The sequence below is a fragment of the Durio zibethinus genome, chromosome 20 (assembly GCF_047325235.1).
Source record: "Durio zibethinus cultivar Kanyao isolate XHJ-2024 chromosome 20, ASM4732523v1, whole genome shotgun sequence".
Taxonomy (NCBI): domain Eukaryota; kingdom Viridiplantae; phylum Streptophyta; class Magnoliopsida; order Malvales; family Malvaceae; genus Durio; species Durio zibethinus.
The window spans coordinates 2,815,575-2,923,142 of record NC_143181.1 but is presented as its reverse complement, the minus strand read 5'-3'; the positions used below and the strand labels follow the sequence as shown (position 1 = coordinate 2,923,142).

Genomic DNA, 107,568 nt, shown 5'->3' with positions numbered 1-107,568 from the left:
TACAGAAATTAACGGCTCACCAAATCAGAAATCTCACACTGTAAAATAAATGAGGAAAACTCTGATGAATGCTAAATGTACAAACTCAAACTTTAGCAACCAACCTCTTTCATTCCTTCCATTTCTTTGTCATGATAATGGTAAATGCAATGCGCGTTTTGATGGAGACTGCAGAAAAATGTTTGAGGGACCACAGGTTCAATATCTGATTACGGGTTGTTGTCGACTCAAACCAAAAGCAAACGGTGGTCCCTCAACATGCCTGAATAACCTGAAACCAGCAAGGCTCTTACATAACAGAAATCAGAAATAGGTTAAACCGGCATTAGTACAAATGTTGAAGGTCTCAAGATTATGCGGCTACTATATAAACATGCTGCAAATAGAAGAAAAATTCATGAAAAGCAGCTCCACAGGTTTCAAACTGTCTCTAGTGAGTCAGATTATTAATAATTCGGTACTAATGTCTGGTGTCTGGAGCTTCCGTATGTTAATACTATTCTGTTGTGATAATTTTTAGCTGGGAAGTTTCCAAACGCACATTGGGATGCATAAATTTGTTTTCTTTATTGCTTCCCTGTACAATCCGCGTGGAAAATAACTGTGTTGATTTCTATGCTCATGATGATTAAAACTAGATTCGCAATCTAACCTCACTGAAGAAAGTGAAACTGGGTAGATTAACATTTTTTTCTTTTCACTTGAACTCATTAATCACATAATCATGTGGACTTGATAAAGGATCTTCAATTAATCCTCACCTTATTAATCCCTGATATGAAATGGGAGGCCGTTAGATTCTTGAGAATACATGTAATTGCTGCACGGGTCATTGGCCATTCGGCCTTGTGGATATGCGTTGGAGTGCCCAACCCGCCCGGATAGTAGTGACCCATGCCATCCTTGGTTGGCAATTGGAACCAAAGCTTTTTGAGCTGGATCTCAATTGAAACAAAGTTTACCATTTAAAACTGGCCCAATTCTGGACCTAATAGTTTGGAATCTGGCTTTACCGAGTTAAATGGGTTATATTTTAGAGCCCATGAATCTAAACTTTCAGTTGCTAGCCCAAGTTGTATATCTTATTCTTACCCTGTTTTTATCACTTTCTATTTTCCTTTTTTTTTTCTTTTTCTTTTACTACTTATCCCTATCTTTTGATATTTAAAAGCTATAAATTTTATCATTTTGATATTTAGTAAAAAATTAAAATTAACTTACCTTTATAATATATTTCATACCGGAGACGTTGAAATTTTCATGGACCACCATCAGTTTCAATTTCCATACGGGGGTGAATGATTCGTTTAATGTGAAGATACAAGGAGGGGGGGACCTTCTTTAGCTTTACAGCTATCAATGCCTTTGTTGGGTTGTGTTTAGATAGGGATTTCCCTTTACGTGTTATAACGGGTAACCATGCAAAAGTCTGCACACAATTTTAGTTTGTTTTTGCTCTATTTCTGGTTCCAATACAATGATGTTATGTAAACTTATGCCACTAGCTAGGGTAATTATTATTTCATCATTTATTCTAATTTTACTGCTATAATATCCAACTTTACCATTATAGTATTCAATTTTACAGTCATTATTGTTTTTAATTTCACTTAAATAAATTTCAACGCTCATCTAAATGGAATTTTATATTTCAATTTTTTTTTTAATTTCTGCCCCATATCCCTAATCCCATCTTCCAGGCAGCTGATTAGTAATCCTGTTGAATTACAACTTATAAAATGAACTATTATTCAAAACAGAACATCAGTGAAAGTGATCATTATTTATTTCCTTTCTGGGATGCATCCATGCATGGTCTTGGCAAATTAACAGTAAGAGACTACTATTATTTCGTTCAAGAATGGCCATTAGATTGTACCATAACATTGCTTTTACTACGCTAACGAGCAGATTGCCAGCCCACATGCCACTGAAAAGTTGGGCCACTTCTATCGCAGGCTCAATGCTTATATGTAAAGAAGTTGTCAGTCTTTTAAATGTCATTTTGTTAACAATCTTCATTACAGGGTCATTTACCTGACTTGAATTCAAGGTGAGAAATTATAAGATCCTCCTGGGAATATTGGACAGCTATGTCCTATGTGTAGTTATAACCTGGTGCTCAGCTGCTAGGATATAGTTGGTTGCAAACTAATGGAAGATGACCCTGTTGGAAGCCATTCAAGAACAAGGACAAGCTCTGAGGGACAAATAGTCAAACAAACCAAAGAAATAAATAAATCTGAACATTGCTCACCTATTATACAGACATCGAACCTTTTAGCCATAACTCAGCTAAGGCAGGCTGGTTTTTTCATCCCTTTATTTCCGAGTTGACGAAGGGCCATTTCGCAGCCATAAGCATGCAATGCACAATTAGTGTTTCCGATCGAAAAATTAAGGTTCACTGACATAATTGAATCATTGAATGAGTCAATACACATGGCATATACGATATAATTGTATATATACTCAATCTAAATCTCATGGTACGTACATTATTATTTTGGAAGTGTCCTGCTCCAAAGTTGCCAAACCTTATTGCAGAAAATGTCGTGTAAAAGTTTTTAAAGACTTTGGCATCACACTCATCGGCCTATTTTCTTTGGCGTAATGTTTCCTAAATGAATCCAAACAGATCACGTGACAATTGACATGGGACGCTTTAGGTGGCACAGTACGGGGCCGACCATTCCCCTTTCATGGCACCGCATTCATGGAAAGCGATAACAATATTATAGTTTTCCCTTTTTTCTTTCTTTTCTCTATCTTCACTTTACAAGTCTTCTTCAGACCTCCAAATTGTAAAAAAAAAAAAAAAAAAAAGAAGAATAATGGTGAATGTCAATGCATGGTAGCCAAGCAAGAGGCAACTAACTAGGTAGGGGTGTTTGCACTGCCCATTGGACATGTTATGTTTTTCAAGATAAGGATCGGTATCACTTTAACAAATTAGAAGATTAATCTTTTGACCCTTTTCCCTATGGCAATTACTGTCAGTCACATATCTTCGAGGCTTTTCTGGAGTCCCACTCAGACATGTGCATCACCACAATTATGACAAGAAGGGACACTTTGATGTTAACGTGATGGTACCACTCCATAAACCTCCGATTAGCAGGAGCCAATGGAAACCACCGACAATTTTTTTTTCTTTTGAGAAGTACCATTGGATGATCAACTTTATTTAAAAGTACCAAATTAAATGATTTAGAAAACATGAAACAACATAAAATTAAGGTTTAATTAGATCTGCTTGCAATAAGATTGGTATTTGATGTTCCTTGACAGTACAATCATGTTAGTACTGGAGAAGCAATGTAGCTAAAGCCATAAACCAATACGAGATGTCATCCCCACCAAACCAAAAAAATCCCCCATGACGGTCTGTAATTTACTGTTGATGTTTAGTGAACATTTTCCTTACTTTTTACCTACCCCTGCTACCTCCTCGCTACATAAAGCCTCTCCGGGCTCGTTCCATTGCCAACTCTCGTAGGAAAACACTAGCAATATTATACTTTGATTTTTCGGGTTTACTTGTCTGTAAACAAAACTCAGTTTCGGAAAGAAAATGAAGCTCGTCTTGGTGACCTTCTTGCTTGTTTCTCTTGTTCTCAGCTCCTCTTTCTTTGAGGTGTCAATGGCAGGTTCAAGTATGTAAAATAAAGCTAATGAACAAACGAAAAATTCTCAATTTATATATTTTATGCTAATGATGATGAGCTTGTGGTTTCATGTATGGCAGGTTTCTGTGACTCTAAGTGTAAGGTGAGGTGCTCAAAGGCAGGAATAAAAGACAGGTGCTTGAAGTACTGTGGAATTTGCTGTGGGAAATGCAACTGTGTTCCATCTGGGACAAACGGGAACAAGCATGAATGCCCTTGCTACAGGGACATGAAGAACTCCAAGGGCAAGCCCAAGTGCCCTTAGATTTTTCCCTACTTGTATTTCTCTTCCTTTACTTACCATCATAACAATGTTGTAGAAGGCGTACGTCCGCTTGTGGGACTAAATTAAGAATCATGGAGGAGGACCCATTGAAGGTTTCTATTAAGCTATATATATAGTATATTAAATGAATAAATGGGTCCCTTCGGTGGTTTATGAATATGTTGCCTCATTTGATTGATTTCCATGTACTCTGGTAATTATCTAATGTGACCATTGATGTGATTTAATTGATGATCGATCCTTAAAACATTAAAAGGTGCTCCGTAAAGACTTGATTGTGGCAGCTGGCTTGCACTTAACGATGATGTACAAGCTCAAGATCATCAATTAAGTTTGTGCTGTTGGGAGAACTGATACTTGAGTTGATGCCTCTTTCAACATGGTTTTTGGTTCGAGGTTGACTGGTTGTAAATATTATTTTCTAAGTAGCATGTTCACGTGCAATTGTAGGATGTAACACCCACTTTTGTTGTCCCCGGTGCTGCGGTTCCCCTTGGGCCCTTTTCCTTATGATTGCCGCTTGATTATGCCACCTATCTGGCAATAATTCGTTAGAATTTGCCAGAAAAGCTTGAGCCTGGAAGGTGGAAGCACCAATGCTGCAATGCACCTTCCTCCCTCCGAAAGCAAAAGAAAAAGAAAAGATTGTCCTCTTTCCCTGTGCCATGTCACAATCTGTTTGCACGTTGTACTGGAAAAGAAAAAAAGTTAAAAGAAAATGTTTGCCACGGCAACGACGTACCCTTTGCTTAGTCACTTACATGCAAACTTTTGTGTAATACTAGCTTGGTGAGCAAGTTGAACCGGTAAAAAGCATGTAAAGGAATTAGTTAAAAGTTCCAGAGCGCTTTATGGGTTTCTGCCTTCTGGGATCTGGGAGATGACCCTTCAACAAATATACTGCAGAGTAGAAAGTGTAGACAGCGGCGACAGTATCTTTCTTGCCTGGACTTTGCTGGCTTGAGACTTTTGAGTAATAAAAACTGGTGGGAATAAGTTCACGGGCGGCTGGATTCTATCTCCTTTAGAGAAAAATCCTTCTTCCTCTATCAAGATCATCTTGCAGGCAGAGAGCCTCAACTTGTGGGCTACTTTCGACCAAGGTTAGAAAATGGAAATTGCTCGAGTCAATGAAAGTCTCGGCTTGACAATAATTTTTTAAAGAAAATAGTTTAATTTTCACTCCATAAAACCTCAATTCTTTTCCTTACTCTTACATCTCAAACCTTTTTCCAACATTCGGTTCACATTGTTGAGAGAGGTAAGCTTTACAGGACAAGTTTTGGAAGGAAAAAGTAGCGCTGCAACCTGCCCTGCATCTTTCTGCGAGTATATGTTTCTGCTTTCGACCATTTCCTCCTCTTTATTGGCCAAACAAAAATTGGAGGGTTGTTCACGGGGTGTGCGGTCTTTCTCAATGAGGAATCAAGTGCGATTTTAATCAGAGCCAGGACCGCTACGTTAGCGTCTTCATCACGGTCCAGAATGTTTCAATACAAGAAAAATGGGTCCTGCTTCTTTATGCTGGCATCATCAATGCCCACGACATGAGTGTGTGATAGAAACTGCAATATTCCAGTAATCTGATGGAAATAAAGAACAAAAAGAAAGTATCCATAGACTACAGTTTCCTTTCTCGAATTGGTCTTGTATCACACTTGATCCGAGAGAGATTATTTCTACATATTGACATGCATGACAATAAAAAATATGATCATCGTTTCAAGTTATCTATTGGCACTTTTGGTTTTCTTTTTCTCAAAAATGGAAAATAAAAAATTTTACAACAACAGTGGGATTTGCATATATCATCTCTTTGTACTGACCTCGCTTGGATGCACCATCATCGTCATTTTCAGAGTTCCAAAAGCATGTTTTCTGTGCAAGATAATAGATAGTATACAAGAAAACCATGCAGCCAGACGCTTATGCCCAGATGAAATTTAAGATCGAAGAGGCTGAAGCTCTTGCTCTGGAATAGGAGCACCAACAGGCTCATAAGCACTGATTGCTTGTTGTCTATGACGGTGAAACAACCATATCCCAATAGCTGACAAACTACGAATCATAGTAGTTACAAATCCAAGTACAACTGCCAGAAAGTGATGTTGCCACAATGTCCTGTGAAGCTCCAGTAAGAACCCAATGTTATTTCTGAAGCTAAACCAGTTCAAGAAGATGAAAAAGAATAATATATACAGTCTAGGAACGAAGGTACTCAGACCAACAAAAAAGGGAAATCTGAGGCTGTACTTCTCTAGTTTCCATATCAATTCCTAGTTCTAATGTAATTAAATTGAATCCAGTTCGGGCAACTAGAGTCCACATGGACATGATTCTTGAGACCGTATAAATCAGTCTGAGTGAGAAATTTTCATAAAATTTCACTGTACCCAACCACTCATGCGTAACACATTTATCAGAGTTCAGGTAATATAGCTTCATAGTATATAAGTCGTAAAACTGGAACCTTGACCAAGGGCAAAAAGAACCCCAACTTGAGGACAGGTAATAGATACAACAAATTATCATGGTTTACTACAATGGCCTAAACCAAGGCACCCATTGCTGCATCATGTATCCCACCCAACCCTCCTAATTATTGCATCCTGGGATGCAAAAAATAGTGCTAATCTGATAGACTTTCTCCGCCAGGACCATCCCACTACTACTGTATTGCCAACCCATTCCATCATCACTCTATTACTAATAGCATTCTGGCATCCCAGTCCCAGCCCTTCAACTGTGACCTTAATTAATGCAGTGACCATATGAGACTGCATATTGCATTCTTTATTAGTATACTTTGATCAATCTTTGTTTTTTAACTACTTTCACATTAGTACTGGTATACATGTGACACTCTATTTGTACCAAAAAGTCGATCACATTTGAACTACAAGTCCCCAGAAAAATAGGAAAGCAAGATCAGAAAAAAAGAAAAAGGCAATCCAACCAAATAGGATCATTTGACCCATGTCTGCATGCAGCCCATACGTCTAGCTACAGTTAGCTAGTTGTATAGTGTTCAAAACACAAGTCCCCAAGGAGATTTAACTTTTATGGGGGTTAAAAAAGTTATAGATTATCCTCCAGGTCTTTGAGTGGGACTTAGATTTCATATCTTATCTCTAACACAAATATTACTAATTATTTTCATTTTCAATAAGCAGGCAAGATTTTTGGGTTCCTTCATGGTCCAAAATGCTCCAAAGTTTGTTTATCACAATAATAGTAGCCAAATCCACACTAGTAGCATAAAAGGAATAATAAAAGTGTATGCAAAATAGGGCATACAACTTCCTTTGAGGTTCAACATTCCATTCAACCAACTCGAAATTTCCAAATCTCTCAGGAAACTGCATTTGATGATCCCTTAAGTGCAGAATGATGCTCTGCAGATAATAAAGGAAAATAAGCTTCAGATCAATTCTGTGGTAAATAGATGGAAAAAAATAAAGTTGAAAATGCAAATATTAGTATCACAGTAGTGGTATTAGAAATATAATTAGCAGATGCAGCGGGGAAAATGCCCCATCTAACAAGGTAATCATTCCCTTTGGAAAAGACATTCAATAGGCGAACCTGAAAATCAAACCAATCGCATAATTACTGGTGAACCAGATAAAGGCTAATTCATAAGTGTCAAACACAAAGCATTATACAGAGATAGTAGTTACACTGATGGATAGACCTACAATTTTAAAATGACACTATGGTAGGTTATGTTTGGGCTATAAGGTTAAGTGCATATAGTGGTCACTATAAGCCCACTCCCCGGTAACCACAAAAAAGATGAAGCAAACACATAATCATAAGGCAAGCAAGGTTAATTCCCAAGTTTAAGTTAAATAGGAGAGATGTCCATGGCCTGACTTGAGTTAGGCTCAGGGTGGGCTTTATACATAAAATATAAAGCTCAGGCCTAGAAATAATCTTTGTCTGGGCCCAGCTGGAATTTTTATCAGGCCTAACTTTTTTATCTAGCCCCAGCCCAACCAAATTTTGGGTGGAGCAGGTGGACACCTCTAGGCTCTAGTTAGATTTATACATCACATATTTTGACAAAACCATGAAATTCTGCCAATGATTCCAATATATGACATCATTACTTGAAATCTGATTCAGATTACATTGAAACAATAACCAAATAAGATGGTTCTTCCTAAAAAAGTGAATCAATAAATAAAATATTTCAAAAGCAGTCCAGCACATAAACTCAAATCTAATTTCCACAAGGCCTAAAAAACTTAGTTAAAGTCAAGGTAATTCAAAAGTACCTGTGAATTATCAACTTCCAGTTCATGGGAAATTAATTCTACAAGCTCCTTGAAGTCGGGCTTCAAGTTGGAATTGTTTGTGCTAATTGACATATCAAATGTTAAAAATCCATTGTGAAATGAACCTGATTATCATGTTTGGGAGAAAATATCATCAGAGAAATGTACAGTTTACACACGACCATTGTATGAATGTTTGAATTACTATCACTCAAAAATCAACAAGACTACTAATCTTATCATCACTAAATGTCAAATCCATAGAAAATGAAATAAGCACCATGTCATGCAGATACTGGACAGGCTAAAGTAATAAGCAAGCCCATTCTGCTAGCAGAAAATGATAATTATATGAGGAATCTAAATATATATAACATCCCTGGGGTTGCATGTAGGCTACTTATTGGGAATTATAAGCCTCCTTTAAATCTAAAAGACACTTTTATCTTATTATCACAAAAATCTAACTCCATAGATGATACAATCTTTGTTTGAATAACAAATTTTATCAAGATTTCAAAAGTAAATCTGTCATCAGCCTCGTACAAAAAGCAACTTCTGTTTCAAAAACTTAAATATCATAAAAAGAAAAACTTAAAAAGAATAAAAGAGAGAGAGAACTCCAGTTTCAACTATCACCAAGGTGACTGAGAAAAACAGGCGTGAGATTAGCAGTTAAAGTAGGCAAACTTCTAGGATGCATGTTTACTATAGTGTAGTTTTGCACAATACCACCGATCCTTCTTTTATGTTTCTAATTTCCATCAATGCTCTATGGTCTACACCAGCAGAAGTTTCAAACCAAGTACAGCATCTCTGTTTATATTTGTAATTTTCATCTGGCTTGATTTTTCCTTCATGAGAAAAGAACATAACAACTAACCTATATATAAGAAAGTATGTATACTTAAATTGTGATCATAATACATCAATTCATGAAACAGTGCAAGAGAAGAAACCAATGAACATGAGGAAAACATTGTACAGAAGCAAGTAATAAGCCATGCACCTGGAAGAACATTTGGTGGCGATCCACTAGGGGCAAGTGTAGGAGGAATCTCCATGTTAGTATGCTTGCTTTGGGAGACTAAAGGAGAAGGTGCAGGTGCATCAGATAACTGCACTCTCCGCCATAGTTCAGAACAATTAGTTTTTAAAAACCCTATCCTGTCATTACCCCAATCATAAGTGACTAGGGTGTTCCAGACGACAATTCCGGCCTCAAACAAACAAAAGTTAAAGAGATTATTACTGCAGTCATGCAAACAAACAGGATGTATTGAGTTGGACAGAAGCATATGGTCCAAGCAAGCCCAGGTATACTACAAGAACTTTAGATTTTTGGCATATGCTTTTCAAAACTATATGATACGCTATGCTACAATTGCACATACATAGAGGGAGAGGGGTGTTTGTCTTTGGCAAATGATGCAACATGCCTCCTAAAAGAGTAGTCAATTCTGTATTTGGGAAAATTCCCAAGCAATATGCACCACTAACCTTTGTGTGCTACAAAGCATGCCATTAAGAGACAGAGATAGAAGAGATATGTGTCAGATAGTAGTATGAAAAACTATCACAGAAAATAGACAAGGCAAGAATGTCTTATAACCACTTAAATTAGCTTTGCCACCAACCAGGGACCCATTTTGGTCTTCAAGCATGCAGAGTTTAAAAAGATTAATTACCTGGAACGGGTAGTTTTCTGGAGACAGCAATAACTTCTTTCCATTGTTGAATACCATCTCAACCTCTGGGAAATTTTTTGATGGTTGGGAAACATCCCTGTATCACATTTCATGAAAAACCATTAAGATGGATTCAAGATATCAAATTTCAGCATTTCAAATGAAAAAGTTATTGGCAACACCTTCCAGCACCAGAAAAACAAAATTAGGGTCAGGACCACGGACCCTTTGGAGAAAATGAACTTCCTTTAGGATCTGCATTAAAATAGCCAAATAATCATGAAGAACAGTTCTGAACATTAGCATGCAGATATATAGATGCTGATATCTATGTTAATAAAGATTAAATTTAAACAAATAAAGACAATCATGAATAAACTGACAAAATAGTTTGAGATGCAGCAAGTACAGAACAACACGAACATCAAGTATTTTCCAATGAAAGAGATTAATGAAGGTTTCGGCTATAATGAATCCTTGATGTTGTGGTTGCAGCGATAATTTTCAAGTGAAGGTACAGACCAAGCAACGGTTCATGAAATACTAAATCGTAAATGGCTAAACCACAGAAATCAATCCCCAATAATAATAGTTGTCATAAACATGTTAATTCATTCAAGCTTCCAAAATAACTTAAAAAATGCAAATTGCAAAAAGTCAATTAATATTTTACCAGTACTTTATCTTTCCTTGACAAAGTGTTACTATTTCCCCAATAATAAATACGAAAATGGACACCATATTTGTTTAAGGATCATAATCAAGCAGAATAGACATGCTTCAAATTTCTGAAGTGAAAAGGTCCTATAAATGACGAGTTCCAGAAATTGGATAATTAAAGCAGATGGTAACAATATTTAGTAAGCAGCATCTCCAAGTGCTTGGAAAGTAAAAAAGCAGTTTTCATAAGGAATAACTAGTTTAAATGAAACTGTAACTCAGATATATTAATATGTATCTGTACTCGGTTTCCTCCCCAATATAATACCTAAATGCATAAATTTCCAACTTGCTTTTCTCAAAGTAAACTAGATTACAATAAATGACAAAATGAGTGGTCATTCATCTATTAGGGCGCATGCAAGTGCAACAAAAGCACATGCTTTTAAACCTCCCATGCAAAATAAAATTAAAAAAAAAGAGACTTGTCTAAGCCTCAACTAACAATTCTGGATTCTGCAAAGTAAATATTAATCGTTGAATAGGAAATAAGAACTTGACTAGCAAACAAACTAAACTTAGCATGAAACTCAAAGCTACTAGATCTTACAGCATCTTTAAATGCAACAAAAGCATCTTCCAGAAAGTAAGCGTATGTTGTTCCACTGTCCAAGACTGTTCCATGCCTTCCATCAAAGATTCCAGCAGGTAACTTCAATTTCTTTCCAGCAACGCACATTTCCTTCAGCTCAATGTTGTAGTAAGGACTGTTGACATTAAAAAAATTACAGTGAATGTGTAAGATGAACCAGATGCATTCTTAGGAAAAATGCATCCACAAATACAATCCTGTAAGAGAAGTATACCTGTGGAAAGGGTCTGAATGAGAGAAAACCATATCAGGGGAAGGAGTGATTTTCCCAAGAACCATTGCACCCCCACCAACATCCATCCCACCATAACACAAAGAAAATGAATCATCAATAGCATCCTTATCAACAAATTGATCCATAATACTAAGCCTCCCACGACCCAAACCCATTATACCACCAGCTCGTTGGCTGTAAAGATCACCCGTTTCCATATTTTCGCAACCAAAAACAGCACGCTGAGGCACAAGTTCACTTTCATTCCCAAAAGAAACAACATCCTCACCAAGCACCCCACTGCTGGAACTCATCTCAGCATACTGTCTATCGTAAGTGCATTGCTTTTGCTCATCATCACAATTACAACTCGGATTGCATTTTACAGGTTGATAAGTGCTAGACAAATCTGGTTGGAACCGTGGATCCTGGATTTTTCAACAAGAGATTATTATTGCCACAAAATCACCAGTTCCCCTAATTAATTTCCAACTAACAGATCTAGAAACCAAGAAATTAGACTAAGATTCTAAATCTCGCAACCAAGAATAACTCACTTTCACATAATGGAAAAGACTAAGACTCGAAATCGCCACTTAACTCCTCTCTTTACTTTAAATTTCCACTAAGCTGATAATTTCAATTTGATTAAAGTTAATAATCTCAATCTCATTTTTCAACAAAAGATATCAATTTCAAATAGATTAATTTCAACTAACAACTGGGAAAGCTGAACCGTACGAACTTGATAAGACGGAACAGAACCTGATGTTTGCCGCACCGTGCACAACTGGAGCAAGGAACATAAGTTACAGTGCTTCGGTGTCGACGATAAGAGCAAATTCCTGAGGCGGCGTTCCTATCCATAGCCGAGTCGTATAATAACTGCAAGTCAGCAATAATAATAATAATAATAATAATAATAAAAAAAAAAAAAATTCCCTCCATATTTCAAAAAATTCAAAATGAAAAAAAAAAAGAAACTTTTTTTAATAGGAGAGAGACCCGTTGGAGAGGAGATCATCGTATAGTCTCATGCGAGCGTTTGGAGTTGAACAAGAGAGTTCCGATTGCTGAAGATGGCGGCGTAGATTGTCCACGTGTCAGTGCAGGGAATGATTGCGTGATGATAGATGTAGAGGAAGGACCATTGGCCGTCGGTGATTACTTTTTGCATTGACGGTGGAGAGATGGAACCAAATTACGGAACAGACGATTAGAAGGAAAGAGGTTAGGTGAAGCCAGGTTCGAGCCATGGCGCTTCAGCTTGACTGCAGTCTGTAGATTATTGTCAACGACGACAGACAATTTCCGACGGAGTACCGATAAAGTGCACTCCTCCGTTAAAAAGGAAAAAGAAAAACAATAGAAATTATGCAGCTTTTTTTTTATTTATTTTAACTGACATACAGGTGGGCCAATCAAGGGAAGGCACGTCATGAGTTAGTATAGAGTTTTAGTCAGCTATTCTGTTCATTTAACCGTACTTTTTTTTTTGGTTACAAGAGAATAAAATTTTAATACAAATGAAGGGGACGAGAGAGATTTGATTTGAAATTAAATTTTTGATATTTTTTTAAATGTTTTTAATCGTTAGGTAAAAGGTTTGAGAACAACAATAATTAATAATCTTTGCAAAACAAAGGGATTAACAGTATGAATAAAAAAATAAAAATGATATAATTTAAATTTTTAATAAAAATTATATATAAATTTAATAAAAAAATTTTAAATAATAAATTTTAAAATATATTTTATATTTATGAGTATAAATTATCATAAGATAATTTTTTATTTTATATATTTAATATGTAAATAATATTATTATAATCTTATATTTTATATGTATTTTATAAGAAATAAATGTAATTATTTTGATATTTTATATATTTAATACGATAATAATACACAGCGGAAGTAGGACCTAAGAAATAAACAGAGATTTTTTTTTTATATATAAGTTATGCTATATCATATGCAAATATGAAAATCACCGACGAACCATGATCGAGTTTAACTCAAACTTGTTTCCCTTTCAATGGACTCGGCAGCGTCACTTGACTTGGTTACATATCATTCTCCTTTACATAGCTGAAACATGTTTTTCTCCTTCGAAAAAGAGGGTAAACAGGGATTTGAGGGACAGGTTTCACAAAGTGAAAATCTTTGCGCAAGTATCACTACTTTCAAATAAGTGTCAAAAGTTTGAACATCTTATATGAAAACTTGGTGCAACAACGGATTGCAGCTGCTTCCATTAGAAAGCTGCAAGAACACTTGAACGAGAAAAAGGGGTTAAAATGACCCAAGCAAACCAATGCCCTTGAACAAGGAAATGCTTCAACATATAGAGAGTTATGACAAACAAAAGCGGAAAAACCTCATAATTTGGTGTATTCCCTTTTCAAATCCCCTAAAGAATGATTGTTACCTCAACTTTTCACGTTAGTCTGTATCTAACTGTCACAGTAACCATGGCCACCGCTATCAAGATCCCAACATCTGAGTGTATCATTCCTCAGAAATTCATGTGACTACAAACTACAAACACCCACAATAACCCTACACAATGACGCATCAGATAGTGTATCAACTCAGTACACAAAATCCTATTTGTATCCTTATGGATGCCTAAGACCTATTTGCAGTGAAAATCTCTAATTATTAGGATATCTCTTCATGTTATAATTTTGTAATTTTCTAAGTTTACATGTGTAGCGGCTTTCGCTTGTTGAACCAGGCAAGTACCCATTTTCCATAAACATGGCTGCGCATCATTGGAGAGTTCACCCGCACCAGATTCAGCAAAGCATAGTAAACAAAGCCCTGCTCATGCAATTAAAAGTAACATCAAAACCAAAAATAAGTTGCTATTAGTAATAGTTAAGCACGTAAATCATTCCATGTTGTGGTAATACTGATATCAGGCTACTATAGAGTCAGGCCAAAGCTGTTTTTAAGAGCTGACTCAAGAAAGAGTCTTTTCATGTAAACCCAATTATATAGAAAGTTCGATGAAAGAATTTACTCTGATAATCACACTGACCAATCCTTTCTGAGTGTGCCCAACCCAAACCTATCCAGGTGCAATTGATTAACGTCTAACGGAGTAGGTTAAGACATTTATATATAGTTGTACTATACATAAACACCTATGCAAGTGCACCAAAAGACCATGAAGATGCATGGAAGTAGCAGAGTGTGAGAATTATGTAACCTTAGACACTGACAAAGCTGATTGGATAACATAGTTTCCAAAAGGATCCACAAGAAGCCTTGATACAATGGGACTTTTAAGCAACTCCATTATAATTCTCGTAGACTGCTGTTCTCCCGATTCCACCAAGCATTTCTCCACAACATTGCTTCCATATCTATTGCAGGAAAGAGATGCATAATTCCCTTCAAGCTGTCTCAGAAGACTTTCTGTTATTTGTGGCTCTTTGAGTCCCAGTATATGTTGCACCACATAGTTGCTAGAGAAAAAAAAAAATACAGGAGTATATCGAGGTCAATTTAGCAACAAGGGGAGACCTTTTAAATAAACACACACACACACACGCACACTAACTTTCCGGGAACTAACACATTAGGTTTCAGAGAACCACACACCCATATTGATCTTCAGCTAGGTGTAGAGCATTTGCTATTATCTCTCGAACTAGATGCACTCTGGCCTCTCCCTTAGAGTGGTCAACACATTGCTGCAGTGCACAACATCCACTTTTGTCTGTTGCAATTTGATAACAGTTATCTGCCACCTCATTCAGAAGATACTGCCGATGAAAATCAGTGGTCACAATATGTTCGACATCAACAAATGTATAAAACAGAAGGAAGAGAGAAAGAAGCAGTTAATGCATCTATTTCATTGTAATAACGTTTGAGAAATGAAGTATCATAGTAACCTCTGCAATTTAATTCAAATGACTGAACATATCTATCTAAGAACCAAGAAGAACAAATACACAGAAACAATTAAATTAAAACAAGATGAATATAGCCAAATGAAGTTTAATTCAAATCAAAACCAATCCAACAACTCTTAACTCTTGAATGTTACCTTATTATCTTCTTCAGAGAAATTTTTCAAGCAATACTGGATTACACGATGACCATTCATGTCCTTGGTCAATGCAACAGTGCCAGGGCTTAGAGCTGACATAACTAACGAGATTTGCTGTTGAGTAGTAAGGTTCTCCAACAATTTCTGTACAGCACGAGTCCTGCCACCAAAATGAAAAAGTTGTTGGAAACAAACTTTTTCTTAAGAGGAAAAAAAATAGAAACGAGAATAAACCAAACAAAACATACCCATGAACATTGAGACAAATGTTGACAAGTCGAAAACCATCCTTAACAACCATTAAAAGAATCTGACTCTTCTGTTCCTCACTACACATATCCACAAGTTTTTGAACAACATAATTCGCAAAAGGGTCCAACATCAACTCACCGACATGATCAATAACCTCCATTAAAATCATATCAATTTCCTCCTTTGAAGCTTCATGAATAGCCCCTTGTAAAAACCTACAACCGTATTGATCTTTTGCTAAGGACACAATCCTACCTCTCACATCCCCTAGACTTAAACAATTCAAAGGTTCCTGTAACCAATGAGGCCTCCTAAAACTATTATTAGTCTGATTATTATTATGGCTACTAAAACTAGATCTCATTACATTCTTGTTTTTTGAACAAGAAGCCCTTGAGCAACCGGCACCGGCAGCAGCCGCAGCCAATCCATTTTGATTGGAAGAGGGTAATATTGAGATTTCATTGAAAAGTTCTTTTCTTCTTGAATCAAGCAAATACCCATTGCCATTTAAATTGAAGGGTTGATACGAACAAGACATGAAAGTATCCCAACTACCAATATCTGGCCCCACCCTCATCACTCCATCAAAACCCACATTCAGACCCTCATCAACATTGTTTCTCTCTTGTCCTGTTCTTGCCAACCCACCACCAAAACCAAAACCGGACCTGTCCAAGAATTCACCACTAACAAGACCATGATGGCCTAACTCTTGATTCTTCTGAGTTGACACATTGAGACGAGAAAAGGCTGATTCGAGGATTTTATCAAAAGGGTTATCTCCAAAAGGGTTGTTTTGTACGGAAGTTTCTGCAAATACAGGCTGTAGGTTATGATAAAAAGGGAGACAACTTTCCGGTGACCGTGAAAACGGAGCCAAAACCGGTGTCGTTTCAGAGACAGATCGGTTTCCGCGTACGGCCTCCATCAAAGCCGAAAAAAAATCTTAAAAGGGAAACGAAAGAAAGAAAGAAAAAGTTTCTAAAGGGTTTTTGGGTTTGTTTTAAAAGGGTTTTAAAAGCACGTATTTATAACAAAAAATATATATTATGGAGATAAAGTCGGGCAAATTTTTAATTCAATTAGGAGTTATGTGAAACAAATCTTGTGATTTGATTGGGTAAATATCGTTTTTTGCTTTCTTTTTCTTGTAAAAATGGAAAGGACTTAAGAGACTGAGAGACAGTCACGATGCAGTGCGAGACTGTGGCAATAAGGCTAAAAAACAAGAAAATTATTGCTGAAAAAAGGAGACTTTTTTCATGCATTTTATGGAAACTTTTTCATGCTTGAAACAAAGTAAAACTCTCTCAAAAGCTACAAAAACTTTATGCTAACATAGAAAAACAACTGTGAATCCTCGGTTTTATGTCTGTCTGTCTGCTTGTCTGATCCACCATCGCTGACCAATTATTAAACAAAGATATCGCTTTTTCGTTTCTTCTTCTTTATATTCTTTTGTCCTCTTTTGTAAAGTCCTTTTTTGTTTATTTTAAGCATTCTGGTCCTAATAAGAAGATGAATTACATAATCACTTCACTTAGGCTACACTAATCTAGAGATTTATTCGTGATTAAAAAAATATTAGTACTATCTTTAATTCATCCCTTCCCATAAATCTTAACATTAGCTGTTATAGTGGCTGCATTAAATTTCTGGAATTAAGAGAGTATGATACTGATTCCAGAACAGGGGAATTGTAAAAGTCATAGAATGGAAATGAAATTCTCGAATTAAGAAGGTATGATACAGATTCCAGAACAGGGGAATTGCAAAATTCAATTCTTGTATTGTATAGCCCCTTTTTGGGAAAGAAGAATGGCAGTCTGACTATGCCACTATGGTACATGGGAAGCTGTTACGCCAAAGAATATAAAACCTACGCAGTTTCTTCTAACTTAGAAATGGATGTAATTCAGCCTGCAGGTTGTAAAAATGTTTCCTCTCCATCCTCCAGAATGAAAGGGAATCAAAATAAAAAGTTAGCCTTATATGATTTATGAGATAACATATAACTCTGTGCAGCTCTGACAAGTAAGTTGGTAAGATAACGAACCAGCTGTTATTGTTTGGATATGTATATTCAAGCTTGCTGATGCAACAAAGAATGCTTCACTTTTTGAGATATTGATCAATTGCCATCATGCTATTTGGAGGCTTATATAGACAGCTATATAATTCTGAGAATTTGTTAGTCCTAGCTCTGACTGCATTTTCTTGGCTCCTTAACTTCCGGCCACAGAAAATCTCTTGGATAGTTCTATGCTGAACCAAGTAGAAGGAAGAGCACCGCCCCTTGAAACAAGATAAACAATGAATGCCATATATGCAGCTGTCCAAGTACAGATGAATAATCCAAATAGCAGTCCCTTGACTTCAGAAACAAAGAAATCCAGCAAAAGATGCCCGTTGATTATTCTTACCAGGGCTGCCACAGTCCATGCCACTCTCTGCAAAATAATACAATACATAAACCCACAAAAAGTTATCTATCTTTTTAATTGATACATGAAACCATTCATAACTTATCTATTTATTCACTCAAGTATCATCTATCACAGCAGCTCAAGCTAACTAGTATGTTGCATATACAATGGTTGATGCTTAAGCGAACTAGTATATTGCATATAAAATTGGAAAGAATGGTAAACTAAAAGAATGATACTAATGAGTAATTAAATTAAATTAACTATCCTATCTTTGATAACTGAAGACACCAAAAAACAAACTAAAAGTATCCAATCCATTTTCATTTCCAAAACATGTTGTTAAGATTTCACAAAATTTGCATAAAGCTGGGAAGATCAATTTTGAAGCTTTGTTTTCTTAGAAAAGCCTTCATTGGCTGGAAAAGACTGAATAATAAAGAATTACAACAGGAGATTCTTTAAATTGTTTTTTTTTTTTTTTAACTATAGCAACCGACAAACTGTATGCATCAATTTGCTCCATTCGTATCTCCATGGGTTCATATATAGCTGTATTTCCAGTAAGCACACAGGTTCACACGACAATCACTCCCAGTAGAGCCAAATGCTCTCTCAATGAAAATATTTGTAGGAAATTCAACGGATCCTAGGCTCCATGGAACTATAGAATGAACTTCATGCTCTTTGATAGGACCCTTCCAAAAAGAATGTAATTTGAGGTGAAATCTCCTTTGACTCGAGGGTTCTCTAGAAAGTCCCCCCAGAACAAAATGGTGCCCTTGGCTCTCTCCCCCCCCTCCCCCCCCCAAAAAAAAAGTAGCCTTAATCAATAGAATTACTAAAATTAAGACACAATCCTTACAAGTTTGGTACTACAACATATTTTGCAAATAATGGAGATATAATAGAATAACCAAAACAATAGCATTGAAGAAGTCCACTTCTGAAGGTCGTGAGATCAATAACCTAAGCCTTAAGATAATTTAGATTACCCTCCAACAAATGTCATGGTCACTCCATTACATATGCTTTCTACATAGAAAAGCAAGCATACTGCATACATTCATATATCAGCACAGTTTTATACCTTTTCACTGTATAGGCCTAGAGAGTATCACTGATGACAAAATGAAAGTAATGAGTTTACTGATGAGCAAATGCCTAGGTAATATCTGTGACAGGACATATTATATGGGTTCATTGGTGGCAAGTTTTGCATCACTAATTAACTAGTATCAAAATCTTGATAAAATTTTGGTTTCCAGAATAGAAAACCAACTCGAGTTTCTTGTGTTTAAAAGACAACCAACTAGTAGATGAGGAAAGCCATGTAAAAGTAAAGCAAGCTGTTATAGTGATAGTAATAGAAACTTGAGGCGGTTGATCATGTTTCTTATCCTGTTCTCTTTGCAATCAAATTGTTTCAAACATGAAATTTTAAACTAATATTTACGAAATGACTCGGAATTGATTTCAAACATGATAACTGCTGATAGTTTATTCATTATAACATGCAGGCTGCAGCAAACTACCAATAGTCACTCATGTGAAGTAAAAGATAGTACAAATAAAATTGAAGACAAGTGAACATAAAGCTTACCTCAAGAATAGGCCCAATCCTAAAGACCCCCATAACCTGCTCCTTGGAGACCAAGGTTATAAGTGGGATAAGTGCAAAAGGAATCTGTATTGATTTAAGTACATTAAGCCATTCATTCAAAACATCCAACGAGGCTTCAGATGTGTTAAACACAAGAGCTACAATAATAGTCGGCACAATTGCAAAGCTCCGTGTAATAAATGCCCTCAACCGCTTCTTCAGATGAAGGTTGAGAAAACCTCCCATTATAAACTGCCCAGCATATGTGCCTGTTATTGTACTACTTTGACCAGCTGCCAACGACCCAATACCCCATATGTAGAGAATTGGAAAGAGTCCTCCACCATACTTCTCCTCCTCAAGAAACTGCCCTGCATTAACTAGTCCTATGTTATTTGCCTGTCTTGTACCATAGAATCCCTTGGCAAAGACAGTTGTAACAAACAAATTGATCATGAAGGAAACCAGAAGCGCAACAGATGACTCAATTGAGTAGTACTTTAGTGCCTCTTGAACCCGGCCTCTTTTTGAGATCAATCTTTCTTGATTGTACCAAAGCAGAATGCACGAATACGTTATGAGGCATTATGACACAACCTACAACCCCCACAGCTTGCCGAATCATTTTTGAGCAGAGCCTAAGAACCAAAATACCTAAAACAATAGAGAAAGCTAGTACCAAAAAAATGAAATATCACTTCATGCAAAATGATTATTATGTTAAAAAAAAAACCTATTAGTAGTTCTCTTCCACTGGGTTTTGTATCGCCAAACATCCAAGCAAATGATAAAAGCCATAGTTGCAATTAAAACAGCAAAAACAGCTTCTAGTTTCCTAACTCCATAATTCTCCAGGAATAAAAAGATAAAACTGTAAACAAAGAACATGCGAAACACTTGTTAGAGGTGAAAAAAAAAATCAATTTTCAATTTAAAATAATATGATCTAACTTGAACTTGTCCAGTTAACACCCAGAAACGTCAAAAAGGCTCAGACGTTAAATTCAAACAAATCTAAAATATCAACCAGATAAAGAACCAAAAAAAAAAAAAAGACGAAACTCGGTGAATCAAATAAAAATTTAAACAAAAAAGCATAAGAAATTCATCAAATTGAGGGCGTTTACCAATCCGACGCGGTAATTAAGACCCCAGCCCACAGTGGCAAAGCCCCATTACTCAAAATTTGGATAGCTATAGCAGTCCCAATAACCTCCTGAATATCAGCTCCAATAAGAGCCAATTCCGCCATGAACCACAGCACAAATCGAGCCCAACTCTGATACTCCTCCTGGCAGAGCTCCGCTAGATGCCGTCCCGTTGCCACCCAGACCCGAGCCGACAACAACTGGATCAGCAGACCCATGACGGTGGCCCACATCAACAACCAAAGCAAAGAGTAACCCGCAATTGCCCCAGCCTGGAGATCCCCTTCCAAATTCCCGGATCTAAAAACGCTATACTCATTAGAAAACCCGGTCCAGTAAACAACCAAAGCTTCTTCCAGGGAAACGGAGGGACAAAATCGACATTTTGGATGGATTCCGGTGTGTCCACTTCGACGATCACGATTTTCTCTCGGGATTCGAATGCGACCTCGATTTCATCATCGGACGAAGACGACGAGGAATGAGATTGAGACGGTAAGAGGCGTTTGGATTCGGATTCCTCAGCGGTGTCTTTGTCCAGGTCCTCTTCCGATAACTTCTCCTCTCGGGCTTGGGAATTCATCGTCAGAGAAGAAATATTCCGTTGGTAAAAATGGAATATTCTGTTTGTTTGTTTAGCTGCCACCGGTACTGTTCCGTTCAGGTAGAGTGCCGTAACGAGTTGGATTTATATCGGTTTCTTTTCTAAAGATGGTGAAGGCGGCTTCAGATTCTAACATGGAAACGTTGCAATCGATGGTTTCGACCATTAAGAAAGCGACACGTCGACATTGATGTGGCAATCCACTCAATTTTTTTCACAGAAAAAAAAATTTCAACTTAAAGAACACTTAATAATATTAGTTTGTTTTATTTTTCATCTTGATGTTTATTTAATTTTTTAATTAAAAATTTTCACAACTTTATTAAAATAATTGTAACTTCATTTATTTATTTTTTAATTTATCTACAAATTTCAATTCATTTATTACTCACAGATCACAATTCTCCAATTCCTATGTAAAATACTATGTTATAGTCTAGTAATAATAATAATAATAATAATAATAATAATAATAATATGGAAGTATTACGCAAAAAAAAAGTAAAATTAAGGAGAAAAATGGAAATCAAAATTTTATAAGGTAATACATATCTAAATATTTTTGGATATATGTGAATCCAAATCCAAAGAGTAAAAATACTTGAGTGAATGAGATGAGTAATTTCTTAAATTTATAAGTAAAGTTTCTCAATATTTAATTGCTAGATTGAAATTTGTAAAAAAATTAATTTATAATTTCATGAAAATATATTGTATAAAACTTATAATCTCATGTCTGTATATAATTTAATAATAACAATATGACATTTTGGATTTTCATTAAGTTCTATTCTAAAATTTATTTAACTTTTTTATGGTAATTTTTTTTGGATAAATTTATATTTTATTATCCCATAAGCAATGAATTGACTGCTAGAAATGAACATTACAAACAGTCAATTATATAGCTAAAACAAGTATTACTCTACAAATATGTCTCTACTTAGGCCCCATCTCCCATATTTCTCCTTATTGACTTGATCAAAGCCAATGTTTCTTAAACCTGCCAATCTAAATCTGACCATTTCCATAATTTGTCTCAAGACCTACTCTTCTGCGCACTTCAGATTTTTAAACTGCCTATTGTTCCTTTCCATCCATATCTGATAAATGTATACACTCCAAGCTCGCCTCATTAGAATTGAAAGCAAAGCCTTCCCTTTTAACCTTTTGATTGCCCATTAGAGTTCCTCTTGACAACCATCAACCTCCCTTCGCAGGTTGCATAGCCTCAGAACTTGTTTTGAGTAGATGCAACTAAAGAAGATATGATCCCTGTTCTCTGCCTCTTGTTTACACAACACAGTTTCCATCAACATTCTTTCCCCATGAGCTCAGTCTATCTTTAGTAGGCAATCTATGAAGGATAGCCAGCCAAGTAACGATAGCACACTTAGGAACGTGTAATTTGCACCAGATGAGCCTGTGCCACGCCACCTTCGCCAGCTTAGGCCGAAGTTCATCCCAGCCTGCCGTAATAGAAAAGCCTGCTCCCCTAGTATTATTCTATACTACCCCCTCCTCCATTTGCAAAAACCTTAAAGCAAGATTCCTTATCCGCAGTAGTTTTTTCATACTTCAACTACTACCCTGATTTGTTGATATCCCCCGTAAGCTTCTTACTTACAGCACATAGTTGTGCACCCATGCAATCCACACTGAACCAACCTTCAAGAATATGGCCCATAGTGCTTTAACATACAGGCTTGGTTCCACATTTGCAGATCTTTTAACCCCAGTCCTCCCTCTGATTTTGGAGTACATATAGTCTGCCATTTAACTCTAACTCATTTTGTCACATTAGTTTGCCCCTTCCAAAAATAGCTTGAGCATAATTGTATTTACCTTTTTTTATGACCTGTTAAGCATAATTGTATGGTAATATTTTAATTAATTAATTAATTGCATATCTTTAAAGCAATATATTCTCACACATTATCTAAGATAAAGTTGAAGCATATGCAAATTATTCTAACTTTTTTAATTTACTCTCAAACTCTTTTTTTTTTTTTAATTAATTAATTAATCTAAGCATCAAGTGCATCCAAAAATTCTACATCCAACGCTCCTTAAAAGATCTTTATCTCACAAATTAACTCCCAACAATCTTCCAACCAAGCACCCATTCATCCTAAAAAAAATCCAAGCATCTTATTTTTATATACTTTATTCATTTAAAAAAATAATATACACGTAAATTTTGAACTTTCAATCTCCAAAAATTACGACCTCGAACTTATCTCCTGCAAGATGATTTTTTTTTTCTACAAAATCAGGTTCACTAAATTACACATAGGAAGATAAATTTATTACATAAGCAATGTACTTTAGAGTAATGCAAGTTGACATGGCAAAATTTTTTTTAAATGTTGCATCCCAAATTATTGAACCTTTAATTGAAACGATAAGAAAACTATATGTAATTGATTTTCTCAACATTATAATATTCTACTTACATAATTATGGTTCTTAATTAATTCCTTATTCCTAAAGGTTATATAGCTTGCCTAACTCTAATTTCTTTTAGATTTGTAGTATCATTGAAGGAAATTCAAGTTGAAATTAATGGAGCTTGTCAATAAAGTTAGCAATTAAAACAATATGATATTGTCTCTTTTTAAATATGTTGAGATCCAAAATTTGACCACATGTTCGTTTGAACATTCGCAAATATATAACAAAAATATATCCAATAATCACATGGCAAATTATTTTATTCACAAGATTTCGATCTTATTCCAAGTAAGAAAGAATCCCTTTATTCAATTTTAAATGAATTATTATCATTGATCTGTTTGTCTTCGAATCAACATAAAACTATATATATATATATATATATATATTACAAAAAAAATCACGAAAATAAGAAAAAATATTGAAAATATTAAAATTTAAATCTTTGATCCATTGAATACTACTTTTTAAATATAATTGTATGAATTAATTAAACTAAATTATAAATTCAATGTACGGCTATTCGATGCTCTTATGTTTGCAACCTAGTGTAAAGAAATAGAATAAAAATTAGATAATGGGATATAATCATAGGTAAAATGTTAAAATATAGGAGTTAGAAAAAAGTGCGAAGCAAATTTCTAGTTTAGCCAATTGTTAATTGCACAAATTTACATGATACAATGAAGTAATAATGTAACACATCCATGAGCTCATAAACAAGTTAAAGTTGAGAAAGGAAGTTCATCATGGCTGGCCGCGGTCTGCACTTAGCTACCAAGGGTTGAGCCTTGGGTGAGGAGATCCCATTCCCTTCACTCATATCCACCATATCCTCTCCAATTCTGTCCCACTCAAAGCACTGAATCAGAGACCCCAATGCCAATGGTATCAAACGCATTGCCAAGTTCTCCCCTGGGCACCTCCTCCGGCCTGTCCCGAATGGCAAAAATGCGAACCCATTCTTCTTCGCCTCTTGTTCTTGGAACCTCTAGGGATTAAATTCAGAGGGCTTCTCCCATAATCCAGGATCATTCTGCATAGCCCAAATGTTTATCAATAGCATTGTGCCACGGGGGATACGGAAACCCGACACGGTGCACTCCTCGGATGATTCGTGCGGTACCAACACTGGTCCGACTGGGAACATTCTAAATGTCTCGTTTATGATGCCATGGAGGTACAAGAGTTTGCAAAGATCTGATTCCTCGATCAGCCTGCTTTGTCCAACCTCCATGTCTATTTCTTCCTGGGCTTTTACAAGAGTTTTTGGGTTGTTTAGCAAAAGTGACAGCGCCCATTCCATGGTCCCAGCTGAAGTATCAGTCCCTGCTCATAACAATACCTGGATAAAAAAAGAAGGGTAAATCGTCTTCATGCTACAGAGCAAAAATTACCGGAGACATGAACCTGGATTTTACAAAGGGAGGATTATAATTTGAAATGGATAGAGAAAGTACAAAAAAAGAGAGGTTACTTGCATAAAGCCTCTGATGATATCATCTGTATAATATTCAGGATCAGTTTCTTGAAAAGATAAAAGAACATCAACCATTGTCTTCCTGCTTTGTTCAGAATTACATGAATCGCTAGTCAGTTTTCTTCGTTCTTCAATCAAATTTTGCATGAATCCGTCCCTCTTCCTCTGTAATATGGCCAGCTTCTTCTCAAGTTTATTCAATCCAACCCACTTCAAAACCGGCAGAAAATCTGCAATATTTGTGGCCCCACTCGCTTGAATGGTCTCGGTCACAATTTCTTTAAACTTTCGCTCTTCCTCCAATTCTTCCTTTCCTTCTCTACAATACCTCTTCCCAGCAATCATCCTCATCATAACGTTAAGAGTCAACTCGAAGAATATTGATTTCATCTCCACAACCTGAAACTCACCACCCTGTGAACTCCTATAAAGCCTGAGAATCAAAGACCTGATTTCATCCATACGTATCCCAAGATACTTTTGAACACGATTAGATGACAAGAGTTCGAGAGAGGCCACGCGCCTCAAGTTTCTCCAGTGATCGCCATACGGTGCCCAAACAAGGGTAGTATAATCATAACCAAGGTGTTTCCCAGCGAGCAAACGAGGCCGGTTCGCAAATGCGACATCATTTTTGGTGAAACATTCTTCTGCAGCTGATGGAGAAGACACAACAAGGACAGGACGGGATCCAAACTGAATGAAGAGTATAGGACCACGTTGCCTGGAAAGTTTGGCAAGGGAACGATGGAGGGGTTTCTTTATGAGATAGAGATGGCCTATGATGGGAAGGGAGAAACCAGGGCTTGGTGGTAGTCCTTTGTTTTGGAGCAACCTTTGGGTAAGAAAGTACAGGAAGAGGAAGAAGAAACGTAGTAGAAGAACGACGCTTCCTTGGATAGATTAAATTGATGCCTACACGGTAGAAGGAGCATGAACTTGGGAATCCAGACAAGAATGACTGTCGCCAAGTGCCAAGTGGTGATGCACACTAACGGGATGTTGCTCAATCTTGACTATAAAATATGGGGCAGTATTTGGCCCCCATTAAGCGCTGATCCTGCGCTGTTATGCAAGACAAGCTACTGTTCCAATTAAATCCGTCCACCAATAGGCCATTTGCCATATTTTTTTAAAATATTAGTCTGTCAGTTTGCTACGCTACTCTTGATTCCACAAGCGATCCAACAAGTAGGCAGTAGCCTAGCCTCATCAAACAATTGGAGGCTTGCGTAAGAGTATGCTAGGATGTTGCGGCCCTTATATTATGGTCACTACCGCCATAAATCTTTTTAAGTGCTGTTTTGACGAAAACAAACTTTTATGGTTACACTTTTAATTTTTTTATGAAAATTTATAATTTGAAAATAAAAAAATTTAATTGTTAAAATTCGAACTTTCTTTTTTAAATAAAAAGTACAACTTTCAAATTTATTACAATCGAAGATTAAGATACATGTACGCATTTACTTGAACACATAAACGTAGATTCGATTTTGCCATTTTTTTTTTATAAAGACACTAATTTTCTTTTGCAACTAAAAAAAATGAAAATCATAAAAATAACACAAAAAATGTCAAAAAATTTTCCGACAGCAATAAAGTATAGTATGTGATAACAATTAACCAACGGTAGATGACAAACGTAACTTTGAGTTTGCATTAAGATAGATCTGTTTCAAAATATTAAAAGCCATGACTTTGCTGTCGTATCTTGGCGATTCTTTTCTTGTAACGTTAAAAGACTATTTGAAAGATTCATCCAAACTAAAATGGCGGAGTAATTCAAATGGTAATGCAAGAGATCTGGATTTCGTCATTGACTTTTCAAAGGAGAAGTGTGGTCCAAGGGGCTTAATGACAATGGTAAAATATTGGAATATGCTTCACCTGCCTTTGGTATATTCTTTGTCCAGTTGGAAGTATTGAAGCCACACAATTATAATTTTCCTGTTAACTATCAACATCATATTTTTTTAGTAAGCAGTTTATATATCAAATCTGGATGAATAGAAGATAAGAATCCATAGTGTACAAGTCAGATCAGTAAAACTGTTGAAGATAATAAGATAAATGAATTGTTCATGCAGTTATCTTGAAAACAAATCAACTAGCACTGTAAAGAAAGAAAACACATTTTTACCATGGGGACAATGACTCTTTACCTACGAAGTGGTCAAGTCATTCAAAAGCAAATGACATGTTTCTTGGATCGGTCCACTCTTAGCATCTTTCTCTCATTGTCAAAGTTATAGTTATTATCATCGGATGGAAGGTTCTTTTACTTTGAAGGGCCGTCATTAGAGTCGTTAAGTCGTTCAGTGGTAGTCATGACATTGGTTACATTTTGTACCTTTTATCTCGTAATTTTATTTTAATTCAAAGTTTGAGACCTTTAAAAAAATAAAATATTTTATTTTTTTTAAACATATTTTTAATATCTAATATTAAAATAAAAAAGCTCTTTACAAACACTTGCACCGTTTCCATTTACATTAATTTTCAAATTTTTCTTAAAGTCATGTACTTTACATTTTTAGGAAAAAATTAATTTTTTAAATTTTTCTTAAAATTCACCTAAGATTTAATAGATCATCTATCATCCACAAATTTTGAACACCATCATAACTTGATATCCCTGACAAGATACATTGAAGCCATTATAACTTTATCCTCTTCTAATTCTATGTGTATAGTTCAAAAGTCTTGTTCCACATGAAATAAGAAATTCTCAAGCTCTTTGGCATCTATTGCTCCTTATAACATCGAGGCTTCAATACCTTGACCCTTTTCCTTTTATCCATTGAGCTAGAATTCGATCTGGCCATTACCATTTACAACATACTCACTTAGGCCTTCAGCTCCTTAAACTCTCTTTGAAGAACGCTCAAGACATCTCTTGTCTCATCACCCAAGCTATTTAGAGTGTCTGACAACTACTGTTAGGTTGTCTTGATCTCCTTCAGTCGATCATGAGTTATCACGTGAGCTTTTAAGACAACCACCATAGTTTCAAGTTCTTTAATCCTCTGTCAGTTATTAAATTGTAGCCATTTTATTAATTTTTTAGTACTTTTCAATCATACTCTGATACCATGTGTCATAGGTATAGACATCAGATTTTGTCTAAAATATTTTAGTATGGTTCAACAAAGCCTATTTAAAGCCCGTAATAAGGCCTCTTAAAGACTCATAAAATGTACCGTTATCTAGGCTCAATAAACAAAGAAGAATGAGACCCATATGATTATTGTCAAACTCTTTCACATGGGATTTATATGGATGATACATTTTCATATAGATGCTTGAGAAATAAATAATAAATGAAACGAGTAAACTCCAAAGTCAACTCTAGTCAAAATTATACAAAACTTGATCAAAATGAATAAAATCGAGATCAATCCTCAAAGTTCATAACCTAATTAGAATCAATGTAGTTTAAAATTAAATTTAGTAATTTTTAAAACACTAAAATTTTTATTGTACCCCGAAAAGTATCAAATTACCAAAATACTCCTATAAGGGTATTTTCATAATTTAACCTTCCCGAGCTAACTTTTTAGATCGTAATTTCATAACATTTCATTAATTTTTTTGTACGTTTAAAATCACAGCAGTACCTCGAGAAGTGTGAAATCACCAAAATATCCCTATAAGGGTATTTCATAATTTAGCTTTCTCGAGTTTAGATTTTCATGAAACTTTTCAGATCTCAATTTTATAATATTTCATGATTTTTAGTGTTTTAAAATCCCAAAACTAAGTATGGGAACATTGATTTCTAAGAAAAAGGCTTAAATACCAAAAGCTTTGTACTAGGGGTAAAATGGTCATTTCATGGGTTTAGAGATTACAAAAATCTAACCTTTTACAGTGAATAATGTGAACGATTGGATCTTTTATTGATCTTGATCCAAAGGTTAAAAGTGGTTCCTTGAAAAGAAAAACAAAAAGAGAAGCTTTGACCCTTGGATGAAATTTCATCCAAGGGTCTATATTCATCCAAAATGAGATTTTTTTTTTAGGGCTGACTCTTGAAAAGAAAGGGGGTCTACTGCTGGAAAAAAAGGAGGAGACTGGTGAAAAGAAGATAAACATGTAAAGAAAAAAAAAAGGGAAAGAAACTATTAAAAAAAATAAGGCAAGTCGAATAGAGGAGGAAGGAAAAAAAAAAGAGAAAGGGAAAATAGTCTGTTAAATAGCTAGGAAGAAGGTCTGCTAAAGAAAAATGAGAAGGCTAGTGGAAAGGAGAAGGAAAGACATAAAAAAAAAGGAGGGGTCTGCTAAAAAAGGAATAGCTAAAACTTGTGGTAATCTTTTCATCTTTGCATTTTTTATTTTTCTTTATAAATAACACCATAGCAGACAGCATTCTTGCTAACTTTGCTTGGTTTCTTGGCTCCATTTTAGCTATTTTCTTCTTCATTTTATTGCTTTTAATTTTATCTTTATTTTATTTTTCCAACACTTGCATTTTGTTCTTCATTTAAGCTTTGTTTATTATATCTTAATCAATGAAATTTCTTATTTTTGGTTCAACCTAGTTTCTTTTATTTTTTAAAGTTTAAATTACTTTGCTTTAAGCTTATTTCTTGTTGAGAAGTATGACTTTTGATGGCTGGATAGACCTTTGTTCATCATTGGGCATCAAGATAGCTTGACTCTTGAAGGCTTGACTTTTTTTTTCTTTGCCATTTAATTCTAGTTCTACTTGTTTTTATTTTCTACCCAACACTTGTTTATATAGTTTATTGAGCTTGTTTTAGTTACTATTTACTTGTTATTTTAATTTAGTTTCATGTTATTTTACTATGATTTCATGATAGTTTAGGACCTTCCCTTTTTAGCGCTTGCATTTCATTTATTTTCTTTTTATTTTCCATATGAATGTGTGTTTTTTAGGGGGCTATTTCCATGTCATTTTGTTCATTTTTTGCAGTAAGTTACCTTGCATTTTTTGTTTGTTCTTGAAGGTCCATAGTTGATTATTAAAATATACTTATGGATGAAGAAAAATGCAAGATTTTCATACTTGTTACTTATTTGTTTAGTGGTTGTTCATGGAATATAAAAACTAATGAAGACAAAAGAAATTTTTTTTATCAGATGATGAGATATTAAGAAATTCTAAGTAGTGATTATTTAAAGTCTCTAGGTGAAAATATTTTTCTTAAAATGCTACCAAAGTAATAGAGTACTTAGGAAAATATTTAATATGAAAATTTTCGTTTATCTATTTTTCTAAAATTGAGAATAATATGTGATGATTAATATTATGATCAACTAATTTTTTTTTGTTGCAAATTTTAATCAAAACTAAAAATTAGAATTAGAGTATTAATTAAGTAAGAAAGGAAAAAGTAAATGAAATTTCCAAAGGTGTTCTAAGGAAGTCTAAGTAAAAATTCTTAAGAAATCCCTAGGTGAAAATTTTTTTCTAAAATATCGTAAAAATATCGGGGTATCTAGGAAATTTTTTAATAAAAGATTTTATTTACTTTGTTCCTTTCTAGAGTTTTTAATGATAATTGTGAAATAATTAAAGAATATCAAAACATAATTAAAAAGAAAAATAAAATGTACAACATAATGATAAGTAATATATATTTTATGTATGCATATTCTACTAGATTATTTGCATTACATAGTTTTAAATGTAAATAAAATTTTCAATTATGGAATCTCAAAAAGTCTAAATAGTGATTCTCAAGAATTTCATAGGTGAGAAAAATCTTCTAAAAATTGTCAAAGTATTGGAATATTTAACAGTTTTTTTTTAATATGAAAAATTTTCATTTCTTAATTATAATTTGAACAATTTTCATAATAAATAAGAGTGTATTTTTATAAAAATAAATATATTTGTAGATAATTATATTATTTTATGACTTTTAATAATTTAAAAAAAATCTTAGATGATGAGATCTTAAAGAAATTCAAGTAATGATTTTTATGAATTTTTAGATAAAAAAATCTATCTAAAATACTACCAATGTATTGGAGCATTTAGATTAATTTTCGATAAAAATTTCTCGTTCTTTTATAAATGGCATAAAAATAAGTTTTTAAAAAATGCTATTTATTTTTAAAATTATAAATATCATATTTTATGAAAATAAATATGAACCACAAAGGATAAGATTTTTGAGCATTTCAAGTAGTGATTCTTAAAAATTTCTTAAGTGAGATAGTTCATTTTAATATTGTCAGAGTATTCTTATTTATTTTTTAAATTTACTAAAAAATAAAAATATGTTTTTTTAAAAAATTAAATTTTAAATACCAAAAATTAATACCATTTTAGTCAATATTAAAAGATAACATATAATTAATTGGTATCGTTTTAAATAGGCATTGTGAGGGTGCTAATCCTTACCCACATGTAACTGACTACCAAACTCAAACTATTTTCGCAGACCCAAAAATTATATTTTTAGTAAAATTTAATTAATTTTAAAATTTTATTAAGATGATAACTTTTAATAGGTGGTCAATCACACATAGTCAAAAAAGATTAGTGATAATTCCATTAATTTGTTTTCAAATTCATCTAGCGGTCCCCAAAACCGTTACAATAATAGGCTAAGCTTTATTTTAATGAAATAATAGACCATGTGGCATTTGAGTGGACACTTCCACATAAGTTAGTCAAAGATAGCTCAATATCTTAATAAGTAACTAATAAGTCACAAGTTAATTTCAAGAATGCACAACGGTATATCGAGGCATAATGGGTGCATGCTAAGATGACCCTTAGTGCCTCTAAAAGAAAAAAATATTTTTTTAATATCTAAAATAGTACAACAAATATAAAAGTAATATCAAGACTTCCCACCATCATCGGGGCAAAAAAGGTAGTTCTAAATGGGTGGCTAGCATGTATTTTAACCAATGAGGCAGTTTAACAACACGTATATTGCTTACCCCCTCAAAGTGCTTAAGAGATTTTATAACAATACTACCAAGAACCATTACAATGTGTAGACACCCATATGTGTCTGGGGTTAATCGAGTCAATTTTATTTTTTCTATTATTATTACTAGTATTATAGTATAGTATATCACTATTATTATATTATTATATTATTAAATTATAGTTATTATAGCTATTATAGTTATTATTATTATTATACTATAATTATTATACTATATTATATTATATTATTATAGTTCTTATAGTTATTATAATTATAATAATTATTATTATTTTATTTTATTTTTCTTTCATTTCTTGTTTCAATTCTAGCGTGAATTCTGGAAACTGAAATCTGATCAAAAGAATTCAACAAAGTCAAAGGTTTTATTGCATAATAAGGGGTTACGGACCCAATCTAAAAATTAGCAAAGAACCTATACCTAATTTGAGGCTTGGGCAGAATTTAATCCCAGCATTCAAGCTTAGGATTGATGCTATCTATTTCCTAAAATCTATCCTAAAGGGGCTTATAAAGTGAACAGCCACAGAACAACAAACATAGAATGGATTTGGGGGGTACACGATGAATTGGGAAATTTTTTGTTCTAAAAAATTACTTGGGCAGTAAATGGTTTTTTTGGATTTTGATTTTAGGAATCCTAGGTTTAATTTGAAGTTTCTGGGTTAGATTTGGGTTTTTAGGGTTTGATTTAAGTTTCTAGAGAATTTTTGAAGAAATCTGGATAAATTTGAAAAATTTTGAGATTTTTCTAGAAAAACTTCAATTGGAAGTGAATTTTTTGGTTAAATTTTTTTATGAGGTTTGAATTTTTCAATGGGATTTCGGCCAATTTTTTAGAAATTGGTGGATTTTTCGATTTTTGGTTAAATTTTTCGATGACATTCTCAGAAACTAGTGGGATTTTTAGTTTTTGGTTGAATTTACTAGTGGGTTTTTGGAAAATTTTAGAGAAAGGTCAGAGGATTTGGATTATAGAGAGAGAAAGAGCAGAAGGGATTTTGAGAAAAAAATGTTAAGTAGTGCTTTTTATAACAGCCCCAAACGGTGTTGTTTTGGCACACCTAGATCCACGCTCTGACCCGTTGACCCATGTTTCAACCCAACCCGATCGCAAGATTTCCTTCTTTCATTTTATTTTTATTTTTTTATTTTATTTTGATTTTATTTTTTAGCTCATTTTATTTTTAGTTTTTTTATGGTTTTATTTTTGAAAAATTTTGTAAATATTTTTTTGTTATTTTATTTTTGAAAATAAATAGGTTTAAAAAAATTATATAAAAAAACCTTTTCAAATAAGTCAAAAAAAATATTTTTAAGTTTTCAAAATATATTTATAAAAAGAAAAAAATATTTTTAATAAAAAAAAAATTTTTCAAATAAAAATCCCTACAAAATAAATTCATGAATTATACCAAATTATTGAAGAATTTTCATGGATTTAATTTTTAAAATGGAATCCACCAAACTATTGAGAAATTTTAAAAATCAATTTTTAAAAAGAATAAAAAATAAAAAAATAATTTTTATCCTTTAAACTGTTGAAGGATTGTTTCAAAATAAGTTATACCAAACTATTAGAGGACTTTACTAATTTTGTTGAATAAAGATACATTAATAAATCTAATGATGGAGCCTCTTAAGAGTAAAACATTAGTCTCCATAAATACACATGAGGTGAGAGAATTATCTTAAATTGCTACCAAATTATTAGGATAATTTTAAGATACATTTTCAAAATTAAATTATTTGGTAAATCACAAATATGATTAAGGTTTGGATAATCTAAAATCTAACTAGTACCATCATTTGGATGGCACCATGGGGGGTACTATAACATTTTTTACGTGTAATCGTACTCTCAAATCTAAACTCTAATTTCGTAGATAAGAATTTATTATTTAAAGATACCTAAGTCTATCTTGAGACTCTTCTTTAGATATGATAAATTTAATCAGGTGATGAATCACACCTAAATAAAAAAAATTTGTGATAACTCTTTTAATCCATGTATAGCGATAGGCCCATTGATTTATACGTTATAACAGTTTGATGACTCCGCTGCAGACATCAAGAGTCTGGCCAGTAAATGGTTTCTTATTATCCAAGCTTAGCTTAATAAATTTAAAATTTATTTTTTTCATTTTCATTGTTTATATTCATTTTATTTATTTATTTATTTATTTATTTTATATATCTGTCATTTATTTGCATGTGCATAACATAAGCTCTCCACCCAAGCTCTAATCTTAGGAAGGAGTGAAGTACCTATGCCTTCGTGAGATTTTATGTTTCCGCATGAGCTTGCGAAATACTCTTACTCAAATTGAATCCTTTTCGCTTGTAACCTATGATAAGTGAGGATTGAAGTGTCTTACTAGTTTGTAATGGACTATGATGTAAGGAACAATTTGAAAACCTTTTAGAGATAATTCAAATTGCATATAGTCAACTTTAAGAGCCTAACCATGGATAGAGCCATGTCCTTCTACCTTTTATAGTTAACCTAAAATTTAGGGGCATGTTGTTATAGTGTTTACTCTTTTATTGAGGTGACTAACTGATTTTTTTATCTTATTTTTACTTATTTTCTTTTATGCATATTCATAAACATACATGCAGATTACATATTATGCTCATTAATTTTTTTATTGTGTATGCATGCATTCATACATCACTATATTCACTCTCATGGTTCTATAAACATCATTCTAAATTTGCACCATAATTATGAGAAATCAAGGTTCAAGGATAGATCAACATTAATACTACACTCGAGCTAAAGCTAAAAAAATAAAGTAAGATAATGCAAATTGTCTCGAAAAGATAAAAAAGGCTCAGGAGATACTGAAGGGAAAATTAAGTAAATTTTTGGATGCTTTTGAAAAGATAAACAAAGAAAAAGAAGTGGAAGAAGATGGCTTGCATGAAATTACCGAATCACCATATCCGTCAAGATTTGGTCTATATCAGACCTAAACTACTCCAAGTTTTCAGCTACAGCAGACCATATTCCTGAATTACAAACTACCTTATGCACCCTGTCAAGGGAATGTTCAGAGCTATACCAATCTTATCTTCGTTGAAAAGATAAAAAAACATATCCAAATTCTCAAAATGGATGAGACCAAAGAAGAAGTGAAGTTACAAACAGTTGTATCCCTGAAAGACTCTAAGATTGATCAAGCCATGAGCATGATTAAAGAAAGATTACGAGCCATAAAAGGCATTGATTTCTATGGATCTATAAATGCTGCCAACTTTTGTCTGGTTCTAGATGTTGTAATTCTTTAAAAATTTAAAGTACCAAAATTTGAGAAGTATAATGGTACCAAATGCCTTATTACATATATCACAATGTATTATCATAAAATAACAGCTCACGCCAGTAATGAAAAGTTATTTCTACATATGTTTCAAGATAGCTTAACCAGATCTACGACAATATGATATGTTTAATTGGATAAGACTCGCATTAAGTCGTGAAAAGATCTAACTTGGTCTTTTATTAACCAATATCACCAAATCATAAATATGACTCATGATCGCCTTTCATTACAGGGAATGAAGAAAAAAGCAAATGAATCTTTCAATGAGTATATCTAAAAATGGCGAGATGTTGTCGCTCAAGTACAATCTTTTCTAACAGAGACAGCAACGATAGTGCTGTTTGTAAGCACTTTAAAATTGTCATACTATGAAAAGATAGTGGAGAATGTGAAATTTTATCAATATGGTGATTTCAGGAAAGATCATTAAAAATGGAATCAAGAGCGATAAATTGAAAGGAAGGGAATCATATACAGCTAAAATGATACTCAAGCTGTGAGTTTCGACGGGCAGCAATCCAAAAACTATCCTCAGTCAATCAATCCTATATATCATTCTCTCGTAAGTCATGTTTTTACTATGGTGTACTAATCAAATTCATGATTTTCTTATCCATTCACACCTAGGCCTTCTGTTCATCCAATTACCCCAACAAGTGGTGTGTGAGAACCACGAAATCGAAAAAAGCCTACATTTGACCTTATCCCTATGAGTTACATAGATTTGTACCAAAAACTTTACAAGAATCATTTGATTGCTCCCATTACTACAAAGCAACTCGAACTTTCTTATCCCTAATAGTATGACTTCACTACCCATTGTGACTATCATTTTGGGGTGGCAGGCCATTCTACTAAAAATTATATTCTTAAAAAATGTATGGTGTGAAATTTTATTAAAGAAGGGTTGATAAATTTTGATATTGGTGAAAGCACAACATCCAATGTCAGTAATGACCCGTCGCCCAATCATTTAGGGGTATAAATTTTGAAAAAATTGATTGAAACTACTTATCATCTTAGAATTTTTGAGAATATGGATCTTTTTATGTACTTGAACTTTATCTTATTTTTTGTTATTTTAATAAAGTGACATATTTGATGCATTTTCATGATATTTTATTTTGTGTGAATACTTTTTATTTATTTTTATCTTCTTATACTTTTTCCTATATCTATATCTTTGATTATGAATGCTGAAAGTTCAGACAGTCAAAATGATAATTCAGGATTCTATACCATTCATAACAGTTTGATTGATAAATTTGAGATTGTTGGTTCATTGAAACTATTAAAAATGAGAAAACTCTGGTGAAAGTTTAGCTTATTAAAAGGTGAAAATGATGTGACACATGATTTTTGTGATTGTTCACTCACAAGCTTACTCTTAGTCAATGAATATTCTTCATTGAGAGTATTCATGTTCAAAATAAAAAAAAGGCCATTTTTCTTCTATCCTTTAAAAAATAAAATTATCATTTGCTATCCATTTGAGCTTATTAAAATTTTTTATAAAAAAACTCTAACCAAGGATCACTCCCACTAGGGGGCAAAGTATGAGAGATTTGTTCATTTTTAGGGCAAAACCCCTTTTGTACTCAAGTTTTTTAACAAGTGAAAATGAAAAAAAAATGAAAGAGAAATTAATTGGGGTAAAATACCAATATCCACAAAAAAAATTGATGGAGAAAAATGTTAAAGTGCTCTACATAAAGAAATGATCATTGGTTTGATTACCCTTCAAATGTAATTTAGGCCTATTTTATCCCTTTTTTTGGCACCCTTTACCCTAGCCTACAATAGGTCCCTTAAAGTTCATTTGATCAAATGTGAATACTTGATTTGGAGAATCATGAATTGAATTGAGACAGGTTTACCATTGGATTGTGTAAAGATTTGATCAAAGTATCATTGGTGAATAAAAGGGGAAAAGAAAATCAAAAATGGAAAAAGGTGCAAAAAAAAAAAAGAAGAAAAAAGGAAATGAGATAAAAGAGAAAAAAAAAATACTTAAACTGAAAACCCAAAGGGGTGGTTTAAGTGAAAATCAAAACTGAAAGAAAAAAACTTTATGTGAAGGTCCCCGAAATAAGGATGAAGATATTAATGGAATGTGTTTTTGAAGAATGATTCTGAATCGAAGCTCAAAATTATTTGAACGATCATTATTTTGGATGTTAATGCTTTATTTGAATAAATCACAGCATTTTACCTTTGTTCACCATTGAGTTATTTTTGACCCTATCTTTTATTCTTACAATAATAAAGATCCATTTTTTTTATCTTTCACTAAATGAATATTCCCTAAATGAACCAAAAAAATATATCATGCCTGTCACCGATTTGAATGATGGCAAATAAATGAATGATATTTTTCATAAAGAGTTTTTCATTCTTTTAAAAGAAACCCGAGATGAGATAGATGAAAATAAGTATGTGAAAATGATTTACAAAGGGACAAACAAGGTGACTCAATGATAAATTTAGTGATAGATTAGTTGACACAACTTGTAAGTTATGAAAATAGCATGGATTAGCTAACAAAATTTGCTTTGAGACTATTAATATTGAGAAGCTAAGAAGGACTGGTGGAGTCTTGATAACCTTCCTACCGTAATTGAAATTTCATGACATCAGCATTATATACATTGCATTCACATTTGCATCCTAGATAAGATATGCATTTGCATCGTTATAAAATTATCATCACTTATTTTCGATTTCGATTCAAGCCAGATCATTTTCTTAACCCGTAACATTATCCCAGTCATTCATCTTGGATCTCGATTCGATCTCGATCGCTTTATTTTTGACTCATGGTTTCGTTTTGGTCACCCGATCTTAGCTCAATCCAAATCATTTCTTGTGACTCGTGATTTTATCTCGATCATTTATTTTTAACCTCGACTTGGTCTTGGTCGTTTTATTTTTTACTCTTGATTTCATCCCTGTCACCCAATCTTGGCTTAGTCTAAATAATTTTTTATGACTCGTGATTTCATCCCGATTATTTATTTTCGACCTCAACTCGATCCTGGTCACTTTTTTTAACCTCGACTTAGTCCTGGTCGTTTTATTTTTGACTCGTGATTTCATCCCTGTCACCTAATCTTGGCTTAGTCTAAATAATTTTTTATGACTCGTGATTTCATCCCGATTATTTATTTTCGACCTTGACTCGATCCTGGTCACTTCATTTTTTACTTGTGATTTCGTCTCAGTCACCCAATCTCGGCTCAATCTAAATCATTTCTTATGACTCATGATTTTGTCACAATCTTGATCTTAGTCATTTTATTTTTCACTCGTGGTTTCATCCTAGTCACCCAATCTTGACTTAGTTTAAATCATTTCTTATAACTCATAATTTCATCCCAATCATTTATTTTTAACCTCGACTCTGTCCTGGTCGTTTTATTTTTGACTCGTGGTTTTGTCCCAGTTATCCAATCTTGGCTTAGTCCAAATCATTTCTTATGACTCACGGTTTCATCCTGATCCTTTATTTTTTATCTCGACTTGGTCCTAGTCGTTTCATTTTTTACTCATAGTTTCATTCTGGTCACCCAATCTTAGCTTAGTCCAGATCATTTCTTATGACTTGTGGTTTTGTCTTGGTCATTTATTTTTTACCTTGACTCGATCCTAGTTGTTTCATTTTTTACTCATAGTTTTCATCCCAATCACCTGATCTTGACTCAGTCTAAATCATTTATTATCACTTGGTTTCATCCCAATCATTTTTTCTCGTTGATTTGACTTTAACAGAGTAGGTGTTTAGGTCTTTGCATCATCCTTGTCTAACAGATATGTGCAAAGAGGGACAGCTGTAGACACCCATATGTGTCCAGGGTCAATTAGCTTAATTTTATTTTTTCTATTATTATTACTAGTATTATAATATAGTATATCACTATTATTATATTATTATATTATTATATTATAGTTATTATAGCTATTATAATAATAATTATTATTATACTATATTATATTATTATAGTTATTATAGTTATAATAACTATAATATTATTATTATTATTATTATTTTTTCCTTTCTTGTTTTTATTTTGGCATGAATTTTGAAAACTAAAATCTTATCAAGAGAATTCAACAAAATCAAAGGTTTTATTGCATAACTGGGGGTTATGGACCCAATCTAGAAAATTAACAAAGAACCTAGACCTAATTTGAGGCTTAAGCAGAATCTAATCCTAGGATTTAAGCCTGGGATTGATGCTGTCTGTTTCCTAAAATCTATCCTAAGGGGGCTTATAAATTGAACACAGCGATAGAACAATACATATAGAATGGATTTGGGGGGTACATAGTGAATTGGGAATTTTTTTGTTCTGAAAAATTGCTTAGGCAATAAAAGGGTTGTCTAGGATTTTGATTTTGGGAATCCTAGGTTTAATTTAAAGTTTCTAGGTTAGATTTGGGTTTCTAGGGTTTGATTTAAGTTTTTGAAGAATTTTTGAAGAAATTTGGGTAAATTTGGGAAAATCTGAGATTTTTCTGAAAAAATCTGAGTTTGGATGAATTTTTCGGTTGAGAATGAATTTTTCGATAGGGTTTGAATTTTTTGGTTTCTAGGGTTTGATTTAAGTTTTTGGAGAATTTTCGAAGAAATCTGGGTAAATTTGGGAAAATCTGTGATTTTTCTGGAAAAATCTGGGTTTGGATGAATTTTTCGATTGAGAATGAATTTTTCGACAGGGTTTGAATTTTTTGGTGGGTTTCGGCCAGTTTTTCAGAAACCGATGGGTTTTTCGATTTTCGGTTGAATTTTTTGATAACATTCTTAGAAATCGATGAGATTTTTAGTTTGTAATTGAATTTGCCGGTGAGTTCTTGGGGAATTTTAGAGAGAGGTTAAAGGATTTGGGTTGTAGAAAGAGAGATAGCAGAAGGGATTCTGAGGAAAAAACGTTGGGTAGTGCCTTTTATAGTAGCCCAAAACAATGTTGTTTTGGCACACCCAGATTTGCGCTTTGACCCATTGACTTGTGTGCCAACCTATGCTCTGACCCAACTTAATCACAAGGTTTTCTTTTTTCATTTTATTTTTATTTTATTTTTTAGCTCGTTTTTTTTTTTAGTTTTTTATGGTTTTATTTTTAAAAAATTTTGTAAAATTTATTTCTATTATTTTATTTTTGAAAATAAATAGGCTTAAAAAAACAATTATATAAAAAAAAAACCTTTTCAAATAAGTCAAAAAAACAAAAAACAATCTTTTCAAATAAGACTTCAAAATAATACTAAAAAAAAATCTTTTTAAGTTTTCAAAAAATATTTATAAAACCAAAAAAAATTATTTCAATAAAAAAAATTTTCAAATAAAAATCCTTATAAACTATATTCATGAACTCTACTAAATTATTGAAAAATTTTCATGGATTTAATTTTTAAAATAGAATCCATTAAATTATTGAGAAATTTCATAAATCAGTTTTCAAAAAAAATAAAAAAATAATTTTTATTCTTTAAACTATTGGAGGATTGTTTCAAAATAAGTCCTACCAAATTATTAAGAGACTTTACTAATTTTTTTAAATAAAAATACATTAATAAATTCAATGACGAAGTTTTTTCAGAGTAGGATACTAGTCTCCATGAATACTCATGAGGTGAGAGAATTATCTTAAATTGCTACCAACCTATTGGGACAATTTTAAGATATATTTTCAATATTAAATTATCTGATAAATCGCAAATATGATCAAAGCTTGGATAATTTAAAATCTAACTAGTATCATTTTTTTGATGGGTGTTGTGGGGGTGTTATAACCTTCTCCACGCATAATCGAACTCTCGAACCTAAACTTTGATTTCGTAAATCAAAATCTACTATTTAAAGATACTTAAGTTAATCTTAAGACTCTTTTTAAGATAGAATAGATTCAATTAGATGATCAATCATATTTAAATAAAAAATATTAATGATGACTTTTATAATTTATATCTAATGATAAATCCATAGATATATACGTTATAACATAATATTTGATATGAAAATATTTTTTCCTAGCATATGAAATCTATCCTTCTTTTTGACATCTTTATTTGGCCGTAATCCTATATATGAGTAACTCATAATGTCTTATACTCGATCATGACCTTATATAAGGTTAACTCATGACACTTAGCCTCGTCAAACAATTGGAGGCTTGCATAAGAGTATGGCTAGGATGTTGCGGCCCTTAGATTATGTTCACTACTGCTATAAATCTTTTTAAGTGCTGCTTCGATGAAAACAAACTTTTGTGGTAACAACTTTTAATTTTTTTATGAAAAATTAAATGTTAAAATTCGAACTTTTTTCTTTTAAAAAATAACTGCATAAAAATTAAAAAGTACAACTTGCAAATTTATTGCAATTGAAGATTAAGATACGTTTATGCATTAGGCAGATAAAAAGTAAAAACCATAAAAATATCACAAAAAGTGTAAAAAATTTTCCCGACAACAATAAAGTATGGTATGTGATAAGAATTAACCATTGGTAGATGACAAACGTAACTTTGAGTTTGCATTAAGATAGATCTGTTTCAAAATATTAAAAGCCATGACTTTGCTGTCGTATCTTGGCGATTCTTTTCTTTTAACGTTAAAAGACTATTTGAAAGATTCATCCAAACTAAAATGGCGGAGTAATTCAAGTGGTAATGCAAGAGAAAGGGATTTCGTCATTGAATTTTCAGAGGAGAAGTGTGGTCCGAGGGGCTTAATGACAACGATAAAACGTTGGAATATGCTTCACCTGCCTTTGGCATATCATTTATCGAGTTGGAAGTACTGAAGTCACACAATTATAATTTTCTTGTTAACTATCAACATCATATTATTTTAGTAAGCAGTTTATAGATCAAATCTGGATGAATAGAAGATAAGAATCCATAGTGCACAAGTCTGATCAGTAAAACTGTTGAAGATAATACGATAAAGGAGTTGCTCATGCAGTTATCTTGAAATCAAATCAACTAGTACCGCAAAGAAAACACATATTTTTGCCATGGGGACAATGACTCTTTACCTACAAAATGGAGAAGTCATTCAAAAGCAAATAACATGTTTCTTGAAACTGGGAGAACGATTTCCCCTTTATCTACATTCTAGAAGGCCTCGGTCTATATCGTTCACTAGTCAACACTCGTGACGAAATTTTGGGCTTCTAAGTACCCCTCTAAATTTTCTTTGTAGATCTCTAAATTTTTTTCCAAAAACACTCAAATATTAAATGTCAATTTTAACATTTATTAAATAACAAAAATACCATTAATAGTTTATACATTCAAAAATCATTTCGTATTTCTTAAAAATGAATTTTCAAATGTTATAATATGCTCTTGAAAATCCATTTCCAAAAAAGCAACATAATTTTTAGAAATAAATTATTGATAACCAAAAATATCTCTTGAAAATATATTATCAAGACCTATACTACTTTCTTGGAAATGGATTTTCGAGACTCATAATGTACTCTCGAAAATTAGTTTTCAAGAATATATAAAAAAATTTAAAAAAATATATATTTAATTATAAACATTTGATAACGAAAAAATTAAGATTTTTAATTTTTAGGTCACTCAAAAATATCATCAATAGACTAATAAATCCGACAATAAAGATTAGTGGTTGAAAAATTAGATATTATCGGATTTGTTAGTTTATCAATAATACTGTCAACGATAATGTTTTATAGAATATTCAAGCTCAGATTAATATGCATACACATAAGAATCATTTATGTAACTATTCTTACTTGATCATATGTGTAAATGGAAGAGACCAAATTCTCAAGTATGTATGGAATAAAAATATTTTTGTTTTAAGCTCATAAAACTAAGAAAATGATTTCTATTTATTCCATACATATTGAAAACATTGATTTCAAGTCAATTTGCATACATAATCAAGTAAATTGATTCATAAGCATTTGATTAAAGTTTTTAATTAAAAGTGAAATCGAACTTGTTGGATATAGAAATCCGAAAAACTTCATATCTATCCATTTACGAGAAGACTCAAGGTTTCTCGAAAATGGATAACTGAAAATTTTTAAAGTTTATTAGATATCTATTTCAAAAACTCTCGAATATTTATTTTCAAAAAAATTTAAAACTTTTCAGATATTCATTTTGAAGAAGCTTGCTTTTAGGAAGTGAAGACAAAGGAAGAGAGAAAGGATAGGAATGAAAAATAAAAACATTAAGGGTGTGATGTATTAGTAAAATTAGGAAAATGAGTTTTGAATTTAAGATGTACATAGAAGTGAGATGTATATAACATTAAATGAGGTGCATTTAGATTTCTCCGAAAATTTTTTGTATCATATTAAATTGTCATCTACTTTACTGGTTTTTCATTTCCAATAAACAAGAGGACTGGAAGTTGGAGCTGTTTGCAAAGTCCTCCGTATCCTGCAGGTGACTGAATCCAGTCTAGAAATGGATATCTTGCTCTCCATTTCACAATCATTTATGAGAACAAATATATAAGAATGAAGAATGATGCCACAAGAACATTATATTCATTTAGCCAACACAAGAAAGACTATGCCCATTTTCCCAAGTGATAAAGATATGAGAAAGGACACTAGCTTGCTGGGACAAAACAAATACAAACCACTAAAACCAAGCATTCCATGCTGCTTGGTTGAGAAAAATGAACTTTCTGGGTTACTATTAGCATCAAGGCCGATTGAGAAAAATGAACTTTCATAGGCAATCCTCCACCACTCGCCAAATTGACAATGCTAACATGAAATTACAATCCCATTTCATTAGCTCCTAGGGACTAAACAATCTTCTTACTTTGTGAATGAGTCTTCGACATATTGGACACATCTTGTTATCCTCCTCCATAATCCTGCAAAGTTTTTGTTAGTGTAAGTTCTTTTTTTTATTATTATTATGTTGTAGAGGGGAAGGAAATTTTTCCACTTGGTACCTTTGAGCACAATCAAAGCAAGTGGCACAGTGTCCACAAGGAACGAAGAAGCAGTTTCGTTGATCATCATAGCATATTACACATAATTTTGCATCATATAAATCCTCTGAAGAGCTACTAGATGATCCTGTCTCAGCGTCATCGTCTTCCTCTGCTGTTGTTCCATAGGTCAGCCCAACCGGCTTCTCTGGCAATATAGGGTCAGTCTCGGTTCTCCAGGGTATTTCCCGAGATGCTGTATCAGCTACCGTTGTCTCACTATCACATGCCCCAAGGTATTTCAGCAACAGTAAAACGATAATGATGAAAAAACCTACAGATGACAAAACTATTAGGCCACCATAGCAGTTAAAAGTAATTTAGAGTTAAACAGAGTCAAGTTTGCACATGAATATGGTACCTAAAATTGCAATGTAAGTAATAACTCGAGCTACAAAAGATAGCTCAATGTACCATCCAGCAATATCACCCTGAAAAATTAATTTCACTAAGTTAAGGAGAAATTCATTAATAATTTGAAAAAGTTTAATTGGATTACAAAAGGGTTGAGACCTTACATTGTCCGGTGTTGAAACTATAACATACTGAGTGTCAGGAAACAGAAGTTTGAGCCGGCATGATCCATTTAGTGTTGAACACGTGTTGCTGGCTTTTGTTACATCATACACCTTCGATGTAACATTTAAACCAAAATTTATTATTATGCTTCTATGATTCGAGTTAATCACACCTAGATAATACTTGTCATCTTCCTCAATGGTGTATTCTGCTTCTTTACCTGAGTAAATATAGAAAAATTTGTTCAGTAACTCTGTGATCAACAGTTGTCTATCTTTTGTTTTCTTGGTACAATCAACACCCTGATCTATCTGAAACTCATCTACAACAGTGTTACAGCATTATTGCATTTTCATGGTTTTGCAATCCACGTTAATAAAATTACTTCTGTTGTTAGAATCTTTTCTGGTTAATGCTTGTTCTGGATCTTCGATTATCATTCCTACGTTTCTACTAAGCTTTTTTAAACAAATTTGACAACAGAAGTAGAACACACTAATTACACTCGGATTGAAATATGAAGCCAAAAGCAATTATTATTAGTCAACATGAGCATTTGAGAGGGAGTAGCTGTAGCACTATTAAATTTGTTGGGATTTGATTTAAATCTTATAATTTTATATTGAAACTTAAGTGAATTTGAGTTTGTTTTATATTGTATAAAGGATTTCACCTTTATAAATAAGATATTTTAATTTTGATTTGATAATTACATATAATTAAACACAAAAAAAAAGATAAATAAGTAAGTTATTAAAATGATGTAATTAAATTTTAAATTAAGTTTTAAATGAAGAATTTTTTTTATTTTTCTCATTTCAAAAGTTTTTAGATTGTAAAGATTTATATCAGTTGGTAATAAATTTCTTCCTTAAAAGGTAGAACACATAGCAAACAAAATTATTGGCAGTTGCCACGATAAAGAAAAACCCACAGCTCCTATAAGATTAAACAGGTTTCTCCGCAGAGCCTGACCGTCTCCGTCCCACTCAAAAGCTAAAGATAGGTCTCGAAATGCAAGTGCGTACAGTTCTATTTTAAGATCAAAAGAATTACTTTAACACTAATAAGCAACGACTATAGTCCAGTGGATAAAGCGTTTGTTTCTTAAGCAGAAGGTCGTAGGTTCGACCCCTATTTGATGCCCTATTTTGTGACCCAATAGGGAACCCGCCCTTTAGTAAGTAACAGATAATTGAACAGAAAGAAAAAGGAAAAAGGATGGGTTTACCGATCACTGGTTCATTCAGGAAATGGGCATCAAAGGACACCGTCAGTTTGGGCAGCAATGTTTGTCGTTTCCTTTCCCCTGCAGAAACATGGGCATGTTCTTAAAGTTCCAATCCACACTCCGCAGTGACAAAACTGAACTCAAAACAAAGAGAAATTAACACAACAACCTTTTATCATAATCACTTCAATTTTGTCTAGTCTACTGGTTTGAGTTGCCCATCTTATGCAGATCCTAGAACCCTTGTTTAACCACAAAGAGTATCCCTGAAATTCGATTTCCAATCTTATAAAAAAATCTACGTCATCTCAAACCATAATTAGAAAATTTTAAAAAGCTTTATAGAAAGCTAATAAAAACTGCAAACAGATTTTTTATGTTACCTTGTGACCATATGACCCAACAATCAAATAATTTGAAGCGCTCCAATTTGCTTCCTTGCTTAATTCTGGCTTCTCGGAGAACCCATAAAGAAGAGCCCCTTTCCCATTTTCATCTCTTGCTTCAACATGTTCCACAAAAACAGAACTAGCCTTCATCAATCGAGAAGAGTTTGGTCCAAGCACCATACGGTAATCCCCATAGTAGCCATATCGGAGGCTTACCGACACTGCAAAACCAAAGTCAAAAGCAATCTTTGTTTCAGACTGAAGGATCAGTGAACGAGACAATTATAAAACATGTGAAAGAATTACATGCCACATATCCATAAAGTCAGAGGAGCTAGCAATCGTGCGCAAGTCTCTTGCCACCGTTGATGTTGAACATGGTTGGAATCAGGTAAGATCCCTGGCCTGTACATGGTTGCTCCTTGGATAACCAGAAAGAGAGCAAAATGCAGCAAAATGCAATGGATCAGAGGGGAGACAAGACATAGTAGAGAAGACTGGTAGGTTTCGGGGATGTCACAACTAACCGTTTCCTTTGTGATTGGCGGGGAATTGAATGGCAAGTTTTTTTGAACGTTAGGTATCAGTTAATATTGGTGGCCTTCATTAGTTTTAAGAAGCTTAAGCCTGTCAAGGTCAAGGGCTGCTCTTTTTTTAACTCGGCCGTTCGCACCCCACTTGCCAGTTGCCAAGTGGCCCTTGGCAACCAAAAGAAACGTCCAAGGCATTGAGTGTTTCATGTTTTGAAAGCACTTCAACTTATTAAAAAGTACCTTGTTTCAAACTAAGTAGATAGATTGTACATTTGTCCAGTCAGACATGCTGAAAAGCATAAACTAGTAATATAGATTTTATTCATTTGCAAACTAAATCCAATGTAAAACTTATATAAATAATAGTCAAAATCTGTATATAATCGCACATAAAAGAAATTTTCGGTATAATTGCAATACTAATGACTTAACCCAATTTTCTTGGAGTAGGTACAACCAATGAACCGAATACAAGGGCTGTCGGGTTGCTCATATTCAAAACGAGGCCCATCTGCCTAATAGCCAGGAATTCTTGTTGTAAACAGTATGATTCCACGAACAGCCCTATAAGAGATATATTTACAACATGGAGAAGGCTGCAATGAAAATAAAAAGTAAAAACTGCATTAGTTTGAGGCAGTGGTAATGGCATATTAGCATTTACACAACAAATGTCATTGAAACTTTGGTGTAAAATTCCTGTTATTCAAGGGAAGACACTAATAGAAAATTCTGGTCGGATCAGTCGATGGTCCAATACAATAACAAGGAAGGCATGGGTCTTGTTGGAATATACTTGTGAGTTTCATTGAAAATATTTGGGGTAAGCCCAATAAGAGCAGAGCTATATGTTGACATTCAATATTGTTTCTCTGGAACAAGACAAAGATTGCATGATAGAAATATGCAGACGGTGGCAAAGAAGGGGTCACACGTGTGGCGAGTTCTGTCAGCAGGGGAGGTAGAGCAGAATCAGAGGTTCCCAAGAAAACAAGAAAAGGGCGACACGTTGCAAACTTGGTTGGCTTTTTTGCGGTAAGGCAGAAGGGGTATCGTCTTCCTCAAACTCGCCAAATAAACCGCAGCTGAAAGTGCGACACCATTTGCTGCCTGGGGCCCTTTAAGCATACATGCTTACATTTTACCTCGATCAGATCAAAACCAAAAAAGATGCTTTCTTCATCCTTTTATGCGAGGAATTACAACTCAAAGTGATAACTGAGTACTAAATTTTAATATGTTAACCATCAAGTCAAGGACTAAAGTCTTTACAATTGTGTCATTGATAGAATATTTATTTGATTCTGCTAACATTTCCTTTGAACAACTTTACAGCTATCTCTTACAATTCAAACAGTCTCGTGCATCAACAACCACTGGAAAGAGGTCTCTCTCAATATGAGTGTATATATGATGCCCTGTCCCTTATCCATCATACTAAACTTTTAATAATAAATTATGCCAAGTAAAATGGTAATTTTTTTTTTTTATAATTCTTCTGTTTTCATGTGTTCAATTTCAAGCCAAATCTCTTCTTTTGACTTTATGATATAAATTCTAGCAATGACATATTCTACTACATATATTCTTTGAGGTATAGTAACTTAACATTTAACCCTGGACATTACATTTCATGTTCCGTATGAATCACCTTATATATCCTTTAAGAGTAAACTTTTTGGCCTCACGGTCACACCGCTTCTAAGAATCGCCTGACAGAGACAAAATTGATAGGTTGTCTTCATCTCCTCTTTCTTCCCTCTTTTCTCCTCATCTCATCTACCCTTTTCAAACCCCTTCTCTTTCATTTATTGATTTCCAAGAGGCTAATATTAATGTATGTTCCACAGTACTTCCACCGTGTTCAAGTATAAGTGACGGAGATGTCTTTCATCGTCTTAAATATTTAAATACAACATATTATTCTCCTTACAGTATCATCTTCCATTAACGGTGCAGATTTGTTTGGGAAAAGAAAGTAAAACCGAAGAATAAATTAAGAGAAAATAAAGAGATGGGTAGAGTAAAGCTCCAGATCAAGAGGATAGAGAATACAACTAACAGGCAGGTCACTTTCTCAAAAAGAAGAAATGGGCTCATCAAGAAAGCTTATGAACTTTCTGTTCTCTGTGATGTTGATGTAGCTCTTATCATGTTTTCCCCGTCTGGAAGAGTTAGTCTCTTCTCTGGAAATAAAAGGTCTGCTGAAGATATATCGTTTAATTTTCCTTTTCTTTTTAATTATTACTATTTCTATCATAAGTTGTCATATATTTGATCAAAACAAAAAAGAAAATATAGCTATCTTATATATATCCTTGAGTTCTAGCAAAATTCTATTACATCAGGTTTCATATTTGCTTTTGGTGTATTGAAGCATTGAGGAGATTCTGGGACGGTATGTCAATCTTCCAGAGCATGAAAGAGGAAGGTAAGGGAAGCTCAGTTTTGGAGTTCTGTATTTTTTTTTTTTCCAGTTGATATTTATGTGTAGTTAATTTCTGCTATTGATGTGGATATGTTGGCTTAACTTACCATGCAACAATACATAAAGGCTGCGTAATAAAGAGGTAAAAACACTCCCCTATGGGCTATGAACATTATCATTTAGTACCGACCGTCTTGATTTTCAAGGCCTCTGAATTTGGTTAAGATCGATGCAATTTTTTTTATTTTTTTACATATTTCCAGTTTCTAATAAAGGCACTTGGAAAGCTAAGGGATGAAGCCGATCAAACCCACCAAGCAGCCAGGTCATTTATTCTTTCTTCTCCCCAATTTGTAGCTCAGTTTGAACTATTTGTCTAGCTAGCGTTTGTTTACAAGCTTGATTCTCCATTAATTTTAACGTTTTTATCTTTTGTTGCCGTTATGCAAAGCAGTCCAGTGAGCATTGATTCCCAACTTGAGGTATTTGGCCTAGAGAACCTTCTCTAAAGCTAGTAATTAGCCGTCAGTTCCTTTGTTTTTTATTAAGCAATCATCTCATTTCACTTAAAATGTCAGGAGTTCCAACAAGAGATCGTTAAATGCAAGTCCCGGATTGTGGATATGGAGAAACGACTAAGGTACTGATCTTTTAATCGGCACCTATACTTAATAAAACCCTAATCTCATTCTGTTCTTGAGATTAACTAAACAGGAAATTAACTTCTTTCAGGATATTTGATGGTGAACCTTCCGAAATCACAACGTTGAGTCAGGCTGAGTACCACGAGCAGATCCTAGAGGAAACACTGAAACAAGTGCGCCTGCGCAAGGTACATAGATAATCTGTTGCATAAATACTTGATATTTCTTTATCCACCTAAATAAATATATCTATGATTATGTAAATATGCTAGAGTTACTGAAATTTATGTTTCGAACAGCAAGTTTTACAGGAAAAATACAGTTCTCCTGGTCCACCACCAACCGTACAGGTATTTAATTGGCATGATCTTTCCATCAAAATTAAACTCGCTTGAAACAATCAGCTTTCTGTTAATGTTATTGCTAGGTACATCTTCCTTCAGACACTGCAGAAGTAAGTGGTTTTGTTACAGGAAGTTCAAGTAGTATCTTGGATTGGATACCCCAAAGAGACCCACAGGTTCATATTTTGAACTTTTTGGATTCAAATGGTCTTCTTCCTCCAAGGTGCTGATAGAGGAAACTTACACAGATTTTCTTAGCATATAATCATTTTGTTCGCTTATTTAGATGGAAAATTTTCTTCAATTAATTATTTGCAGGGCTCAGTCACAACCAGTTGCTGAAAATATCTTACCACCACAATCGACGGCTGTCCTTCATAGAGAAGAAATAAACGTTGACGATCGGTTGAGCCCCAGAAGTGGCTTGGGGAACGACAAAACTATGCAACGTCCTGAGTTCGGACAAGTTATTGATGTCAACTTGTCCCCTTGGACTGAACTCTATCCTACAGGTATTTGTGGACCACAGATAAGATTTTATGACAAAACAAACCGATGATTTTAACCCACATCTACATGGCAGATCATATCCATCTCTCTCTCACGTGGGCCGTGAAGAACATTTAGTTCCTAGTTTCTTAGAAATTTAGGGGGACAACTTTCAATTCATGTAATGGGGTATTGGAAACCAATAAATTATGTAAAGAGAATGAAACGAAAAATTAAAATGTTTTATAGTCATACACCTGATCATGTTAATAAGAGAGCCTGGAGATTAGCAATGTAACCATTCTATGTAATTTGTAACAAAATTGATTGAAAATTTGTTGTGGCAGGGAATGATCATATTCCAGATGGGCAGCCAGGAGGACGAGCACTCCTCGAATTATACTTGTCTCAGTTTACACCCTCAGCCATCTCGACAATGAATCAACACCAGACATGATTCCGTAGTGGCGTAATGTATCCATGTTTTTCTTTTTTTTGCTGGGTTTGTTTAAGATTTGATGTTGGTGAGTGAAGGTAGTACTGCCGTGGTGTCGTATTTCTTTGAGATTATGTGCTTGCTAATTTGTTTAATCTTTCGATTAAAAAAGAACAATAAGATTATTATTTTTCATGTTTTCAGTACGTCAAAGCCGTTTTATAGAGCTAATTCGACCACAGTCTCTTGGCCCAGTGGTTCGCAGGCCTTGAATCGATTCATGTCTCCATTTAACATTAGGAGAAAAAATATAGCTCTTAAAGTTTATTCACGCCCAAAAGGCCCAAAAAATTCTCCGACAAATTTTACTTGAATCCTCAAAGCACTGATAATATCGTTATGTAAATAATAAAATTATGCATTCGATCATTATTTACAATCATGTTTCTCACCCAGTCAATACCAAAACCCAAACCCAAAGCCAGCTGCCAGATTCCCACTCTTCAACTTAAATCTTGCCTTAATGGTAGTAGTAGAAAATTCAGAAGAGCCGATTGCACAAACTGGACCGCGCTCTGAAAAAATTTTCCCATTTGGGGCCTTTTATTACTCTTCAACCTTTCAAAAAGAATTCGGGACAAGGGGCGGCTGAATCATGGAAAGTTGAAAACTTTAAACTAAGCCCGCCCCCAACCCCTCCCCAAATCCCCAAAACCCGCTTTTCTCCCGTTTCAAAATTTAAACCCCCAACAAAAAAAACCATGGAGCCCGCAAAACCCAAAACCCCAAAACTCCACTAATAAAAAACTGAGCGCAGTGTTTACCAAATACCGCCAACCACCCCCCCCCCCCCCACGCCTGAGTTTGAAAACAAAAACCCAAAATGGCGCTTCTCATTTCACCCCTTTTATCCTCCCTCTCTTTCCTTTACTACAAAGTCCTAACCTTCTCTTCTCTTAATTTCCAAATCCTCTCCCCCCCTCTCTCTCTGCGACTGCAAAAGGGTTAACTGAAGAGTGAGTGAGGCAGGGAGTAAGAGGCAATGGCTGATCAAGAGAACCGTGTGAGAGTGACAAGGGCGGCGGCCAAGAAGAGGGTTGCCGAGTATGCGGGGATAACGGAGGAGAAAGCTACGAATAAGAAAAGGGTTGTTCTGGGGGAGCTTTCCAACTTGTCTAACGTTGTTGTTTCGGTGAATAAAGTTCAGGCGAAGGAAACCCAGAAGCAGCAGCCTAAAGGGAATGTGAAGAAACAGACGAGAGTGGTAAAGCCGGCTTTGAAAGTGAACAAAGAGAAAGCTGCGGATGAAAAAGCGGTGGATATTGATGCTAAATTTGATGACCCTCAAATGTGTGGGCATTACGTATCCGATATCTATGAATATCTTAACCAAATGGAGGTATTCCCATCTCATATTCACTCTCTATTTAACATGATATGGTTAATGTTTTTTAAATCTATGTTCTGTCCTTAGCAATGTATCTTTTCAGATTGAAAAACTGAACTTCCCTTTTTCCTAATCTGAATGATATGAAGCATTGTTAGAAAATTTTCGGGTTTATCATGGGTTATTGTTTTATTTGGCCATGGTAATTGAAACAGGGATTGGATTTCGAATAAGCTGTTAACGTTGGAAATAGGGCTTTGGGTATGTTGATAATGGCTATTGACAATTGGAATTTTTGCTGAAGTCACTAAAGGGTTTTTTTGTGATGCAATCAATATTAGGTGGATCCAAAGAGAAGACCTTTGCCTGACTATATTGAGAAGGTACAGAAGGATGTTAGTACAAATATGAGAGGGATTTTGGTGGATTGGTTGGTGGAAGTTGCAGAGGAATACAAGATTGTTTCAGATACTTTATATATGACCGTTTCCTACATTGATAGGTTCCTATCTTTAAATGCTCTCAATAGGCAAAGGCTTCAGTTACTGGGTATATCTTCAATGCTCATTGCCTCGTAAGCTTCTGAATTCCTTGATTTTTGATAATTTTTTTTAAAAATTGTTGTAAATTTTGTACTTACTTTGTGTTTTAATTGTTTCAAGTAGAAAGTACGAGGAAATTAATCCTCCAAGTGTGGAAGAATTTTGCTACATAACAGATAATACATACACAAAAGATGAGGTTAGTAGTCTTCACCTTCTTTCTACCTATCTGCCTTTTCATTTTCATTTTTCATTTGCATAGTACATCGCTTCATCCATTCATTAAAAGATTTTGGCTAAATGTGAAGGTGGTGAAAATGGAGGCAGATATACTCAAGTCCTTGAAGTTTGAATTGGGTAATCCTACAGTTAGAACATTTCTGAGGTAAGAGTGGGTTAGAAAGTAGATTTGTATTCACCATAGATAGCAGTTAATGGCAACTGCTAAAAACTTAATGCTTTGTTGAACTGACTTGTGGTTTGTATTTTCTCTGATGTTTTAAAGGAGATTTACCAGAGTTGCACAAGAAGATTACAAAGTAAGAAAAGGGCCATTTTTCTTTCAATTGTTCTAAAAGTCAAGCTTATTATTATCTGTTATTGACTGTATAATTGTTTTTTATCTTCTATAGGCTTCCAGCTTGCAGCTAGAGTTCCTTGGATATTACCTTGCAGAGTTGAGTTTGTTGGACTATGGATGCGTAAAATTTTTACCATCAGTGGTTGCTGCTTCTGTAATCTTTCTTACAAGATTTGTAATTCGACCAAAGAGACATCCTTGGGTATGCTTTTCTTCTCTCATGGTATTTTATGGTGTTGATTTTTGTCCATAGCTTGCAGATATTTATGTATCATGTGTTCCGCAGAGCTGTGCCTTGCAACAATATTCAGGTCACAAAGCATCTGATCTAAAAGAATGCGTCCTTATCATACATGACTTGCACTTGAGTAGACGAGGAGGTACACTTCAATCAGTTAGAGAAAAGTACAAGCAGCATAAGGTATGTACATATAATAACTAGGCATTGATGTGATTATAATTTATATTGTCAAGCTGTAAAGGTTGTAATCTGATTGAAATAATAATGATTTCTCTGGAAACAGTTCAAATGTGTGGCAACAATGCCCGCTTCTCCAGAGATTCCAGCGTCTTATTTTGAAGATGTTGAAGAAGTTGATATTTCCTTAGCTGAAGATGTTCACGTGGTGAAAGTTTGACATATGTTATTTATGATTTGTATAATTTCTATAATTCAACTTCTTGGAGAAGGCATTGATGTGGGTGAAATGAACATTCAAACACCAAGAGACTGACACTCGACCTTGCAAATCACGATTGGTTGAAGAACTCTTAAACTGATGTCGCACCTATGATGCAAGTGGTTAATGCTTGGAGATTTATATCTGTTGGCAGTCTTACTGACTCCCAAAATGTTTCTAACGTGGCAGAGCTTTAGTATGTAAGTGATTCTTAGAACAACAATATTGAATCATGTTGACTGATAGATTGTAAGTGCCTGGTGGTTGTTTTAGCTACATCTGCCTTTGCAAGGTTTAATGGTCAAGAGATGTTCTTTAATTGATTTTTCAAGCCTTATGGTTGGGTGATGTAAAACTATTTTGTTGACAAATGGATATCATTCTCAGGAAGCATTGAATATTCAACTCTTACCCTATCTGTAAACGTAAGATTTTGGTTTTCATCTAATAAATAATCTTAAGACTTAAACCTGATGTAACGATTGTTGGTGTTGTTTAGTCTTCTGATTTTTCATGGATATTGTTATATTGACACCTGAAGTTGCAATAGATGTTTCCCAAGTTTATGTTTATCGCGATTCTTAGTGAATGGATCCATTTACAGCAGTCATATCATAATCCTAAAACTTATACGAATAGCCTGCCATGATAAATGTTACTTTTTTAGAAGATATCAATGCTTGGATATGTTTAAAAGACAGTTCAGATTGAAGTCCTTCGAGTTGTCTACAGTTCACACTACACCTGTCCATCCATGTACCATCAATCCATAACTTTTCTGGTTTTCTAAAATATTGAAATTCATTCTATTGTTGATGAATTATTCAGTGACTAGCCGAGATTGAGAACTACTAATAACGTTCATTTTCTATGAATAAAGAAATTATAGGAGCGAGGACAAGGTTTTAACGTCCAGCTGGTCTCAACCTCTCAGTGTGGTTGATTCCGCATTCAGGCTACAAAGTTCAGATTGATATTGATGCACAAACGCTGTACTATACATATCTTCCAAGGTTTATATGTTGGCCAGCCAATGAAGTACCACTTATATCTAGTTCTCTGCCAAAGTTGTTCCTATTTATGACCATACATGTCAAATTGCTGTAAAATCATAACATAAATGAAAAGATGAATATCCTTTTGTCTCCTTTCTTGTGGTTTGTTTGTATTGATTGCGATTGATTGTTTGTAAAACATAGGTGGAGGGTGATCATACGTTTCCATGTTCTTTACCTGAAGCATTAATTTGGCATTCCCTGAAGTCGTGGTGGGCAATGCCAATGGAATATGTAGTTGTCTTCCATAAGACAAGTGCACTTCAAGCAATTGGTTTTAAGTTGATGTGGTACGCAATAGCGTATTGACCACAAGTGTAAAATCCTGTGGCAATTTCAAAAAACGTGGAAATGTAAAAATTTTAACATTTTTTGGCCCAATACCCATGTGGTTAGGTAGGGAGGCTCATATGAGGTTGAAAATTGGGCCCAATTGAGATTAATTGTTGTATCGGAGTGCTCCTTACCTATCTATTAAATTTTGATCTGCTCTATTAATAGTACTAAGTACAATGAGTACCGCTTAAACAGGCGGATTTCCTTGTACTTTCCAAAACGGTGTGGCATATATTCAAAGGTTTTTGGGAAGAACCGTTAGCCGTTTCAGTTTGCGCATGACAAGACCATTCAGAAGTTGTACTTTAAGCAAAGATTTGTTTATTATACCCAAAAAAGATTTGTACACAAATTCTTTGGCTTTTGCTTTGGTTGGACATGGAATGAGCTTTTTGCATGAAGAAGGAAAAAGTCCTTGGAAGAGTAGCACCACTAGTCTAATAGCTGGTGAGTTCAGATACTCGAAAATCATTTTTTTTTCTCTGCTCTCAGGGATGAGGAAGCTAGAAAGAGAAAATCGACTACCTTCGAAAGCAGACAAATGAAACCAAGACAAAGATAAAGCACAAGAGCCAAGGTTTATATATACTATTATATAATAGTACATTCTATAATCTATTGCTATAAATATTATATAATAGTACATTCTATAATCTATTGCTATAAATTGGATGTGGAATGACCCTTATTTTAGGGATTGAAAGCAAGAAGAAAAAAACAGAAAAGCACGAAAAGTTCTTGGAAAGCATGAAAAGTGTAATATTCTACTACGAAGAAGAGCAAAAGAAAAGTGTTCTTCGTGAGATGTGTCCCTTTTCTGCAGGGTACTCAATAACACCACGTCAACTTTCCTTACAATTGAGGTTCCGATTGCTGCTATTAAGTATTGTCTTTTTTTGCTACATTTCCATACAAAGCCAGTTACCTTTCTCTGCTAAGTGCTTTTTCTCTACGACCCTCGCCCTTTATTGGACCCATTTATTTGTTTTTTTTTTTTTTTTCATTTCTTTCATGTAGTGGAAGATTTTAGATTTCTTTCTTTCTTACCCAACCAAGAAGAAAAACCACAATTTCTCTTAGGCAACAGCATGCACTTTCAACCGTCTCTGCAAGTGCGGCTGTCGCAGAAACTAATGGTCTTAATGTTGTTGCTCTCTCTGTTAGTCTCAGGAGATCCGCAGGCAGAGTCGATGCTTGTTGGCATGAACGGTCATGCACCAGGCGTTAAAGAGAAGCAACCTGTGAAGCAGCAGCACCACCACCAGCGTTTGAGGCATTCCTTTGATGTATTTTTTTCAAGCAAGAGGAAAGTTCCAAACGCAGCAGATCCACTCCACAACCGTTGAAGCTTATTTGATCAGTGTTGTGTTGCTGAAAGATTAGTTTAAATGAGGAACATGTGAAAAGAAAATAAGACTTTAAGCTTGATAAAAGTGTAAGCCATTAACCACTGGAATGTTGGTTTTTGCGCATTTTGTCAACGATGGGAGCCTTCTTCATCCCCGTGAATGGCAATTGCATCCATGTTTCAAAACTTCGTTGGAATTTAAGGAATTTGTCCATTATCATCCATATTTTGTATTGTCCATACCGCAACATATGTGTAAATGAAATATATTAAGTAATGAAGAAACTTGGTCTACAATTACTAATTGAGTGTGTTCCTTCCGTTGGTTAGTTTCCACTCTCCGCAACAAATCGTCCTCTATGTTGCCCCTTATCTCCTTTTATTTCTTCTTCTCCAAGTTTATTGCTTTCTATTCACTTTTCAGGATCTCATAATATCAAAACGCTGAGAGGTTTCTTTTAGTAGCTAACAGGTTCAGAGGCTTGGTGGTATCAGAGAATAATCTCTCTAGTCCCTCGCTCTTGCATTACAGAATTGTTGGTGTCTATTAGTTTTAGTACTCCTATGATTGTTCTTGTCGCTCATTGAATGTGTTGTCAATTAAGTTGCAGAGAATTGTAGTTGATCAGTTCTACATGTGAGTAGAAATTGAGTTCTTTCTTTTATATGCAATGAAGAAACATGTTTCACCAAAACAAAAACATGGGGTGTTATATTTAAGTTAGTTTAAATACAACCGAAATGTTAATTCCGTACAATGTTACAGTGCCACACTATATCAAGAACAAGTGAAGTTTGATACTTGACAGTTTTATTCGTTCATGAATTGAGAAATTAGGAGGGCGCCTCTGCTTAAATGGAATCGTTCCTGGAACTGACATTACGCATAGGCATAGCTCTGCATAGATTTTTGCAGGAATATCAGATACATCGAGAAGCAATTTTTTTCAGCTTTGTTGACCATTGAAAGCAGTACAGACATGGATAAGATGACAATCAGAAGGGCGAGCTTCGGAGATTCCAGTTGGCCTAATCATTTCTGCACATCCTATCCCTACACTACAACTTTATAATTTTATTTTTTTTTAAATCTAAAAAACATCAAGAATTTCTTCCTGTCTTCTGAAAGCAATGCACATTTACCGGACGCTTTCTCAGACTTAATTTCTTTATTTTATTTGATGGGGCTTTAGCATGAAAACTAATAACAACGGCCTCAGGCGTGTTAGAAGTATAATATTATACTAGTATGCATTTAATGTAGTTATTAGTGGATTCTTTTTATTAGTTTCTTTAGGCGTGCATTACCAGTGGAAAATTACTCTTTCAAGATGAGTCCAAAGGTACTTAAATGTGGGCTTACAGGAAATTGGTTTTGTTCATCAGGAAAGTAGCCTGTGAGAGTGGATACTACTTATCCCGGAATTGTGGCTTTATTTTCCGATGGGCTCGGCTGAAATTCCTTAATGTTCGCCGTTAGTGTTAGAGACTTCTGATTTAGGGTGGTTGATTACGCATGCTAAAGTGCAACGGTAAAATTTTGTGAAACATCATTGGTCAAAGTATGTCCATAAAATACTTCATGAAATAGTAATTTCATCATTTTCACTGAAATACACCATTTTTTTGTCATGTTTTAGTTCGCGACCTTCAACTTATGTTTTTTTTTTTAAAATTATTTTCTCAGGTTCACTTTTGTTATTAGAATAGGTTAACAAAATTAAAAATACAAGTTAAAGATTATTTTGTAATTTATTAAAATTTGAATATTTTTATTGTTATTACTTTTTTTTTAGTAACGAAAAGGAACCAAAATATTATAAATGAAAAAAAATCGCAAATCATAGATAATGTACGTGGCGTTTACGGAGGATGGGCTCCTTATGGTCAAACATTGGAGAAACCCATAAGCCGGACAGGTACTTAAGCAATCTCCGAAGCGCTTGGAAGAAGGATCCAGTAATCTTCCATTCGGCAGCACCTCCAGGTGCGGCCATGGCCTTGTGGATCGTTTCCCCGATTGCCTCTAGGTGCAGCCTTACAGTGTTGGGCCATCGAAGGAGGACATGAGCCCATACTACAACGCTCAAGGAACGAAGTGAAAAAGTGCGGCACTCTTGACAAGATAAGAGTTGAAGATGATAGACAAGGAGCCCACACAAGGACAATCCACAAATATTCAGGCAATTGACGTACCGAAATTTGAAAAGACTAATTCCTTATCTAAAACTGGGCAGCCTATAGCTGACTTTTGCCTCTTGCCTCTTGGTCTAGTTGACATTAAATAATCAATATCGAGCACTCAACGTGGAACGTTATCGTCACTTTGTTCTTGAACTATTGTTTTAGGGAACTTTCAAGTTCTTGCTCTTTGTGCTTTTTACCTGGGGGTAAATTCTAATCAACGTGTTCTAATATAGCGAACCCAGATGACTTGGTCTACCAGTTTCACTCCCTCGAAATAAATAGCCTATATTCAAATTATTCCTTGATTATTAACTTTCTATATAATCTCTTTTTCTGATACTACTATACAATTACAAACCCTCCATAAGACACATGGTGGCCCTAAAAATCCAATGCACTAAGCCCCCGCCTGTCTTTCTTGATTGGACAATAGTTGCCTACCAACCGAAGAGTGAAGACTACTGTACGTGAAGAAATACAATCAATTCAAAGTATATGTCCACATACTTGACCTAATCTCGAAGGCTGGAACGATAACATTCAGGGTCTTTCTTTGTTTCTTGTGTTCTTGATCTGATTTTCTAATTTTCCATGGAAAATTTATGCCAGTACCTGGCTCTTATAATCTTCGTCCTTGTAACCGTTAAACTTCTAACAAACAAAAGACAACAGCTACCTCCAAGTCCGTTTTCTCTTCCAATTATTGGGCACCTTCACCTCATCAAAAAGCCACTGTACTAGCATTGGAGACTTTATTGTCACAGTACGGTCCTGTTTTGTGCCTCCAATTTGGTTCCAGGCGTGTCCTTGTTGTGTCTTCTCCATCAGCTATTGAAGAATGTTTTACCAAGAATGACATAATAATTGCAAATCGGCCTCGTACAATGGCAGGGGATATTTTGACGAACAAGGATGGCACCATTGCTTGGGTTCCTTATGGTATTCTCTGGCGGAATCTTCGCCGACTCAGTGTTGTTGAGATATTCTCTGCAAATAGCCTTCAAAGGGTTTGTTCCATACGTGAAGAAGAAGTTAGAAAATTTGTTCATCAATTGTTTGAACTCTCAGCTAATGGCACCCAAAAGGTGGATTTGAAGTTCATGTTTTCTGTCTAGACGATTAATGTCATGTTGAGGATGGTTGTTGGAAAGCGTGGGGTTGACATGGATGCCAGGGACGTCGAGGCAGAAAAAAAATTCTTGCGGGAATTTACGGATTTATTTTTTCCAAACCTTGGAATGAATGTTTGTGATTTCTTTCCTATTTTGAGGTTGGTAGGTTTCAAAGGAATCGAGAAGCATATCAGAAAACTGCAGAGGAAGAGAGATGAATACGTTTAGAATTTAATCGATGAAATTAGATTAAAAAAGACTGATTCTTCTATGGACTTTCCAGCCGTGATAAAGGACAGGAGAAAGAAGCCTTCACTGATTGAAACCCTCTTGTCTCTTCAAGAGGAAGATCCTGAGCTTTGTTCAAACGAAGTCACTAAGAGCATGATACTGGTAAGCAGTACAGTCCTGCCTTTGATCATTTCACTGTTGTTTTACTATTTAGAGTTTTGTTCGAGGATTTTAAGATTCCGGAGAGCGTTTGGCCTTTAAACTGTTTTGAGAGTCTAGAAATGTCAGGAAATTCTGGAAGGAAACTAACTTTAAATAATATTGACAGTTCGTTTTATCTCTTAAAGTGATTCTAAGTTCCAAAAATACTCTAAGCGACGTTTGCATCAGACAATGTTCAATGCAGGGACAGAAATGACAGCAGTTATAATGGAATGGGCAATGTCACTTCTCTTGAACCATCCGGAGGCAATGCAGAAGGTGAGGGCAGAGATCGATAGCCAAGTTGGGCATGGGCGGTTGCTGAATGACTCAGATCTTGCCAACCTTCCCTATATTCGTCGCGTTGTAAACGGGTCACTTAGGCTATATCCTCCAGCACCACTTCTGTTGCCTCATTTCTCATCTGAAGATTGCTTGGTGGGTGGATATGATATACCTAGAGGTACAATTCTAATGGTGAATGTTTGGGCCGTCCATCGGGATCCCAGTTTGTGGGAAGAGCCGAGCAAGTTCAAATCTGAAAGGTTTGAATCAACCTTTGGAGAGAAGGAAGGATTCGGGTATCTTCCACTTGGACTTGGGAGAAGAGCTTGTCCAGGCATTGCGATGGGTATGCGATTAATTTTCTTGGCACTAGGTGCAGCCATACAATGCTTTGAATGGGAAAACGTTGGACCAGACAAGATTGATATGAGCCCCGGTTCAGGAATAACTCTTTCAAAAGCTAAGCCATTGGAGGCTCTGTGTTGTCCACGCTCAAATTCGATTGAACTCCTTAGGTAACTGTAAAGCCTGAGCTTAAGTTGGAGCTGCTCAATAATTTGGGGTTGAAAATAATTTAGTGCTAAAGGGACTTGGCGTTCCCTCCAACTCCATTTCTGTAATAAGGTTAAGTTATATAGCAATTGATTTGCTATCCTTAAATTTGCATAGTAGGCAAGCAAATTCAATGTTGTTTCTATCTAATCGAATCAATGTGTTTATCAAGTTTGAATCTAATGAACAAAAGTGAGTCAAAATTTTCCTGCCAGCCTGTAATTGATGAGCTTTGCGTCTTAAACAGGATGACATGAAATATCATCTGTAATATTGTGCCCATTTTCTTAGAGAAAATCAAGCATGCACGAAACATATAAACTGCAGATCAGGACTTGTGTTAGTGTTATATTTGAAACCTTTAAAGTTTAATTTGGGTATAGACGCTTTTTTCTTTTCCTTTGTTGCGATTAAGAGTCAACTTGGTGTAGTTGACCGATGCTTACAGTGGCCAAGCGAACGACGAGTGAATAAAAGTGCCTGGAACTTAGATCCAATTAGTCAAATAACAGACGAGTGAATGAGATTGCCTGGAACTTATGATCCAATTTAGTCAAACAAAAGACTTTTACTTTTGCAAAGAGGAACATATACCTTCTATTACTCAAATTATTTTCTCATCTCCAATCTGACAAAAAAAAGAACAGAGGCGGCTTTTGTGTTTGACAGATCGAACATGGAGGTTTTATATTACCTAGCCCTGGCAACTTTTTTGCATTTTTTCATATTCAAACTCTTCATAAGAAACAGAATAGTCCCAAGAAACTTGCCACCAAGCCCACCTGGTCTTCCTATGGTAGGCCATTTACATCTCTTGAAGAGGCCAATCCACCTTACTCTGCATAATCTCTCCAAGAAGTATGGTCCTGTCATGTTCCTCCGCTTTGGGTCAAGACCAGTACTTGTCATCTCCGCTCCTTCCGCCATCGAAAAATGATTCACAAAGAATGACGTCACCTTTGCTAACCTTCCTCTCTTTGCCTCTAGAAAGGCTGCTGAATACGATTTCACCACGCTTGTGGTCTCCCCATATGGCCACCACTGGAGAAACCTTCGTCGCCTCACTACAACTGAAATTTTCTCATTAACACGTATCCATGGGTCTTCAAGCATCCGTCATGAAGAAATCCACTGCCCACTCAAACAATTGTTCAAGAGCTCTTCTAGGGAAGTGGAAATTGGGTCATTCTTTTACATCTTGACTTTTAATATTATGATGAAGCTAGTTGCTGGACACAGGCATTTGGATGTTGATTTTCATTCAGATAATACTAGAGACGCGGTCAATGATCCAAGGCAGATGTTTAATCCAACAGTCAACCTTCTTTGGAGCGACCACGTACCTATCTTGAAGTGGTTGACTTTTCATGGGGCGGAAAGGAGGACCCTGAAAACGCATAAAAAGAGGGATGATTTCCTTCAAGCTCTAGTTGACGTACGTCGAAGTGTTATTTCTTCTCCTTCAATTACAGCTGGGGAGCGGAGGCGACCAATTATAGATGTTATGTTATCGCTGCAGGAATCAGAACCAGATTGCTACACTGATGAAATCATCAAAGGAATAATTATGGTAAAACCTAAAGAAAATGTTTATCTGCTTGAAATAGTTTGCATTTTCTGGTAGTATGAATTTTTAGTGAGCTTGCACTAATATGTTTTATAGATTTCTATACCTATTGAATCTGCATGACTGTAGCGGTGGGGGAAAATAATAATGGTAAAACCTCGTGCTTCTAACCTTGAGCTTCTGGTGTTCAGGTAATGCTTACATCTGGAACAGTAACATCAACTTACACCATGGAATCTGCAATGTCTCATTTGATATCGCACCCTGAGGTCTTCAAAATGTCAAGGGAAAAGATTGATGAAAATATTGGACAAAGCCAACTACTTCAAGATGCAGATCTTAGCAAGCTTCGATATCTTCATCGCATAATCAATGAAACACTCGGATTAGGTTCGACAGGGCCAATAATTCCCCCTCATGAGTCATCAAAGGAATGCACGGTCGGAGGTTACAACATTCCACAAGGCACAACGTTATTGGTTCTAGCTTGGGCATTATATACGGATCCCAAGTTGTGGGAGGACCCTGATATGTTCAAGCCTGAGAGATTTCAAGGCAGCGGGTAGGAGGGGGAAGGGGGAGGGTATAAGTTCATTCCATTTGGTTTAGGAAGAAGGCAATGCCCAGGAGAAGGGTTGGCCATGAGGCTTATTGCTTTGACATTGGGGACCTTGATTCAATGCTTTGAATGGAAAAAGGCTAATGGAGAATTGGAGATCACCAGGCTGATGGTGTTGCAGTCAGCCTGCACAAAGCAGAGGATGATGGCGCTTTAAAGATCATATTCCGACCCCGTGAAATTCTAGGGAACATTCTTTCTCAACTCTGACCTGTTTACAAAGTCACAATTTGCTTTTGTTTCATAATCTGAATGTATACTCCAGCACTGTTCCTATATTCCTAGGGAATTATTCACTTCAAACCAAAAGAAAAACAGATTTATTTACAATGAATAACTATAGTATATATAGACAAGAGTTGAGAAACGTCTTTTTTTTACTTAAAATTTTCATGATGGAATTATCTGTTGCCAAGAACAATCAAAGAGACTGTTGTTTCCACTCTGCAAAAACAAAGGAAAAAGAGAAGAAAAGGAAAGAACAACGGCAATATTATTAGAAGGCATCCTGGCCAGCCCATGAACTTATAGTCCAGCATTTATCCGTTTTTTGGTAGGAAAACGTCAACAAAAGAAAAAAATGACAGCCAAAATGGATTTTCTTCTCAAAAAGCAATATGTCCCCTGTAACAATTTATAATCAACTATAAACTCTGTACTCATATATATAACTTCAGTAAGATAATTTCGTTAGTCATGATCAATGAAGAATTCCACTCTAATAAGTAATCTTGTCATCAATATATATGTAAGCTGGCCCATTAGTTTGATATTTTCAGCATTTCTACTTTTAAAAGAGAATTGTGCCTAGTCTTATTCCCTTACTATAAAACAAGGGAGTAACCCCTCGGGATTCATCAACATTAGAGAATGGAAATAGCTAGTTTGTTCTACATAATCACACTTAGCTTCCCCATTTTCCTCTTTGCATTAGTTTTAAAATCCATCATACAAATACGGAACAGTCCGAGGAATTTCCCTCCTAGCCCGCCTGCTTTGCCAATCATCGGTCATCTCCATCTTCTAAAGGAACCAATTCATCGAACCCTTCACGAACTTTCAGAGAAATATGGTCCCATTCTGTATCTTCAATTCGGAACTCGAAAAGTACTTATAGTCTCCTCAGCATCAGCAGCTGAAGAGTGCTTAACAAAAAATGATATCATATTTGCAAACCGCCCCCAGATGCTTGCTGGCAAACACCTCAATTACAACAATACTACTATGGGATTTGCTCCCTATGGTGATTATTGGCGTAACCTTAGGCGTCTCACTACCTTGGAGCTCTTCTCCACAAGCCGACTAGACATGTTTGCCAGCATTCGGCAAGAGGAAGTTCAATTATTGCTGAAGGATCTATTCCTGGCTTCGAGGAAAAAATCAGCTAAGGTGGAAGTTACATCAAAGCTTATAGAGCTTGTTTTCAATATTATACTAAGGACGATTGGTGGAAAACGGTATTATGGGAAAGATGTAGTGGACAAAGAAGCAAAGGTGTTTCGAGACATCATCAGAGAGTTTCTGGAGATCCATGGAAGCACAAATTTGAATGACTTCTTGCCTATGCTGCAATTAATTGATTTTCAAGGTGTGGAGAGAAGGATGAAAGGAATTATGAAGAAAGTGGACAAATTCTTACAATCCCTTCTTGAAGTGCATAGGAGAATGAGGGAAGATTCAAGCGATCAGTCTTTGGGTGCATCAGATGCAAGCAACAAAGGAAGAAAAGCAACTTTAGTTGATGTCATATTATCCCTGCAACAAGCAGAACCGGAATTCTATACCGATGAAACCATAAAAGGAGTTTTTCTGGTAAGATCATGCATTTTTTTGGGGGAAATTCTATGTTTTCCCTTGCATTTTAACATGCGCCTCCAAAGTCAGCCGACTTATGCATCATTGAAGTGACATTAGTGCTTTAAAATAAATAGTCATTCAATTAAGACAAAAGAAAAGGAATCTTTCCAGTGATTTGCTGCCTAAGATAATTTTCCCCGAGTGATAACATCTGTTTGTGATAATTTTCAAAGCAAAAGTTTTGTTATTCCACTTTTAAGTTAGTGATTATCCTTAGTAATTTTTTTTTTCATTTAACTCCACGTGCCACTTTAAAAATATGTAGTGCTAGTATTTTATTTTCTCTCTTTTTTTTCCCACTTGCTTCCATAACAGCTCCAAAAGTCACTTTCCAAAGTCCGGGACTTAACTGTACTAAATATTTAAACCTAAGGGTGTATTTATGTTTTTGCCTCAAATTTCTAAATTTCGAGCTCTCTGAAACATGCTGCAGGTAATGCTAATTGCTGGAACTGAAACTTCATCCACTACAATAGAATGGGCTTTGTCACTTCTTCTTAACCATCCAGAAGCAATGAATAAAGCTTGGACTGAAATAGGTGCTGAAGTCGGACAAGACAAGTTCCTGGGTGAAATAGACCTGCCAAAATTGAATTATCTACAATCTATAATTTCTGAGACGTTGAGGTTATTTCCACCTGGCCCCTTGCTCGTACCACATGAATCATCGGAAGATTGCGTTGTTTGTGGCAATAATGTGCCGCGTGGCACAATGTTATTGGTCAATGCATGGACCATCCAGAGGGACCCCAAGCTCTGGGTGGACGCATCAAGATTTATGCCAGAGAGATTTGAAGGTGGGGAAAGTACTGAAGGGTATAAACTACTTCCATTTGGTATCGGAAGGCGGGCTTGCCCTGGAGCTGTTCTAGGCAGGAAAGTGGTGGGACTGGTGCTTGGTGCCCTGATTCAGTCCTTTGAGTGGAACAGGATTGGGCAGGAGAAGATTGATATGAGGGAAGGCACAGGGCTCACCATGCCTAAAGCTGAGCCCTTGGTGACTTTGTGCAATCCCCGCCCAAACATGATCAACCTCCTCTCCACACTGTGACCTGGAATAGTTAGCAAAAACAGACATTAGTTTTATGAAATATGAGCGCACGCATATACGCGAGCACAGCAGGGTAGACTTTGTTAAGCTTAATTCCAAAAGAAGCCCCTTTTTGAAAATAAAGTACCAAGGTAAATGCAACCCAAGTGCTCTGCACGTACTAAAAGTCAAGATGAGTATGGCTTTCTTAGAGTTTTTCTATCATGAAACAGATCAAAATTCCAAGTATAATTGATTAAATTTCTTTTACACTCATCAGCAATGCAAACTCATATTTCAGGACAAAAAGCCTAATTTGAATCCATAAGTATCAAGATAACTTAAAAGCAAGAAACTCAGGAGGATCTGCAAACGTACATTCTCGTAGAATTTTCAAAGAGATTTATCAGACAACTGGCAACCGTCCCAGGCTTGAGTTTGAGTTTGTTATGGACACCCTAGTAACTAATAGAACAGGAACTCATGTAATAAGTTAAGACTTCCCTGTTCATACATAGTTCGACGGTAGATTTTTGTCTTGGAACAATCACTGTTTGATATGATTAATGAAAATGTTGAATTGTCAAAAGAAACCCACAAAGAAATGGGCCAAACTCTGCAACCGAATAAAAGCATTTGGACGTGGGCAGATCTAAGTAAAGTTCGTTTCAACCCACCCTCGGCCCACATTCAAATCTCCTCAAATATTCAAAGCTCGTCTTAATGTTTTCGTTCTTTTAATCTCCCTGAAAAAGCTTCCCCTCCCAAACTCAAAATCCCACTCTCCAACACTGTTCTTATATTCCTAGGGAATTATTCACAGCAAACCAAAAGAAAAACATACCTATTTATAAATGAATAACCACAATATAAAGAAAAGAGCTGAGAAACTCCTTTTTTTTTTTAACTTTAACTTTGCATGATGGAATTATCTGTCGCCGAGAACAGTGTCAGAGATTGTTGTTTCTACTCTCCAAAAACAAAAGAAAAGTATAACAGCAATATTATTAGAAGGCATCTTTAGCAGCCCTTGAACTTATTATAATCCAGCATTTATCCGTTTTTCAGTAGGGAGAACATCAACAAAAGCCAAATTGACTTCGCCAAAATGAATTTTTTATTAAGAACCAAAAAGCAATACGTTATTACAGAGAATTCCGCTCAAATAATTGCACTTGTCGTCAATATATATGTATGCTGGGGGTATTTTGAGCATTTCAACTCTTGAAAGAGAATTGTGCCTAGTCTTATTCCCCTACTATAAAACAAGGGAGTAACCCTCAGGATTCATCAGCATTAGAGAATGGAAATAGCTAGTTTGTTCTACATCACACTCAGCTTCCCCATTTTCCTCTTTGCATTAGTTCTCAAATCCATCATACAAAAACGCAACAGTCCTAGGAAACTCCCTCCTAGCCCTCCTGCTTTGCCAGTCATTGGTCATCTCCATCTTCTAAAGGAACCAGTTCATCGAACTCTTCATGAACTTTCAGAGAAATATGGTCTCATTCTGTACCTTGAATTCGGAACTCGAAAAGTCCTTATAGTCTCCTCAGCATCAGCAGCGGAAGAGTGCTTAACAAAAAATGATATCGTTTTTGCAAACCGCCCTCCGATGCTTGCTGGCAAGCACCTCAATTACAACAATAGTACTGTGGGATTAGCTCCCTATGGTGAGTATTGGCGTAACCTTAGGCGTCTCACTACTTTGGAGCTCTTCTCCACAAGCCGACTCGCCATGTTGGCGAGCATTCGGCAAGACGAAGTTCAGTTATTGCTGAAGGATCTATTCCTGGCTTCAAGCAGAAAATCAGCAAAGGTGGAAGTTACATCAAAGCTTATCGAGCTTGTTTTCAATATTATGCTAAGGATGATTGCTGGAAAGCGGTATTATGGGAAAGATGTAGTGGACAAAGAAGCAAAGGAGTTTCGAGACATCATTAGAGAGTTTGAGGAGATCCATGGATGCACAAATTTGAATGACTTCTTGCCTATGCTGCGATTAATTGATTTTCAAGGTGTGGAGAGAAGGATGAAAGAAATTATGAAGAAAGTGGACAAATTCTTACAATCCCTTCTTGAAAAGCATAGAAGAATGAGGGACGATTCAACCGATCAGTCTCTAGGTGCATCAAATGCAAGCAACAAAGGAAGAAAAGCAACTTTAATCGATGTCATGTTATCCCTGCAACAAGCAGAACCGGAATTCTATACGGATGAAACCATAAAAGGAGTTATTCTGGTAAGATCTATGCATCTTTCTCGGGAAATCTATATTTTACCATTTTATCTTACAGTTAAACATGTGCTTCCAAAGTCAGCCTACTTATGCATCATTGAATTGACATTGATAAATGCTTTAAAACAACTATCATCCAATTAAGATCATAAAAAAAAAACAAAGAATCTTTCCTTTAATTTGCTGCCTAGTATAATTTTCTCCAAGTTGGTAATTCTACTTTTAAATTGGTGATTATCCTCGGCCACAAGTTTTTCTCCATTTGACCCCACTTGCCGTAGCATGCCAATTTTAAACTCTAGGGACAGTAGGCAACGGAGATATTTCTACTTTAGAAAAAATTACGTAGTGCAAGTATTTTATTCTTTTTTTTTCCCACTAATTACTTCCATTATAGCTCCAAAAGTCACTTTCCAAAGTCCGGGAGTTAACTGTACTAAATATTTAAACCTAAGGGTGTATTTATATGTTTTCGCCTCAAATTTCAAGATTTCTAGCTCTCTGAAAGATGTTGCAGGCAATGCTTATTGCTGGAACTGAAACTTCATCCACTACAATAGAATGGGCCATGTCACTTCTTCTTAACCATCCAGAAGCAATGAATAAAGCTTGGACTGAAATAGGTGCTGAAGTCGGACAAGACAAGCTCCTGGATGAAACACATCTGCCAAAGTTGAATTATCTACAATCTATAATTTCTGAGACGTTGAGGTTATTTCCACCTGCCCCGTTGCTCTTACCTCATTATTCATCAGAAGATTGCATTGTTGGTGGCTATAGTGTGCCACGTGGGACAATGTTATTGGTCAATGCATGGACTATCCAGAGGGACCCCAAGCTCTGGGTGGACTCAACAAGATTTATGCCAGAGAGATTTGGAGGTGGGGAAAGTGAAGGGTATAAACTACTGCCGTTTGGTATCGGAAGGCGAGCTTGCCCTGGAGCTGTTCTAGGCAGGAAAGTGGTGGGACTGGTGCTTGGTGCCCTGATTCAGTCCTTTGAGTGGAACAGGTTTGGCCAGGAGGAGATTGATATGAGGGAAGGTACAGGGCTCAGCATGCCTAAAGCCGAGCCCTTGGTGGCTTTGTGCAATCCCCGCCCAGGCATGATCAACCTCCTGTCCACCCTGTGACCAGAAGTATTTAGCGAAAGCAGACACTAGTATTATGAAATATGAGCGCACACATATACGCAAGCACAGCAGGATAGAAGCCCATGTTAGAAAATAAAGTACTAAGGTAGGTAAATATGTACTGCAACCCAAGTGCTCTGCGAATTTATGATCCTTCTATGTATTAAAAGTAAAGATGAATATGGCTTTCTTAGAATTTCTGTAATGTATTAAATAGATGAAAATTTCTAAATATAATTGATAAATTTTCATTTAAACTCGTCAGCGATACAAAATCATAAGCATCATGAAAACTTAAAGGCAAGAAACACAGGAGGATCTTCAAACCGACATTCTTGTAGAATTTTCAAAGAGATTCATCAGGCAGTAGCAACTGTCGTAGGCATGAGTTTAAGTTTGTTACGTATGCCCTAGCAACAGGAAGGCATTCCGTGTAATAAGATAGAGTCCCTGTTCGTAAATAGTTTGAAAGTTGTTTTTGGTTTTGGAGCAATCACAGTTTGACAGTTTGACAGTTTGACTCTTGCTTTCTCGCATCTTATTTTGATGAATGGAAATGTTGGATTGTCAATAAAACCCACAAATAAATGGGCAAAAGTAGACTTAGTCGGTTGGGCCATCTCATTTTGATGCTGTTATTGTTTTCATTTTTTTAATCTTCTTTGAAAAAACACTTCGCCTCCCAAACTGAAAATCCCACTCTCCAGTCACCGCACAGAGTCCTAAAGCAAAACAAACGGCAGATGGTGAATCTACCACTACCCACCAGACCCAGGCCCAAGACAGAGTGGATGACACCACCGTCAAGCTCAACAACTTCACCCTCCGAGTTTGGCCTCCCACCCAACCAACCCGTGACGCCGTCATTAACCGTGTATAGGGTCAGCAAATCAACCTGAAACCGTCGGGTTCTGACCCGACCTGACTATTTTAGGGTTAGATTTTTTTAAAAAATCGGGTTTCGAGTCAGGTCAGGTTGGATCGGTTTTGTTTTTTTTTAAATGTCGGATTCGGGTCGAGGTCGGGTTTGTATGAAATCCGACCCTACCCGACCTAAAATATTTACCAAAATACCCTTAATATATATATAATTTTTTTTAAGGTTTCTAAATTTTAATTTCTTTTGGCCGCTCTCTCTTATCTCCCTCATTCGTTCTGTTTTGCATTTCTGCTTCTATCTGCCAGGTTGCTTCACACAGGTGCTGCCCACTCCCAGTTTTTTTAAATGGATTTCATGCTCTCTGTTAAGCCTTTGCATTTCTTGTTTTTTATCTGTCAGTTCATTCGTTGTCATCTTCTCTGTCAACATCATTTCGAAACATGTATTCACTAAAATCAATCTCTTTCTTCATTTTGATTGTGATTTGGAATTGACGGTCCAAATGTCATTACTAATTAACTTCGGTAGAGTTGTGATTTGTGATTTCATTTTTGAGTTTGATCTTTTGATAGTCTTATGCAGTGGAGTTAAGAACGAAAGCAATTTCATAGAGACAGAAGCAATTTTTGGTCCGATAATTTCTTTTATTTTCTATTTTTCTTGATTCCTAATTTAAATTTTTATTTCCTTTTCATTTAAGGTTAGAAACCTATTAATTTTTGTAACTTTCTCCTCTTGATTTAAACTTGTTGTTTGAACCTTGTTAATAACTTCCACATTTTTCTTTTACCTCTACTTGTTGTAGAACTCTATTTAATTGTTTTTTAACTCTGCCTGCAGGGTAGTCACCTTATGTACAAGCATTTTACTACTCTTAACTTTGAATTTGTATTTGATAGTTCTGAAAATGAACTTGCCATGCTTGACTTAATACAAGGAATGTGTCTAATTTTTCTTGTAGAGTCACCTATAATGGAGTAATCTATCTATGAAATGTTGTTCTTCTATGTTATGATCTTTTCAAACTCAAGATTTCAATTTACTCGATACTTGGAGATGTCTGAATATTTCATCTTGCATTATAGATATGAAAACTTTAAATAAAGCTGAATAGAGCCATTTTGGTGGTCTCTTTGATGATTTGAACTTGAATTAAGTTCACATACACCTTTTTGTAAAATAGATCCTTTTCTTTGACCATTTAATGAAAAGAAGAAAACAAAATTGATTTTCATCTGCACTAGAATAGGTGATCACTGTATGTAGTTTTACAAAATATCATTACTAATAAACTTCTGAAGCTATCTGTTTATGACAAAGAGGGTGGATATATAAGCAATAATTACAATCTTGCTGTTGTTTAATTAATTGGATCAAGGCACACTGCTGGTTCTAAAATGATGTTGTCTAACATTTGAATTGAATCACTACATATTTATTTATTTAGAATTTTTTTGGTTTAGTGAAGAAGTTTCTGTGTTAAAAATTTGTATTGATATTCAGTATGCAGGTCTTGTACCTACAACCTTCATGATGCTATAATCAATTGAACTAATAGGTCAATTATTCTTTTTTTTTTAGCTTGACATAAATTTATTACTCTTAAAACATTGCTGATAAGTGATGATGAAAGAACATTTTTTACATTTTAGATTTTAGTTTGGAGTTGTAATTGTGCGGCAAAATTATTGTTGAGGTATTGTTATTTCAAAAGCCATGACACAAGTCATTTTAATTTAGATTGAAATTTTTTAACCTACTAACCTTGAATTGAAGTTTGGATTTCACTGGAGCTAAGAAATAGTTATCAGAGATGGATGATGGTTTAAAGTATGGTTTTAACTTTATGGAGTAGGGCACTAGGTGTGCAGTTGTTAGCACGGGCTTCAGAAGAGTATGTTTGTGATTTTTCTTACTTCCAAAGTTAGATTTAGGTAGGAAACAGGCCATAGATGATTTTACTAGATGTTATTTTCAGGCATGTTTGTTATGTCTCCTTATTGTTCCTTCATCTCTTGTTGCCTTATTCGAAGGCAATAACAAACATAATGATGATAACATTCTGATCTACAAGAAATTTAAGTTGATGAGTTACTATCTTGCTTGTATGAAATTCACTGAGAAATTTCGTTCTTGTTTATATAATAGGTGAGGATTCTTGTTAGATTATATGTCTATAGTTGAATATGCCATTGTTTGGTTCTGATCCATGCATATCAGCAATACTGAAGTTCTCAGTGTGTTACCTTAGAATTTTTTTAGAGGGGGAATCATAACAAAATGGTTCTGTTTGAGATAATTAGTCTAGTCTTTTTTAATAGCTTGCTTTGCCCTTCAAGTTATAATCTTAGTTTATTGTCATTAGCATAAACTTTAGTGGTGTTTGGAAATTAATCATGTCTGTTATTTTTGAATGAAGGTAAAATGTCCAATTTGAGAGATAATTCGTGTTCCCCAACACCTCCTACTTCTACTTCACATCAATCACCAATTCAGCAAACTCCAATTCCAACATCTGATGAAAATACAACTCAATCATTAAGTGTGACGAATCATGGTGCTGAAATTGATGATAGTGGGTATAACTCAAGTAAGCTAAAATCAGAAGTATGGAAACATTTTAAAAAAGAGAAAATCAATAATGAATGGAAGGCAATATGCAATTATTGTAAGAAAAAACTTGGTGGTGCTTCAAAGAATGGGACAAGTCATTTACGTGAGCATTCAGACAGGTGCAGCAAGCGATTTCAAATGGATATTTGTCAACAAGTGCTGGTAGCAAATCAAAGGAAGGCAGATGGAAAAGTAACACTAAAAAACTTTTCCTTTGATCAAAATGTCACAAGGAGAGAGCTTGCCAACATGATAATCATGCACGAATATCCTTTATCAATGGTTGATCATGTGCAATTCAGAAAGTATTCTTACAGTCTCCAATTTTTGTTTGCTATGCTTTCTCGAAATACTATAAAGAGTGATATTTTAAAGATTTTCAAAGAGGAAAAGGCAAAAATAATATCCAAGTTGAAAGCTAATGAAGGGAGAATTGCTATCACAACTGATATGTGGACTACTGATCACCAAAAAAGAGGATACATGGCTGTCACTGCTCATTACATCGATAATCAATGGAACTTACAAAAACGCATCATCAGGTATATTTTATTAAATTATCTTATTTTGATAATGTTTATTTTTTATTAAGTAATTATTATTATTGAATTAATTATAAATTAGTGTAAATAATTGATTGTTTAATTAGGTTTGAATATGTGCCAACTCCACATACAAAAGAGGTCATTACTTCAAGTTTGATGAAATGTTTCCTAGATTGGAATATTGATAGAAAACTTTTATCTATTACAGTAGATAATTGTAATGTGAATGATGGTGTTATTGAGTTGTTAATTGATAGAATTGGTTGTGATGTATTTTTGCTTAATGGGGTTTTTTTTCATATGCGTTGTTGTGCACACATCTTGCATTTGATTGTGAAAGATGGATTGAGTGTGATTGGAGATGAAATTGAAAGAATTCGTGATAGTGTCCTTTTTTGGGGTGCTACACCAAAGAGGTGGGAAAATTTTGAAGAGGTAGCGCGTTAATTGCGCATTTCAACTTTAAAAAAGTTGTGTGTTGATGTCAAAACACGATGAAACTCTACTTATTTGATGCTTCGAACAGCTTTGTTTTATAAAGATATTTTTTCTCGTTGTGTGCAATTACATGGTGATCCTTTGTACAAACATTTACCAACTGAAAATGATTGGATCATTGCAACAAAGATTTGTGAGAAGTTGAAATTGTTTTATGATATCACTGAAGGGTTTTCTGGCACAAAATATGCTATTGCAAATCTTTATTTTCCTAATATTTGCAAAATCATATTGGCATTGAATGAATGGATTATGCATACCAAAAAAATTATTTCATGTATGGTTGTGAGCATGTTAGGCAAATTTGAAAAATATTGGAATGATGTGCATGGTATAATGGGTGTTGCTACAATTTTAGATCCAAGGTACAAAACAGAGTTGTTGGAGTATTACTTTGAAAAGATTTATGGAGAAAATGCTGAATTTGAAATTGAAAGGATTGTGCAAATATGTCGGGATTTGCTTAAGGAGTATGAGGAAAATTTGGCTTTAAAAAAGGAAGAAGGACCTTCTAGTTCAAGTTTTTCATTCTTAGATGGTGTTGGTGTTACTGAATTGAGAAATTTGAGAGATTATGATGATTTTGTTTCAAGGAAAAAAAAGAAAAAATCAAAAGTAAAATCAGAGTTAGATCGTTACTTGGATGAAGAAGTCATACCAAGAAAAGGAGATTTTGATATATTGAATTGGTGGAAACTAACTAGGCCTTAATTTTCGACCTTACAAATTGTTAGAGATATATATGCCATACCAGTTTCTACTGTTGCTTCAGAGTCTACTTTTAGTACTGGAAAGAGGTTGGTGAGTGCACAACGTAATAGACTTCATCCATCAACTATAGAAGCTTTAACATGTTGTCAAAGTTGGTTATGGGTTAAAGAAGAAGGTACAATAATTCATATTATGTAATTTTATTTTTTATTTTAGCATATTGTTAGTTATTATATTTTGTTGTTATATATTATTTGTTAATGTTTTATTATTTCATTTGTAGGGTCAATTTCATTAGAAGAAAAATTTTTTTACGAGGATGTTGATGATAGTGAGATTGAGAAAAAGATAACTAATTTGGTAAATAATATTATTTTTTTAACTAATTCATTTTTTATATTATTATTTTTAAATATATTATTTTATGATATTTATTTATTCATCTTATTATTTTATTTTATAAGACTAGTGTGATTAGAGGAGAATGATGATATGAAGCTTAGTGATGATGAAATGATTTGTTGTGGTTTTGGAAGATTTTCACCATATTGGATGAAAGAATGTTCAAACAATTTAACTTTTTATTGTGGTAGTTTAAGCTTTTAATGTTTATCTTGTATTATGTACTATATTTAAATTTTAGTTATTAATTTATGTTTGTTTGATATTTAAATTTTAGTTTACTAAGTTTTATATATTTCATAATTCCATCATTTATTGTGAGAATTTGTTAGTTTTGATTTACTATGTTTTATGTATTTTATAATTCTATTATTTATGGTAAGAATTTATAAGATTTTTATTAAATAAAAAAAGTTGTATGTACTAAGTTTGAATTTGTGAGTGATTATGTTAAATTTGTTTATGTTTGTAATATATTTAGATTATGATTTATTACATTTGCAATAATTTTAAATAAATAATAGATTAAATTAGGGTCGGATCAGATAAAATTCGGATAAATAATATTTAAGTGGGTCGAAAATCGGATTTTTTAGTTACAACCTTCGAACATGGGCAGGTTGGGTATCGGGGTAGAAGCATTAAAGCATCGGGTCGGAGGCGGGGAAAGTGCAAAACCGACCCGCCCCGCCCCGCCCCGATACCATCCCTTCCGTGTAGTCGAGACGCTGTCTTCCCAATCCGTCCTTTCCAAACGATACGGAACGATGCCCGAGGACCACTCCTCCACCGCGGCCAAGTCGATCGAAGAGGAGGTTTTCTCGGTCGCCGGGGCATCGTTCTCCGCCGACGACGATGGAATCGAGCTCCATCAGCTGTTTTCCAAGGAGATCAGCAAGCATATGCTCGATGCCGTCAAAGCTCGAGCTGCTGCGGCCGCCACCGCCGATGCTCCGTCAGGTTCACCGGAGGTAGACTCTAATAACGCGGGAGCTGCGGATGGTGAGGAGATTTCATCCTCGTCCGTAAAGGCCGAGGCTTGAGTTTGAGGATTTTTTTTTGGTTCAACTTGATATTGCTAGGACCTTTTCATAGGTCTGTTTGTACTGACTATGGATATTTTGGGATGCTTAATTGCTTATATATCATCATAATAATATCTGTAATAATATTTATTAATATCTTCAGTTTTTTTTGGGGGGTGGGGGGGGGGTTTCTGTAATCTTGGTGGAAATGTGCTTTATGAGTTGAAAGGTTTTTGTTGCTCTATTCATTGATACAGTGCAAAATGCAGAATAAAGGGCGCTAGAAATTTTGTTCATTGATGATTTATTTTACGGCAAGTCATCAGCATTTTGTACCTTTATTCACTGTGTGTTTTATGGTAATCTGTTTCAACAAATGTAGTCATTAATTTCACAGGAATTAGGTAATGCTGTTTAGAATTTGCATATCTTGAAGTCAGAACGATGATTCCAGAGCAATCAAGTTGAGAGTCTTATAAGAGTTTATACGTAGAAAGAGCTCTAAGCACTAGAGGTTTCTGTATTTTATATGGATCCGATATATGATCTGAATATTTCTTCAACTCGCTTTTATTGTAATTCTTTTTAAAATAATTGTTGATTTGGAAATTTAATTTGTGTTAGGAAAGATTCTTAGGTCTATTAGAGCAATCAGGATGCGGAAGTTCTATGAGATTTCTACTGTTAATTAAACTCTCGCATGCAAGGGATACTTTAAGTGCTATGGAACAAGTATGAATAGATCTGCATTGAAAATGTATTCTTATGACCTTATCTTTGTGTAGTCTCTTGGTAATATAAACTTACAATTGATATGAATTGAAGTACACGCACGCTCATTTCACCTGTGTTCTTGTGCTAGAGCCAAAATAGGCATAATGCTTCAACAAATTTTCTGTGTTTTTAGTTCACAAGCTATTTTTATGTTCCAAAATTCTGTAATTATGTGTACAGTATGTTTCCTTGAGTGATTTTAACATCACTGTCTTTTTTCCGAATGATGAACCTCTTTGCTTGCTACACCCATATGCTGAGTGCAACATATATTTTTTTCTACTGGTTGCATATTAAATTGCATCCTTTGCATCTAGTTACTTTTTTAAATTCATTTCCTTTAAAAGCTTCACCTAGTGTTGCACGAAACTTCCTTTTATGTATATTCTGTTTTGTCACATATAATGAATTGGACATATCATAGATCTTATCAATGTAATATTACTATTGTTGCATCGCAATGGAGTCAAATATCTGCTGGTATTCTTGATCCAATACCTGCAGCTAACATCTTGATTGGAGGAATATTATAATTCTTTTACTTTGTTAATACTGTAAGACCCCAAATTCTCCTTTGATTTCTATACTTTCGGTGAATATATATCATCCAAATTGTTCATTTTCCTAGGTAAATGAAAATAATCTACCTTTAAATCTTGTTTATATCATGCTTCTCTCCCATCTGGTGATTGCTTGACATTTTATCCCAGAACATCCAAGTTTTAGCCAATTAAGATATCTGTGAGCTTCCGTTTGCAAAGTCTGTGTTACATGCTGTTATTCTTTGAGTTCTTTTCTTGCATATATAAAAGTTATCTGAGAAAGAAAGAACATAATGAAGTAATCCCATTTAACCAAGAACCGTTTGGGCAAGTTACCAATTCCTAGATCACTGTGTTTAATCTAGCTACCGGTTTCAACAATGTAGAAAAGAAACTTGACGATATGTTGTCAATGCTTATCTGGCTATACATCTTCACTATGTGTTTTACCATAAATTCATATCCAAGAACCTATAATATCATAGAGAATCTCGTCAAGCGCACCTCTTCTGTATAACCTGCAATATCCTTGTGAAGTGGCACAGCTTTCTGCTTGTCTGTTTTTTTCTACCAATTGATGCTTAGCTACTTGTTGAACATAAGAGGGAATACCTTTTTAAGTTGATTATATCAGGGTAGGTTTATTTCTTTTTTACTGCAATACACATTATATATATGTATCCGCTATATTTTCAGTTCCTTACAACATATGCTTGCTTATGGATTCTTTTTGTTAAATCATACTTTGAGATGTTGGTGGCTTAATGTACTGCATTGCACTTTAATCTGCATTATATCTCGTGCTGCTCATACTAAGGTTGGTGTTTGTGTGATTTTGCCTGTGTGTATATACATATTCACTATGAAAAAGCTCTCCTGAGTTTGGAGAAAAGTTAATTTCCAAATTTTTGCCATGTTAGCTTTGTAAATCCCGACTATAATGATATTTTCACTTCCAAAATTCTCTTCCCCAATACTTTTTCATATCTACTTGTTTATAATTGAAGATTGAAGCCAGAGGAAGAGAGAGAGAAGCGAAGTGAGCTTTGGAAATGGAATTAGTTCTAGCCTTCAAGTATAAGACATTTTTACTCGAATATCATTACGTACTTCATTGATCTGAATTCCATTTCTTGCGCTGATAACTGTCTTTTTGTCCAAAAATGTCCAACTAACCTTGTTATACTTGCCCCGCGCCTCCCTCCCCCTGGTTTGGGGGCCTTGGGCGCGACGAATGTGAATTTGTCTGTTGCTTTCAGACATTTTCTCATTAATCAATGAACTATTGTTTGAATTTTTCAGAAAATTGACTCTTGTTTTGTTAGTTTGCTATGATCCTTTTGTGAATGTTTTTGCACGGAGAAAATTGTTGGTTGAACAAATCATCTTTGAACCGAGTTTGAGGTTAGTATCGGGAGCAAGCCTGGTAGTGGACAAGATATTCTTGAAACTTAGCACAAACTATGCTTTTACACAGTGACCCTTGAGGGAAACGATTCAACATGGAGAAAGAATTCTTTGAATAAAATTTTCTGTTTAATACCAGGGCTTAAAATTATGCTGATTTTAGCCATATTTAATCTAACCAATGGATAGATAATCGAGTAATCCAGGTAGCTTTATGTGCAGAAGCTTGGAAACGAAGTGTATCAACTTTGATTTCTTGGGCCATGGCACCTAAAGTCCAAAAGATGATTTTATTGCTACTTTTCAACAATGTCAAAGTTTAATCTCCACGTGTTGTCATTTGGAGGGTTGGTGGTGGCTAAAGGAGTCATATCTCCAAGTTTTGGGCCGATTGCATCCTAATAATCAAAATTCAACTTTGAAAACTTTCACAAGCTTTGCTAAGTTGTCCACAATATTTGACTCGAAATTTCCCATTTGGCTTTCTATTTCGGTTTTCCCACATCCTGAAACTTAACAAACAAGAGGACAGAAGTTCCTGCCAGAGAATTAGAGTTGGGTGACAGCACTTGACAAACATTTGCTGAAGCTGAAATGGAGATAAAACAGTAAAGCTTGGGAAGAATAATAATAATAATAAGCATAAAGAATGCCGAAAGCTTAAAGTGATATTATTTTGACCAAAGGATTTAAAACAGAAATTGAGATTTATTTTGGCAAATTCTTTATGCGATTAAGATTAGTTGTTTCTTTCGTGGGATCTATCATCTATCACCTTAGAAATACAAGTTCTTTCAACTGTTATTAATTTCTTATCCATCTTGCTTAAGCTCAAGCCTCAACGGACATAGACTTGCCGGCCCCGGGGAGGGGATATTTTGGACAAAGTCTAGAAAACTCGTCCCTTAAAAAAAATAGCAGACTTTAATGCTATTGGCTTAAGGTCCACTGCCAAAGAAGGATAATGAAGTTGGGGTTTTTATAAACACATTATATCCAAACTTACAAGAAAACGAAACTAACATTTTGCAAATGAAATCCATTTCCAGCCTGTCCAGAAACATACCTAAAGAAAATTAAACGTCATCAGCTAAATCTGATATGCGTTGAGAGATTAAATGGAAGTGTATTATCAAATGATGGAGGTAGTCAATAGTAGACAGAATAACACATTGGCGTGGCCAAAGCTAACAGCTAATGGAATATCTGCGGATCTTACGTCTTTTGTTATTTTCTTTTTGACTTCAATGGGGTTTAGTTTAGATAACATAAATCCTTCGGCCTTGTCTTTTAGATAAGCTACATTACAGGACTTCTTAATTTCTTGGAGGGACGGAGAGACTTGGTAAGTGAGGGTGATTTTGCAGACAATCATACAAGCTTAAAGCACAAGATCATCATCAAAAAGTATATGATTTTCTGTACTTTCATCATAAAAAAGCACACAGATTATCCTAATTCTAAACAAAAGCATGTCACTACCTCAATTTGATCAATCTAAACTGTCAAATTACAAGTATAATTAAGACATTTTTTCTAAAGGAATGAAAAAACAAGTCTCCTATTGTCCAAGATGGAGATTAAAGAGGAAAATTATGCCACACAACTCACAAATCTGTGCATGGAAAACCAAATAACAAAAAACCAGTCCAAGAATGCATAAAATTAATGCCCAGGACCTCTTTTGCTTGGTCCGGAGGCCAATCTAAAAGCCAAGCACCTAAACGAATTACGACTGCTGGAGTTGTTTGCTGAGACGGCAAATGAAGGAACACCAACCGCTTCATCATCAGCTCCCCCTTGTTTTTCCAATCCTGGAACAACGACATTGGCCATAGCCGTTGATCGAAGGGCTCGGCCATGGACAACAGCGAACTCCGTTGAAACCAGCAACGCCAATAGACCCAAGACAAAAATAATACGGTCAATTGATGAATAAGATGTTGAGCTGTTCTTGGTCGTCGACATGACTACGTTCCCTAATCTCTGAGCTTGTCTCTCACAACAAATGCTCTGTCAATTGTTTTAAATTGGGTAGTCGTTGAAATGCTATGGTATTGCTAGCTAAAGCTCTATATATACAAAGGATCCTACTTGCCCAGGACGGTGAAAAGCTTTGCGAAAGTGGGACCTTTAAAAGGATTGTTTGACTCAGCCTTAATTTCCTCTCTTCTTTCCCTCCTTCAAAAGCATTACTAATACCATATTTTAAACATTTTGGGCTTATTTTTTGTGGCCAAAATCGGTAGCTGAGGCAAGGAAACGTGGGAGGTGAGAGGTTGGAAGAAACAAAGCTAGCTTTTACTTTGAAATTTGGTTTGTGTTGTTCGAATTGGACTTTACGATGCCGGTGCTGCAGATTACATTCAGCATGATGAAGTCACTGAAAAGAAGGCAAGAAATTGGCCAAATTGGGAAGAAAAATTGAAGCAAAATGTAGTAAACCAAGTGAGCCGTTTTTTTGCGTGGTCACGTTCGACCCAGATCGCTTTCACACGCTTTTTCGAACATCCAACGCGTGTGTTTACATCTGAGACACGGTCTTCTTTTCTTTTTGCTCTTTGCATGTAAATATATTCTTCAAATAAAAAATAAATACTTAGAACAACAATACTAAATCCACCTGTCTCATCCTCAACAATCCAAAAGAAAACATTTAGACAAAGTGGCGTATTGATGCATTTCTTCTTCTTTTGATGGAAAATAAGATATCCGTTGAACTGTCTTTCTCTGAGAACAAGACGGTGCATGTAACATACATGAAAGAGGCTTACAAGTATTTGCCAGGGCATCTCAATTTTCCTTCTAATAAAGTTCTAGATTCAATTTGTATAATTTTTTTTTGTCTTAAAAGTCGTAAAATTTTTCTCTAAGACTAGGTTTCTCAGCAATGTACATAGCTCAAAATAAAAGCAGATGGCCTCTTTGTCAATTTGCATTTACTGCATTCTATTTGGAACAGTTTGTATTGGCAAAGCTTAGCTGTCTATGACAGAAGGTTTTCAAAGTAGTAGTATATTAAACAAGTAGAACTAGATGGAACATTTTCAAACAAAGTCATGAGCGTGTTTGGAAGTTTCAACCCTTTCCTAGAATATGCTCTTGTGAATGTGGTCGACCACCAAGAATTTGGAAAGAATTTCATTTTCTTGCTCTCTGGCTTACACAGAATAATTAAAGATCACGACGTGTTGGTAAATGAAAAATGAACTTGAAAGTGAAAACCAGTTCTACATTTTGACTGTAATAGTAGCAAACCCAGATCATTCTTTCAGTCCCTTAATTTCAAGCAATCTAGCTAGTTGCTAATTGAATTAAACTTAATCAAGACATTATAACCAAAAAAAAAAAAACATTAATTAAGACATCAGTGCACCTATAATATCACAATTCACATGGAGCCATAAGATCACTCTCACCAGCAGTCACATATGGATCCGCACGTACTCTCAGTAGGTGGACTTATATAGGAGATCTTATACCGAACATATCATGAGAAATCTTGTTCAGTTTCTACAGAGAAATATTAATGGTCTACCCTACAAATAAAAAACCCCATGCCATAATCAACCTGCTTTTGAAAGAAATTAATTTCTATACGGATTGGATTCTCTAACACTTGGATAACCTGGCAGGTTGGAGCCCTCCATTGGCAATCGGTAACTGGGTGTCTTAATTAAATTGAATAGCACAATACAAATTATTATTTTCTCAAGTAGGTAGGACATAACCAATAATATCGATTTGCTGCTAATCTTATATCAATAGATTGTGAATCATGCATCTCAATAAACAATGCGATTCAACATTCAAAGCAGAGCTTGTGAACTGCAATGTTTATTGTATTTTTTTTTCTCCCCTCTAAGGTATAACCAGCAGTCCAACAATAATCCTTCAGAGAAGTCTAAACCACCCCGGTAGAGCCGACCATGGCGCACTTGGCGGATTGAAAAACTTGGCTGTGCAGTTTCACACGCTGTACCATTACCAAACTAGCTAGCTAGCACAAGCTGTTGACATCTTTCCTCGGTCACGGGCTCAAATTATTATGTGATTTATAGTAGTACTGAAAAATCCGTTCTTTCTGATCTCAAGTTGAATTGGTAGCATAGCTTTCTCAAATTCCAAAAGCATATTTTATGGTAGATTCGTCTTACCCAAAAGTGTAATGCCAGCAGATACATGCAATATAAAAATCAGAAACAAAATCTATGAGGTTTAACCTAATCTTGGGTGCCTGTTGGGTAGGGAATAATGTTTCAACTTATTTTACCTTAATTTGAACTTGACCATATATTGAAGTGCAAATTTTGTCGAAAGAAGCTTTATTTAATGCTTCACAAACAGTTTAATATTGACAAGAAGAGATTTCGGTTAAAGTTTTCTTATGCATGTATCGACAAGTGCACTTGGAATGATCAAAAGAATTTTCAAATATTCTTCATTTCGAAACATGGTCAGGAAAGGAAAAGTCCCTTTGTTTGCCTTTACCCTTATTTATACCCCAAGAGCAATACGTATCGACCAAACCCAAAAATTTGGAGTCATCCAACGGAGCACTAGTACTCTGTAGCAGCCACAACAACAGTAAATAACAACCTAAAATGATGAAAAATGTTCATCGTATCATCATTTCTTTTGCCTTGAATCCCATCTTCATCGTCGCCATTATCGTCATCCTCTTTCATTTAACAGAGGTGGGTGCCTCTAGGCCTCTCGAGCATCCAATTTCTTCTACTTCAATCAAGACATTCAAGGTGGCTCAGGCTTATTCTGGACCCAGTAGAAGGGGGGCTGGTCACAGCACCATTTGCTAACTTTCACATTCTGCAAACTTAATTTCTTACGAGTTTTGTTATTTTTGTAATATCGTATGGTTATCTATTAGCCTGCACAATTTCCGCTTCTTGTACTTGTTACTGAATGAGAAGAGGTTAAGTCTTGAATTGTGATCTGCTTCAAGAAGCAGCTTCACAAATTACAAGACTGTTGCTATTTACAGCATGTTGGAATAATATATAGCAATTAACAAATTAATAGTGTAAGTTTTTTCTTGTTGATCTTTAATTTACTTACAATGTGTTATTATTTAATATTTAAAATTATCAAAAATTAAATCTTATTACTAAATAAAAAAATATAAAATTCTAATCCAAGCGCCGTTGATAGAATGATATTGTACATTTAAGTAATTTGACAGAATCAGTAATTCCTATAACATAGCCCAATTACATAAAACTAACATTCGGAATCAACATTTATTGGCTAGGCGAAGGCTTAAAGCTGGGTTACCTTGAGAATTATAACCTTGGGCTAAGCGTTGCCCTGGACAATTGTGATCCACAAGCCCGACCCATGATCTAATATAGGGCAATACGTCGGGTCAGCATCAAATGGCTACCGACCACACCGCGAATTAAGAATTCTACAACGACCTTTCCACCCATTTCTCCACCAAAATCTGCTGAACCAATAAACTAAGCCTTAATTTGGATTCAGTGTCTGACTATTCATTACATCCTCCAAAAAACCCTAACAAATTGTAATCCTTGCCGTGGGACATCTTAGTCACAGACTGAATGAATTGGATTTTTCTCACTTTTGGCTTTCTTTTGGACGCTAAATTAGAGATTAGTCAATCTTTGTTTATTTATTTAAGTTTTCATTAACAAAAATTCGATCAGTCAATCTCTAATGACATCAAGCAACAGTAACCCTTATCCCCATGTCTTCTTTATTTGGAGATTGAAACAAAAATTTTTGGACCTGATGAAGATTCGGCTGAATATAACGGAGAGTCAGGTACTCACACAAACATCATCTTCATGGGGATTTCTCAAAATATTATGCTCGGAATCTTGGCAACAAAAACAGCGTTTTATTGATAGCAGTGAGAGGGGAAAAAACCCCTAATCTTGGCTTTCTTCTAGCCATTTTTTAAAGATGATTTTGTCACTTCAACTGATGGATACATTTCATCATCATTTGCGATTTAGTTTTACAAGTCTGAGCTTTTCAGATCCGGATCGAATTTGAAACGCCGTTTTTTTGTCACGGTCTCATAAAACTGATGAACTACCAATGATCAACCAGTCTTAGGGTTTTTTTTTTTTTTTTAAACAAAATTTTTGTGTCCGATTTGACAAAGAATTGTGACTGAACTTTAAATAATAATCCTACATAGGCTTATAATTGTTAGCTTTTTTTTTTTAATGTAATTTTTAGCTTATTTAGTTGCCCTTGGTTCATGTTTTTGAACTAAAAAAAGAGAAGATTTTGGTGCTGTCATTGGAACTGGGATTTGATTTATCAAATAAATAAGTAGCAACTTGCAATCTAATTTTGTATAGCTATAAGCCAGCTAGGACGGCAGAACCTTTAATCTTTCCTTTTATAAAAGAAATTGACAAAGTATATATATTAATGGAAAACCCAAATTCAAACATGTATAAAATCATAAACATTTCCTTTTTTATCTAACCAATTGCATTTGGTAGATACAAAAAATAAAAATTTTTATGTCAGTGTAAAGTTAATTTATTTTTCACACTTCTATAACTTTTTTTTATCCAATTCACATCTTATGACTCCTCTAGAAAAATTTGAAGCTGATCCATGTGCATCTAAAGAATTTGTAGAGATGGCTTTCAGTTTTTCCTTGAACAAAAAACAAGGCAAAAACGAAATGAAAAACAAAAGCCAGACACCAGATCAGCCAGGTGAAGACATGATTTTGTGACTAAAAAACAAAACAATCCAAATGGTTAAAAATAATAATAAAACCAAACACTAGGCAAACTTGTCAATTCATTATCAAGAAAATAATAAAAAGGAAAACAGAGGAATCGAACACCCCCCCCCCCCCCAACCATCACCACGTTCATTTATCGTCTTGTCTACTTCGATACCCAACAAAACCAGTGACCATTGCCCTCACCCACCCCCATCCCCCTCGTTATTTTCCATTTTCAAATCAATCTCAACGCAAAAAAATACCCAATATCAAGGCTTTAGCTTTTGTCAATGAAACGGGGTGTCCCGGATTCTCAGGTACCCGGAATCGACCAGAAAATGAAGAAAATAAAAGAAAAAGCCGATGAAGAAGAAAGTGGATTGATGAATTTAGATGAAAATCTGTTGTACGAGGTTTTGAAACACGTAGACGCGAGGACTTTAGCTATGGCCTCTTGTGTTAGCAAGCTGTGGCTCAAAACTGCCAAAGACGAGCGGCTTTGGGAGCTGATCTGTACCAGGCACTGGGCTAACATCGGCTATGGAACCCAACAACTTAGATCTGTTGTTTTGCCTCTTGGTGGCTTTCGCCGGCTCCACTCGCTCTACCTTTGTTCGCTTTCGAGACCACAAGCTACTTCACCTTCATCTTGGGCTCCGCCCAAGATTGTTAACCCCAAACCGCCTGCTCGGTGGGGGAAAGATGAGGTTCATCTTTATCTGTCTCTTCTTTCTATTCAGTATTATGAGAAGATGAATTTCACTAACAAAGGCAGATAATTCTAATTAATTACTTAATATATATAGCATTATAAATAAATGAATCAAATAAAAATATATTACTTCATTTCTAGTCTGGGGTTGTTGTGTTGGTTTCTTATATTTGGCTTGGGTTTTTTTATTTTATTTCTTTAATTTTGGAATTTTTGTACTTAAGCTTGGGTTTTGTGAACTTGATCTGTAATTCTGTGCGAATGTTAAAAGTATGTAATGAAACAATTGTTCCGTAAATTTAATGCTGTTTTGAAAGAAAGAGGTGTGAGACTTGAGAGTGGCGAATGGGGGGGGGGGGGGGGGTGTTATTGACTGGATTCGATTTGGGAAGATAAGCCCTGATAGGCAGAACAAAATGGGGGGTCCAATTGGTAGTATTTAGTAATGTCCGGTACTGCAAACTTTTTCCGCCAATATTTTCCATGGCCAGATTGTAAGAGACAGAGAAAGTTTGGGTTTTAGTACGTTTCTAATTGGATTTTAGATCTGTTTTTCGTCACCAGCCGAAGTACCTGAGAGAAGGATATTGTCGGATCGTTTCCCTCGAGGAAAATAGTATCTTACCTTAGCATCAAGCCCAAGTCGGTTTCTTGGCTAATAAAGAGGAATTCTATATCTGGGTTTGCTTTTTGGCTATCTCCTGATAAGTCCTGTCAAAATTTATGGGAACTAGTTTCAGGTTTTCAGCTTGGTTTTGCCTGCATTTCAGGGTGGAGGTTAAACTGGGTTAGTTACTTGTTACGTTTCCAAATTGTCACTGTTAGCATGGTTGGCATGTGGGGAATTCCTGTCTTTAATGGCCAAATTGCCGGTGTTGGAATGGGACCGGTAATTTTGTCATTCTCTCCGGCGTAGTTGGAATTAGTAATGTGATTTATAGCTTCAAGCAAGCTCAACAATTGTGTCTGGCTATCAAGTGGAAGCATGCGGATTTGACTTCAGCTAACCGAACTTGTTTCACAAATTTAATACTAATAGTTCTGTAGTCTTCTTTGAAAATGACTACGTACAGTAAGAATGAAGGGGAAATTGGTTGGCATTATTTGTTTCTCTGTTCCATTTTAAAGTAGAACAATAATCAAGTTAATTTCGACTATGAACTTTTGGAGAAAAGAGATTATGCATCCATCACTGATAATCAAGCTTGAGTATGAATTAATGCAAGCTTGCTATGCTAATCAAAGCCAAATCAAATACAAAGCTGTGAATTTTAGCTACAGATAGGACCTTTGTTACCATCTACAACCCCACTTAGAAAGCAATAGAGTGAACAAGCATCGAGTTTAGAGTAATTTGAAGCCCCCAAACTGAACCTGGGCTGAACAACAGCGTTATTACTTGAAATCGGCTCACATTGTTAGGCCCATCTGGTATATCAAACCCATTCAAAGGGCTTTAATTAATTGATTATCTCTTCACAAATGGCCAGGTGGTAAATGGCCTTTATGGTTTGGCATGTCTAATTTCCATTTCTTATCTTGTTTGAACTATCAGGATGCTTGGCCATATGAACATTTCAAATCCTAATACTTTGAATCATTTAGTACTTGAATCATTTAGCATGTAGGTTTAATTTTTTGCCTGTTAAAAACAAAACTACTCTGTGCCCTTTTTTAAAATATGCAATCACTTTTGTGCTGAATCAATACTAATTCTGTGAGAAAGACAATTCAAGCCAATTTAACATTAACATTGTGTAAATTACACATTGGATTGGAATATGAAATCCTGCAACAGAGAACAGTGAAAATACTGTGCATGGAAGCCTTTTTCTTTTTTTTTTTTTTGTTCTCTTTAATCCTTTCCTCAATTTTCGTCGATTCTACGAAATTAAGCAGTGACAAATGACCAAACTTTCTCTATTTAACATGGTGGATTTCAGTTCACCTTATTCAATGCTAACTCGCCAAACTTATTCATAGAGAAAAATATGATATGGAAATTAATTCGAAAGTGAAAAGTAAAAACAATAACATGAGAATTGTCTTGTTCACTTTATTGCTTTTAAGTGGGGTTGTAGTGGTAACAAAGGTGTTATCTGTAACTTGAATTCACATCTTTGTATTTGATTTGGTTTTGATTAGCATGCCACGCTTGTGTTAATTCATATTCAAGCTTGATTATCAGTGATGGATGCATAATCTCTTTTCTCCAAAAATTCATAGTTGAAATTAGCTTGATTATTGTCCTACTTTAAAATGGAACAGAGAAACAAATAATGCCAACCAATCTCCCCTTCAGTCATTTTCTAAGAAAACAACAGTAACTATTTTTATATAAATAAACAATTTATTTAGGAGAAAACAAAAAGAAAAAATTAGCTGTCCTCATGACATAGATGTAGAGGACTGAAAATTGAAGACAAAACCATTGAAAATTAAAACTTCACATTTTCTGAAGCCTGTAAGCTGTTGAGTTTGCTTCGTTAGTGCTTTGTCTTGACCCAACGATCAGCTACAATGGGAGAGAAAGAACCCAACATATTTATTTGGATCAAGCGAGTAACCATCATGAAAAAAGTAAAGAAAATCGAAAGCGATAATTTATTCAGGTTGTACATATAAAGGCAAAACCAGAAAAATAAAGAGTACAATAGCAATAAATTCCAGCATTTGACGAAAGAACTTTAACACATGCAGAATATGAGGAAAAAAAAAAAAACACAAACCAGAATGCTGAAAAGAATTTTGGCGAGCTTCAATTATTCTTGGATTACTGCTAATGGAGTTAAACAAATTAATGCATGGATGCATACAAAGTGCTGCTAGTTTTCATTTTCAGTGTGAAGATAAAAGAAGCCACTCAACGACTTGACTCATGGTGGGCCTTGCATTCCTGTTTTCCTGTACGCAATCAAGAGCCACTGCAACCAGAATTTCCATCTTTTGCTTATCATAATTGCCTCCCAACAAGGGGTCTACTATTTCTGCAATCCTTGATTCAATTGAATTTGATCCTTTCTCCTTTTCCTTGACCCTAGTTACTGACACGTATTCCTCTTCCCCTTCAGCACTACCCACGAATTTAATCCCTTCTGTTGGGCTCTTTCCGGTCACTATTTCCAATACAACCATACCATAGCTGTAAACATCTACTTTGGATGTAATGGGCTGATTGAAAACCCACTCTGGAGCCATGTAACCTCTAGTTCCCCTTATCTTTGAAAAGCTAGAATTGTAGAGCTTACCTCTGTCAAGTAGTTTGGATAGGCCGAAATCAGATACCTTTGGTTTGTAGCCAGAGTCCAGCAGTATGTTTTGGGGCTTTACATCACAATGCAAGACCCATTCTAAGCACTCATCATGTAGGTAAGCTAGGCCTTTTGCAGTGCCCAAAGCGATATCGTACCTCTTTTGCCAGTCAAGTTCATTGGAAGAGAGCTTTTCTGCTAAGGATCCATTCTCCATATATTCATAAACCAGCAGCCTGTGCTTTTTCTCTGCGCAAAATCCCCACACTTGGATCAAGTTCATGTGGTTAAGTTTCCCAATGGTGTTTACTTCTGCTAGGAACTCAGCTTCTCCTTTATTTGCTTCATTCAGTCGCTTAACTGCTATAACTCTATCATGAGGTAGCATGCCTTTATACACAACACCTGCCCCTCCTCTTCCAATTTCTTCACTGAAGTTTTGTGTTGCCTCTTTCAGCTCATCAAATGTGAATCTCTTGAATCCAGTTGCTGTCTGGAGGTAGCCTTCTTTAGCTACATTCTTCTCTTGCCTAGCTCTATTTAAGAACAACCAAATCAAAAAGATGGAAATAATCTCAACTCCTCCCAATGCACTTGCAAAACAGAGCATGAACTTCACTATCACATTTTTTTGGCTTTTCGCATAACTTCTTTCCAGCTTAATAGTACCATTTTTGGGGCAATCTAAATTGATTTCCTTCAAAAGCTCCTTTTTCTTGTTGGAGATATATGATTTGGGCAGTTTTATATAGATGTTTCCATTGAAGCTAGATGCTTGGTACCCGTTTCGCAATAGATTCTTAGGGAGACAATAGAAAACTTCACCGATTAATCGATATAGAAAGCCTTTACATTGGGCCCTCTGCAGGCATCCAGTTTCACACTCCTTAAAGGTATTATTGGAAAAAACTCCAAAATCATCATAACCATAAAAGTCAGCATTACGAACATGGATAAAAGTCAAGTCACTACCATTGAGGGAAAAATCATTTTCTGGTTCACAACCGTAAAACCAATCAGTTTGATTCTTCATCTTGAATCCTTGAAGGCAAAAGCATTTCCTCCCAGTACTCGGAGAATACCTACAGAAACTATTTTCCCCACAAAGGCCATGAATCGAGCATGGCTGACTTATAGCTTGCCATGAAACAATCCATGTTTCGTTTGTTTCTTCTCTGCTGTACAATCGAAGGTTACCATCATAATCGATGATCAATCTTCTCTGGATCCAGCTTGCACCATAATCCATAGACCGAATAGTAAAATTATCACTTGAACTAAAATTGCCAAAGGAATCAATCCTCGCAATTCTCTTACTGTTGTATCTGGACCTTCCTTGTTCCCAGCTTACAAGCCATGGTTCGGGCCAATAAACACTTGAAATCTCAGGACCGTCAAAAAGGAGACGCAGAACATTATCATCATCGAAAAATAACTTATAGAAGCCAGAGGAATAGTTGCCTTTTCTTCTTCTAGAGACAAGTGCTGTGTATCTGGTGAATGGTTGTAGAGGAAGAAGGGTATCTGTAGGAGAATCAAAGCTTTGCCATAAAATAGTACCCTCAGAATTACTCAGAACAAGATTACCGTAGTTGTTGAGCTGCAACTGCACTGAGGTCTGGGAAGCAGTGCCCGTGGCCCAAACGTTGAACTGAGCAGCATCAGTTAGGATAAGATTGCCGGTTCCTAAGAGCGAGAGCTTTGACCGCCTTCCGTTAACTGGATGATCACGGTTTGCCATCCAAACAACGGTGCAATTGTGAACAAGACATGCTGGTTTGCTGAACCATATGGCAAAAGTATAAGCATTTTCGCCTACAGAATAAAAGCCAGCTGAGAAAGTGCCCGTTGGTGATATTATAACATCACCCGGATTTTCCACGAAAAGCGATGACCCTTCGCTCAAGTTTTGATATGTTGAAGATGACAATGGAGCTAACAATATCAAAAATAAAACAAGTGAAAAATATAAGGAACACATTTGGAGCTTCAAGGTGAAAGTTAAACCAGGGGATAGTTAGGGTTCATCTTTAAGCAGCTTAAAAAGACATTTGTCTAAAGTCATGTGTTAAATTCTTTCTTTTAGTAACCAAAATTCAGATCTCCATAGCATCAAGTACGAAAATTGAGAAGAAATAATTCATTGCATTCTTCCTTACGGCCTATAAGGGAAGAATACTGTGCATAGGTCTTCTCAGGCGTGTTAGACTTAGGTTTCACTGTCTCCAAATAATACAAAAAAAAGAAGAAAAATATTTTATAGAACTGCACTTCGTCAAAGTTGGCAACCAACAGGGACAAGCAGGTGAGCTTTGACTGTGGAGTCTTAAAAAATGAATGGATACAAACTGTTTGCAAGGCTAATACAAACATCTCAAGTTTCAAAACTTTTACTAGCCTATGGAAAAGCATTGATGAAAGGTAGAAAAAGCAACCAGCCACTTTTGGGGTGTGTGCAAATGATTGGCAAACGTGTCTGGATTTAATTATCTTGTTCATTGATGCTCGTCTCAACATCTTCTGCGACATGGCATGTAGATAGAAATATGGCATTCTGATTCTTCTGCAAAAACTAGCAATGAGAAGACATCTTGATGTATCAGAAGAGTTTGATGACAACAAGATGTCATCTTCCTATAAGGGAAATAAAAGTATCAGATCGATTATGAAAGAATAGAGTAGCGTGATTATGGGGAAAAACCCTAAAAAAATCAATAAAATGATAATTTCCACGCTAGATTTGGCTTTGTAGTTAAAAAAATAACAAATAACTTAAATTACGAGAGATTATTACAGATGATTGCAGAAAATTAGACCCAACAACCAACGTCAAAATCAATTTTCGGCATGACATCATTGACTTTAGAACTTGGAAAAACAGATTGCTTAGCTCTTGGACAAAAAAACAGGAACCTAGGCTGGGCCCAATAGTTCATCCGCACCACTTTGGGAGTTGACTTCCCCGTAAAGCCCTGCGCAATTGCCTGCCTAATATTTTGCAAAAAGCAGCTGAGGCACCAGAATCCATAAGCAGAAAATGCAAGGTAAATGAGCTAATAGTTTAGGCTAGATCATTACCATTCGCCACACAGATGTGAGAGGCCCGGTAACAAGAAATGAATTATACTAACATGTAATGATAAAAATATTGACTGGTGGAATCCGAGTTACAAAATCATGAACAGAAACCCATGAACACTTTTTTTTTTTTATTGAAATAAAGTTACATTACATGGGTTGTTATTGAAGTGCTTTATGATATGTTACGTTCTTTAATTCTTTTTCATTTTCATAAGTTTACAATCGTATTTGCCTGAAAAGCGATGAAGTAAATAGATAATTTTTTGGGATTTCTGACCATATATTTTTGGTTTTGTCCAATGCCTAAGAGATTAGTTAATTTTATTGTAATATAATTATTGTGGGTGATATGCTTCTAATAAGTTCAGTTTTTTTTTAGGTAACAGTCATATGTTATGTTGAGTAAGCGTTAAAATCTTAATTTTGATAATTAAAATTCAAATCTTGATAATTTCAAGTAAAAAAAATTAATTTTTTTTATAATTTTTAAATACTAATGAATATTTTTATTCATATATCATAATTTTTAAAATTTATACAATTAAAGAAAATATTTATATAACACACAATTTTATTTATAATATTGTAAAATATTTTTATTAATTTAATATTGATTTGAATTATCCACCTATTGAATCATATGATCTAAAATCTTTAACCGATCAATTTGGTTCAATTGAGAATTATTATAAAAATTGATATAATTTACGATAATATTTAATTTTAGAAACAGAACAATTTTTGGCTTTTATTTTTCAAGAAAATGAAAAATATAAGTAAATAACGTAGTTGCTAATTAAAAATAAAAAAAAAGATATTTTCAATTGTGAAAATAAGATATATACATTTTTTTTTATGTTTTGCGAGTTATCATATTTAAACATTTTTAATTTTATTAATTAATAAATAGATATTATATTTATAATTATATAACATTAATAGTAATATTATTAAATATTTTATTTATTTCTTTATTTTTACATTTAAAAAAAATAATTTTAATTTTCGTTTATTAAATATATTTAAAAAAAAATTTTTTCAAATCAACCGGAGCGAGAATTGAGTTTAGGGCAAAAAAATTTGAAATCCCCAAACCAAACTTGGGCTGAACAACAATGTTATTGTTTGAAGTAGGCTCACATATTAGGCCCATTTAGTATAAGAAACCATTTCAAGGGCTTTAATTAATAGATTATCTCTTCACAAATGGCCAAGTGATAAATGGCTTTTATGGTTTGGCATGTCTAATTTCCATCTCTGATCTTGTTTGAACAATCAGGATGCTTGGCCAGATGAACATTTCAAATCTTCCATTCTACGAAATTAAGCAGTGATAAATGTCAAAACTTTCTCTATTTAACATAGAGGATTTCACTTCTCTCGATTTTCTTAGAAATTTCAGTTCACCTTATTTAATGCTAACTCACCAAACTTATTCATAGAGAATCATATGATATGGCAATTAATTCGATAGTGAAAAAGTAAAAAAAAAAAAAAAAAGAGAATTGTAAATTATATAATTTTCTATAATAATTGTCAACTGAACCGATGTGATTCAATCTATGAATAATTTAGATCAATATTGAATTAATAAAATTATTTTAAAATATTATAAATAAAATTACATGTTATATAACTATTTTTTTAATTGTATTAATTTTAAAAATTTATGATATATGAATTAAAAATATTTATTATTATTTAAAAATTACATAGAAAACAAAGTTCTTTTTAATATTTAAAATTGTCAAAATTTTAATTTTAATTACTGAAATTAAGAATCTAGTATTTTATTGATATAACACATGACTGATGGCCAAAGAAAACTAAACTTACTAAAAGCATACCATCCAGAATAAGTATATTATAATAATTTTGCTTTTTAGTTTTAAAAAATATATTTCTATTTTTTATTTTTAATTTTTTAAGAAAAATAATTTTTATGAGAGAATGGACGAACCAATAATTAGTATGCAAAAATAAAGTTAAATATGATTTTAAAATCATTAAAAAAATGATATTTAATCTATCTGAATTAATAAAAAAATAAATTAATTAATTTGAATTTTTTCTAATCAAATGCATAAAATAATTCAAATAAATAATCGGGCCGAATCAAGAGGTCAACCAATTCTACCACCCAGATGATTGGGATTTAATAACTATAATTTCAACTATAAAAAAAATCTCTAACTAACTTTTGAAACTGTTAAAAGTTTTCCTTCAATAAAATTAACAGATCTTTTATGCATTGGACAAATCCAAAGATGCATAGTTCAAAATCCCAAAAAATTATTTATTTATTTCATCGCTTTTAAGGCGAAATCTAAATAAACTTTACGATTATAAACCTATGAAAATGAAAGGGAATTAACGAACGTAATACATCATAGAGTACGCAGGCAATTTTGTAGGCCATTGGCGGGCGGTAGTTCAGTAAATTTCTCAAAAGTTTTTGTTAGAATTGAAGAAAAACAGTTTTTTTTTTTTTTTTAATATTCTTTCTAAAACACCTGTATTTTCCTCGCAAGTCCGATCACCAAAGTCAAGTTCCTAATCGTACTTTTTTTTACAGGGGCATTGAATTTGAATTGAATCTCATTAACTTATGACCTCCTTCCTTGCACGATAAAGGAAACATGGCGGAAATTTAACCCTTTGGGTCACACCCTTTTTTCGTACGGTCAAACTAAGGTCTCAGACTCTGATCACTATCAGCAGTCATATCAGTTTTGAAGTTACCGTTAAAACCTGCATTAATTAGTCCGTATAGGTTTCAGCATGGACCTTTTTGTATCAAGCTAATAACACAAAATTTTGTCAATCAACAACAAGTTTTAGCTTTCCTAGCTAGACAAAATAACCAAGCCTTCGCAACCTAATCAGAAATCCCACCGGCGGGAAACGTCAAGTCTTTCTTCTTTGTGCTTTTCACTGTTGGTTGCCAGCCTTCTGATTTCGTTGTCAAAGTGTAGTCCTAAAATATATTTTTATTCTTCAAGCATCACAAACTTTCTTTACTTTTTTTTTCTTTTATATTATTTGGAGAACGTGACACTTGGGTCTGACATTCCGGAGAACACGAATGCAATGCATTCTTCCCTTGTAAGCCGTAGGGAAGAATGCAATGAATTCATTTATTCTCAAATTTTTATTTGATACCTTGAAGATTTGAATTTTGGTTACTAAAACTAAGAATTTAATACGAGTTCGGGCAAATGTCTATTTAAGCTGGTTAAAGATAAACCCTAACTATCCCCTATTTTAACTTTCACCTTGAAGCTTCGAATGGGTTTCTTATATTTTTCACTTATTTTATCTTTGATGTTGTTAACTCCATTGTCATCTTCAACATATCAAAACTTGAGCGAAGGATCATCTCTTTCTGTGGAGAATCCGGGAGATGTTATAATATCACCAACGGGCACTTTTTCTGCTGGCTTTTATCCTGTTGGCGAAAATGCTTATGCTTTTGCCATATGGTTCAGCAAACCAACTTGTCTTGTTCATAATTGCACCGTTGTTTGGATGGCAAACCGTGATCATCCGATTAACGGACGGCGGTCTAAGCTTTCGCTCTTAGGAACTGGCAATCTTATTCTAACTGATGCTGCTCAGTTCAACGTTTGGGCCACAGGCACAGTTTCCCTGCCCTCAGTGCAGTTGCAGCTCAACGACTACGGTAATCTTATTCTGAGTAATTCTGAGGGTACTATTTTATGGCAGAGCTTTGATTCTCCTACAGATACCCTTCTTCCTCTACAACCATTCACCAGATACACAGCACTTGTCTCTAGAAGAAGAAAAGGCAACTATTCTTCTGGATTCTATAAGTTCTTTTTCGATGATGATAGTGTTCTTCGTCTCCTTTTTGAGGGTCCTCAGATGTCAAGTGTTTATTGGCCCTATCCATGGATTCCAAGCTGGAATCAAGAAAGGTTCAGCTACAACAGGAGAAATGCAACGATCGATTCCTTTGGCAATTTTAGTTCAAGTGATAATTTAATTTTTCGGTCTATAGATTACGGTGCAAGCTGGATCCAGAGAAGGTTGACCATTGATTATGATGGTAACCTTCGATTGTACAGCAGAGAAGAAACGAACGAAACATGGGTTGTTTCATGGCAAGCTATAAGTCAGCCATGCTCGATTCATGGCCTTTGTGGGGAAAATAGTCTCTGTAGGTATTCTCCGAGTACTGGGAGGAAATGCTCTTGCCTTCAAGGATTCAAGGTGAAGAATCAAACTGATTGGTCTTACGGTTGTGAACCAGAAAATGATTTTTCCCTCAATGCTAGTGAGTTAACTTTTATCCATGTTCGTAACGCTGACTTTTATGGTTATGATAATTTTGGATTTTTTCTCAATAAAACCTTAAAGGAGTGTGAAACTGCATGCTTGCAGAGGGCCCAATGCAAAGGCTTTCAATATCAATCCAACGTTGTAGTTTTCTATTGTTACCTTAAGAATCTATTGCGGAACGGACACCAAACATCTGGCTTCAATGGAGACGTCTATATAAAGCTGCCCAAATCATATATCTCCAACAAAAAAAAGGAGCTTTTGCAGGAAATCAGTTTAGATTGCCCAAAAAATGGTACTATTAAGCTGGAAAGAAGTTACGCTAAAAGCCAAGAAAATGTGATAGTGAAGTTCATGCTCTGTTTTTTATGTGCATTGGGAGGAGTTGAGATTATTTCCATCTTTTTGGTTTGGTTGATCTTAAATAGAGCTAGGCAAGAGAAGAATGTAGCTAATGAAGGCTACCTCCTCGCAGCAACTGGATTCAAGAGATTCTCATTTGATGAGCTGAAAGAGGCAACACAAAACTTCAGTGAAGAAATTGGAAGAGGAGGGTCAGGTGTTGTGTACAAAGGTATGCTGCCTGATGGTAGAGTTGTAGCAGTCAAGCGACTGAATGAAGTAAATCAAGGCGAAGCTGAGTTCCTAGCAGAAGTAAACACCATTGGGAAGCTTAACCACATGAATTTGATCGAAATGTGGGGATTTTGCGCAGAGAAAAAGCACAGGCTGCTTGTTTATGAATATATGGAGCATAGATCCTTAGCGGAAAAGCTCTCTTCCAATGAACTTGACTGGCAAAAGAGGTATGATATCGCCTCGGGCACTGCAAAAGGCCTAGCTTACCTCCATGATGAATGCTTAGAATGGGTCTTGCATTGTGATGTAAAGCCCCAAAACATACTGCTGGACTCTGGCTACAAACCAAAGGTATCTGATTTTGGCCTGTCCAAGATACTTGACAGAGGTAAGCTCTACAATTCTAGCTTCTCAAAGATAAGGGGAACAAGACGTTACATGGCTCCAGAGTGGATTTTTAGTCAGCACATTACATCCAAAGTAGATGTTTACAGCTACGGTATGGTTGTGTTGGAATTAGTGACCGGAAGGAGTCCAACAGAAGGGATTCAATTTGTGGATGGTGCTGAAGGGGAGGCGGAATACTTGTCAGGAAGGAGGGTCAAGGAAGAGAAGAAAGGATCAAATTCAATTGAATCAAGGATTGCAGAAATAGTAGACCCCTTGTTGGAAGGCAATTATGATAAGCAAAAGATGGAAATTCTGGTTGCAGTGGCTCTTGATTGCATACAGGAAGACAGGAATGTAAGGCCCACCATGAGTGAAGTCGTTGAGAGGCTTCTTGATCATCACAGTGAAAATGAAAACTAGTAGCACTTTGTATGCATCCATGCATTAATTAGTTTAGCTCCATTAGCACTTTGTATGCATCCAAGAATAATTGAAGCTCGCCAAACCTCTTTTCAGCATTCTGTTTTGTGTTTTTTTTTCTTTTCATTTTCTGCATGTGTTAAAGTTCTTTCCTCAAATGCTGGAATTCATTACTATTGTACTCTTTATTTCTTTGGTTTTCCCTCTATATGTACAACCTGAATAAATGATCGTCTTAGATTTTTATTTTTTAACTTTTTTCATGATGGTTCCTCGCTTGATCCAAGTAAAAGTGTTGGGGGAGGAATCTTTTTCTCCCATTGTAGCTAATCGTTGGGTCAAGACAAAGCACCGACGAAGCAAACTCAACAGCTTACAGGCTTCAGAAAATGCGGAGGTTTTAATTTTCCCTGGTTTTGTCTTTTTTTAGGCTTAATTTCCAATCTACATCTACGTCATGGGGACAGCTAACTTTTTCTTTTTTTTTTTTTTCAAGGTTGGTCAAAGCCTGATTACAAGCGGGGAGAGACTTGAAATTAAGTTTTTATATATTTTTAAAAGTTCAAGTGGTCACTAGATCAAGAAATGAAAGCTATAAAATTTTTATATAAATTGTTTATTTATATAAAAATAGAAATTAACCACGAAAAAGTAATTAAGTAAAATATTATTTGAGAGTTCAATTAAAAAGCTTTTATTATATTGCAAAGTCACGACCGAAATTGTGTTTTATAACTGGATTATAATATTTTAAGATCATATTCATTTGCTGCCATTAAAACGAAGTTTACTTTAGTTTTTCAATTTTTTTGGGTTCAAATTGCATACTCAAAATTTCAAAGTTATGAGAGAGATAGTTGTAATCATACGTATTTTTTTGTTGCAAATTTGGTACTAGAGGAAATAATTTCAAAGGTTAAAATATAAAAAGAGTTCCTAAATTTTAATATTTTATTCAGATAAATTTTTATATTTTTATTGGACTCAAATAGATTATTATTCTTTAATTTATATCCAATTAAGTAATTATTTTCAACAAAAAAAATTAATTTACGTTAAAAGCTTTTTTAAGTATAAATTAAATTTTAAAAATTTATTTACGTACAAATTAAAATTTAACGACTTATTTGAATGTAAATTATATTAATTTCTATAATTATTCTTAATTGAATTGAACTTATCCGTTAAAGATTTCAAATCGTGTGATTCAATCGGTGGATAATTCAGATCAATATTGAATTAATAAAAATATTTTAAAATATTATAAATAAAATTATATGTTATATAAATATTTTTTTTAATTGTATAAATTTAAAAAATTATGATATATAAATTAAAAATATTCATTATTATTTAAAATTGTAAAGAATACTAATTTTTTTTATACTTAAAGTTGACAAAATTTAAACTTTGATTATCAAAATTGAAAATCTAACACTTTACTAATATAACGCATGACTATTGATTAAAGAAAACTGAGCTTACTCAGAGCATATCATTTATAATAATTATATTACAATAATTATATATTTTTTAATTTTAAAATATATATATTTATTTTTAATTTTTTTAGAAAAATAATTTTTATTTGAGAATGGAAGAACCAATACTTAGTATGCAAAAATTAAATTAACTATGATTTTAAAATCATTTTGAAAAGTCACATTTAATTGATCTGAATTAATAAAAAAACTCAATAAATTAATTAAAAATTTTTCTAATCAATTGCTCAATAGTTCAAATAAATAATCGACTCGAATCAAGACGTCAACCAATCCGACCTTTCAACCGATTGGGATTTAATAACTATAATTTCAACTGTAAAAAAAAATCTCTATTTACCTTTTGAATTGATTAAAAGTTCCCCTTCGATAAAGTTAATTAATTTCTAATGCATTGGTCCCACACCTGCTTCTTGAAAAATATTACGCGGAAATGAGAGGTCCCAGTGTCAAGTTCCTTTCTTCTTTTTTTTTTTTCCTTTTGCAAGAGCTAAGTAATCTGTTTTTCCAAATTCCAAAGTCAATGATGTCATGTGGATAATTGATTTTGATGTCGCTTGTTGGGTCTAATTTTTCTGCAATCATGTATAATTCTTGCTAACTTCATCTGCAATAATCTCTTATAATCTAAGTTCTTTGTTATTTTTTAACTACAAAGCCAAATCTAGTGTGGAAATTATCATTTTATTTACATTTTTAGGGTTTTCCCCCATAATTATGTCATTTTGTTATTGCATAACCGATATGATACTTTTATTTCGCTTCTGGGAATCTTGTTATTATCAAACTCTGCTGATAGATCAAGATGTCTTTTCATTGCAAATTCTTGCAGAAGAATCAGAATGCTATATTACTATCTACATACCATGTTGCAGAAGATGTTGAGACGAGCATCAATAAATGAGATAATTAAATCCAAACACGTTTGCCAATCATTTGTACACACACCAAAGAGTGGTTGGTAGGTTCTTTTTACTTTCATCAATGCTTTTCCATAGGCTGGTAAAAGTTTTGAAACTTGAGATGTTTGCATTGCCGTTACGAACACTTTGTATCTATACATTTGTGCGAGAATCTACAGTTAAAGCTCATGTGCTTGCCCCTGTTGGTTGCCAACCTTCTGCTTTCGATGTCAAGTGTAGTACTAAAATATATTTTTATTATTTTAGAATAACAAAGTTTTTTCTCTTTTTTTTTTTTTTTTAATTATTTGGAGAAAGTGAAACTTGAGTCCAACAATCCCGAAAACACCACAGTATTCTTCCCTTATGGGCCGTAAGGAAGAATGCAACGAATTCATATCTTCTCAATTTTTTTATTTGCTGTTGTCCAGATTTGAATTTTGGGTACTAAAACTAAGAATTTAACACATGACTTTAGGCAAATGTCTTTTTAAGCTGCTTAAAGATGAACCCTAACTATCCCCAGCTTTAACTTTCACCTTGAAGCTCCGAATGGGTTCCTTATATTTTTCACTTATTTTATCTTTGATATTGTTAACTCCATTGTCATCTTCAACATATCAAGACTTGAGCAAAGGTGCATCTCTTTCCGTGGAGAATCCGGAAGATGTTATAATATCGCCATCGGGCACTTTCTCAGCTGGCTTTTATCCTGTTGGCGAAAATGCTTATACTTTTGCCATATGGTTCAGCAAACCAACTTGTCTTGTTCATAATTGCACCGTTGTTTGGATGGCAAACCGTGACCATCCGGTTAACGGAAAGCGGTCAAAGCTCTCGCTCTTAGGAACCGGCAATCTTATCCTAACTGATGCTGCTCAGTTCAACGTTTGGGCCACGGGCACTGCTTCCTTGCCTTCAGTGCAGTTGCAGCTGAACGACTACGGTAATCTTGTTTTGAGTAATTCGAAGGGTACTGTTTTATGGCAGAGCTTTGATTCTCCTACAGATACCCTTCTTCCTTTACAACCATTTACAAAATACACAGCACTTGTCTCTAGAAGAAGAAAAGGCAACTATTCCTCTGGCTTCTATAAGTTCTTTTTCGATGAAGATAGTGTTCTTCATCTCCTTTTTGACGGTCCTGAGATGTCAAGTGTTTATTGGCCCGAACCATATTTTTCAAGTTGGGAACATGGAAGGTTCACATACAGTAGTAGAAACGCGATGATTGACTCCTTTGGCAATTTTAGTTCAAGTGATAATTTAATTTTTCGGTCTATAGATTACGGTGCAAGCTGGATCCAGAGAAGATTGACCATTGATTATGATGGTAACCTTCGATTGTACAGCAGAGAAGAAACGAACGAAACATGGGTTGTTTCATGGCAAGCTATAAGTCAGCCATGCAAGATTCATGGCCTTTGTGGGGAAAATAGTCTCTGTAGGTATTCTCCGAGTACTGGGAGGAAATGCTCTTGCCTTCAAGGATTCAAGGTGAATAATCAAACTGATTGGTTTTACGGTTGTGAACCAGAAACTGATTTTTCCCTCAATGCTAGTGACTTTACCTTTATCCATGTTCATAATGCTGACTTTTATGGCTATGATGATTTTGGATTTTTTCTCAATAAAACCTTAAAGGAGTGTGAAACTGCATGCCGGCAGAGGGCTCAATGTAAAGGCTTTCTCTATCGAGACATGGGTGAAATTTTCTATTGTTACCCTAAGAATCTATTGCGGAACGGGCTCCAAAGATTCGGCCTTAAAGGAGACGTCTATATAAAGCTGCCCAAATCATATATCTCCAACAAGAAAAAGAAGCTTTTGCAGGAAATCAGTTTAGATTGCCCAAAAAATGTTACTATTAAGCTGGAAAGAAGTTATGCTAAAAGCCAAGAAAATGTGATAGTGAAGTTAATGCTCTGTTTTGCATTTGCATTGGGGGGAGTTGAGATTACTTCCATCTTATTGGTTTGGTTGTTCTTAAATAGAGCTAGGCAAAAGAAAAATGTAGCTAATGAAGGCTGTCTCCTCACAGCAACTGGATTCAAGAGATTCACATTTGACGAGCTGAAAGAGGCAACACAAAACTTCAGTGAAGAAATTGGAAGAGGAGGGGCAGGTGCTGTGTACAAAGGTATGCTACCTGATGATAGAGTTGTAGCAGTCAAGCGACTGAATGAAGCAAATAAAGGAGAAGCTGAGTTCCTAGCAGAAGTAAACACCATTGGGAAGCTTAACCACATGAACTTGATCAAAATGTGGGGATTTTGCGCAGAGAAAAAGCATAGGCTGCTTGTTTATGAATATATGGAGCATGGATCCTTAGCGGAAAAGCTCTCTTCCAATGAACTTGACTGGCAAAAGAGGTATGATATCGCCTTGGGCACTGCAAAAGGCCTAGCTTACCTCCATGATGAATGCTTAGAATGGGTCTTGCATTGTGATGTAAAGCCCCAAAACATACTGCTGGACTCCGGCTACAAACCAAAGGTATCTGATTTTGGCCTGTCCAAGATACTTGACAGAGGTAAGCTCTACAATTCTAGCTTCTCAAAGATAAGGGGAACAAGAGGTTACATGGCTCCAGAGTGGATTTTTAGTCAGCACATTACATCCAAAGTAGATGTTTACAGCTACGGTATGGTTGTGTTGGAATTAGTGACCGGAAAGAGCCCAACAGAAGGGATTCAATTTGTGGATGGTGCTGAAGGGGAGGCGGAATACTTGTCAGGAAGTAGGGTCAAGGAAGAGAAGAAAGGATCAAATTCAATTGAATCAAGGATTGCAGAAATAGTAGACCCCTTGTTGGAAGGCAATTATGATAAGCAAAAGATGGAAATTCTGGTTGCAGTGGCTCTTGATTGCATACAGGAAGACAGGAATGTAAGGCCCACCATGAGTGAAGTCGTTGAGAGGCTTCTTGATCATCACAGTGAAAATGAAAACTAGTAGCACTTTGTATGTATCCATGCGTTAATTAGTTTAGCTCCGTTAGCACGTTGTATGCATCCAAGAATAATTGAATCTCGGCAAACCTCATTTTTTTTTTCTGCATGTGTTAAAGTTCTTTCGTCAAATGCTGGAATTTATTGCTATTGTACTCTTTATTTCTCTGGTTTTCCCTCTATATGTACAACCTGAATAAATGATCGTTTTAGATTTTTTTCTTTTTTTTTTTTACTTTTTTCATGATGGTTCCTCGCTTGATCCAAGTAAAAGTGTTGGGGAAGGAATCTTTTTCTCCCATTGTAGCTAATCGTTGGTTCAAGACAAAGCACTAACGAAGCAAACTCAACAGCTTACAGGCTTCAGAAAATGTGGAGGTTTTAATTTTCCCTGGTTTTGTCTTTTTATGGGCTTAATTTCCAGTCTACATCTATGTCATGGGGACAGCTAACTTTTTCTTTTCGTTTTCTCTTAAATAAATTGATTATTTATATAGAAATAGAAATTAACCGTCCAAAAGTCAACCATAAGCATATTCTAAAATAGTTAATTAAATCAGACTTTATTTGAGAGCTCAATTAAAAAACTTTTATTATATTAAAAAGTCACGACAGAAGTTGTGTTTTATAAATGGATTTTAATATTTTAAGATCATATTCAGTGCTGCCATTAGAATGAAGCTTGTTTTTTTTTTTTAATTTTCTTGGGTTCAAATTGCATATGCAATTTTTCAAAGGTATGGGAGGGATAGTTGTAATCACTCGTTTTATTTTGTTGCACTTAAAAAATTAACAATGTTGGGACTTGCGAAAAGAATTTTAAAAGTTAAAATATTAAAGGAGTCCCTGAATTTTAATATTTTATTTAGATAAATTTTTATATTTTTATTTTATCTAAATAAATTATTAGTCTTTAATTTGTATTCAAGTAAGTTATTATTTTAAATAAAAAATTAATTTATGTTAAAAACTTATTTAAAAATAATTAAAGGTTAAAGGTTTGTTTGGATACATATATTTATGCGATTATCGATTCCTTTGGCAATTTTAGTTCAAGTGAGAGTTTAACTTTTTGGTATATAGATTACGGTGCCAGCTAGATCCAGAGAAGATTGACCATTGATTATGATGGTAACCTTCGATTGTACAGCAGAGAAGAAATGAACGAAACATGGGTTGTTTCATGGCAAGCTATAAGTCAGCCATGTAGGATTCATGGCCTTTGTAGGGAATATAGTCTTTGTAGGTATTCTCCGAGTACTGGGAGGAATGCTCTTGCCTTGAAGGATTCAAGATGAAGAATCAAACTGATTGGTCTTACGGTTGTGAACCAGAAAATGATTTTTCCCTCAATGCTAGTGAATATACTTTTATCCATTTTCGTAATGCTGAATTTTATGGTTATGATGATTTTGGATTTTTTCCCAATAAAACCTTAAAAGGAGTGTGAAACTGAATGCCTACAGAGGGCCCAATGTAAAGGCTTTCAATATGGATTCACCGGAGATGTTTTCTATTGTTTTCTATTACGGAACGGGCGCGAAACATCTGGCTTAATTAATGGAGACGTCTATGTAAAGCTGCTCAAATCATATATCTCCAACAAGAAAAAGGAGCTTTTGCAGGAAATTAGTTTAGATTGCCCAAAAAATGGTACTATTGAGCTAGAAAGAAGTTACGCTAAAAGCCAAGAAAATGTGATTCATGCTCTGGTTTGCAACTGCATTAGGAGGAGTTGAGATTATCTCCATCTTTTTGGTTTATTTGTTCTTAGATAGAGCTAGGCAAGAGAAGAATGTAGCTAAAGAAGGTTAACTCCTCACAGCAATTGGATTCAAGAGATTCACATTTGATGAGCTGAAAGAGGCAACAGAAAACTTCAATGAAGAAATTGAAGAGGAGGGGTAGGTGTTGTGTACAAAGGTATGCTACCTAATGGTAGAGTTGTAGCAATCAAGCGACTGAATGAAGCAAATCAAGGAGAAGCTGAGTTCCTAGCAGAAGTAAACACCATTGGGAAGCTTAACCACATGAACTTGAACAAAATGTGAGGATTTTGCGTAGAGGAAAAGCATAGGCTGCTTGTTTATGAATTTATGGAGCATGGATCCTTAGCAGAAAAGCTCTTTTCCAATGAACTTGACTGGTAAAAAAGGTACGATATCATTAGGTTAGACTGTAGGTCAAAGCTAATCATCGTTCAAAACGGATTTTTTTTGCAATGTCAGCCTTTAGCAAACCATATAACCAACTTGCTTCACACTAGAGATGTTAGTAATAAATTTGACGATCTAATATTTAAATCGCTTGATGAGAAGATATAATATTAAGAGCATATACTGATCAAAATAATATAATAATATTTTCCTCTTTCAAAGCCTTCAACAAACAATAAAAGGAGAAGTGTGGTCCAAGGGGCTTAATGACAATGATAAAATATTGGAATATGCTTCACCTGCCTTTGGTATATTCTTTGTCCAGTTGGAAGTATTGAAGCCACACAATTATACTTTTCCTGTTAACTATCAACATCATTTTTTTTTTAGTAAGCAGTTATATATCAAATCTGGATGAATAGAAGATAAGAATCCATAGTGTACAAGTCAGATCAGTAAAACTGTTGAAGATAATAAGATAAATGAATTGTTCATGCAGT

General features: G+C 34.8%; 11 protein-coding genes and 7 pseudogenes across 20 annotated transcripts; 11 read left to right on the top strand and 7 right to left on the bottom strand.

Moving 5' to 3' along the window:
* Nucleotides 1-3,315: 3,315 nt before the first annotated feature.
* On the top strand, nucleotides 3,316-4,188 carry LOC111314880 (peamaclein-like). 2 transcript variants are annotated; one of them, XM_022916494.2, is made up of 2 exons: nucleotides 3,316-3,650; nucleotides 3,749-4,188. In XM_022916494.2, exons 1-2 carry the CDS (start codon nucleotides 3,575-3,577, stop codon nucleotides 3,931-3,933), a joined length of 261 nt encoding a protein of 86 aa, XP_022772229.1. In that variant the 5' UTR covers nucleotides 3,316-3,574; the 3' UTR covers nucleotides 3,934-4,188. The 2 variants fall into 2 exon arrangements, with proteins under 2 accessions (XP_022772229.1, XP_089605351.1); XM_089749225.1 differs by having other exon boundaries at nucleotides 3,340-3,656.
* A 1,355-nt stretch (nucleotides 4,189-5,543) lies between these two features.
* LOC111315093 (protein ASPARTIC PROTEASE IN GUARD CELL 1-like) lies at nucleotides 5,544-12,812 on the bottom strand (annotated as a pseudogene). The gene is made up of 12 exons (XR_016330651.1): nucleotides 12,454-12,812; nucleotides 12,214-12,333; nucleotides 11,449-11,876; nucleotides 11,193-11,349; nucleotides 10,105-10,177; nucleotides 9,923-10,019; nucleotides 9,676-9,743; nucleotides 9,244-9,452; nucleotides 8,235-8,359; nucleotides 7,441-7,539; nucleotides 7,252-7,349; nucleotides 5,544-6,075 (listed from the first exon to the last, which is right to left on the bottom strand). The product of XR_016330651.1 is annotated as a protein ASPARTIC PROTEASE IN GUARD CELL 1-like (transcript).
* Nucleotides 12,813-13,484: 672 nt separating this feature from the next.
* LOC111314879 (pumilio homolog 15-like) lies at nucleotides 13,485-17,362 on the bottom strand. The gene is made up of 5 exons (XM_022916492.2): nucleotides 15,763-17,362; nucleotides 15,512-15,674; nucleotides 15,061-15,224; nucleotides 14,666-14,924; nucleotides 13,485-14,274 (listed from the first exon to the last, which is right to left on the bottom strand). The coding sequence occupies exons 1-5, from the start codon at nucleotides 16,695-16,697 to the stop codon at nucleotides 14,155-14,157; spliced, it is 1,641 nt and encodes a 546-aa protein (XP_022772227.2). The 5' UTR covers nucleotides 16,698-17,362; the 3' UTR covers nucleotides 13,485-14,154.
* Nucleotides 17,363-17,478: 116 nt separating this feature from the next.
* Nucleotides 17,479-21,692, bottom strand: LOC111315454 (metal transporter Nramp2-like; annotated as a pseudogene). The gene is made up of 4 exons (XR_016330650.1): nucleotides 20,926-21,692; nucleotides 20,532-20,669; nucleotides 19,799-20,452; nucleotides 17,479-18,219 (listed from the first exon to the last, which is right to left on the bottom strand). The product of XR_016330650.1 is annotated as a metal transporter Nramp2-like (transcript).
* Nucleotides 21,693-24,631: 2,939 nt separating this feature from the next.
* On the bottom strand, nucleotides 24,632-26,559 carry LOC111314878 (cytochrome P450 81Q32-like; annotated as a pseudogene). The gene is made up of 2 exons (XR_016330733.1): nucleotides 25,482-26,559; nucleotides 24,632-25,349 (listed from the first exon to the last, which is right to left on the bottom strand). The product of XR_016330733.1 is annotated as a cytochrome P450 81Q32-like (transcript).
* Nucleotides 26,560-44,252: 17,693 nt separating this feature from the next.
* Nucleotides 44,253-47,611, bottom strand: LOC111314876 (E3 ubiquitin-protein ligase APD2-like). 2 transcript variants are annotated; one of them, XM_022916490.2, is made up of 8 exons: nucleotides 47,189-47,611; nucleotides 46,873-47,099; nucleotides 46,659-46,755; nucleotides 46,490-46,567; nucleotides 45,258-45,478; nucleotides 45,101-45,170; nucleotides 44,701-45,013; nucleotides 44,253-44,619 (listed from the first exon to the last, which is right to left on the bottom strand). In XM_022916490.2, exons 1-8 carry the CDS (start codon nucleotides 47,289-47,291, stop codon nucleotides 44,541-44,543), a joined length of 1,188 nt encoding a protein of 395 aa, XP_022772225.2. In that variant the 5' UTR covers nucleotides 47,292-47,611; the 3' UTR covers nucleotides 44,253-44,540. The 2 variants fall into 2 exon arrangements, with proteins under 2 accessions (XP_022772225.2, XP_022772226.2); XM_022916491.2 differs by having other exon boundaries at nucleotides 47,185-47,331.
* A 1,473-nt stretch (nucleotides 47,612-49,084) lies between these two features.
* LOC111315453 (agamous-like MADS-box protein AGL104) lies at nucleotides 49,085-51,955 on the top strand. 2 transcript variants are annotated; one of them, XM_022917164.2, is made up of 12 exons: nucleotides 49,085-49,145; nucleotides 49,371-49,610; nucleotides 49,789-49,842; nucleotides 49,966-49,981; nucleotides 50,103-50,164; nucleotides 50,294-50,321; nucleotides 50,418-50,479; nucleotides 50,572-50,671; nucleotides 50,783-50,833; nucleotides 50,911-51,050; nucleotides 51,146-51,339; nucleotides 51,664-51,955. In XM_022917164.2, the coding sequence occupies exons 2-12, from the start codon at nucleotides 49,426-49,428 to the stop codon at nucleotides 51,771-51,773; spliced, it is 1,002 nt and encodes a 333-aa protein (XP_022772899.2). In that variant the 5' UTR covers nucleotides 49,085-49,145; nucleotides 49,371-49,425; the 3' UTR covers nucleotides 51,774-51,955. The 2 variants fall into 2 exon arrangements, with proteins under 2 accessions (XP_022772899.2, XP_022772898.2); XM_022917163.2 differs by having other exon boundaries at nucleotides 49,104-49,248.
* Nucleotide 51,956: 1 nt separating this feature from the next.
* On the top strand, nucleotides 51,957-55,350 carry LOC111314875 (putative cyclin-A3-1). Its single transcript, XM_022916489.2, has 8 exons — nucleotides 51,957-53,151; nucleotides 53,481-53,713; nucleotides 53,805-53,880; nucleotides 53,990-54,066; nucleotides 54,187-54,220; nucleotides 54,314-54,463; nucleotides 54,548-54,682; nucleotides 54,786-55,350. Exons 1-8 carry the CDS (start codon nucleotides 52,795-52,797, stop codon nucleotides 54,897-54,899), a joined length of 1,176 nt encoding a protein of 391 aa, XP_022772224.2. The 5' UTR covers nucleotides 51,957-52,794; the 3' UTR covers nucleotides 54,900-55,350.
* A 4,230-nt stretch (nucleotides 55,351-59,580) lies between these two features.
* On the top strand, nucleotides 59,581-62,215 carry LOC111314873 (cytochrome P450 81C13-like; annotated as a pseudogene). The gene is made up of 2 exons (XR_016330810.1): nucleotides 59,581-61,372; nucleotides 61,601-62,215. The product of XR_016330810.1 is annotated as a cytochrome P450 81C13-like (transcript).
* A 1,794-nt stretch (nucleotides 62,216-64,009) lies between these two features.
* Nucleotides 64,010-64,381, top strand: LOC111314874 (cytochrome P450 81D1 pseudogene; annotated as a pseudogene).
* Nucleotides 64,382-65,304: 923 nt separating this feature from the next.
* On the top strand, nucleotides 65,305-67,940 carry LOC111314872 (cytochrome P450 81Q32-like). Its single transcript, XM_022916487.2, has 2 exons — nucleotides 65,305-66,246; nucleotides 66,725-67,940. The coding sequence occupies exons 1-2, from the start codon at nucleotides 65,305-65,307 to the stop codon at nucleotides 67,340-67,342; spliced, it is 1,560 nt and encodes a 519-aa protein (XP_022772222.2). The 3' UTR covers nucleotides 67,343-67,940.
* A 594-nt stretch (nucleotides 67,941-68,534) lies between these two features.
* LOC111315452 (cytochrome P450 81Q32-like) lies at nucleotides 68,535-70,870 on the top strand. Of its 2 annotated transcripts, none has more exons than XM_089749665.1 (2): nucleotides 68,535-69,563; nucleotides 70,069-70,870. In XM_089749665.1, the coding sequence occupies exons 1-2, from the start codon at nucleotides 68,625-68,627 to the stop codon at nucleotides 70,690-70,692; spliced, it is 1,563 nt and encodes a 520-aa protein (XP_089605791.1). In that variant the 5' UTR covers nucleotides 68,535-68,624; the 3' UTR covers nucleotides 70,693-70,870. The 2 variants fall into 2 exon arrangements, with proteins under 2 accessions (XP_089605791.1, XP_089605792.1); XM_089749666.1 differs by having other exon boundaries at nucleotides 68,542-69,563; nucleotides 70,078-70,870.
* Nucleotides 70,871-76,937: 6,067 nt separating this feature from the next.
* On the top strand, nucleotides 76,938-77,520 carry LOC149513042 (WPP domain-containing protein 2 pseudogene; annotated as a pseudogene). Its single transcript, XR_016330734.1, has one exon. The product of XR_016330734.1 is annotated as a WPP domain-containing protein 2 pseudogene (transcript).
* A 2,584-nt stretch (nucleotides 77,521-80,104) lies between these two features.
* LOC149513041 (uncharacterized) lies at nucleotides 80,105-82,590 on the bottom strand. Its single transcript, XM_089749523.1, has 2 exons — nucleotides 81,810-82,590; nucleotides 80,105-80,595 (listed from the first exon to the last, which is right to left on the bottom strand). The coding sequence occupies exons 1-2, from the start codon at nucleotides 82,055-82,057 to the stop codon at nucleotides 80,502-80,504; spliced, it is 342 nt and encodes a 113-aa protein (XP_089605649.1). The 5' UTR covers nucleotides 82,058-82,590; the 3' UTR covers nucleotides 80,105-80,501.
* A 4,352-nt stretch (nucleotides 82,591-86,942) lies between these two features.
* On the top strand, nucleotides 86,943-87,832 carry LOC111315450 (F-box protein GID2 pseudogene; annotated as a pseudogene).
* A 2,283-nt stretch (nucleotides 87,833-90,115) lies between these two features.
* On the bottom strand, nucleotides 90,116-93,036 carry LOC111315449 (putative receptor protein kinase ZmPK1). Its single transcript, XM_022917161.2, has one exon. It carries the CDS (start codon nucleotides 92,764-92,766, stop codon nucleotides 90,373-90,375), a length of 2,394 nt encoding a protein of 797 aa, XP_022772896.2. The 5' UTR covers nucleotides 92,767-93,036; the 3' UTR covers nucleotides 90,116-90,372.
* Nucleotides 93,037-96,492: 3,456 nt separating this feature from the next.
* LOC149513040 (putative receptor protein kinase ZmPK1) lies at nucleotides 96,493-100,302 on the top strand. Its single transcript, XM_089749519.1, has one exon. It carries the CDS (start codon nucleotides 97,155-97,157, stop codon nucleotides 99,555-99,557), a length of 2,403 nt encoding a protein of 800 aa, XP_089605645.1. The 5' UTR covers nucleotides 96,493-97,154; the 3' UTR covers nucleotides 99,558-100,302.
* A 1,513-nt stretch (nucleotides 100,303-101,815) lies between these two features.
* On the top strand, nucleotides 101,816-105,216 carry LOC149513039 (putative receptor protein kinase ZmPK1). Its single transcript, XM_089749534.1, has one exon. The coding sequence runs from the start codon at nucleotides 102,514-102,516 to the stop codon at nucleotides 104,914-104,916; it is 2,403 nt and encodes an 800-aa protein (XP_089605660.1). The 5' UTR covers nucleotides 101,816-102,513; the 3' UTR covers nucleotides 104,917-105,216.
* The last annotated feature ends 2,352 nt before the right edge of the window (nucleotides 105,217-107,568 follow it).

What these genes read in the sequence shown, in the direction of transcription:
- LOC111314880 (XM_089749225.1), top strand. Translation starts at nt 3,575, where the DNA reads ATGAAGCTCGTCTTGGTGACCTTCTTGCTTGTTTCTCTTGTTCTCAGC. An exon ending in GGTGTCAATGGCAGGTTCAA is followed by an intron (nt 3,657 to 3,748) that starts GTATGTAAAATA and finishes CATGTATGGCAG; the next exon opens with GTTTCTGTGACTCTAAGTGT.
- LOC111314879 (XM_022916492.2), bottom strand. Translation starts at nt 16,697, where the DNA reads ATGGAGGCCGTACGCGGAAACCGATCTGTCTCTGAAACGACACCGGTT. An exon ending in ATTTGTCTCAATGTTCATGG is followed by an intron (nt 15,675 to 15,762) that starts GTATGTTTTGTT and finishes TTTTGGTGGCAG; the next exon opens with GACTCGTGCTGTACAGAAAT. An exon ending in CAGCTTTGTCAGTGTCTAAG is followed by an intron (nt 14,275 to 14,665) that starts GTTACATAATTC and finishes TTGCATGAGCAG; the next exon opens with GGCTTTGTTTACTATGCTTT.
- LOC111314876 (XM_022916490.2), bottom strand. Translation starts at nt 47,291, where the DNA reads ATGTACAGGCCAGGGATCTTACCTGATTCCAACCATGTTCAACATCAA. An exon ending in TACTTACATTGCAATTTTAG is followed by an intron (nt 45,014 to 45,100) that starts GTACCATATTCA and finishes TGTCATCTGTAG; the next exon opens with GTTTTTTCATCATTATCGTT. An exon ending in TGCTTTGATTGTGCTCAAAG is followed by an intron (nt 44,620 to 44,700) that starts GTACCAAGTGGA and finishes AAAACTTTGCAG; the next exon opens with GATTATGGAGGAGGATAACA.
- LOC111315453 (XM_022917164.2), top strand. Translation starts at nt 49,426, where the DNA reads ATGGGTAGAGTAAAGCTCCAGATCAAGAGGATAGAGAATACAACTAAC. An exon ending in CAAACCCACCAAGCAGCCAG is followed by an intron (nt 50,165 to 50,293) that starts GTCATTTATTCT and finishes TATGCAAAGCAG; the next exon opens with TCCAGTGAGCATTGATTCCC. An exon ending in GACTGAACTCTATCCTACAG is followed by an intron (nt 51,340 to 51,663) that starts GTATTTGTGGAC and finishes TTGTTGTGGCAG; the next exon opens with GGAATGATCATATTCCAGAT.
- LOC111314875 (XM_022916489.2), top strand. Translation starts at nt 52,795, where the DNA reads ATGGCTGATCAAGAGAACCGTGTGAGAGTGACAAGGGCGGCGGCCAAG. An exon ending in ATACATACACAAAAGATGAG is followed by an intron (nt 53,881 to 53,989) that starts GTTAGTAGTCTT and finishes CTAAATGTGAAG; the next exon opens with GTGGTGAAAATGGAGGCAGA. An exon ending in TTGCACAAGAAGATTACAAA is followed by an intron (nt 54,221 to 54,313) that starts GTAAGAAAAGGG and finishes TATCTTCTATAG; the next exon opens with GCTTCCAGCTTGCAGCTAGA.
- LOC111314872 (XM_022916487.2), top strand. Translation starts at nt 65,305, where the DNA reads ATGGAAATAGCTAGTTTGTTCTACATAATCACACTTAGCTTCCCCATT. An exon ending in CCATAAAAGGAGTTTTTCTG is followed by an intron (nt 66,247 to 66,724) that starts GTAAGATCATGC and finishes AACATGCTGCAG; the next exon opens with GTAATGCTAATTGCTGGAAC.
- LOC111315452 (XM_089749665.1), top strand. Translation starts at nt 68,625, where the DNA reads ATGGAAATAGCTAGTTTGTTCTACATCACACTCAGCTTCCCCATTTTC. An exon ending in CCATAAAAGGAGTTATTCTG is followed by an intron (nt 69,564 to 70,068) that starts GTAAGATCTATG and finishes GCTCTCTGAAAG; the next exon opens with ATGTTGCAGGCAATGCTTAT.
- LOC149513041 (XM_089749523.1), bottom strand. Translation starts at nt 82,057, where the DNA reads ATGTCGACGACCAAGAACAGCTCAACATCTTATTCATCAATTGACCGT. An exon ending in AGCAGTCGTAATTCGTTTAG is followed by an intron (nt 80,596 to 81,809) that starts GTGCTTGGCTTT and finishes GTTAAGTTTCAG; the next exon opens with GATGTGGGAAAACCGAAATA.
- LOC111315449 (XM_022917161.2), bottom strand. Translation starts at nt 92,766, where the DNA reads ATGTGTTCCTTATATTTTTCACTTGTTTTATTTTTGATATTGTTAGCT.
- LOC149513040 (XM_089749519.1), top strand. Translation starts at nt 97,155, where the DNA reads ATGGGTTTCTTATATTTTTCACTTATTTTATCTTTGATGTTGTTAACT.
- LOC149513039 (XM_089749534.1), top strand. Translation starts at nt 102,514, where the DNA reads ATGGGTTCCTTATATTTTTCACTTATTTTATCTTTGATATTGTTAACT.